Genomic DNA, 144,179 nt, shown 5'->3' with positions numbered 1-144,179 from the left:
CCAGGAGCATAGCTCCAGACGGCATCGCTCTCAGGATCTCAGGACCACACAAGCTTCTCCACCACGACAAGGTGACAATCCATGGAGAAGGATATAGAGCGGTTAGACAGTCAGAAAGCTTCTTCCCATGATGGAAATGTCCAACACTAGGAATAAGGTGAGAAGAGAAAGTTGAATGGAGATGTGGAGGCACGTTTTTTTTACGCAGAGAATGGTGAGGGCCTGGAACACAGTGCCATGGGTGGTGCTGGAAACAGATACAATGGTGGCATTTAAGAGGCTTTTGAATAGGTATACACAGTGCAGAGGATAGAGAGAAATGGATCATGTACAGGCAGATGAGATATAGTGACTTCACTATACTGTACTGCTTTTGCAGCACCTTTTGTACTTTAATGTACTTGCGTTACTTTACTGTACTTAGCAATGTTACAAAATTTTGAGATTTAAAAAATGAAGTCTTTAATTTATCCCATCAGATAAAGCATAAAAATAAGTTTAATTTGACACCTAATTCACTTTCATATCTTCAGTATTAAAAAAAGTTATGGCCATCTTCATACTCGGAAATTGGCATCTTGTTCCCTATTGATTTTTCATTGACTTAACACAAAAGCTGTGATCGAGAACATTTAAAAGCCCATAACTTTCTTAAAATTTAAGAGAACTGAAAGAAATTTTCAGTTATTATAGATTGAAGCATTCTGAAACAAATATGAAACAATCTTACTTGGATGACTTGAAATTAAAGCATATAATTAGTTAGTTACCTAATTGTAGCTAATTACAAATTTCAATTACTAGATCTAAACATTTATCCATTTCTTAAGAATAGATTAACATTTTTAAATAGCCCAAGTGTCCAAATAACATTCACACAAGAATTCAGAATATAACATATTTTTTAAATCTCATTGTCATGGGTTTATAGGCCAAATGGAAGGAATTTAATGTTTAATACCTATAAATTAATGGCCATTTAAATCAACTTGCCTGTGGGAGTTTCTGGAACGTGACCATTTGGAACGTTGAGGTTGCGGTGATTTTATACCTGCATATCGGTTCTTTGGGGAAAAAAATCACCGTTTCGCAACTTAAAATGTGAATTAAATGCATCTTAAGAAACACTTTTATACATAAAAATAAACTACTTTCTTTTACCTGTCCCCTACGTAAAATCCGGCCCCGTTGTCGGCATTGACGGCTTCAGAGGTTGATTTTAAAATCACTTCAGAGATTAACATGTCGGGCGAATTTAAAAAAAAAACACACAGGATGGCTGTCGGAACGATTCTTTAGCAAAATCTTGCACTCCAACAAATATAATCCAGGATCAGGTCGGAAAAAAAAACGCGTTTTAACCCCGCTCCCCCCCCTCCCCCCCCCCAAACGCGCCAAAATCAAGCACACGGCCAGTGGCAGAATTGCCGAAGGTAAGTATTGTAACATACCTACTGTACTGTTCAATTCAATCTTCATAAGTTCATAAGTGTTAGGAGCAGAATTAGACCATTCGGCCCATCGTCAACTCTGCCATTCAATCATGGCTGATCTATCTTTCCCTCTCAACCCCATTGGCCACTAGGGGCGGCGCATTGACGGCAGCCTCTGCCTACAGTTTGTCCGTTTTTTCGAGCTTTTTTAATTTTAGTCTGTCTTAACAGTATGTTCTGGAGGTTTCTTTAGTTTTTCTATGTGGGGAGGAGGGGTAGGGTAAGGGGGAAACCGTCTCGCAGTCACTTCCTGGCGAGGATGCAACTGTTCTCCGAATCGCGTCCTCGCCCCCTTCCTCGCAGCCTACCAACTGGATTGGCGCGGCCTTTCCTGCCGGGGACTGGACCAACGCTTCAGCAGCAGCGGCGCAGCGCTGGATTCATCGCGGAGCGGGCGATGCCTTACCTGGATCGCCGTTTGAAGCTCCGGAGTGTTGGGCCTGCTGCTTCAACATCGCGGGGCTGTGGTTCATGGGGCTTCCAGCGCAGGTAGCACTGACTTCAACATTGTGGAGTCCTGGGATCCCTTTGCCGGGGGCCTCCAGCGTTGAATCTCCACCCAGCGGAGACCCGGACTCCGGTAGGAAGTGGCCGATTCGGATGTCCAAGCCGCTGAGGTTGTTCTCAAGTTCCGACGTCGGAGTTCCATCATCCTGTCGAGAGGGCCTGAACATCGGACCACCCGTGGCGGCGACTGAGGAGGGCTTAGGAGGCCCCGACCATGGGTGAACATCAAAGAACATCAAAAGAAGATGACTGAACTTTGGTGCCTTCCCTCACAGTAGGAAATTTTGATTCTGCTGTGTGGGGATGTTTTATGTTGGACTCTATCGTGCATTGTGTTCTTTTTTTATTCGTATGTCTGTATGGTGATCACACATTTCACTGTACCAATTGGTACATGTGACAAATAAATGTATCTTGTATTCTCCTGCCATCTCCCCACAACCACTAACACAATACAATACAATACAATACAATACCTTTTATTGTCATTTGAACCTCACATGAGGTTCAAACGAAATTTGGTTTCTGCAGCCATACAAAAAAAGAACCAAGACACACACCAACACAATTCAATTCACATAAACATCCATCACAGTGAGTCCTCCTCACTGCGATGGAAGGCAAAACTTAAACATATCTCTCCCCTGCACTCCCCTCTCCCCCCCATGTCAGAGTCAAAGACAGAGTCAAAGCCACCCGTACTAATCAAAGATCTATCTATCTCTGCCTTAAAAATATCCTATTGGATTGGCGTCCACAGCCTTCTGAATTGCACAGATTCACCACCTTCTATGATGTGTTTGCGGCAGACCTCCCCAAATTTGATTCCATCTGCAATAGTGATACCTTGCAGCCCGATATTTCAGTGCAAATTGCCGTTACTTGTAGTAGAGGAGGTGTCAATGTTGCCAGCGCAAACCTAATTGTCATTCCCATTGACTACCAGTCTGTTAAACAACTTTCAACTCCGTTGTATGAATCTCATCATCCACTGTCCACTAATTCCACATACCCTGACCTTATGAGATGTCTTCTGATTCTGATGAGCTTCAAAAATCTTCAGAAAAATTCCAAATGACCAATTATTCTTGTGTTCCTGTCTCAAAGTATTTAAAAATAAAACAAACATATTTGATTACTTTCATTCCACTGACGGTAAGCTAACAGATCAGTGACTCCTGGATTATTTCCATGTCCATGTTTACAATTAATATATTATGCCTCAGTCTATTGATTTTGTATAAATGGATCATAATGTCTCAGCTAGCTTTTCTCAGGCTTCCTTAAATATCTACAGGGTAATCCCCCCAGACCTAGAGATTTATCCTCATTACCAGTTACAGCAGTGATTTATATTTCACTTGCAGCTTAGCCTTTGTACTATGCTTTTACTGCAAAAATTATCAGTTTCTCTTTGCTAGCCATGTGAATAACTAATGCCCCTGTCCCACTTAGGAAACCTGAACGGAAACCTCTGGAGACTTTGCGCCTCACCCAAGGTTTCCGTGTGGTTCCCAGGGTTTTTTGTCAGTCTCCCTACCTGCTTCCACTACCTGCAACCTCCGGCAACCACCTGCAACCTCCGGGAACCGCACGGAAACCTTGGGTGGGGCGCAAAGTCTCCAGAGGTTTCCGTTCAGGTTTCCTAAGTGGGACAGGGGCATAACTATCTATTCAACATCGCTGTCATTTTGGTGTTATCTCTTCAGTTTAGTTTGGTTTAGTTTAGAGATAACGCACTGAAACAGGCCCTTCAGCCCACCAAGTCCACGCCACCAGTGATCACTATGCACACTGGCACTATGCTACACTCTGGGGACAATTTACAATTTTACCGAAGTCAATTAACCTACAAATCTTTGGAATGTGGGTGGAAACCGGAGCACCGGAGAAAACCCACGCAGTCACGTCAGTAAGACAGAGGAGATAGTGATCGACTTCAGGAAGCAAATTGGTACGCATACCCTAGTTTGCATTGATGGTGCCGAAGTCAAGGGTCGAAAACCTCAAAACCCTAGGAGTCAATATTACCGACAACTTCTCCTGGACCATCCATATTGAAGCAATGACCAATAAAGCACACCAACACCACTACTTCCTCTGAAGGCTTAGGATGTTTGGCATGTCCCCTACAACTTTATAGATGCACCATAGAAAGCATTTTATCAGGATGCATCACAGGTTGGTTTGGGAACAGCTCCATCCCAGACCATCACACAAACCATTCTATTGACTCCATTTATACCTCACGCTGCCTCGGCAAGGTCAGCAGCATAATCAAGGACGAGTCGCACCCTGGCCACTCCCTCTTCTCCCCTCTCCCTGTGGGCAAATGTGATGCATTATCGGATGAGTAACTAAAGGGCCTGAATCATTGCTCTGGAGCAAGTCTTCAATTATTACCCCAACTGCTGGGCAATTTATAGTTGGGAAATTAAAAGAATTGGAAAAAGTAACAAGGAGTGGAGGGGAATCTCCCAGTCTCACCTGGGATAGTTTATAACTGGTTACATAGAAACATAGAAACATAGAAAATAGGTGCAGGAGTAGGCCATTCGGCCCTTTGAGCCTGCACCGCCATTCAATATGATCATGGCTGATCATCCAACTCAGTATCCTGTATCTGCCTTCTCTCCATACCTTCTGATCCCTTTAGCCACAAGGGCCACATCTAACTCCCTCTTAAATATAGCCAATGAACTGGCCTCAACTAACTTCTGTGGCAGAGAGTTCCAGAGATTCACCACTCTCTGTGTGAAAAATGTTTTTCTCATCTCGGCCCTAAAGGATTTCCCCTTTATCCTTAAACTGTGACCCCTTGTCCTGGACTTCCCCAACATCGGGAACAATCTTCCTGCATCTAGCCTGTCCAACCACTTAAGAGTTTTGTAAGTTTCTATAAGATCCCCCCTCAATCTTCTAAATTCTAGTGAGTACAAGCCGAGTCTATCCAGTCTTTCTTCATATGAAAGTCCTGACATCCCAGGAATCAGTCTGGTGAACCTTCTCTGTACTCCCTCTATGGCAAGAATGTCTTTCCTCAGATTTGGAACACTAACATGCTTGTTACAGAACACTAACATGCTTGATTCATACCCTATGCTTGAAAGTTACTTCAGGGAGATTTCGAATAGGCATGAGAGGGAAATGGAGTCGTATGGCATAGAAACAGATCCATCAATCCCCTTAGTCAAATATCGGACCTAGCTGAACTAATCCAATTTACCAGCCTTTATAGCCATACATTGTGGAAAACTGAAATAAGGAATTCCAAAGATTCATAATCTTCTGAGGGGGAGGGCGGAGTGGGGGGGGGGAATCTTCTACACCTCAATCTCGAATAGTCATGCGGAATTCTCTGCTATTTATTCATGGCTGATCTATCTTTCTCTCTCAATCCTATTCTCCTGTCTTCTCCTGCCTGCTTCCCATAACCCTTGACACCCTTACCAATCATCGATCCTTTGTCCAAGTTCTAGATTTTCCACCGGAAGAAATCTCCTCAGAGGATCTGTGCGGTCGGATTCCCTCATGCTTCAACCTCTCACTCTTCTGCACTCTAAAGAGTCTAGCCTCATTCTGCTCAATCTTTCCTCTTTTGACAGTGCACCAGTGCATTCAAGAAACATGAATCTATCCTCCCCATCTTTGGGATTCCAATAAGCATGAAATTTATTTGAGCACTTTGTTTCCAAACTGCTCATTTCAAGAGATGGAAAGAGCTATTATTATCGCGACACCAGTTTGGAATGTGTTTAATCCTTCTCTATGGATGTCATTCTCCTTCTAGTTAATGGGATCATTAACATTTAAAGTAACTGCGATTAAAAATGGAATTGCAATATGAACAAAATCACAACCTGACCCTTTTCGAAAGGTTATGCCTCTTCTGCAGAAATAAAAGTAGCCCTACAGTCATTTAAAATGAACGGCAAAAGCACGTGCGGTGAATCACATCGGAGTCCCTCTGGTTGTGTTACTCTCGTTGTTTCGAGATTTGTCATTTGGCCCATTGCTTGGATAGAGTGGATGTGGCGAGGATGTTTCCACCAGTGGGAGCGTCTAGGACTGGAGGTAATAGCCTCAGAATTAAAGACCGTTCTTTCAGGAACGAGATGAGGAGACATTTCTTTAGTGAGAGGGTGGTGAATCTGTGGAATTCTTTGCCACAGAAGGCTGAGGAGGCCGTCAGTGGATATTTTTAAGGCAAAGATAGATAGATTCCTGATTAGTACAGGCGTTACAGGTTATAGGGAGAAAGCAGGAGATTGGGGTGAGGAGGATCATCCATGATAGAATGGCGGAGTAGACTTGATGGGCCGAATGGTCTAATTCCACTCCTATTCCTTATGACCTCATGTTTGTCCCTCTGAAAGCACTTTTAATGAATTATGGAATTGCTGTGGCACAGGAGAGGCCATTTAGTCCATTGAATCAAAACTAGCCCATCATAGACAAATTCCACCAGTCCCTGCGCCTTACCTGTGGCAGTGCAAATAACTTCAAATACCAATCCCATAGTCTTCATACTTTAGGCTTTAGAGATGCAATGCATCAACAGGCCCTTTGGCTCCAACCACTGGGCCGCTATTTCCACCAACCTTACAACCAGTCTGTTGCAGAATTTCACTTTCTTTACCCAAAAATGCTTTCCTCGTAAAACCACCCCCTCCCCTCCCCACTCTATTTACTGCAGTTCACAACACACCCGACCCAATGACATTAATTCAATTGCGTTACAGTTGTACAAGATGTTGGTCAAGCTACACAGTGTCGTGTTCAGTTTTCCAACCCTGCTTTAGGTAAAATGCCAGTACACAGTACACAGAAGATCTCATAGAATGCTGCTAGGACTGAGTTGTAGGGAGAGGTTGGCCAGGCTAATGCCCCTGTCCCACGTAGGAAACCTGAACGGAAACCTCTGGAGACCTTGTGCCCCACCCAAGTTTTCCGTGCGGTTCCTGGACGTTCCTGGAGGTTTTTGTCAGTCTCCCTAATGGTCGAAAGTGGTTTCCGCTTTTTCTATGTTCCGGCGATTATTTCAAAAAATTCAAAACCCGCCGCGACTAAAAATACGTTGCCGTTTTAAAAATCGGTAACTTTTTAGTCGAAGCCGGTTACGACCTCCGGCAACCACCTTCAACTAGCATCGCAACCGGCTTCAACTAAAAAATTAACGGTTTTTAAAACGGCAACCTATTTTTAGTCGAGGCCGGTTTTTCCTTGCAACACGGGATGCTGAGGGTGGCCTTATAGAAGTGATTTTAAATCATGAGATTAATGCATGCTTTTTTTCTTCAGGTAAGGGAATCAAGAGCTAGAGTGTGTAAGTCTAATGTGAGAGGGAAAGATTCAATATGAATGAATGAATGGATGGGAACCTGAGGGGCAATTTATTCATGAGACCATGAGGGAGCCTCGTGCAAATGCCTTCAATGAATGAAAGATACTTTATTGTCATATGCACCAGGGCACCTAGGTAGAGTGAAATGCTTTGTTTTGCATCAACCAAGGCAGTACCCTGGTGTTGCCACATGTTGGCACTGACAAAGTTACTAAAGTACTGAAGAGTCCTATCTACAGCCTGCCGCCGCTCATGGCAATAACCACCCGCCTACCCGCCTGTTCCCCTTTCGTTCTCGGCAGCCCCCTCCCCTTTGTTTTCACACCCCCCCCTTTATGCCGGGCCCTCCAATGATGGGAATGGCTTTGCACATGATGCACTGGGCTAAGTCCACCACTCTCTGCAGTCGGATAGTCGGCGACTAAACCGTCTCCCCCACCTGGTTTGCCAGATGAGGAGAGGGCTGTGGACCCCCAGCAGGACCCAAAACAAGACGTGTCAAAGGGGCGGCTGAGCTTCCAGCGAGCCAACGGCCATCCACACTTCAGTAGAAGTTGTGATCACTGTCGTACATAGCATGGTAAGGAATGATGATAAAGCACACACGCCAAAATCCTATACTTCCAGCGGCGGAAGTCCGCAGGAACTGGAGGACAGAGATGTGTGGTGCGTCCGTTACCATTCCCGTCAGAAACCTGCGGCCTCTTGATTTCCTGTGCTTTGGAATTTCCGTACCAAGCCATGATGTAACCAGTCCTGATACTTTCTACGTTGCATCTGTCGACGTTTGCCTGAGTATTCAGCGACACGAATGAAAGTTGGAGGTGCTGACGTCTTCTCGATGACTACATCTACGTGCTGGGCCCAAGGTAGGTCATCTGAGATGTTAACGCCCAGTACGTTGAAGCTTAGATCATCCTTGATTAGAAAATACTTCATCGCTGGTGCCATTTGGAGTTTTTGTAGTGCCTTTGCTGATCCTTCTATAGTAACTTGCCCCCATCAATCTTTTAGCTTCTTTGACAAGGGATGAGTTGTGTTTGATCAAAGGCCCCATTGCGTGACTTGTTTGGACCCACAGGCTAATGTTAGGAGTTGAACCTGTTTTTCGCGGAAGCTAAAGCACATTTTGGGAACTTTGCACATTTACAGTATATCCACGATGCAGAAGATTGTAGAATGTATGTAGCTAACCTTTCAGAATGATTTTTGGCAGAGTTATAGAGCCCTAAAGCTTGGAAATGGACCCTTCAACCCAACATGTCCCATCTACACTTGTCCCACTTGCCTACGTTTGGCCCATACCCCTCTAAACCTGGTCTATCCATGTACCTGTCTAAATGTTTCTTAAACATTACAATGGTACCTGTCTCAACTACCTCTTCCAGCAGCTCGTTCCACACAACCACCACCCTTTATATGAAATATTGATCACTCAGGTTCCTATTAAATCTTTCCCCCTCAACTTAAAACTTTGTCCCTCTGACCCTTGATTCCCCTACTCTGGGCAGGCATCTATCCGATTTATTCCTCTCATTATTTTGTACCCCTCTATAAGATCACCCCTCATTCTCCTGCACTCCAGGGAATAGAATCCTAACCTGCTCAACCACTCCTTATAGCTCAGGCCCTCGAATCCTGGCAACATCCTCGTAAATCTGACAATATCTTTCCCATAATATGGTGCCCAAAACCGAACACAGTACTCTAAATGCGGCCTCACCAACGTCTTATACAACTTCACCACGACCTTATACATCGGCGAGACCAAACGTAGACTGGGCGATCGTTTCGCTGAACAGTTTCGCTCAGCCAGCCTGAACCTACCTGATCTTCAAGTTGCTAGACAATTTAATTCTCCTTCCCATTCCCACACTGACCTTTCTGTCCTAGGCCTCCTCCATTGTTAGAGTGAGGCTAAATGCAAATTGGAGGAACAGCATCTCATATTTCGCTTGGGCAGCTTACAGCCCAGTGGTATTGATTTCTCCAACTTCAAGTAACCCCTGCATTTCCTCTCTCTCTCTCTACCCCTCCCCCACCCAAGGCGCACCAGCTTCTCATTCTCACCTAACAAACAGCTAACAATGGCCTGTTTCCTTTATCATCATTATTTTTTTGCATATCATTCGTTCATTGTTCTTTATCCCTCTGAACCTTCTGAATTGGTAGTCAGCAGGGCAGTACTCTGCATATCGCCAACATGTCTCTCTACATCATTGTCTATATCTCTCGTTTCCCTTTTCCTTAACTAGTCTGAAGAAGGGTCTCGACCCTAATCGTCACGCATTCCTTCTCTCCAGAGATAGAAACATAGAAACATAGAAAATAGGTGCAGCAGGAGGCCATTCGGCCCTTCGAGCCTGCACCGCCATTCATTGTGATCATGGCTGATCGTCCCCTATCAATAACCCGTGCCTGCCTTCTCCCCATATCCCTTGACTCCACTAGCCCCTAGAGCTCTATCTAACTCTCTCTTAAATCCATCCAGTGACTTGGCAGGGAATTTCATAAATTCACAACTCTCTGGGTGAAAACGTTTTTTCTCACCTCAGTCTTAAATGACCTCCCCTTTATTCTAAGACTGTGGCCCCTGGCTCTGGACTCACCCAACATTGGGAACATTTTTCCTGCATCTAGCTTGTCCAGTCCTTTTATAATTTTATATGTTTCTATAAGATGTCCCCTCATCCTTCTAAACTCCAGTGAATACAAGCCTAGTCTTTTCAATCTTTCCTCATATGACAGTCCCGCCATCCCAGGATGCTGCCTGTCCCGCTGAGTTACTCTAGCTCTTTGTACCTATCTTCAACATGACCAACCAACCAACCTCTATATAGTTTTGAACACTATATCAGAACAATTTTCGCTACTAGTTATTCTTTCATTCATTTTGAAACTCCTTATATAAAACAAGCACTGTTTAAAAAAAAAATACTGACAACATGATATGTCAATGTTGAAATAATTGCCCTAATACCACAATATTATGAAAATAATTGAAATTTTTGCAGCGGTTTGTTAGCTAGATGATGCCTTTTCGTGGATGAAGTGTTAATTATGTAAGGCAGAGTGTTTGGTGTGATTTGGAAGATACAGGCATTTTTAAAAGAATTTCAAATGTGCACTCAAAAAGCAAAAAAACAATTTGATACAAGAGAAAAGCCCTAAAGCGTATCGAGTTGAAATGCTAATGTATATAACTGGGTACAGGTACTGTTTCTGTTCAGCAATTCCATTCATCATCTGACATAATGCACCCCAGTAATAAAATGGGGTGAAACAAATGACGAGGGAAGCAATGAATATTTTAGCCCATAAGGAAGAACTACATGAATGATAACAACTGTGTGGCTGGCTGTGGTAGCTATTATTTTGCTACAGGGCTGCCAGTCAGATTCAGATTCAGATTCAGATTCAATTTTAATTGTCATTGTCAGTGTACAGTACAGAGACAACGAAATGCATTTAGCATCTCCCTGGAAGAGCGACATAGCAAATGATTTGAATAAATAATAATAAGTGTCCAGGGGGGGGGGGGTGATTGGCAGTCACCGAGGTACGTTGTTGAGTAGAGTGACAGCCGCCGGGAAGAAGCTGTTCCTGGACCTGCTGGTTCAGCAACGGAGAGACCTGTAGCGCCTCCCGGATGGTAAACAGTCCATGGTTGGGGTGAGAGCAGTCCTTGGCGATGCTGAGCGCCCTCCGCAGACAACGCTTGCTTTGGACAGACTCAATGGAGGGGAGCGAGGAACCGGTGATGCGTTGGGCAATTTTCACCACCCTCTGCAATGCCTTCCGGTCGGAGACAGAGCAGTTGCCATACCATACAGTGATGCAGTTGGTAAGGATGCTCTCGATGGTGCAGCGGTAGAAGTTCACCAGGATCTGAGGAGACATATGGACCTTCTTCAGTCTCCTCAGGAAGAAGAGACGCTGGTGAGCCTTCTTGATCAGAGTTGAGGTATTGTAGGTCCAAGAGAGGTCATCGGAGATGTTGACTCCCAGGAACCTGAAGCTAGAAACACGTTCCACCTCCGTCCTTAATGTGGATGGGGGTGTGCGTGCCGCCCCTGGACTTCCTGAAGTCTACAATGAGCTCCTTGGTCTTCTTGGAGTTAAGGGCCAGGTTGTTGTCAGCGCACCATGCTGCTAAGTGCTGGACCTCCTCCCTGTAGGCCGACTCATCGTTGTTGCTGATGAGGCCAATCACCGTTGTATCATCTGCATACTTGATGATGGTGTTAGTACCATGTACAGGTGTGCAGTCATAGGTTTGCACTGGGTCAGTGCATTGAGCATGATTACTCTAATAGGTGTTCTCATCAGATGAGTCAAAACAGTGGAATAGCTCAGCCTTCACATGAATTAACACCCCAGTTTGGATTAGTTCAAACCTGTGAGATACAGCGTGGAAACTGACCCCGTGGCCCACCGAGTCCCTGCCGACCGGCGATCCACGCACACTAGCACTATCCTACACACTAAGGGCAATTTACCATTTTACCAAGCCAATTAGCCTACTAACCCATACGTCTTTGGAGCGTCAGACTAAACCGCAGCACCCGGAGAAAACCCACGGAGCTCACTGGGAAAACGTACAAACTCCATACAGACAACGCCCGTGGCCAGGATTGAACCCGGGTCTCTGGCGCTGCAAGGCAGCAACTCTACCGCTGCGCCACCGTGCCGCCTCTACACCCGGGTTGCGGAGTGTAAATTGGGAGACACAATGGTGACTATTTCCTCGGAGTTTGATTGCTTGGTTTTGGTTGGTTTCTTGGTCCTCCAAAATATTCCAAATGGAATTTAAACTTGCTTGCAAAGCATTTCATGAGATGCCCATGAGAAAATAAAAGGAAGGCAAACTTACGGGGTCTGCAAATCTGAACCAGAAAATGCTCATCAAACAGTGCTAATTATTGCAGTGGAGTATTTATATTGATGGTGCTAGAAATGGTGGCCTGGTGCTCGTCAGTGGGGTCATGCACCACCCCCTCCCCGGGCACTTTCCGTTGCAACCGCAAGAAATGCAACACCTGTCCCTTCACCTCCCCCCTCGACTCCATTCAAGGTCCCAAGCAGTCGTTCCAGGTGCGACAAAGGTTCACCTGTATCTCTTCCAACCTCATCTACTGCATCCGCTGCTCTAGATGTCAGCTGATTTACATCGGTGAGACCAAGCGTAGGTTGGGCGATCGTTTCGCCGAACACCTCCGCTCAGTCCGCAATAACCTACCTGACCTCCCGGTGGCTCAGCACTTCAACTCCCCCTCCCATTCCCAATCCGACCTCTCTGTCCTGGGTCTCCTCCATTGCCAGAGTGAGCAACAGCGGAAATTGGAGGAACAGCACCTCATATTCCGTCTGGGGACCTTGCGTCCTTATGGCATTAACATTGAATTCTCCCAATTTGGCTGGCCCTTGCTGTCTCCTCCCCTTCCTTAACCCTCTAGCTGTCTCCTCCCACCCTCCCATCCGCCCGCCGTCGGGCTCCTCCTCCTCCTCCCCTTTTCCTTCTTTCTTTCCCCCCCCCCCACCCCCCATCAGTCTGAAGAAGGGTTTCGGCCCGAAACGTCGCCTATTTCCTTCGCTCCATAAATGCTGCTGCACCCGCTGAGTTTCCCCAGCAATTTTGTGTACCTTTAGTGCTAATTATTTGTGTGTTTTGCCATGGGATGTAGACGTTTGTCATCGGCCGTTAATTGTTGCCTGAACTGAGAAGGCAATAAAGAGTCAGTCACATAGGCAGGTCTGCAGTGAATTACAAGCCAGGGCGGCACGGTGGCGCAGCGGTAGAGTTGCTCCCTCACAATGCCAGAGACCCGGGTTCGATCCTGACTACAGAGTTTGTACGCTCTCCCCGTGACCTGTGTGTGTTTTCTCCGGGTGCTCCAGTTGCCTCCCATACTCCAAAGACGCGCAGGTTTGTAGGTCTGAAGAAGGGTTTCAGCCCGAAACGTCGCCTATTTCCTTCGCTCCTTAGATGCTGCTGCACCCGCTGAGTTTCTGTAGCATTTTTGTGTACCAGGTTTGTAGGTTAATTGGCTTCCATAAATGGTACGTTGTCCCTAGTGTGTGTAGAATAGTGTTAGTGTGCGGGGATCATTGGTCGTCGCGGACTCGGAGGGCCGAAGGGCCTGTATCTTGAGACTAGATCAGATCAAACAAGTGATAGCAGATTTCCTTCCCTGAGGAACATCCATGAACTAGATGGGGTTTTAATAACAATCTGGCACTTTCATGGTTATCGGCAGTCATACTACCTATTTAATTGCTAGAATTTATCATCCTCATTTGTGTGTTGAAATGTCTTCTCCGAGTGGGAACTGAATTTCAAGAATATTCTTCCCCAGAGATTGATGAAGGCAGATCATTTGTATTTTTCTTTTTTAAGGTGGAGAGAGGAAACTATTTAAAATATCAAGGAATTAAAGGTTCTGGGGAACATTGCACAGAAGAACGGTTTTAGTTTTTAGTTCATAGATATAACGCGGAAACAGGCCCCTCAACCCACCCGAGTCCGTGCCGACCAGCGATCCCCGAGCACTGCCACTATCCTACACACACTAGGGATAATTTACAATTTTACCAAAGCCGATTGATCTGTAAACCCGCACGTCTTTGGAGTGTGGGAGGAAACCGGAGCCCTCTGAGAAAACCCACGCAGGTCACGGGGAGAACGTGCAAACTCCACACAGACAGCACCCGTGGTCAGGATCGAACCCGGGTCTCTAGCACTGTAAGGCAGCAACTCTACCGCTGCGCCACCGTGCCGCCCAGTTGAGGCCAGCATAAATCCGCTACGACCATATTGAATGGCAGGCAGCTTCAGAGACCAAGCAGCCTTCTCTTGCTCCTATTTCTTGAGGCCTTTTATTCTGGTGGGATTCATGTCGTTGAATTTATTGCCACAGGTTCCATAAGGTATCCTTTTCATCATGAACCTCTGCCCTGCATGTCATGAGGTCATAAGTGATAGCAGCAGAATTAGGTCATTCGGCCCATCAAGTCTACTCCGTCATTCAATCATGACTGACCCATCTCTCCCTCCTAACCCCATTCTCCTGCCTTCTCCCCATAACCCCTGACTCCCGTGCTAATCAATAATCTATCTGCCTCTGCGATATCTCTGAGATGTCTGAGCAGCCATCTGAGTGGTCCTATAGAAAGACATAAACAGCGGCCATTTTGGCTGTGAATAGCACAACTCCCCCAGTACACCAGCAATCAATGCTGAGAAGAAGAGTTGAGGCCAGTATAGATCAGTCATGATCATATTAAATACTGGGGCAGGGGTGAAGGGCGTGGTGACCTATTTCCTTCTGTTCTCATATTCCAAATTAGCTGCCCATGGGTCAAATCCAATGTTGCCTAATTAAATGTGCCTGCATGGTTATGGCATGTGCAGGCAACATGTCTAGAATTGGCCTCTGGAAGATGGTGAAAGGTACAAAGAAGCACAAAATCCAAGTCGCACCAACAGCAGCAAAACAATGGGCACCATCAAATGTATTAAATCCTGAGAGGAATAGATCGGGTGGACGCACAGAGTCCCTCACCCAGAGGGGGGGAATCGAGAACTTGGCGACATAGGCCTTAGGTGAGGGAGAATGATTTAATGGGAATCTGAGTGGTAACTTTTTCACACAAAGGGTGGTGGGTGTATGGAATGAGCTGCCCAGAGGAGATTGGTGAGACAGGGACGATTGCAATGTTTAAGGAACAATTAGGCCGGTAGATGATAAAGACAGGTTTGGAGGGATGTGGGCCAAATGCAGGCAGGTGGGACCAGTGTAGATGGGACTTGTTGGGCCTGTTTCCACGCTTTTTGACTCTCTGACTCAATTAAACAATATCGCATCTAGAGTGGGTTGGGATGAGTGAAATGTGCAAGCAACATTTTGTTGTTCAAATGTATTGAAGGTTTAATGGTTTGTTTTTAAAATAAAAAGGTATGTAAACTTGGAAAGAGCCCATTCCACTGCTCACAATGAAAGCTTGTGCTTTAGTTTGGAGATACAGCATGAAACAGCCCTTCAGCCCAGGGATGTAATGCTGAGGCTCAATAAGGCGCTGGTCAGGCCGCATTTGCAATATTGTGAGCAGTTTTGGGCACCATATCTGAGGAAGGATGTGTTGGCTCTGGAGAGGGTCCAGAGGAGGTTTACAAGAATGATCCCAGGAATGAGTACTCGCTGGAGTTTAGAAGAATGAGAGAGGGCCTCATTGAAACATACAGAATTGTGAAAGGCTTGGATAGAGTGGATGTGGGGAGGATGTTTTCATTGGTGGGAGAGTCCAGGCCGAGAGGTCATAGTCGCAGAATTAAAGGACGTTCATTTGGGAAGGAGATGAGGGGATATTTCTTTAGTCAGAGGGTGTTGAATCTGTATAATTCTTTGCCACAGGAGGCTGTGGAGGCCGTCAAATGATATTTTTAAGGCAGAGATAGATAGATTCTTGATTGGTACAGGTGTCAGAGTTTATGGGGAGAAGGCAGGAGAATGGGGTTAGGAGGGAGCGATAGATCAGCCATGATTGAATGGTGGAGTAGACTTGATGGGCCGAATGGCCTAATTCTACTCCTATTCCTCATGACCTTATGAATGCACCATCCATCAACTGAACACTAGTTCCATGTTATCACACTTTCTCATGCACTCCATAACCTGTAAATCTGCACATCTTTGGTGTGTGGGAGGAAACTGGAGCACCTGGAGAAAACCCACACGCTCACAGGAAGAGCCTACAAACTCTGCACAGACACCAGCGGTAGTCAGGATCGAACCCAGGTTCTCTTGTTCAGTGAGGCAGCAGCTCTCTCACTGCTCCACTGTGCCTCACTCTGAAATGATGAAGCCCATCCACTAGTTTCCTCTCGTGGGGGAGTTGGAGAGTCGGAGAGTCCCGGACTAGAGGTCGTTGCCTCAGAGTTAAAGGATGGTCCTTTAGGAAAGAGATACGGAGGAATTTATTTAGTCAAAGGGAGGTGAATCAGTGGAATTCATTGCCATAGAAGGCTGTGGAGGCCAATGGATATTTTTAAGGCAGAGATAGATAGATTCTTAATTAGTACGGGTGTTAGGGGTTATGGGGAGAAGGCAGGAGAATAGGGTTAGGAGGAGAGAGATAAAACAGCCATAATTGAATGGCGGCGTAGACTTAATGGGCCGAATGGCCTAATTTTGCTCCTATCACTTTTGACCTTATGACATCGCCTCCCCTGTCTCTCCCTAGTTTAATTTAGAGATACAGCACGGAAATAGAACCTTCAGCCCACCGAGTCCACGCCGACCAGCGATCCTCGCGCACTAATGCCCCTGTCCCACTTAGGAAACCTGAACGGAAACCTCTGGAGACTTTGCGCCCCACCCAAGGTTTCCGGGCGGTTCCCGGAGGTTTTTGTCAGTCTCCCTACCTGCTTCCACTACCTGCAACCTCCGGCAACCAACTGCAACCTCCGGGAACCGCACGGAAACCTTGGGTGGGGCGCAAAGTCTCCAGAGGTTTCCGTTCAGGTTTCCTAAGTGGGACAGGGGCATAACACTATCCAACACACACTAGGGATAATTTACAATTGTACCAAAGCCAATTAACCTACAAACCTGTACGCCTTTCGAGTGTGGGAGGAAACCGGGAGATCCCGGAGAAACCCACGCAGGTCACGGGGAGAATGTACAGACAAGCACCCATAGTCAGGATCAAACCTGGGTCCCTGGCACTGCAAGGCAGCAACTCTATTGCTGCGGCACTGTATTGGACCGGTTCTGGACTCTACTAGTGATTTGACCTACAAGTTTTTCATCTCAAACACTCAACATGGGGGGAAACACGAAGCAGGGGGGCATCAACCATCCACATCTGTTGCCTGTCCTGAAAATGTGCTCCTGTGATATTTAGCAATCCTCTCGACTCTCCCTCCTATGGCACTTTCAGCAACCCGTGTTACCAGCAATCTGTTTTTTTTTTTCAATGGACTGAACTTTGTAAACAATACCTTGCCTCCAGCTCTTGTCATCAGAGAGATGGCATTTCCATGAGATACTGTACGTACTTTCATCCCAGGCCTCTGGAGAACTATTCATCTTGTTCCGGGAGTCTGGCAGGAGGTGCTAATTTGAAGATTAAAGATCGGGAAGATATTTATTGTCCAGCGTTAAATTCTAATGACTATCATTTGGAAACGTGTGCCTGCCAGAGATATCTGTGCTGTGGGGTTTAAAAGCCCTGGGTTCTACACAGCAGCTAATGGTGAAATGATTTTTTCATTCCCTCACAGTGGATGTTGCTATGGTGCCCTGGTTCTTTATTTAGAACTGATACAAGAAGCAGTTGAATGTTGTGCTTTCATCAGGACTGCTGGTGCCCGGCTTGTGTGATGTATTGAACTGATGGTGGAAATGGGGGAGAAAAAAGCTCGATTCACCCTTCAGAAGTCCAAGGGTTGTAAAATGGATGCCTGAAACCTGCGATGGGAACTCCGAAGACTGCTGGAGCAACTCAGCGGGTCAGGCAGCATCATAGGAGAAAAATAAATGGTGATGTCATAGAAACATAGAAACATAGAAAATAGGTGCAGGAGTAGGCCATTCGGCCCTTCGAGCCTGCACCGCCATTCAATATGATCATGGCTGATCATCCAACTCAGTATCCTGTTCCTGCCTTCTCTCCATACCCCCTGATCCCTTTAGCCACAAGGGCCACATCTAACTCCCTCTTAAATGTAGCCAATGAACTGGCCTCAACTACCATCTGTGGCAGAGAATTCCAGAGATTCACCACTCTCTGTGTGAAAAATGTTTTTCTCATCTCGGTCCTAAAAGACTTCCCCCTTATCCTTAAACTGTGACCCCTTGTTCTGGACTTCCCCAACATCGGGAACAATCTTCCTGCATCTAGCCTGTCCAACCACTTAAGAATTTTGTAAGTTTCTATAAGATCCCCCCCTCAATCTTCTAAACTCTAGCGAGTACAAGCCGAGTCTATCCAGTCTAAATCCGAGTCTATCCAGTCAAGATCCTTCTTCAGACTGAGAGTCAGGGGAAAGGGAAACGAGAGACAGTCAAGAGCGTTTTATTGTCATATGTCCCAGATAGAACAATGAAATTCTTACTTGCAGCAGCACAACAGAATATGCAAACATCGTGCTCTGTATGCAATGCAATAAACGACAAAAAGGACGGGTGACATTTTGGGTCGGGACCCTTCTTTGGACTGGAAGGAGAGGGGAGGGAAATGGAAGTACGGAAAGGCCAGAATTTAGAAGGGCCGGCAAGGAAGGGTGGAGCTCATAATGGCCCATTGTTGGCTGGGGAAGATGTAATAACGATGGTATAGAAGGGTCCTTCTTCCGAGTCCCGACCAGAAATGTCACCTATCCATGTTCCCCAGAGATGCTGCCTGACCCGCTGAGTTACTCCAGCACTTTATATCTAAATGCCCATTAATTTCACACCTTCAGAAAATCTCATCTCTTAGGTTTCACTGGCCTTACACTATACTAAGATTGGACTCTACAATATATACTGTCATATTTCAGTTTATAAGGTCATTTGTGAACACAGGATTTGAAAAGTGTCATTTACGTGCTTCAATTACTTGTGTGGAACCGGGTCTCTTGAAAGGCTGCATTTTGAGCTGGAAAGAGAAGACTAATAAGCTTTTTGCAAAATGCAGCATTTCAAATCAAAATTACAAATTGCAGGCCGATTCTGGCACCATTGTTAACGTAATTGTGGAAGAGTTATAATTTGGCTTGTGTTTTTTTTTTTTACCTCGGCTCCACATTGTGTTTGAAAGTTGTAGTTGCAACAAAGAAATGTGCTGAGATTTTTCCGAGTGAAGTTAAGCAAATTCTATATAATTACGGCTCTGTTTTGTCATGTGATGACAAGCTCCTATTTTGTCGTGGATTAAGCGGTCGCATGTGACCAAATTACCCGAGTGTTTCTATGGAACGCAGTGCTCTTACGTCATGTTGCCATACAGCTCGGCAACAGACCAGTCTTGCATATGTTTAAGATCTGTTGGTTGCAGAACGTTCTTCAATAGGGGCAGCACAGTCGTGTAGGGGGTGGCTGCGTGGAGGAGCTGCTGCCTCACAGCGCCAGAGACACGGGTTCCATCCAGACCTCGGGTGTTGTCTGGGTGGAGTTTGTACGTTCTACATGTGACTGTGTGGGTTTCATAAGTTCACAGTTCATAAGTCACAGGAGAAGAATTAGGCCCATCAAGTCTACTCCACCATTCAATCACAGCTGATCTACCTATTCCTCTCTACCCCATGGCCCCTGCTTTCACCCCATAACCCCTGACACCCTGATTTCCTTCGGGGCTCTCGTTTGCTCCCACACTCCAAAGACGTGCGGGTTAAGGGCCTTTCCCACTAGCATGCGACCATGCGGCAAGCGCGACCTAAAGGGCCTGTCCCACGAGCATGCAACTCCATGCGGCAAGCGCGACCTAACGTGGTACCTGATTGAGGTGTGGAAAAAATCATATATATATGAAGCATAGAGTCATAGTCATAGAGTGATGCAGTGTGGAAACAGGCCCTTCAGCCCAACTCGCACACACCAGCCAACAATTTCCCAGCTACCCTAGTCCCACTTGCCTGCGCTTGGTCCATAACCCTCCAAACCTGTCCTATCCATGTACAAGTCCAACTGTTTCTTAAATGATGGGATAGTCCCAGCCTCAACTAGCTCCTCTGGCAGCTTGTTCCATGCACCCACCACCCTCTGTGTGAAAAAATTGCCCCTCAGATTCCTATTAAATGTTTTCCCCTTCACCTTGAACCTATGTCCTCTGGTCCTCGATTCCCCTACTCTGGGTAAAAGACTCTGTGCATCTACCGCTTCTATTCCTCTCATGATTTTGTATAAGATAGAGAAATGCAAACATTTCCCCATAGCATAGGTAGGTGTCTATAGCCAGATTACTTAAGGTTGAGGTAATGATGCAAGAGTGTTTGAAGGGCATACAAACAAGATAATGTTTCACCCAGAGAGTGGTTGAAGGTTGCAACAACACAGAGGATGGTGGAGACTGAGACTATCAGAAAATTGAAGAAGTCAATTCGATCATTTCTGTTTGGGCAGCAAGGTGGCACAGTGGTAGAGTTGCTGCCTTACAGTGACAGGGACCTGGGTTCAATACTGACTAGGGATGCTGTCTGTATGGAGTGTGTACGTTCTCCCCATGACCTGTGTGGGTTTTCTCGAGGTATCACTGGTTTCTTCCCACATTTCTTCATATATATATGATTTTTTTCCACACCTCAATCAGGTACCCCCTCAACCGTCCCTACTGAAAGGGAAAAATACCCAGACCATCCGTCACTCCTCCAGTGTAGGTACAGCAGAAGGGAGAGAACATATAAACTCCATACAGACAGTACCTGTGGTCGGGATCAAGCCCGAGTCGCTGGCAACGGATGTGCTGTAAAGGGGCTGTCCCACTTGGGTGACATTTGCGCGTAATTTACGCGACATCATTTACGCGTCACAACGCACGACGTGCACGTTGTGCCGCGCACGTGATGTGCGCATGGTGCGTGGTGACGTAGGCAGTGATGCGTGGTCGCGCGCGGCGCCCCAGAATTTTGGGATGTACAAAATCTTCATGCGCCATCTGCGTGAAGCGCAAATGTTGCCCAAGTGGGACAGGCCCTTAAGGCAGCAACTCTGCCACTGCACCACCGTGCCACCCACTCTTTGATCAAGATTTAAATAATGTGAGTGATGAATTAGGAGAAATTATTTGCATTATGCAGGCTGTATTGGTTATAACTCGATTTCGACCACTTAAAAGCTACGTTGTAAATTCGCAAGCAAGTAAAAAGCTCTTGGATTTAAACAGTATAGGGGAAAACTGTTTCCATGTACCCTCCCCAGAGTAATGAGACGCCATTGTCTCTTAACTACACAGCTGCTACTTTAATAGTGGGTGATTATGGAAATAGCCAAGCAATCCCTTCAATTGACAATTATTTTCTTACATACAGTCCAGTACAGTCACATTCGGAGACTCAAGTCCATGTGCACACAGGTATCAAAAGGCCTTGGTAAATGTCCCATGGTATATCCTCCACTTCCGCAGATGTGGATGATGAAATGTGGATTTGTAACTGAAGCTCTTCACCACTGAGTTGTAGAGTTTCAGCGGAGATGCCATCAGCAATCCGTGGCTTTGTTTTTTTTTAGTTAGGATCCAAGGTGTTTGGATCTGTAAACGGTAGAAGGCATACACCACCATCCTGCCCCATAGGTAGAAGAATCTATGATTCCTACATTGGCATCATCGGTCACCTCAGAACCTCCGCCCCTGGACCAGAGTAGAAGCAGATCATCCTCAATCCCAAAAGGACTTCCTAAGACGAGGGTTCGTGCACTTCATTCTCTTCATTTCTTCACACTGTTGTGAAGCAGAAAACTGTCTCCCAGTGTCAACTCTTCATCTGATGGGGGTTCTGTGAGACCCTCTCTCACTGCTCCTCTTCTGTCATTACTGCTACCCTCCTGCCGTTCGACCGAGTTCTGCTACCTACCACTTGCCAGACTTTGTCCAGCTTCCCCCTCTTTTTTAACCAGCCTTCTCCCCTCCCTGCTATGATCAGCCTGAAGAGGAATCTCAACCCAAAGAATTGCATGTTCATTCCCTCAAGGCGTTGCCAGGCTAGTTGAGTTCCTCCACTTTGTGTTTTGCTCAAGATTCCAGCATCTGCTGATCCATGTCTTCTTTATCATCTTCCTTGTTTTGGTCTGAAATCACAACATATTTGGCTGCCCATCTTTGCTGAATGTAGCAAGTCAGCAACATTGTAAATTCTTGGAAAAGCAGGACCAGCATATTTTGTTTTTGGGTCATAGGGGCAGAATTAGGCCATTCGCCCCATCAAGTCTACTCTGCCATTCAATCATGGCTGATCTATCTTTCTCTCTCAACTCCACTCTCCTGCCTTCTCCTCATAACCATTGACACCCTTAAACCCCTGTCCCATGGTACGAGTTCATTCCAAGAGCTCTCCCGAGTTTGCCCTGATTCGAACTCGGAGATTTACGGTAATGGCCGCTCGTCGGTACTCGGGGCTCTCGTGGACATTTTTCAACATGTTGAAAAATCTTCACGAGTCTTCCCGTGCTTACCTGCCGTTAGCGCTAAGCGACGTCCCCGAGATCCAACGTACCCGCTACGTTCATTCGCCGTGCTTACCTCGAGTTTGATTTTGTTAAAACTCGGGAGAGCTCTTGGAATTAACTCGTACCGTGGGACAGGCCCTTAACTAATCAAGAACCTGTTAATCTCCACTGTAAATATGCCCAAAGACTGAGATTGCCCAGTCGTCTGTGGCAATGAATTCCACAGATTCACCACGCTCTGGCTAAAGAAATTCCTCCTCTTCTCCTTCCTAAAGGAACGTCCTTTAATTCTGAAGGTACACAAAAAAGCTGGAGAAACTCAACGGGTGCAGCAGCATCTATGGAGCGAAGGAAATAGGTAACGTTTCGGGCCGAAACCCTTCTACAGACTGATAGGGGGTGGCGGGGAGAAGGAAGGAAAAAGGAGGAGGAGGAGCCCGAGGGCTGGGGGATGGGAGGAGACAGCCCGAGGGCTAAGGAAGGGGAGGAGACAGCAAGGGCTAATAAAATTGGGAGAATTCAATGTTCATGCCCGCAGGATGCAGACTCCCCAAGCGGAATATGAGGTGCTGTTCCTCCAATTTCCGGTGTTGCTCGCTCTGGCCATGGAGGAGACCCAGGACAGAGAGGTCGGAATAGGAGTGGGAGGGGGAGTTGAAGTGCTGAGCCACCGGGAGGTCAGGTAGGTTCTTGCGGACCGAGCGGAGGTGTTCGGCGAAACGATCGCCCAACCTCCGCTTGGTCTCACCGATGTAGATCAGCTGACATCTAGAGCAGCGGATGCAGTAGATGAGGTTGGAGGAGATACAGGTGAAACTCTGTCGCACCTGGAACGACTGCTTGGGTCCTTGAATGGAGTCGAGGGGGGAGGTAAAGGGACAGGTGTTGCATTTCTTGCGGTTGCAACGGAAAGTGCCCGGGGAGGGGGTGGTACGGGAGGGAAGGGAAGTATTGACAAGGGAGTTGCGGAGGGAGCGGTCTTTGCGGAAGGCAGACATGGGGGGAGATGGGAAGATGTGGCGAGTGGTGGGGTCACGTTGGAGGTGGCGAAACTGACGGAGGATTACTTGTTGTATGTGATGGCTGGTGGGGTGAAAGGTGAGGACTAGAGGGACTCTGCCCTTGTTGCGAGTGCGGGAATGGTGAGAGAGAGCAGTGTTGCCGGGTATGGAAGAGACCCTGGTGCGAGCCTCATCTATGGTGGAGGAGGGGAACCCCCGTTCCCTGAAGAATGAGGACATTTCAGATGCCCTGGTGTGGAACGTCTCATCCTGGGAGCAGATGCGGCGTAGCTTTAATTCTGAGTCTGTGCCCTCTGGTACTAGACTCTCCCACTGGTGGAAATTAATAAACTAAACTAAACATCCTCTCTATATCAACTCTACACAGGCCTTTCATTATTTAGTTTTTCAGTTTAGTTTAGTTTAGAGATACAGCGTGGAAACGGACCCCTTGGGCCCAGCAAGTCCTCACCGACCAGCACAGTAACACTATCCTACACACAATAGGGACAATTTTACATTTATCCCAAGCCAATTAACTTACAAATCTGTATGGCTTTGGAGTGTGGGAAGATCTCGGGGAAAACCCACATGGTAACGGGGAGAACATACAAACTCTGTGCGAACAGCACCCGCAGTCGAAATCGAATCCGAGTCTCTGGTGCTGTAGGGCAGCAACTATACCACTGCGTCACTGTGCCACCGCAAAATGATAGTATCTCCCCAGCGGGGATTTGAACCCATGTCACTAATAATAGACCAGAGACTATAAATTACAATGAGAACCCCCCCTCCCCCCCCCTCTCACCCCCCAAGATGATGTCAATGTGCTTTTGTTTGATTATGATCCACTGGTATATACTCAATATCTAATTCATCAGTCTCATGCCAGTTGGTTGATTCTGAGTTACTCTTCTTTGGACATTTGGATGGGGTGGACAATTGCAACTTCCACGTGGTCCGCCCTGTTTCGACAAATGCAATCAACCCGGCGTGCACAATCAAATAAGATCAAATAGAACAAGTTGTCCTACAACTTTAACTTGTGCACGCCGTACGCAAGAAGAAGGGACATTTGGATAGGTACATGGGTAGGGAGGATTTAGACAGTAGACGATAGGTGCAGGAGTACGCCATTCAATATGATCATGGCTGATCATCCACAATCAATTGCAGGGGTATGGGTCAAACGCAGATAAATGGGTTTAGCTTTAATGGGGCATCTTGGTCAGCATGGCTGAGTTGGGCCGAAGGGCCTTTTCTCATGCTGTATGACTCTATGGCTGCACATACTTTTAACCAGAAATTCAAAGCCTATTTGAATTGTAAATCGGCTTGTACTCGCTAGAATTTAGGAGATTGAGGGGGGATCTTATAGAAACGTACAAAATTCTTAAGGGGTTGGACAGGCTAGATGCAGGAAGATTGTTCCCTATGTTGGGGAAGTCCAGGACAAGGGGTCACAGCTTAAGGATAAAGGGGAAATCCTTTAGGACCGAGATGAGAAAAACATTTTTCACACAGAGAGTGGTGAATCTCTGGAACTCTCTGCCACAGAGGGTAGTTGAGGCCAGTTCATTAGCTATATTTAAGAGGGAGTTAGATGTGGCCCTTGTGGCTAAAGGGATCAGGGAGTATGGAGCGAAGGCAGGTACAGGATACTGAGTTGGATGATCAGCCATGATCATATTGAATGGCGGTGCAGCTCGAAGGGCCGAATGGCCTACTCCTGCACCTATTTTCTATGTTTCTATGATTCTATTCCTTGATTTGTATTTCCCAGGTGAGTGTTGCCTTGTCAGTTGTTGCTCCATAAATCTGTACATATTCCTCCTTAAAATCTAGCACTTAAATTTCAAACAGAAAGCTTCAAACCCATTGATAGTACCAAGTATTTTGCATGGTTGATTTATAGATCAGTTATTCACAGTGCAGTCTCTGCTGTGCACTGCATGTCCCATACCTGGCCATGTTAATTTAGAGACTTTAGAAGTACAGCACGGAAACAGGCCCTTCGGCCCACCAAGCCCACGCCGACAAGCGATCGCCCCGTACATGCAGCACCGTCCTACACACTAGGGACAATTTACAATTTACTGAATCCAACTAATCCTACAAACCTGTCCTTCTTTGGAGTGTGGGAGGAAACCAGAGCACCCGCGGAAAACCCACACGGTCACAGGGAGAACGTACATTCTCCGTACAGACATGACCCACAGTCAGGATCGAACCTGGGTCTCTGGCGCTATAAGGCAGCCAACTCTATCTCTGTGCCACTGTGCCACGGTGCCGTCCCAAATAATTCTACCAGCTATTTAACATGGAAACTTTGCAGAGTGTGGATTTGCAAAACGAGTCTGGAGAGGTATGAAAGGGTCCCTGGAACGATTTATCCCGAACAGCTCCGTCACAGAGGACTCTGTGATTTACGGACTGTTCCCAGGGGCACATTCAGAGACTGACATCGAGTGCTGCTGGAGGGTCATCAACTCGGTGAAAGACGCTCTTTGGTCTGCCCGAGCGTTGCTCACCACCCAGCGGAGCGAGATGTCCGTCAAGGAATGTTGCCGACTGGCCCACTGCAGACTGCAGGAGTACGTGCTAAGGGACTCGCTGAAGCTTGGTGCAGCCAACGCCAAGGCTCGGTGGGGGAGGGCCACAGTCTAGGGTCCTTCCGCTGCTGGACATGGGGGGCACAGTATGGTGGAGACGCCCCTCAAATTAAATTAAGGGAAGGTATCCCACACCAGAGGGCCACATGAGTGGCACGGGTGGGGGACATTTTTTGTGGAACTTGAAATGTCAGATGGAAATTTTCGCACTTTGTACACATTGTATATATTTATTACTTGAACAGGGGCCACAGAGTGGCACTGGTGGGGGACTGTTTGGTGAAATTTGACAAATGTAAAAAAATTGTACTGGAAAAAGTTTGTATAGTCTCCGAAAATGTCGGATGAATTTTGTTTTGAATGGTTCAGAAATTGTATATATTTACCAATTGAATAAAGTATATTTTGAAATAAAAAAAAATTTAACATGGAAATTAATTGCGTCAGTTGATTTAATTAAGAGGTACACTGTTTGTCAGTCCAAGTGCTTCTCACAAAGTATTTTACGGTTGGGAGAATTATGCTACTTGCTGAACGCAGTAGATGGCATTTGGGCCTCATTGGTCATTATGTGCATGAGTTTCACCATCTGAGGTCACTTCAAGGGTCAGTAATTATCACAGTTTGCTCCTGCCACAAGATCGCGGAGGGTGGGTTTTAGCATTTCCCTGTGTAAAAAATGCGACGAAGAGTTTTAGTACGTGGCGAGCTGAAACATTGATGTAAAATTAATCCTGACAAGTTTATTCCTCAACAGCCAACGGACAAGACGTAAAAATACTTCTGTCAAATAAAGGCTCAGCGCGCTGTGTTGGTATGGCAATCTGTCTTCTGCTTGAACAGGAACTGAATGCAAAAGGCACATCACTCTCATTGTTCTCAATTGCTTTCAATAGATGTTGGCAGGCTTACAACATGAGAATATATCCCTTCAATTCGGCCTTATTGTTTCATTTAATTGAACAGCACAGGCGATGTTCTTCTCTGTGCACCAAAGAAAGACAAGATGAGAACCCTGTTTCAGTACAAAAGAAGCACTTGTTTTTCTTTTAAATCACATTGACTGAACTATCACCGGTCAAATAGCCTATGCTTGCATCGCTTGGGCTAATCTCTTCTTAAATGTTTTCCTCGTTTTGAAATTGATTTTTCAGCACTTCCTTTCTTTCCAAATTTACAAAGAGAAAAGATGTTTCGTAGTTCTTTGAACCCGTGATTTCTGAGGGCAGGATCTTGCACTGACTGCTAAATATTTCCAGCATTGAGCACATTGAAATTGGCCATACAAAATGTGATTAGACTTTGGACTTTCGAGATACAACGTGAAAACAGGCCCTTCGGCCCACTGAGTCCGCACCGACCCCATACACTAAAACTATCCTACACATTCGGACAATTTACAATTTTTTAGCAAAGCCAATTTACTTACAAACCTGCAGGTCTTTGGAGTGTAGGGGGAAACCGGAGTACCCGGAGAAAACCCACGTGGTCACGGGGAGAATGTACAAACTCCGTACAGACAGTACCCATAGCTAGGATCGCACCTGGGTCTCTGGTGCCATAAGGCAGCAACTCTACCACTTTGCCACTGTGCGGGGAGATGCAGCATCTGTACACTTGCTTGTGGATCTTTGGGGGGGGGGGAAGAAAGCTCCCCACAGTTTCGCAGGGGGAGTAAGTATCAGTCGCAGTTTTTCCACCATGAAAGTTGCAGCACGAAGAAGCATAGTTACAAACAGTGAAGATTTCTGGGTGTGTTGTTCAAGGAGATCATCGGAATGAGGCCAAGCTCAAAAATAGGGAAGAGTGGTTTTTAATTCAACCCTGGTTGCTTCTTTTGCAACTTGGTTTCTAACACAGATCCAGACTTATTCTCGGTTCCAGCAATGCTGTCGATTCCATTTTTCCAAACAATGCCACCGGCGTTCCTTTTCACTTTGCGGAAGGGGTTTCCAAGCTAGTGGAGGTGACTTTCTTGCAAAATTCCCCTTTAACAATACTAATTCCCCTTGCCTCCTGTGCCCACTTATTACCTGCCAGGGTCCCAACCCGGAACTCCACCTATCCATGTTCTCCAGAAATGATTCCCTGATCTGTTGTCTGAGGAAGGACATTATTGCCATAGAGGGAGTGCAGAGAAGGTTCACCAGACTGATTCCTGGGATGTCAGGACTGTCTTATGAAGAAAGACTGGATAGACTTGGTTTATACTCTCTAGAATTTAGGAGATTGAGGGGGGATCTTATAGAAACTTATAAAACTCTTAAGGGGTTGGACAGGCTAGATGCAGGAAGATTGCTCCCGATGTTGGGGAAGTCCAGGACAAGGGGTCACAGCTTAAGGATAAGGGGGAAATCCTTTAAAACCGAGATGAGAAGAACTTTTTTCACACAGAGAGTGGTGAATCTCTGGAACTCTCTGCCACAGAGGGTAGTCGAGGCCAGTTCATTGGTTATATTTAAAAGGGAGTTAGATGTGGCCCTTGTGGCTAAGGGGATCAGAGGGTATGGAGAGAAGGCAGGTACAGGATACTGAGTTGGATGATCAGCCATGATCATATTGAATGGCGGTGCAGGCTCGAAAGGCCAAATGGTCTACTCCTGCACCTAATTTCTATGTTTCTATGACTCTCTCCTTTCGTATAACCCTTACTTCTACCACTGCAAATCACTTGGGCAGTTGTTCAGATTTCACCTGATCAACAATTTTGGGATATATGATGAAGCAATTACCACAATTGCTGGCTCTGGAGAGGGTCCAGAGGAGGTTTACGAGAATGATCCCAGGTTCACATATGATGAGCGTTTAATGGCACTGGGCCTGTACTCGCTGGAGTTTAGAAGGATAAGGGGGGACCTCATTGTAACTTACCATATAGTGACAGCCTGTGGAGGGGATGCTTCACTGGTGGGGTAGTCTAGGACCAGAGGTCATAGCCTCAGAATTAAAGGATATTCCTTTAGAAAGGAGATGAGGAGGAATTTCTTTAGTCAAGGGGTGGTGAGTGAATCTGTGGAATTCATTGCCATAGAAGGCTATGGAGGCCAAGTCAATGGATAGTTTTAAGGCAGAGATAGATAGTATGGGTGTCAGGGGTTATGTGGAGAAAGCAGGTAAATGGGGTTAGGAGGGAGAGATAGATCAGCCAAGCGTAGACTTGATGGGCCGAATGGCCTAATTCTGCTCCCAGCACAAATGGACATGAACTTATGAAGAAACTTTTGGGCAGATAAAGCAGTAACGGTGTCGGGGTGCAGCGGCATAACTGGCAGAGCTGAAACCTCAAAGCCAATGATCCACACTCAACCCTGACCTCCAGTGCTTTCTACCAGGAGCAGGCACTTTCTCACTGTGACTGTATGGGTTTCCCCTGGGAACTCTTCATCCTCCCCTTCACTAAGGGGTGCAAGTTGGTAGGTTAATTTCCCAAAGTGTGCAGGTAAGGTGCAGAATTTGGGTTGAGCTTAAGGGAATATGGGGAGAATGTAATGAGGTTAGTGTGGGGTTAACATAGAAACATAGAAAATAGGTGCAGGAGTAGGCCATTCGACCCTTCGAGCCTGCACCGCCATTCAATATGATCTTGGCATTTCATCCAACTCAGTATCCTGTACCTGCCTTCTCTCCTTACCCCCTGATCCCTTTAGCCACAAGGGCCACATCTAACTCCCTCTTAAATATAGCCAATGAACTGGCCTCATCTACTTTCTGTGGCAGAGAATTCCGCAGATTCACCACTCTCTGTGTGAATTTTTCTTTTCTCATCTCAGTCTTCATCCTTATCCTTCAACTGTGACCCCTTGTTCTGGACTTCCTCACCATCGGGAACAATCTTCCTGCATCTAGCCTGTCCAACCCCTTAAGAATTTTGTAAGTTTCTATAAGATCCCCCTCAATCTTTTAAATTCTAGCGAGTACAAGCCGAGTCTATCCAGTCTTTCTTCATATGAAAGTCCTGCCATCCCAGGAATCAGTCTGGTGAACCTTCTCTGTACTCCCTCTATGGCAAGAATGTCTTTCCTCAGATTAGGAGACCAAAACTGTACGTTAGCCTGTGGGAGCTGGATGGGCTGAAGGTCCTTTTTTCCCCACTGTGTGACTCTGGCTCTTAAACATTAATCATATTCAGTCAGATTTTCATACACTTTACAGTGTGAAAATATAAATGAATTATTAAACACCTCTTAGAAGTGTAAATAATATCCCAAATGATACATCAGTGACTGCTCCCATAATATCAATGCATAAATGCATGACTGATTCAAGGAACTTCTGTACACATCGGAGCATGTGGTAACTACATCAAAAGAGTTACCTCAGCATTCGGGGTAAGATGTGTGCTAATCCCCAAGAAGGAGAGGAGGCAGGCTCCACTGATCACAATGATAGTCGAGGATTTGGAGCAGTGTCCTTTCTCAGTCGTTTTAAAGGCACGGTGGTGCAGCGGTAGATTTGCTGCCTTACAGCGCCAGAGTCCCAGGTTCGATCCTGACCACAGGTGCTGGCTGGGCGGAGTTCGTCCGTTCTCCCCGTGACCTGCGTGGGTTTTCTCCGGGATCTCCAAATTTCCTCCCACACTCCAAAGATGCAGTTTTAGCAGTTAATTGGCTTGGCACAATTGTGAATTGTCCCCAGTGTGTGTAATGCCCCTGTCCCACTTAGAAAACCTGAACGGAAACCTCTGGAGACTTTGCGCCCCACCCAAGGTTTCCGTGCGGTTCCCGGAGGTTGCAGGTGGTTGCCGGAGGTTGCAGGTAGTGGACGCAGGTAGGGAGACTGACAAAAACCTCCGGGAACCGCACGGAAACCTTGGGTGGGGCGCAAAGTCTCCAGAGGTTTCCGTTCAGGTTTCTTAAGTGGGACAGGGGCTTTAGTGTGTGGGGATCGCTGGTCGGCGCGGACTCGGTGGGCCGAAGGGCCTGTTTCCGCGCTATATCTCTGAACTAAACTAAACTAAACTGAATACTTGGACAAGGAAGCAGGAACAAATGGAATAACAGTTTTCATGAGTACACCACATCCATCTAACCCTTTAGAAATGATGAACTGAGAGAGTTAGCAGATGAACTGAGGGAGTTTGCTGAATCAAAGCTTCTGATAGAAGATGCAAAAACAACTCCCAGGGCAGCAGAAAGCACCAAAGTAACGGTATCATCCCGGGAGGCTCTACCGATGAGCAGCAAGTTGCTTCCTTGCCTTTCTCTCCTTTGAAGTGGCACAAATGACATGGATGATGAATCAAGATAATACGTGCACTCCACACTGTCACCTACCAGAATCACCAGGGAAACCGTCAGATCACGTGCACACAACAAGTCGGGAGAAACAAAATTGTTACACTTCCTTTTAATGTGTAGGAAGGAACTGCAGATGCTGGTTTACTCTGAAGGGGCACAAAATGCTGGAGTAACTCAGCGGGACAGGCAGCATCTCCGGATAGATGGAATGGGTGACATTTCCGGTCGAGACCCATCTTCAGACCTATCTGTCCGTCTACATTTTCTTTTAATGCTGCCCCGAATTCCTTTTGAGAAGCAGCACAATGATGTAGATGCACTGTAACTTAAGTAAACCTAATTTAACTAGAGGCTAGTTTACAGGATGATGAAGTGATCTTTGATGCAGAGATGGGATTCGGGACTTTGAATGCCCAACGAGTGATTTATGCTCACATTCTTTTGGATGAAAGCGACTTAAAACTATTTCTGCCTCCTCACCTCCGCTAAATGATATCCTTCCCTGGAATTGTTTATGTATTGTATTGTATTGTATTCAAATTTATTGTCATTGTCTCAGTTAGAGACAACAAAATGAATTTCCCTTACAGGCAGTATCATAAAAATAAAAATAAATAAATAATAATAAATAATAAAACATATTAAAAATAAAATAGAATTTAAAAAAAAAAAAAAAAATAAAAAAGCACAAACAGTGAAAGTCCACGACACAACATAACACAGTGGCACCAAGGTGAGGAAGGCACCATAGTCCAGCCAGCCTCCACTCCGTTCTTCCCAGATGTTCACTCGTGGTCGAGGCCTTCCTAGCACCCGCAGTCGCCGCCCTGGGTGGCCCGATGTTCAGGCCCTCACGCCGGGCTGGTGGAACGCCGACGCCGAACCCCGACGGTGAACATCCTCCTCAGCGGCCCGGACCTCCTGATCAGCCGCCTCCCACAGCCGGAGTCCGCAGCTCCCGAGTCCGCAGGCCGAGCCGGGCAGAGTCGCAGGACCCCGCGCTGTCCATCAGCGCCGCCCGCGTTCCAGGGAAGGACAAAAGTGCTGGAGAAACTCAGCGGGTGCTGCAGCATCTATGGAGCGAAGGAGATAGGCAACGTTTCGGTCAGTTATGAAGGAACTGACCGAAACGTTGCCTATCTCCTTCGCTCCATAGATGCTGCAGCACCCGCTGAGTTTCTCCAGCACTTTTGTCCTTCCCTGGAATGCTCTCTCACACAGCATGGGCTCACAGGTTTAATCCATTACTGGATTGAGTTTATATCAATGATTTCGATGAGAATGTACAAGAATAAGGGGTAGGCCATTTAGAACGAAGAAGAGGAAAAACTTTTTCACCCAGAGAGTTGTGAATCTGCGGAATTCTCTGCCTCAGAAGGCAGTGGAGGCAAATTCTCTGGATGCTTTCAAGATAGAGTTAGATAGAGCTCTTAAAGATAGCAGTCAAGGGGCATGGGGAGAAGGCAAGAACAGGGTACTGATTGTGGATGATCAGCCATGATCACAGTGAATGGCAGTGCTGGCTGGAAGGGACGAATGGCCTACTCCTGCACCTATTGTCTATTGTCTATTAGTATGTTTGCAGATGACGGTAAAGTGGGTGGTATCGTAGACGGGGAAGATGGTTATCTAAAATTGCAGCAGGATCTTGATCCTGCTGGGCAGGTGGGCTGAGGAATGGCTTATGGAGTTTAATGCAGATAAGTGTGAAATGTCGTATTTTGGGAAGTCAAACCAGACCAAACCTTCACAGTGAATGGTAGGGCCCTGGAGAGTGTTGTAGAAAAGAGGGATCCAGGAGTACAGAGTCACACAAGAGTCAGTCATACATAGTTCCCTGAAAATAGTGTCACAGGTACATGGGCCTTCATCAGTCAGGGTATTGAGTAGAGAAGTTGGGATGTTGCAGTTCTACAACACGTCAGTGAGGCCATATTAAGTGCATTGTGTTCAGTTTCTTTGGAGGTGCAATGGAAAAGATGTAATTGAGCTGAAAAGAATGCAGAGAAGGTTTACGGAAATGTTGCCAGGACTCGGGGCTTGAGCTATAGGGAGAGATTGGGCAGGCTGGGACTTTATTCCATGCAGCTCAGAAGGCTGAGGGATCATCTTACATCTATCTATCTATCCATCCATCCATCCATCCATCCATCCATCCATCCATCCATCCATCCATCCATCCATCCATCCATCCATCCATCCATCCATCCATCCATCCATCCATCCATCCATCCATCCATCCATCCATCCATCCATCCATCCATCCATCCATCCATCCATCCATCTATCTATCTATCTATCTATCTATCTATCTATCTCTAAAACTCTCATCTTGTAATCTTCCGGCATTGCCTTGTTTATACATTAGCGCAAAAACGGTACATGATAGTGCTACAATTTTTCGCCACCTTACTCGCCATTCTCCTGTGCTGCAAGTGCAACAAGTTTTGTTCCGATCGGTGGTATATTTTTAAAGTTATTAAGGTTTAAAAATCTTTAAAACTGCGCATGCGCAGATTGGTCACCTCTCCTGTCAGTCACCGCCGGGACGCCCATGCACCTTCCTGCTCCATTGCCACACAGATCGGCCACATCCACTGTCTGTCACTGGCGGTGCCCGCCTTTGCCCGGCGCGTCTTCCGGCCTGCGGGTCTTCTGATCGCCGTGGCCTCCGGTCAAGGCGACCTCAAGATCTTGGGGAGGTGAGGAGGGAAAGTAGGGGAATTGAAGGAGAGAAGGGCGTAGGGAAGGAGAAGGTGGGGGAAAGTGGGGGAGGTGAGGAGGTAGACTAGGGGATTGAAGGGAGGAGGCGGTAGGGAGGTAGAGGGAATGTGGGGGAGGTGAGAAGGGAGAGCGAGGGAGAGGCGGGATAGAGGGAGAGGAGTTGGTTAGGGAGGGGAGAGGAGAGGAGTTATGGAGGATGGTAGGGAGGGAGGGAGTGACTGAGGGTAGGATAAAGGAGAGCTGATGGAGGGATTGGGGGAGGGTAGGAGGAGAGGGGAAAGATGAGGGAGGAGGGGAGAAGGGAGAGTGGGGTTGAGGGGGAATAGAGGGAGAGGTGGGGGGAGTGGGGGAGGTGAGGAGGGATAGTGGGGGCATAGGGATAGGCGAGGGGTGGGGGAGGTGTGGGATAGGATGGGGGTAGGGATGGGAGAGGAGATATGGAGGGAGGGAGGGAGTGACTGAGGGTAGGGGAAAGGAGAGGGAGGGAGAGGTGAGAGTGGGATTGGGGGGGGGAGGTGGAAAGGGGAAAGAAGAGGGAGGGTGAAGAGGAGGGGGAGAGAGTGCTGGGGATGAGGGGAATTGAGCCGTGCCTGCGCAGTTGGGGGCTATGGGTGAGTGGTGGAATATTGCATTGGGGGATCGGGTTGCGTTGGGGGACCAGGCCTCCCATGTGACAGGGACCCTACAGGTCCCACTTAGTCCAGGAGGTGTATAAAATGATGAGGGTAAATGCACAGTGACCTTTTACCCAGAGTTGGAGAATTAAGAACCAACGGATATTGAGTTTATGTTAAGAGTGGAAAGATTTAATAAGGAACCTGTGAAGCAATTTTTTCACTCAGGTATAGGGAGCAAGCTGCCAGAGGAGGTGGTTGAGGCAGGTACTATAACAACATTTAAAAGACATTTGGACAAGTACATCGATAGGAGAGGTTTGGGTCAAACAGAGTGATATGGGTTAAACACAGGGAGGTGGGATAGTGTCGATGGGGTATTTTTGTTGGCATGGGCAAGTTGGACCAAAGAGACTGTTTCCACACTATATGATTCCATGACTGAGTTGCTTTTCACTCAAGTTGCATTGAAATGTATACCACCTCTAATATATTAGTGCCTTTTAGGTTTCTTATCACCATGGTGTTGGATTAGTGAGATGGTGGAACAGTATTATGTCCTGGTGAAATCCCTAAGAATTGCTATTTTAACAAAGCCACTAATCCATTTACTTTATACATTTGAGCCACCATTATTAAAATAACAATTGCTTTACTTAATGTGTTATTTGTATGTTTTCAGTCATTTGGTACCTGGTAATTTCTGTGATAATTTCTGTTATCTTTTGATCAGCAAATCTAATTATACTTTGAAATGTTTTCCCTGCATTGTAGGTGTAAAATAAAATGCAAGTTATTATTAGGATGCAGGGAGCCTCAGGAGAACCAATTTCAATACATTTACTCTGTTACTGGCGTTTGAAGTAAAAAATATCCTAAAAAGACAGGAATTCAGGATCTCTCTGATATCCTTGATATATTTATTTCTCGTTATGTCAGAAGTCTAGCCTAATTGAATGCTTTGTGTCCATAAACCAACCCTGCAATGTGCAGGTCACTGGAGAATAAGTAGAATCTTTTAGTTTATTATCAAAATATTTTATGGTAGAGAGTACAGGACCAGAATATATGGAGCAAGAGTCACTAACTGTGTGTGCGTGTGCGTGTGTGCGCGTGTGTGTGTGTGCGTGTGTGTGTTCGTGTGTGCGCGTGTGTGTGTGCGTGTGTGTGTGTGTGTGTGTGTGCGTGTGCACGTGGCTGTGCCTCTGTGTGTCTGTGTCCATGTGTGTGACTGTCTGAGTGTCTGTGTCTGTGCCTGTGTGTGTACCATAGGCGAATAGATCACATTTCTGCAATTAAATACAGAAAAGCACATAATGTCGTCTGCCTCTGAAATTCATTCAAATGTGATGATTTCAAATTGATCTCAGTTTGAGGACAGCACAACGTGACTTTATAGTACAGATCCACCACCGATTTTCTGGCAACTGATGATCCGGCACCTCCTGTAATCCGTCCAAAATTACGAGAGCATTGCGTGTGGCACACGCTCTTTCGGGACATGAGCCTCCATCCTGAAAGAGTTACTTCTTTGTTAATTGGTAATTCCTTTTTCACGTTTCCAGCAGTCCATGGTGCTTTAGCGACATGGGAAAGGTATAGTTCGCGGGTCACAGATGTGTATTGTTGAATTATTACATGACCTCTGTTGGTCCGGCAAAATGGATAATCCGCCAAGGTTCTGGAACCTAAGTTCTAGAAGCAGAATTAGGTCATTAGGTCATTCGGCCCATCAAGACTACTCCGCCATTCAAACATGGGTGATCTACCATTCCCTCTCAACTCCATTCTCCTGCCTTCTCCCCATAACCCCTGACACCCTTTTACTAATCAAGAATCTGGATCAGTTCCAGAAGAATTAAGCCACCCGGCCCATCGTCTATTCCACCATTCAAACACAGCTGATCTATCTAACCCTAAGGGTGCTGGAAACTCGGTGGTGGACCTGCAATAAGATATTGGCACTGGATGAGGTTGAATATCTGGACCGCTCTGGCCTTCAATATTTCCAAGTCTTATTTACTGACAGCTGAAGAGAAACGAGAATGGTTGGATTTGAGAAATTTGATGTGTTGCTTTTCAGGACTGCTACTGTCCCCATGATGAACAGATGTCTTTCACCAAGACCCCAAGCTCACCTATTCCTCTCTTCCCAATTCACCAACCCTAATTGCCACCACCACCCTGCCATGAACTTGCACACACGCAAGAGGGATTAAAGACAGCCTTACATTCATCCCTCAATAGCTACTCAATTTTCCTAAAAAAAACCCAGATCCCATAAACCTTCCTGATCATAACCCATGTCTATCCACCCAGGTTTCTTGTACCTTGGACTACCCTTCCTTTTCCCCTCTCCCATCTCCTCTCTCCCATCTGGTTCCATCTACCCGTCCTCTCTCCCTCATAAGGTTCAATGTACAGTGGTGGGCAGCATCAATGCTCAACAGTAGAGTAGCTGCCTTATAGCACCAGAAAGCGAATGGTATGTTAGCATTCATAGCAAAAGGATTTGAGTATAGGAGCAGGGAGGTTCTACTGCAGTTGTACAGGGTCTTGGTGAGACCACACCTGGAGTATTGCGTACAGTTTTGGTCTCCTAATCTGAGGAAAGACATTCTTGCCATAGAGGGAGTACAGAGAAGGTTCACCAGACTGATTCCTGGGATGACAGGACTTTCATATGAAGAAAGACTGGATAGACTCGGCTTGTACTCGCTAGAATTTAGAAGATCTTATAGAAACTTACAAAATTCTTAAGGGGTTGGACAGGCTAGATGCAGGAAGATTGTTCCAGATGTTGGGGAAGTCCAGAACAAGGGGTCACAGTTTAAGGATAAGGGAGAAGTCTTTTAGGACCGAGATGAGAAAAACATTTTTCACACAGAGAGTGGTGAATCTGTGGAATTCTCTGTCACAGAAGGTAGTTGAGGCCAGTTCATTGTTAGATGTGGCCCTTGTGGCTAAACGGTCAGGGGGTATGGCGAGAAGGCAGGTACAGGATACTGAGTTGGATGATCAGCCATGATCATATTGAATGGCGGTGCAGGCTCGAAGGGCCGAATGGCCTACTCCTGCACCTATTTTCTATGTTTTTATGTCTATGTTTCTATATAGCTTGGAAACAGCCCCTTCGACCCAACTTGTCCCCAGTGTTTAGGATAGAACGAGTGTACGGCCGATCGCTGGTGAACATGAACATGGTGGGCCGAAGGACCTGTTGCCACACTGTATCCCAAAACTAGACAAAGCCAAACTATCACCTTCCAACCTTGGTCTCTATCTTCCTACCACCTTCCTTCCTTCCTTCCAAATGTGGCTTCATTCTGCCCAATTTTAATTTCCTTATCTGTCTTCACCTATCACCCACAAGTCTTTGTATCTAACCCCCCCCACCCCCCCCCCCCTCTCTCTTTCTCCACCTCTCCATCATCTCCCACCTTACCTGACTCCACCTATGTATCCCTTTATCAGCCCTACCTTACTCTTCTCTCTTTATGTTGGTAATCCGGAGCTCCGTTCGGCGCGGTCTGTTGGCTTGGAAGCCGCGGTCTCCGGTGGGAAGGCGGCCGTTCCTGGCACCCCAAGCCGCTGGGGGTTCTCCCGACGCCGAAGCACCATCACCCGGCGAGAACATCAGGCGCCGTGGCGGCGACTATGGAGGCCTCAATAGGCCCGACTTTGGGTGGACAAGAGGATGGGGACTGGACTTTGTGCGTTCCCCCACAGTGGGAATCACTGTGGGGGATGTTTTTGTGTTGAACTTCTTTTTGAATCTATGTTGTATTTTTATTAGTGTGCTGCAAGGACATTAGAATTTCCTCTGAATAAGGGGATTAATAAAGTTTAATCTAATCTAATCTAATCTAATCTAATCTTCTCTCCATGCTTGGTCCTGATGCAGGGCCTCGGCCCAAAACATAGAGGTGCTTCACTTCTTTCAGGCAAGTTTTTTTTTTGCCAAAAGAAAATTTAAGGCGTCAAAGATAGCAGAAAAGGTAGGGTGGGGATGGGGAGAGGGAATGGGCGAGAGTAAGGACATTTCTCTACATGAAATAAAGTGGCACATGTAGGGTGCGATGTAACGTTTTTGTATAAAGTGCTGTTGTAATATAAATATGTCATTCTCCATCTTAAAAACAGCCAAGACACACTTGACCTCCTGTATTTCTGTGAACGTCACGTGAGTGCAGTGAGGGTCAGTCACCTATTTTCATTCCTCCCACCAACCTCCCACTCTTTTTCCATTGAAAGAACATCATTCAACAGCTATCATTATCACCTTCAAAGGGAACTCAATCTTCAAAGTACAGAATTAAGCCACAGAATTCAGACACGTAAGTATCTGCAGTACTTTATTTTCAACCTGCATACACAAAAGTCAAACTTCATTACCAATGTTCTTTTTTTTTTAATTGCAGCATTCTCAAAGTAATCGTTGTGCCCTGTTTCATTTGCCATTTAAATATAGAAACTGTCAAAGGAAATCTGGCATCATCTGCTTACGACATGCAAGACGTATGAAAAAAGGTCTGAAATATTTTGGATAATCATACAGTATAAAATTGTCAGGCGCTTAAAATCTTCCCTGCTTACACCAGTGTCTAGGGATATGGTCAACAGATTGAGTAAAGGGCCTGTCCCACGAGCATGCGACCTGCATGCGACAAGCGCGACCTAAAGGGTCGGTCCCACCAGCATGCGCCTGCACGCGCCAAGCGCGACCTAACGTGGTCGCTTGAGCCGTACGGCATGCGGCAAGTGCGACCAAAACAGAAGTGGGAGCCGCGCGGAGATCGAGTGAGTGACACGGCGTCGAGGCGGCCGTGGGCCGGCAGGCCGTTGCCGCGCGGAATTTTTAAACAGGTCAGTTTTTCGGAGCCCCGCGCGATGTCGGGACCAGCTCCGCACAACTCCATACGGCTCCGGCGATCGAAGTGGGATCGGCCCCGCGAGGCCGTACGGATCAAGCGACCACGTTAGGTGGCGCTTGCCGCATGCAGGCGCATGCTGGTGGGACCGGCCCTTTAGATCGCGCTTGCCGCATGCAGGTCGCATGCTCGTGGGACAGGCCCTTTACTTCCCCTAGGTGGTTAGTTTGGAGTAATGGCTTCTTTTATAACTGGATCCCTGTTCAGGTACGTTGCCCAGTAAACCAAATTGAAAATGCCAAAGAAGACAGGAAACACAACTCTGGCCATTTTGTCAATTTTGCTGACGCTGTTATAAGATTTTTTACTTTCAGCCACCCTTTCTTCTGCCTTCATGTGCACAGTGGTGCTCTTCGAAATACTCGAGATGACGGGTTCCTTCGTAATGTTTGGCGGATAGGTCATCCCTCCGATGGCGTATGCATTGTTCATGTTTCTTGTCAAGGTGTCCTTTTTCTGCAAAACACCACACAACGCCTTTACAATTACAAGTGTTTTAAGAGGGCCCGCTGCACACTCTGTAGTGGTGAGTTATGCATCATTCTTACAACCAGACCTGAACTATAAATATAAAAAATCTCTTCAACTGGCTCTTAACCAGTTTTAACAAATCTGCTCAACCCAAATTGAGCCACCAAGCAGCAAATGAGAACAGAAATTCCTCACACAAAGCCTCCATGACACAGAGATGCAAAATGCAAAGATGAAAAACTGTATCGTAACGGTCGACAACAAGCAGGTAATGTTTGCAAAATTAATCGAAGTTCTTGTGATATCACGATAAAACTTCCCATTTTTTTCTTGGCCATTTCTCAAGATGAGGTAGTCTCCACTTCTACCTAAAACAGTTGCAAAGTTTATTTTAGTTTAGAGATGCACTGTAGAAACAGGCCCTTCGGTCCACCGAGCTGGCGCCGACCAGCATTCACTCGCACAGTACTATCCTGTACACTAGGGGCGATTTACAAAGGCCAAATAAACTACAAGCCCGCACATCTTTGGGATGTGGGAGGAAACTGGAGCTCCAAGGGGAAACCCACGCAGATCACGGGGAGAACGTACAAACTCCATACAGACAACCACCCATGGTCAGGATCGAACCCTGGCCTCTGGCGCTGTAAAGCAGTAACTCTACCGCTGCGCCACTCTGCCGCACTTTCTTGGCTATTCCTCAAGATGAGGTACTGGAAAGTAACTCTACGCTTCTACCTGAAACAGTTGTGACGTTTATTTTAGTTTAGAGATACAGTGTGGAAACAGACCCTTCAGCAGAGATGAATCTCACGCCGACCAGCGATCACCGGTATACTACATTTATCCAACACACTAGGGACAATTTATAGAAAGCTAATTAAACCAGCAACTCATACGTCTTTGGGATGTGGTAGTAAACGGTAGCACCCGGAGAAAACCCAGGCGGTCACAGGGAGAATGTGCAAACTCCACGTAGACAGCACCCGACGACAGGATGTAGTGGATGTGGAGAGGATGTTTCCACTAGTGGGAGAGTCGAGGACAAAAGGTCATAGCTTCAGGACGTTCCTTTAGGAAGGAGATGAGGAGGGATTTCTTTAGTCAGAGGGTGGTGAATCTGTGGAATTCATTGCTACAGGAGGCTGTAGAGGCCACGTCAATGGCTAATTTTAAGGCAGAGATAGCTAGATTCTTGATTAGAATGGGTGTCAGGGGAAATGCGATTCCTCCTAATGGATAAATCAGACCAATTTATAACGAGTTGGTCTCCATTTGTCGTCTTTTTAGAAACATATGGTGCAACACAATTGTAAAAGCTAATTGTTTCAGGACTGGACGAGGGATGGTCAAGATGGTCTTATTCTCTTTTTCCTATTTTCTTTTCTTCAACTTTCTTCATTCGATTTTTTCTTCTTCTTCTTCACACACTATATATCTCACGTCTTTCTATCCTTTACTATCTAATTTCTTTTTCTTATTCTTATTTTTCTTTATTATAACAAAAAAAAAAAAAGAAGCTGTACATAAAATGTATTATGAAAATATATATTAGGCACTTTGGTGCCATATGATTGTACTTACTTCTAATAAAATAAAATATTTAAAGAAAAAAAAAAAAAAGAATGGTGTCGGGGATTATGGGGAGAAGGCAGGAGAATGGGGTTAAGAGGGAAAATAGTTCAGCCATGATTAAATGGCAGAGTAGTCTTGATGGGCCGAATGGCCTAATTCTGCTTCTATCACTTATGGTCCTTCCCTTTCACCACCACCAGTTGCACTATTTTTCAATGAAATGACTACATTTACCTGTCCAGCAATTTGGAGCGTTGCAGTTACAATATACACCGTTAGTAAAAATATAATTACCATGCTAACTATTTATAAACCTTCAGTTTGAAACGCGTCTTAATAGAGCTGTCATAAATTTGTAATTAATTTCAAATGTGTTGTCAATGAAATGACATTTCACAACAATTATAATACTGACTCAGTTCAGAATGATGAGTAAAATATAGGTTAGAATTGACTGTCGGCAAGTTGCTATAGGAATGCTAAATGCTTGCTCCCTCATTTATTTCCACTGGAGCATTAAACCAGCTAGTCATTATAAATAGATTAATGGCTCTGTCAAAATAGCAAAAAAAAGAGCTTGATATCTGTGCAAATGGTTGCTGACATAAATTTCCTGATTCTCGTCTCCAGCAGATCAGTTTTTTTTTAATTGAAAGATGCAGCTTGGAAACAGGTCCTTAGACCCACCAGTTCCACGTCGAACATTGATCACCCGTGCATATTGGTTCTATCCGGTCATACTGGTCTGAAGAAGGGTTTCGGCCCGAAACGTTGCCTATTTCCTTCGCTCCATAGATGCTGCTGCACCCGTTGAGTTTCTCCAGCATTTTTGTGTACCATACTGGTTCTATGTTTAGTTTATTTTAGTTTAGAGATACAGCATAGAAACAGGCCCTTCGACCCACCGGGTCCACGCCACCCAACAATCCCCGCACATTAACACTATCCTTCACAAACTAGGGACAATTTACACATACACCTAGCCAATTAACCTACAAACCTGTACGTTTCTTAAGTGTGGGAGGAAACCGGAGGACCCAGAGAAAACCCACGCAGGTCACTGGGAGAACGTAAAAATCTCCGTACAACTAAAGTCCGTGGTTCGGATCGAACTCGAGTTTCTGCCGCTGTAAGGCCGCAACTCAACCGCTGCACCATCGAGCCGACCTCTGTTTTCCCAGTTTCCCAACCGCTTCCTACGCACTAGGTGCAATTTACAGAGGCCAATTACACTAAAAACCATATTTGGCACAGTTTTTTTTAAGGAGCAGAGATTCCCACTAAAATATGAAAAGTAACTTAAAACCTGGTCAAAACCAGCAACAGAAGAAAGGAAAATACAAAACAGGAGATAACATTCAAGCAAACTAGCTGCTGGTTTTTAAGGTGGTATTTAAGGGCAGCACGGTGGTGCAGAGGTAGAGTTGCTGTCTTTCAGCGCCAGAGACCCGGGTTCGATCCCGACAGCTGCTGTACATTCTCCCCGTGACCTGCATGGGTTTTCTCCGAGATCTTCGGTTTCCTCCCACACTCCACAGACGCACAGGTTTGTGGGTCAATTGGCTTGGCATGAATGTAAAAATGTGTGAAAGGATGGTGTTAGTGTGCGGGGATCGCTGGTCACTGCGGTCTCGGTGGGCCGAATGGTCTGATTCCTCACTGTATCTCTAAAACTAAGAAACTAAAACCAAAGAGGTTGGAAACAAGAAGGAAAATTAATTTGAATTTCTTTGGGTTAATAAAATTAGCAGTTACTGTGTGAAATAGTTATGATGAAAACTGACTGAAACAAACAACATGAATGGAATCGAGTGTGGGTCAGGAAAAGGGTTTATTCCGTAAGCAACAGGTGGCTAATTGGTAGACAAAATAATTGGTTGGGTTTAATAGCCTTCTCTTCAAAATTCAAAGACTGTCTCCAGTATTCATAGCATGCAAGGAACATATAAATAAGAAAGGTGCTAGAACTAATATTGCAATAGATCTGTTGGAGTTAAATGAAGTCACAACAGGGGATTATTATGATTCATTAAAATTAGCAGTTGCATTAGCTACATATTGACTTAATTTGTTTCAGTAATACAAATTTACAAGAGCAATTTCAATAAATAGTGAAAATGTCACAAACTATTATTTTGTCAAAAGAATATTTCTAATTTCAGTTCAATGCCAATGGTTGGAAATCATCCAATTAAAAATGTTACATGCATTGTTACCTCCTTAGCATCTGCATATAGACACGTACATCTAATACAGGCACTTTTTCTGCTATCTTTAATCCAGGATTGTAAAACACAAGTGTAACTATTTGGCCTCTTGTCTACTTTGTCATTCAGTGATAGCATGTCTAATCCATGATCTAACTTCTAGACTTATTCAACTCCACGTCGAACATTTATCACTACTGTTTCTATGTTTAGTTTATTTTCATTCAGAGAAACAGCGTGGAAACAGGCCCTTCGACCCACCGAGTCTGTGCCAACCAACGATTGATCCCCGCACACTCACATTATCCTACACACTTGGGACAAGTTACAATTTTACCAAAGCCAATTAACCTACAAACCTGTACGTCCTTGGAGTGAGGGAGGAAACTAGAGCACCGGAGAGGAAGCCCATGTGGTCACGGGGAGAATGTACAAACTCCGTACAGATAGCACCTGTAGTCAGGATCGAACCGGGGTCTCTGGCACTGTAAGGCAGCAGCTCTACCGCGACATCCTAACTGGGCTGAATTCTGGTTCATGGTCCCTCTCTCCATCTCTGATCCCGTCATCCCAGGAATAACTCGGCCATAACTTCATGTTTGTACTGCCACCCTTGCATTCTCTGAGATATCTAGAGAATTTCCCCCTATTCTCATACGGTCATAGGAGCAGAATTAGACCATTCGGCCCATCAAGTCTACTCTGCCATTCAATCAACAATAGACATAGACAATAGATGCAGGAGTAGGCCATTCAGCCCTTCGAGCCAGCACTGCCATTTAATGTGATCATGGCTGATCATCCCCAATCAGTACCCCGTTCCTGCCTTCTCCCCATATCCCCTGACTCTGCTATTTTTAAGAGCCCTATCTAGCTCTCTCTTGAAAGCATCCAGAGAACCTGCCTCCATCGCCCTCATAGGCAGAGAATTCCACAGACTTGGCTGATCGAAATCTCCCTCCTAACCCCCATTCTCCTGCCTTCTCTCCATAACCCCTGACACCCGTACAAATGCAACGAGACCTGGGTGTCATGGTACACCAGTCATTGAAAGTAGGAATGTAGGTGCAGCAGGCAGTAAAGAAAGCAAATGGTATGTTAGCATTCATAGCAAAAGGATTTGAGTATAAGAACAGGGAGGTTCTACTACAGTTGTACAGGGTCTTGGTGAGACCACACCTGGAGTATTGCGTACAGTTTTGGTCTCCTAATCTGAGGAAAGACATTCTTGCCATAGAGGGAGTACAGAGAAGGTTCACCAGACTGATTCCTGGGATGTCAGGACTTTCATATGAAGAAAGACTGGATAGACTCGGCTTGTACACGCTAGAATTTAGAAGATTGAGGGGGGAACTTATAGAAACTTACAAAATTCTTAAGGGGTTGGACAGGCTAGATGCAGGAAGATTATTCCCGATGTTGGGGAAGTCCAGAACTAGGGGTCACAGTTTAAGGATAAGAGGGAAGTCTTTTAGGACTGAGATGAGAAAATCATTCTTTACACAGAGAGTGGTGAATCTGTGGAATTCTCTGCCACAGAAGGTAGTTGAGGCCAGTTCATTGGCTATATTTAAGAGGGAGTTAGATGTGGCCCTTGTGACTAAAGGGATCTGGGGGTATGGAGAGAAAGCAGGTACAGGATACAGAGTTGGATGATCAGCCATGATCATATCGAATGGCGGTGCAGGCTCGAAGGGCCGAATGGCCTACTCCTGCACCTATTTTCTATGTTTCTAAATCAGGAATTCTGCCTTTTAATTAAAGCCTCATGCAGCCAAGCCTCTGGTCTTGAGCGTATGACTGATTTTGTTTTTGATAAATGTACCAAGAATTTTACCTTGGACTGATAGGCTTCCATGGCTTTTTTCCCATCCCACGCCCAGCTTCGTTTAGTGAAGTAATTGACTGTCGCAAACTCTATGAGAGCGGAGAAGACAAATGCGTAGCAGACAGCTATGAACCAGTCCATTGCGGTGGCATATGCTACTTTTGGCAACGAGTTTCTTGCGCTGATGCTCAGTGTTGTCATTGTCAGCACAGTGGTCACACCTGCGGAAAACAAAGTCGTATTAGGGTTTTAGCTTTAGTTTCATTTTAGTTTTGGAAATACAACGGGTAAACAAGCCCTTCGACCCACCAAGACCGCACCGAATAGTGATCCCCACGTATTAACACTAACCAACACTAGAGGCAATTTTTATATTCGTACCAAGCCAATTAACCTACAAACTTGTACGTCTTAGGAGTGTTGGAGGAAACCGAATATCACTGAGAAAACTCCGTACAACATCCACACAGAAACCCATGTAGCCAATGGGAGGAGAACGTGCAAACTCCACACAGACAGCACCCGCGGTCAGGATTGAACCCGGGTCTTTGGCGCTGTGAGGCAGCAGTTCTACCAGAATGGATCGATTGTACTCATGTATTGTCTTTCTGCTGACTGGTTAGCACGCAACAAAAAACCTTTCACTGTACACGTGACAATAAACTAAACTGAACTGAAACTGAACTGAGCTGCTAGACTGTGTTAGTAATACTACCAATAATTTAAGTCACTAAATAAAGAAACCTACTTTGTTCTCTTTCTAAGGTATCAGCTTTTTCTTAATCCTTTAGCATTGTTTACAAACTCCATTTTTTACAAGGAAGTAAAATGTTTTTAATTTAAAGGTCATTTCATCTAAGGGATATGTCTGGGTGAACTTGCCCAATGGAACATAGAAATCATTGCTCCTGACTCAGTAATATCTAATTGGAGGAACAGCACCTCATATTCCGTCTGGGGACCTTGCGTCCGGATGGCATTAACATTGAATTCTCCCAATTTTGCTAGCCCTTGCTGTCTCCTCCCCTTCCTTAACCCTCTAGCTGTCTCCTCCCACCCTCCCATCCGCCCGCCCTCGGGCTCCTCCTCCTCCTCCCCTTTTCCTTCCTTCTCCCCCCCCCACCCCCCATCAGTCTGAAGAAGGGTTTCGGCCCGAAACGTCGCCTATTTCCTTCGCTCCATAGATGCTGCTGCACCCGCTGAGTTTCCCCAGCAATTTTGTGTACCTTCTATTAAAACCTATTGGTTTTGGATGGTGCCTGTAACAAGAATTGCATAGGTTCTTGCGCTGAATGAAATGATCTCCATTGTCAAAGTTTACATTCAAACAATGAAATTATTATTTTTTCCATCAAGAACATGCATTAATAAAGCACCTTTAACATAGATAAAAAATCCCGAAGCATATCAATATCCGAACATGTATCAAGGTGTCGCAAGAAATCTAAATATCCACTGGAGAGAGATGGGGGCATCTTTGACATTAAAAGCAACATAGAAACATAGAAAATAGGTGCAGGAGTAGGCCATTCGGCCCTTCGAGCCTGCACCGCCATTCAATATGATCATGGCTGATCATCCAACTCAGTATCCTGTACCTGCCTGTTCAAAAGGGAACTGCAGATGCTGGAATATCGAAGGTACACAAAATTGCTGGGGAAACTCAGCGGGTGCAGCAGCATCTATGGAGCGAAGGAAATAGGCGACGTTTCGGGCCGAAACCCTTCTTCAGACTGATGGGGGGTGGGGGGGGGGAAAGAAAGAAGGAAAAGGGGAGGAGGAGGAGGAGCCCGAGGGCGGGCGGATGGGAGGGTGGGAGGAGACAGCTAGAGGGTTAAGGAAGGGGAGGAGACAGCAAGGGCTAGCCAGACGGAATATGAGGTGCTGTTCCTCCAATTTCCGCTGTTGCTCACTCTGGCAATGGAGGAGACCCAGGACAGAGAGGTCGGATTGGGAATGGGAGGGGGAGTTGAAGTGCTGAGCCACCGGGAGGTCAGGTAGGTTATTGCGGACTGAGCGGAGGTGTTCGGCGAAACGATCGCCCAACCTACGCTTGGTCTCACCGATGTAAATCAGCTGACATCTAGAGCAGCGGATGCAGTAGATGAGGTTGGAGGAGATACAGGTGAACCTTTGTCGCACCTGGAACGACTGCTTGGGACCTTGAATGGAGTCGAGGGGGGAGGTGAAGGGACAGGTGTTGCATTTCTTGCGGTTGCAACGGAAAGTGCCCGGGGAGGGGGTGGTGTGGGCGGGAAGGGAAGAATTGACGAGGGAGTTGCGGAGGGAGCGGTCTTTGCGGAAGGCAGACATGGGGGGAGATGGGAAGATGTGGCGAGTGGTGGGGTCACGTTGGAGGTGGCGGAAATGGCGGAGGATTATGTGTTGTATTTGCCGGCTGGTGGGGTGAAAGGTGAGGACCAGAGGGACTCTGCCCTTGTTGCGTGTGCGGGGATGGGGAGAGAGAGCAGTGTTACGGGGTATGGATGAGACCCTGGTGTGAGCCTCATCTATGGTGGCGGAGGGGAATCCCCGTTCCCTGAAGAACGAGGACATTTCCGATGCCCTGGTATGAAATGTCTCATCCTGGGAACAGATGCGGCGTAGGCGGAGGAATTGGGAGTAGGGGATGGAGTCTTTACAGGGGGCAGGGTGGGAAGACGTGTAGTCCAGATAGCCATGTGAGTCAGTGGGTTTGTAATGTATGTCGGTCAGGAGTCTGTCCCCTGCGATGGAGATGGTGAGGTCAAGGAATGGTAGGGAAGTGTCGGAAATCGTCCAGGTGTATTGGAGTGCCGGATGGAAGTTGGTGGTGAAGTGGATGAAGTCAGTCAGTTGTGTGTGGGTGCAGGAGGTGGCACCAAAGCAGTCGTCAATGTAACGGAGGTAGAGGTCGGGGATGGGGCCCTGGTACGTCTCGAACAAGGATTGTTCAACGTACCCGACAAAGAGGCAGGCGTAGCTGGGGCCCATGCGTGTGCAGTTGTTGAGGGTGAGGACCAACTCCGCTAAGCGGAGGAGAGTGTCAGTGGCTGGTATAGGTTGCTCCTCTGGTCGAGGATGAACCGGAGGGCTCCGAGGCCATCCTGGTGGGATGGAGGTGTAGAGTACCTGCCTTCTTTCCATACCCCCTGATCCCTTTAGCCACAAGGGCCACATCAAACTCCCTCTTAAATATAGCCAATGAACTGGCTATATTTCATAATGGCTATAATGAACATGTAATAAGGGATTCGGCCCAACTTGCCCACACCAACCAACCATGTCCCATCTGCCTGCGTTTGGTCCATATCCCTCTAAACCTGTCCTATCCATTTACCTGTCTAAGTGTTTCTTAAACGTTGTGATAGACCCTGCCTCAACTACCTCCTCTGGCAGCTTGTTCCATACTTTGTTCCACCCTTTGTGTGAAAAAGTTCCCCCTCAGATCCCTATTTAATTTTTTCCCCTTCACCTTAAACGTATGCTTCTCGATTCCCCTTCAAAACTGATTTTCTAATCAAGAACAATAGCTCATTCCAGATTTTGACGTACAAAAGTGGCTCCATCTCATTCCCTGAAGTGTTGATGGAAGTATGGAACAGGAGGTTATGCATCCAGGCAATATTACAGCAGATGACGGGAGCTGGATTTCTGGAAAGCCCTCCTTGAATGCCATAAAAGTCATGAGTTCATATGTAAAAGTATTTTCATTGAACAGGTAAGAGTTGATCACGTTAGTTGGGCTGGGACCACGTGTAGATCAGATTGGACAAACCGACCAGTTGTTCTTCTCTGAACTAAATTAGAGTATTTACAATGGTCCTGTCATTTTGTTGAAGCCATTGGACTATACCATGTTTTCAGATTTTTTACAGATTTATTTAATTACTTAACTTTAAACGTCCTAGTTGCTACCTTGGCTTCAAATAGATGTCTATGCATCGGGAATCTAATCTATAGACTTTAGAGATACAGTGTGGAAACAGGCCCTTTGCCCCAACGAGTCCACACCGACTAGTGATCACCCCATACACTAACACTGCTCCTATCACTTATAACCTTATGACTTATCACCTCCCCAGTCCCACCCTAGTTTAGTTTAGAAATACAGCACGGAAACTGGCCCTTCAGCCCACTGAGTCCATGCCGACCAGTGATCACCGTACACTAGCACTATCTACACCCGCACGAGGGACAATTTAGAATTTTACCAAAGCCAAAGCCAATTAAGCTACAAACCTGTGTGGGTGAAAACCGGAGCCCACGTTGTCACAGGGAGAACATGCAAACTCCGCACAGACAGCACCCATAGTCATGATCAAACCCGGCCTCTGGCGCTGGAAGGCAGCAACTCTACCACTATGCACTGTCGGCCGTTAGAAATTTAGGATAATAATCCAATAATTTAGCTGCTAGAGATAGGCTTTTAAACGGGTGCATTGAAGTGCAAGGAATAGAGGGATATGAATCATGTACAGGCAGATGAGATCAGTTGAACTTGGCATCCTGATCGGCACCAACATTATGGGCCGAAGGGCCCATTCCTGTGCTGTACTCTTCTAAGTTCTAAACAACCATATCTTTGACAACAAATTTTACATGCTAAACCTTGTAACCCTAAAATGACAAAGAAAAGGTAGATCACAGTGGACAAATTCACGTGATTTTCCTTTATAAAGGACGAATCGCACCCTGGCCACTTCCTCTTCTCCCCTCACCCATCGGGCAAAAGGCACAGAAGTGTGAAAACGCACACCTCCAGATTCAGGGGCAGTTTCTTCCCAGCTGTTATCGGGCAACTGAATCATCCTACCACAACCAGAGAGCAGAGCTGAACTACTATCTACCTCATTGGTGACCCTCAGACTATCTTTGATCGGGCTTTACTGGATTTTCCTTGCGCTAAACGTTATTCCCTTATCGTGTATCGGTACACTGTAAATAGCTCGATTGTGATCATTTATTGTCTTTCCGCTGACTGGTTAGCACGCAACAAAAGGTTTTCACTGCACTTTTGGTACACGTGACAATAAACTAAACTGCAACTAAAAGGAACTGAACTGAAACTGAAACTTAAAGGCGGAAGGATGATGCTTGTCCCACATATATACATGATCAATCTGACCAACCCAGTTTCCCATTATTCACTACTCTGTAGTGCAGAACCATATGGCTCCGTGTGATGTGAAGCAAAGTGCAGGACAGATCTAGTGGCAGAGATGGCATGATTGGGACCAATTTAGATTACATTTCCTTTTCCAGTTTTGATACATCTTTAAGGATGTGGGTTTTGTTTGACTCTGGCATTAACTCAAATGACTATGCAGCTCTCCAAAGGACAGTCTGAATATTAATAAAGATCATAGTTCTGAATGTTGAGTCTCCAGGCTTGCAGAGATGATTATTTAGCACTCAATAGACCGTAATTGGCAGCAGCAGTAAAGTATGTGGCCATAAGTTGTTAATGACGATTTGGAGACATCAACGTGTAGTATTTAATGGGTCATTTATACCTCAATGAAATGGATTTAAATCCAATTAAATTCCATTTCAGTAATTATTAATAATAGTTCTGTATGAAACTGCAATACTTAGGCAATATCACCTAGAACACCCTTCTGGGATTGGAGTCCAAAGCATATTGAAGGAAAACTTGTTTTTAGTTTAGTTTAGTTTAGGGATACAGGGCAGAAACAGGCCCATCGGCCCACTGAGTCCATCCCGACCAGCGATCCCTGTGCACTAAGACTAACCTACACACTATGGACAATTTGTACAATTTTATCAAGCCAATTAACCTACAAACTTGTACATCTTTGGAGTGTGGGAGGAAACTGGATCTCCCGGAGAAGACCCCGCAGGTCACGGGGAGAACGTGCAAACTCCGTACAGACAGCACCTGTAGGCAGGATCGGACCTGGGTCTCTGGCGCTGTACGGCAGCAACTCTACCGCTGCACTACCGTGTGTAATATATCAGAATTATAAGTAATAGGTTTACTACTGCATTTAACATAATGAATAAATAAAATAGAATGGACTTTACTTTGCACCAAATCTCAGGTAATGGTAGCACTTCAAGGGTATAAAGGGCCTATCCCACTGTACGAGGTAATTCAAGAGCTCTCCCGAGTTAAAAAAAAAATCAAACTCGTGGTAAGTACGTAGAATGTACGTTTAGGCTACGTCGGAGCCTGTGAATGTCCCGTAGCGGCTCGTAACGCTAACAGTAGGTACTCGGGAAACGCGGTAACTCGTGAAGTTTTTTCAACACTGTGAAAAATGTCCACGAGAGCCCCGAGTACCTATGAACGGCTATTACCGTAATTCTCCGAGTTCAAATCAGGGGAAACTCGGGAGAACTCTTGAATTACCTCGTTCAGTGGGACAGGCCCTTTATTCTTCCTGCTAACAACTTTATGATTTCCCTCCACCTTTTGTTGAATTCTTCCCAATTGCATCAAACCTTTGCCAGTCAAACCAAAATCAAGTATCAGAAATGACCAGATTTAAATATGTGCTTAAAATATTCCGTTCTTGTCGTTGACCTAAGACGGATCTAATGGTTTAAAAAAAAAATCTCCTGGATATTTAGAAGGAACTGCAGATGCTGGCAAATCGAAGGTAGACAAAAATGCTGGAGAAACTCAGCAGGTGAGGCAGCATCTATGGAGCGAGGGAAATAGGCGACGTTTTGAGTCGAGACCCTTCTTCAGATTGATGTGGGGGGGGGCGGGACGAAGAAAGGAAGAGGCGGAGACAGTGGGCTGGGAAGAGATGGGAAGGGGAGGGGAAAGACGGAGAAAGCAGGGACTACCTATAATTGGAGAAGTCAACGTTCATACCGCTGGGTGTAAACTACCCAAGCAAAATATGAGGTGCTGCTCCTCCAATTTACGGTGGGCCTCACTCTGGCCATGGAGGAGGCCCAGGACAGAAAGGACGGATTTGGAATGGGAGGGGTAGTTGAAGTGTTGAGCCACCAGGAGATCAGGTTGGTTATTGCGAACCGAGTGGAGGTGTTCGGCGAGGCGATCGCCAAGCCTACGCTTGGTCTCACCGATGTAGAGCAGCTGACAGCTAGAGCAGCGGATGCAATAGTTGAGGTTGGAGGAGGTGCAGGTGAACCTCTGCCGCACCTGGAAAGACTGCTGGGTCCTTGGATGGAGTCAAGGGAGGAGGTAAATCGACAAGTGTAGCATTTCCTGCGGTTGCAAGGGAAAGTGCCAGGAAAGGGGGTGGTTTGGGTGGGAAGGGACAAATTGACCAGGGAGTTACGGAGGGAGCGGTCTCTGCGGAAAGCAGACAGGGGAGGAGATGGGAAGATGTGGCCAGTAGTGGGATCCTGTTGGAGGTGGCGAAAATATCAGAGGATTATTTGTTGTATGTGACGGCTGGTAGGGTGGAAGGTCAGGACAAGGGAGACTCTGCCCTTGTTACAAGTAGGGGGATGGGGAGTTAGAGGAGAGTTATGGGGTATAGAAGAGACCCAGGTGAGAGCCTCATCTATAGTAGAAGAGGGGAACCCCCGTTCCCTAAAGAATGAGGACATCTCCAATGCCCTGGTTTGGAACACCTCATCCTGGGTGCAGATGCGGCGTAGACGGAGGAATTGGGAGTAGGGGATGGAGTTCTTACAGGAAGCCGGGTGGGAAGAAGTGTAGTCCAGATATGCATGGGAGTCAGTGGGTTTATAGTAGATGTCGGTCAGTAGTCTGTCACCTGTGATGGAGATAGTGAGGTCTAGAAATGGTAGGGAGATGTCAGAAATGGTCCAGGTGAATGCCGGATGGAAGCTAGTGGCAAAGTTGATGAAGTCAGTGTTGTGTGTGGGTGCAGGAGCTAGCATCAATGCAGTCGTCAATGTAGCGGTGGTAGAGTTCGGGGATGGGGCCCTGGTACGCCTCGAACTAGGATTGTTCGACGTGCCCTACAAAGAGGCAGGCATAGCTTGGGCCCATGAGCGTCCCAATAGCTACGCCTTGTATTTGGAGGAAATGGGAGTTGTCACGGGTAAGGACCAGCTCCGCTAGGCGGAGGAGAGTATCTATTGGTGGATATTTCATTTTTTTTTTATCATTCTGCTAATGTGGTTTTCAGTTCAGTTGGCAAAAATGAAATACTTCAACAAATGAAATACTTCAACAAAATGATACGTATTCAGGGTTTCCCAGAAGACAAGGCTCTTCTTGAATGAGCTGGTGATTATTTTCTGGAGGGCAATGAAGCAAAGAAATACTGTTTCATAGAGTCAAAGAATGATACAGTGTGGAAACCGGCCCCTCGGCCCAACTTGCCCACACCGGCCAACATGTCCCAGCCACACTAGTCCCACCTGCTGGCGTTTGGCCCATATCCCTCCAATCCTGTCCTATCCATGCACCTGTCTAACTGTTTCTTAAAGGTTGGGATAGTCCCTGCCTCAACTACCTCCTCCAGCAGCTTGTTCCATACACCCACAACGCGTTGTGCGAATGAGTTAACCCTCAGATTCCTATTAAATCTTTTTCCCTTCACCTTAAACCTCCTGTCCTCAATTCACCTACTCTGGCTAAGAGACTCTGTGCATCGATCCAATCCAATCCTCTCATGATTTTATGCACCTCAATAAGATCACCGCACATCCCCCTGCGCTCCAAGGAATAGTGTCCCAGCCTACTCGACCTCTCCCTATAGGTCAGACCCTCTAGTCCTGGCAACAATCTCGTAAATCTTCTCTGTATCCTTTCCAGTTTGACAACGTCTTTCCTATAACATGGTGTGGATAATGTGCCCCTGGTGCACATGTCTATCTGATGTGACTGGGAATTTGGAAGAAGGGTCACTCCAATGCCTGTTCTCTGCCTTGGCCCTCTTATAGCTAAAAATCAATGTATTTAACATCAGGGGCTAATAGACAATAGGTGCAGGAGTAGGCCATACGGCCCTTCGAGCCAGCACCACCATTCAATGTGATCATGGCTGATCATCCACAATCAGTACCCCGTTCCTGCCTACTCCCCATATCTCCTGACTCCGCTATCTTTAAGAGCCCTCTCTAGCTCTCTCTTGAAAGTTTCCAGAGAACCGGCCTCCACCGCCCTCTGAGGCAGAGAATTCCACAGACTCACAACTCTCTGTGTGAAAAAGTGTTTCCTCATCTCCGTTCTAAATGGCTTACCCCTTATTCTTAAACTGTGGACCCTGGTTCTGGACTCCCCCAACACCGGGAACATGTTTGATGATCTGATGATCTTTATCTCCCATCCTTTCAGTCACAATGCACAGGGAGGCAAATAGCAAATGGCAACAGGCCATAAGACATAGAATCAGAATTAGGGCATTCGGCCCATCAAGACTGCTCCACCATTCAATCATGGCTGATCTATTTTCTCTCTCAATCCCATTCTCCTGCCCTCTCACCATACCCTTTAACACCCTTACTAATCAAGAACCTGTCTATCCGTGCTTTATAAAATACCCGATCACTTGGCCTCCACAGCTGTCTGTGGCAATGAATTCCATAGATTCACCACCCTCTGACTAGAGAAATTCCTCCTCATCTCCATTCCAAAGGTACGTCCTTTTATTCCGAGCCTGTGGCCTACAGTAGTCCTTTCATTATTCTACAGATTTCAATAAGATCCTCCTTCATACAATGAAGCTGCTGGCTGCCTTCCATCTAATTAAATGAGCCATGGACTATTGCTCTGTACTACATTATTTAAAAATCTGCCATTTCAAGAATAATGAATGAAAAAGTTCTGAACAAGCTTTGGAATTTAATTAAAATTAGACTATTTCTATTTATTAATTTCATGTAAACATCTTTGGAATTAACACAAACCTTTTTAAAAGCCTCATTCTACAACGCAAGTTATAATTAATGATAAAACAGCATCTTAATAGCTGTTTAAGCAAAGAATTGGTAATGTAACACTTAAATCTTCTAATTACCACATACACTGCTGCACCTTGAAATAGTTTGGTGCTAAGCATTAAATAAAAAGTTCAATTGTTTTTCTGTTTAGATTTTTTCCTTTATTACGTGGGATTTTAGGCTGTTGCATTTCCTGTTCATTTTAGTTCTGTTTGCTGTTATGCAAGATTCGGCCGGTTAAATATGTCCATCACCAAGGTGCAGTAGAGTTGCTGCCCTACAGGACCAGAGACCCGGGTTCGAACCTGACCTAAGGGTGCTGTCTGTACGGAGTTTGTACGTTCTGCCCGTGACCTGCATGGGTTTTCTCTGGGAGCTCTGATTCCCTCCCACACTCTAAAGAAGTACTGGTTTGTAGGCTAATTGACTTGGTATAATTGTAAATTGTCCCTGGTGTGTGTAGATTAGTGTTAATGTGCGGGAATCGTGTTCGGCGCAGACTCGCTGGGCCGAAGGGCCCGTTTTCGCGCTGTAACTCTAAACTAAACTGAATGTGAAATTTGAAGCAGTAAAACAACACTTTCTCCTGAAACTCTTTAGAAAGCCACCATTAACCTTTGACGGATGATCTGCCAGAGAAGTAATAAGGAAAAAATGGAAAAGAAAGCCAAATCTAACGGAACTGAAACAGTCCAGCAGTTAATTTTGTTTGATGACTGCTAAAGCCTGTGTGGTGCTGCTTTATATACTGTAACCAGAATGGTGCATTATACACTGCAAGGGGAACAGTGTTCTGTGCCTTTCCATACAAGCATCTACAAAAATAACATTGTTCAAGAAGGAATTCTGCAGATGCTGGAGAATCGAAGGTAGACAAAATTGCTGGAGAAACTCAGTGGGTGCGGTAACATCTATGGAGCGAAGGAAAGAGGCAATGTTTTGGACCGAAACCCTTTGTCTGTCTACAAAGAAGTGGCGTTGAGTCAGGCTACTCCTAATCCACTGTGTCACACCTATGCTAAGTGATATCTTCAAGTGACACCGCTCTGTATTTTCAGTTGAGAGGAGAAGTCTCAACCCAAAGAAGGGTCTCGACCCGAAAAGGGTCACTCATTCCTTCTCTCCAGAGAATGACCTGACCCGCCTGAGAAAGTGAGCGAAAGTGCGAGTCATGCCTGACCCGCTGAGTTACTCCAGCATTTTGCGTTTATCTCCTGAAACAGGACAATTATCCCAGCTCATCTATTCCGACAAGGATGCCCATGTTCCATTTGTCCATGGTCGACACATTTCCCTCAAAACATATCCTATCCAAATATCCTTAAAACGTTGTTACTGTACTTGGCTCGACCATATCCGTTGCAATTATTGTCCCTTAGAGACCAATATAGCCCTGACGTTAACCTGTAATGTGATTTTATACATTCTGTCTACAGAACTAGTGCAGGTACACCATCGATTTTCCGACACCTCCTTTAATCCGGACAAAATTATGAGAGCATTTTGTATGTTGCAAGCTCTTTCTGGATGTGTGCCTCCGTGTGGACAGAGTTAATTGTTCACTCTTTTGTTAATTGTTAATTCTTTATTTAAGTTTCTGGCAGTCCACGGTGCTTTAGAAATAGAGAGGCATAATTAGTGGGTCAGAGGTGAAGGTTCAATTATTATTACGTGACCTCTGTTGGTCGGGCAAAATGGATAATCCGGCAAGGTTCTGGAACCAAGAGCACCGGAAAATCGATGGTGTACCTGTAATTGCTTTGCCTGAACAGGCAATGCCACTTTATTACATTGAAACCTAGAAACATAGAAAATAGGTGCAGGAGGAGGCCATTTGGCCCTTCGAGCCAGCACTGCCATTCATTGTGATCATGGCTGATCGTCCCCAATCAGTAACCCGTTCCTGCCTTCTCCCCATATCCCTTGATCCCACTAGCCCCTAGAGCTCTATCTAACTCTCTCTTAAATCCATCCAGTGATTTGGCCTCCACTGCCCTCTGTGGCAGGGAATTCCATAAATTCACAACTCTCTGGGAGAAAAAGTTTTTTCTCACCTCAGTCTTAATTGACCTCCCCTTTATTCTAAGACTGTGGCCCCTGGTTCTGGACTCACCCAACAATGGGAACATTTTTCCTGCATCTAGCTTGTCCAGTCCATTTATAATTTTATATGTTTCTATAAGATCGCCCCCTCATCCTTCTAAACTCCAGTGAATTGTGGGGTTAGGAGGAAGTGGTGGATCAGCCATGATTGAATGGCGGAGTAGACTTGACGGGCCGAATGGCCTAATTCTGCTCCTATCACTTATGAACTTATTGGTTCAATGCCTGCTCCACTCCATCGCTAACTGCGTATAGAACGAGCAGTCAAAGGGAAAAGATGGATAGAGCAAAGTTAACCTCCCTGAAAACCTGGAAAAAAATAGAAACCTTGTACTCCACAAAAATAAAGTGTAGACAGTTGCAAAATACCGCGTAAAAAAAACATTCACGTTCACGCGTTTAACCCAGGCGTGTCCAAAATGTATTTATACTTACCAAACACTGTTCTGGCAGGGACAGATTCTCTGTTCAACCAAAATGACATCTGGGATAAGATAACAGTCATGATGCAGGGGAGATAGGTTTGGATGACAAAATAACCTATTTTTCTCTTCAAATGGAAATGTGCTGTCATCACTACATAATCACCTGTAAAAGACAAAAAAGAGCAAGGAAGAAATCAGCAGTGAAGTGGGAACATTACAAAGGGTTTTATAATTTGTTAAAACACGTTGAGCAGAAAGTGACAACTTTCATCATCTGCATCATGTACAAAATAATGGTTTAGTTCCTGACTCCAATGTGACTATCAAAGTTGGTTTAATCAGCAGCTGTAGTATAGATTAGATTAGATTAGTGAATAAACTCACTTGAACTTGAACTTGATTCCTTTATCGAAATTATGTTGCCTGCAGTCATACACAGAACCAATAATAACAAAACATACAATAAACACAAATTAAACATCCACCACAGTGAGTTCACCAAGCACATCCTCACTGTGATGGAGGCAAAGTCTTAGTCTCCGTCTCTTCCCTCTTTGTTCTCCCTCTGCGCTGAGGCGATCGATCCAGGCCGGAGATGCCGCCCTCCAGTCCAGCGGAACTCCGTGGTGATGTCGCCGCCGCCGCCGAAAGCCGGAACGCCGTCTCCGCTCCGAGACGGCCCACCACAGCATCAGTATAAGTACCCATCTTACCAGACTAGCTTACAAAGTACCTCTTATGTCACGGTGTCATAGGTTATGGGGAGGAGACAGGAGAATGGAGTTAGGAGGGAGAGATAGATCAGCCATGATTGAATGGCAGCGTGGACATGATGGGCCAAATGGCCTAATTCTGCTCCTATCACTTAAGTGCACCTCATATTTTGTTTGGGCAGCTAATGGTACAATTACAACCTAATGGTATGAATATTGGTTTCTCTAATTTCAAGAAACCCTTGCATTCCCTCTCTCTAGTCATCCGTCCCGAATTATCCTGCTAGTTTCATTGTTCCTATCCCTTCGTTATCACCTTTTCCACAACCAACAATGGACCATTGTGGGCTCCACCATTCCAGGGTCATCAGTGCCGGCTCTGATTTGTTCCATACCTTTTCATACCTCTGGTTTCCCTTTCCCCTGACTCTCGGTGTGCAGAAGGCTCCCGATCGAAAACGTCACCTATTCCTTTTCTCCAGAGATGCTGCCAGACCAGCTGAGTTACTCCAGCAATTTGTGTCTGTCTTATTACAAAGTAAAGCAACTGAGTGTTTCCCCTCTCTCCTGTCCCCTTCCGCCTCTATCCCCCCCTTCTGGCTCGACATTTCACTCCTCTTCTTTCTTTTTCTGACACACTTGTGTTTCCTTTTCATCTTTAGCCTTTGCCACTTACTCCACTCATCTACCAAAATAATCCCACCTCACCTGTAGTTCACAGGTCCTAGGAGCAGAAGTAGGCCATTCAGCCCATTGAATCTACTCCACCTTCAACCATGGCTTATCTATCTTTCCCTCTCAACCCCATTCTCCTGCCTTTCCCCCTTAACCCTAGGCACCCTTAACAATCAAATATCTGCCAATCTTTGCCTTTAAAATACTCAATGACTTGGCCTCCACAGCCGTCCGTGGCATTGAATTCCACAGATTCGTCACCCTCTGACAAAATAAATTCCTCCTCATCTCCTTCTAAAGGTATGTCCTTTTATTCTGAGGGTATCAGCATTCACCTATTTGTATCCACCTATCACTTGCCAAGCTTTGTCCCACTCTCACCTATCTCTTCCAGATTTCTCCCTCCACACTGATCAATCTGCAGAAGGGTCCCGACCCGAAATGTCACCTGCCCATTCCCTGTACAGATGTTGCCTGGCCCGCTGAGTTCCTCCAGCAGTTTTTGTCAAGCTTCCAGTTTCTTGAGTCTTCGGGAGAAGTGGTGCTCACCTCGTAGATGACCTGCTTTGAAATGGCATCACTGGGCCAGATGTTTCACCTCAGTGTCATTTTATTTCTGCTCTTTCCGCATGTACGATTAGTATGGATGTCAGGGGTTATGGGGAGAAGGCAGGAAAACAGGGTTAAGAGGGAAAGATATACCAGCTATGATTGAATGGCGGAGTAGACTGCATTGGCCGAATGGCCTAATTCTGCTCCTATCACTTATGAACTTCTGAACGAATACGATGACATCATTTTTGTTTAGCCACTTGCCACCTGTTCCTCAACGCCATCTTTAAAAGGTCCCCATGAAAAGTTGCAACAAATTTCCTGCCCAGCTTCTCATTCCATTCTTAAAGGGCCTGTCCCACGAGCATGCGACTCCATGCGGCAAGCGCGACCTAAAGGGCCTGTCCCACGAGCATGCGACTCCATGCGACAAGCGCGACCTAACGTGGTCGCTTGAGCTGTACGGCCTCGCGGGGCTGGTCCCACTTCGATCGGCGGAGCCGTATGGAGTCGTGCGGAGCTGGTCCTGACATCGCGCGAGGCTCCGAATAGCTGACCGTTCAAAAATTCTGCGCGGCAACGGCCTGCCGGCCCGCAGCCGCCTCGACGCCGTACGCACCGCCTCGACGCCATACGTCACGCGCGAACTTCCCGCGGACTTCGCTCGAACTTCATGTCACTCACTCGACCTCCGCGCGGCCCCCGCTTCTGGTTTTGTCGCGCTTGCCGCATGCAGCCGCATGCTCGTGGGACCGGCCCTTAAGGGTTTACAGATAAAGTACGGCAGATAATTAGAAGGTTGGAAAGGCTCCATAGGATTGTGGAGAGAAAATAATGAATTTTTGAAAACCGAGAACCATTAAAAGTATAACAAGCTTTAAGAATCTCTAAGTATTTAAGCTTTAAGTATAACAAGCTTTAAAAGGGGATAAGGAAGGAGAGAATAAGATCTGTTAAATGATTGGGCAGGAATTAAATGATCAAAGGGACATTGAACTTGGTGACAGAGGGTGATAAAGACGTTAGTGAAATAAAAACAGTTGGGTCTGCTGGAAGTGATAATAGAACAAGAGTGTTAAAATATCAGCATGAGAGCGGTAGAGAAAGATAAAAGCACTACAAGCCATGGAAATGTGAAATACAAAGGCTGGAATGACTCAGTTGCTGCAGTGTTGCAAATAAGCTCCTTATGCAAAAATACTGTTGAATTATTAATGAAAACCCCCCCAAAAATGCTCCGTTGGAAACCGGGTGAAAAAAAACATAAAACGCTGAAAATAATTAGCAGGCCAGGCGACACCTGCAGAGGCAAAAACTATGTTAATGGTTCAGTTAAGTGATGAACTCCAAAGACATTTCGACAGGTACATGAACAGGATAGGTTTGGAGGGATATGGGCCAAACGTGGCAAGTGGGACTAGTTTCGATGAGGCGTCTTGGTCAGCATGAGCAAGTTGGGCCGAGGGGCCTGTTTCCGTGCTGTGTGACTCTAACACAGCGCGTACAGCGCCAGAGACCTGGGTTCGATTCTGACTACGGGTGCTTGCTGCACAGAGTTAGTACATTCTCCCTGTGACCTGCATCGGTTTTCTCCGAGACCTTCAGTTTCTTCCCACACTCCAAAGACATAGAGGGTTTTAGGTTATAGAAACATAGAAATTAGGTGCAGGAGTAGGCCATTCGGCCCTTCGAGCCTGAACCGCCATTCAATATGATCATGGCTGATCATCCAACTCAGTATCCCGTACCTGCCTTCTCTCCATACCCTCTGATCCCCTTAGCCACAAGGGCCACATCTAACTCCCTCTTAAATATAGCCAATGAACTGGCCTCGACTACCCTCTGTGGCAGAGAGTTCCAGAGATTCACCACTCTCTGTGTGAAAAAAGTTCTTCTCATCTCGGTTTTAAAGGATTTCCCCCTTATCCTTAAGCTGTGACCCCTTGTCCTGGACTTCCCCAACATCGGGAGCAATCTTCCTGCATCTAGCCTGTCCAACCCCTTAAGAATTTTATAAGTTTCTATAAGATCCCCTCTCAATCTCCTAAATTCTAGAGAGTATAAACCAAGTCTATCCAGTCTTTCTTCATAAGACAGTCCTGACATCCCAGGAATCAGTCTGGTGAACCTTCTCTGCACTCCCTCTATGGCAATAATGTCCTTCCTCAGATTTGGAGACCAAAACTGTACGCAATACTCCAGGTGTGGTCTCACCAAGACCCTGTACAACTGCAGTAGAACCTCCCTGCTCCTATACTCAAATCCTTTTGCTATGAAAGCTAACATACCATTCGCTTTCTTCACTGCCTGCTGCACCTGCGTGCCTACTTTCAATGACTGGTGTACCATGACACCCAGGTCTCGCTGCATCTCCCCTTTTCCTAGTCGGCCACCATTTAGATAATAGGTTAATTGACTTGGTTAATTGATTAGGTGAATACATATAAACTGTCCCTTGTGTTTGTACGATAGTGTTAATGAGCGGGGATCATTGGTCAGAGCGGACTCTGTGGGGCCTATTTCCTTGCTGTATCTCTAAATTAGTTTCAGTTTCAGTTTAGTTTATTGTTATGTGTACCGAGGTACAGTGAAAAGCCTTTGTTGCGTGCTAACCAGTCGGCAGAAATACAATACATGATTGCAATCGATCCATTTCCAGTGAAAAGATACAAGATAAGGTAAGAATGGTCTCGATCCAGTCTGAAGAAGGGTCTCGACCCGAAACGTTGCCTATTTCCTTCGCTCCATAGGTGCTGCCTCACCAGCTGAGTTTCTCCAGCATTTTTGTCTACCCAAGATAAGGGAATAACGTTTAGTGCAAGGTAAAGCCAGCAACGTCCGATCTAGGATAGCCCAAGGGTCATCAAAGAAGTAGATAGTAGTTCAGCTCTGCTCTCTGGTTGTTGTAGGATGATTCGGTTGCCAATTAACAGCTGTGAAGAAAATGTCCCCGAATCTAGAGGTGTGCGTTTTCACACTTCTATACCTTTTGTCTGATGGGAGAGAGGAGAAGAGGGAATGGCCAGTGTGCGACTTGTCCTTGATTATGCTGCTAACAGCATAGCCAAACTCTAACAACAAACCACTAAGTGTCTCACTTTTTTTTAGCGATGACTGATTTCTTTCTTGCAAATATAAATGTAATATGTTTAGCTTTGGTTCCTGAGTGTCCGCCGAGCTCACATTCAGTAAAGAGCCGATGAACCACGCAAATCGGCATTGAGGGCTGACGCTCTCGTCTGTTGGAAATCCGAGTACTCGTCCCCATTAATCCCCTCCTGCAATCTGTGACCGAGCACTGTCTGATAAATCTCTGTACAGATCCGCCTCTCCACATCAGAAAGGGCAGATCATTTTGCCATTATCAACGTGCATATTTTTGTTTAGTGTATATATATATATTTATATTGAATCAGCAGATCGAAAAGGAACGTAGATACAGATATTAAAAAACCCACTTTAAAACCGGGAGTTTCAATTCAACATAGAATTGGACATTGGGACAATTCTGAAGAGGCCACAAGTCAGGATGTGCCAAACACGACAGATGACTTGGCCACGCAGTTTTGGGACGGCTTACCCACGTTCTTTTTGAAGTCGTTGACTCGATGAAAAGAAAACCGAATCGCGAAGAATGAATTTAGAACAACTCGGTGTCACTGTTTGCTTCTTGTTGTTAAAAGTCAACGGAGAGTTCCCGTTAGTGGCGGACAACAACGCGGCCATGGTTGTCAGTTGGTAAGTTCCTTGGCTGATTCTGACTTTACAGCGGGTCCCCTCCTAATGGCTCATGTTGGCATTTTGCCACACCATGCTGGAACTGTGTGAGCGTTCGTGCCCTGAATACTGCTGAGAGTATAGATGCACTGTGGCACAGTGGTAGAGTTGCTGCCTTTCAGCGCCAGACACCCGGATTCGATACTGACCCACAGGTGCTTGTCTGTACGTTCTCCCCATGGCCTGCGTTGGTTTCCTGCAGGTGCTCCGGTTTCCTCCCACACTCCAAAGGCGTACAGGTCTGTAGATAAATTGGCTTCGGTACAATTGTAAATTGTCCCTAGTGTGTGTAGGATGGTGTCAGTGTGCGGGGATCGCTGGTCGGCGCGGACTCGGTGGGCCACAGGGCATGTTTCCGCACTGTATCTCTAAACTGAACTAAGCAAGGTCCTTTACGCTTGCGGGCTCTTCAGAGAGCAAGGGACAGAATTGTAGAATGTGCAAATGAAAGTCAGAAGGCTCAATGTAAAAGGTCTCAAAATATAACCTCTGTACAAACCTTGTATCAATGAAAATCAAATGCTGAAAACCTTCATAAAACACCCGCAAAAATGTTTCAAAGAAACAATGTCAATGCTATCCGTGGAAATGAACCTCGGGAAGATATATAGAAACATAGAAAAATAGGTGCAGGAGTAGGCCATTCGACCCTTCGAGCCAGCACCGCCATTCAATATGATCACGGCTGATCATCTAAAATCAGTACCCTGTTTCTGCTCTTTCCCCATATCCCTTGATTCATTTAGCCCTAAGAGCTAAGCTAAATCTAACTCTCTCTTGAAAACATCTAGTGAACATTCAAGCAATTTTCAATGACAGGGCTGTACTGTCCGTCCCACTTTCAATGTAAAAATAATATATATTTTTTTCCTTTTACTATTGCCAAGAATTGCGAATAATTTAAATCAATCAAACGTCAGCACGGTTTTTCCACGTTCTTAGCTGGCATTATTTTTCTGAAGGTAAAAGATTAACAGGATTTACAGAATGTAAATACATTGTTGTCTAATCTGCTTTGCGTATGAGGGAAGAGAATGATTCTCGTTTCACCCATACATTCAGAAGATCATGGCAGAATTTTGAGACAGGTTAAATGAATCGTCCACGTTTGCTCATAGATACAAGTCATCGCTCAGAATTCTTAAGCCACCTATTGCCCTTTTAAAAAAAAAAACGTGGCTCTGTGTAGAAATGTCCTTATAATTCAGGAATTCCATTGACCGTTCCAGTGTAGCAAGGAACTGCAGATGCTGATTCACACTCCAAGATAGACACAACATGCTGGGGTCACTCAGTGGGTCAGGCAGCATCTCTGGAGAGAAGGAACGGGTGTCGTTTCAGGTCAACACCCTTCTTCAGACTGGGAGACAGGGGAGAGGGAGACACAGAGATACGGAAGGGTAAGATGTGAAAACGAGAGATCAAAGAGGACGAAAGGCTCGAGGAAAATGTATCATTGTTAGCGGAGGGGAAGGTGATCAGGAGGACAGGCAGACTGGCCAGAGAACTGGGATGGGGGATGGGGAGACTGAAGAAGGGCCTCGACCCCGACCCGAAACATCACCCATTCCTTCTATCCAGAGGTGCTGCCTGTCTCGCTGAGTTACTCCAGCATTTAGTGTCTCTCTTCGAGAGAGAGGTAAAGCAGGGGTTGTTACAGTGTGCGTACATCAACGTTGAGCCGTGGGATTCCTTCTAATGCTCACTGCATTGATCTTGAACATGTTAAATCCGCTGGGATTTGCTGTGTTAATCCTCTGCTCTGATCCCTTGCTTGAATGTTGCAAGAAAGCGGGAGTTTTTTTTCTCACCCATTAATAACGTGCCACGACTTAAAAAACAATGTTTCAGGGATGCAAATGGAAACGTACACGCGGTAAACATTGGTAAACGCAGCGGGAACTGCAACAAACTGGGCTCAGAGACCATTGAGCGCTGCAAGCTCACAAATAGCGCTTTAAAACCAGGATCTGAAATGGGTCAGCTGTCTACGTGCTTTATCCCAACACTAATACCGAATCCTGCAACGGCTAAAACCAATCTATATAAAAATACGAGCAAAATGTATATATTTTCCTGACCAACACGTGAAATTAAATTCAGAACATTGTGGTTAGATAGTGCACCATAATTATCATAAAATCAGAAGACATAGGAACAGAATGAGGCCATTCGGCCCATCGAGACTGCTCTGCCAGTCGATCGTGACTGATCTATTTTCCCCTCTCAACCCTATTTCCCTGCCTAATTGTTGTTAATAACTTCAAGTGTTCAAGTGAGTTTATTGTCATGCGTTTTATGCACGCTTTGATAGGGACAACACTGATGTGCCTTCCCGAGCCCCCATTCGCTGTGATGGTATTTCAGTCTCAGTCACAGAGGCCGACGTCAGGAAATCCTTCAGAGGGGTAAACCCCCGAAAAGCGCCTGGACCTGATGGTGTACCCGGTCGTGTTCTAAAAACCTGTGCGGACCAAATGGCTGGAGTTTTTACGGACATTTTCAACTTTTCACTACTGAGGTCTGAGGATCCCACCTGCTTCAAAAGGGCATCAATTATACCAGTGCCCAAGAAGAGTAAGGTGACGTGCCTCAATGACTACCGACCTGTGGCACTAACGCGGGTGATGATGACATGTAACATGTAAGTCTATATGCAGACCATCTATTATGATACTCAACCTTATTGCAGTTTTGAAGCCTTTTTTCCCCACTTTCTGCTTTGAGAGAGGAGTTTATTTTGCTCCCCCTCCACCCTCCCTCCTCCCTCCTCGCAGATTAGCAGTTTTTTTCTGACTGCAGTCACATTGCAAATTCAACCCAGTGGAGTGTTTAAAATGAAGGCACCTCTTTATCTGCAGCGACTGTGGCTGGAATGTGTAGGAAGGAACTGCAGATGCTGGTTTTACACCGAAGATAGACACAAAATGCTGGAGTAACTCGGCGGGACAGGTACCATCTCTGGAGAGAAGGAATGGATGACGTTTCGGGTCGAGACCCTTCTTCGGACCCTTAGTGAGGGGTGTCAAGAGTTATGGGGAGAAGGCAGGCGAATAGAAACATAGAAAATAGGTGCAAGAGTAGGCTATTCGGCCCTTCGAGCCTGCACCGCCATTCAATATAATCATGGCTGATCATCCAACTTAGTATCCTGTACCTGCCTTCTCTCCATACCCCCTGATACCTTTAGCCACAAGGGCCACATCTAACTCCCTCTTAAATATAGCCAATGAACTGGCCTCAACTACCTTCTGTGGCAGAGAATTCCAGAGATTCACCACTCTCTGTGTGAAAAATGTTTTTCTCATCTCGGTCCTAAAGGATTTCCCCCCTTATCCTGAAACTGTGACCCCTTGTTCTGGACTTCCCCAACATCGGGAACAATCTTCCTGCATCTAGCCTGTCCAACCCCTTAAGAATTTTGTAAGTTTCTATAAGATCCCCCCTCAGTCTTCTAAATTCTTTTTCTAAATGGGGTTGAGAGGGAAAGATAGATTGAACGGCGGGGTAGACTTGATGGGCCGAATGCTCGACCCGAAACGCCACCCATTCCTTCTCTCCAGAGATGCTGCCTGTCCCACGGAGTAGCTACTCCAGCATTTTGTGTCCATCTGCAGCGACTGGATGTGATGGGTGTCCTGCAAAATTGCTTTAGGTAACACCGCCAGGGAATGACATCAAACATAATCCCTGCTCCACGTGGGGGTTGGGTTGTGGACATGTGATACTGGTCTAGGGGAGGGGAGTTCCCGAGATTGGCATCCTTTCATAGAACTGAGCTCTCAATAATCCATCAGATACAACCAGCTGATCAAGCTTTGCTTTCTGACCCGCTGAGTTACTCCAGCTATCTTCGGTTTAAACCAACATCTCCAATTATTTCCTACAAAAGCAAGATTTATTCCCTGCAGCAATCCTTATTCCTTTTATTATTATTTTTTTTTAAAATAAGCAATAAGCATAAGGAATATTTTTTTTCGTAAAAGAAAGACTCAAATGCTGCAGTAACTCAGCAGGTTAAGCAGCATCTCTGGAGAACATGGTCTGAAGAAGGGTTTCGGCCCGAAACGTCGCCTATTTCCTTCGCTCCATAGATGCTGCTGCACCCGCTGAGTTTCCCCAGCAATTTTGTGTATCTCTGGAGAACATGACAGGGTGATATATCAGGTCAGGACCCTTTAGAAAGGAGATGAGGAGGAATTTATTTAGACAGAGGGTGGTGAATCTGTGGAAATCATTGCCACAGAAGGCTGCGGTGGCCACGTTAGTGGATCTTTTTAAGGCGGAGATTGACAGATTCTTGATTAGTGCGGGTGCCAGGGGATTATGGGGAGAAGGCAGGCACGGGTTATTGATTGGGGATGATCAGCCATGATCACAATGAATGGCGGTGCTGGCTCGAAGGGCCGAATTGCCTTCTCCTGCACCTATTTTCTACATTTCTATGTTTCTAATGGGGTTGAGCGGGAAAGATAGATCAGCCATGATTGAATGGCGGAGTAGACTTGACGGGCCGAATGGCCTAATTCTGTTCCTAGAATTTATGAATTCATGAACTTCTTCAGACTCAAGCTACTGTTATTATTTTGGTAACCTGCCTTAATCCTATGTGGTTGTAGCATTTTATACAAGATTCTGTGTTAAATGCATTAAATGTCCTGATGCTCAGCACTTTTATGCACTTAACACAAAATAATGCAACAAATGTCGTAAAACCTAATCTGTTTATATAATATGAAGGAAGGAACCGCAGATGCTAGTTTACACCAAATCATTTTAGATAATAGATGGTTTGATCCTCAGAGCAGTCAGTCTCTACAGTCATAAAGTCATGTAGTGATACAACATGCAACAGGCCCTTCAGCCCAACACTAGTCTCGGTGCCCGCTCTTGGCCCGTATCCCTCCAAACCTGTCCTATCCATGTACCTGTCTAACTGTTTCTTAAATGCAGGGACAGTCCCAGCCTCAACTACCTCCTCTGGCAGCTTGTTCCAAAACCCCACCACCCTTTGTGTGTAAAAGGTCCCCATCAGATTCCTAATAAGTCTTTTCACCTTAAACCTATGTCCTCTGGTCCTCGATCTGCCTACTCTGGGCAAGAGACTCTGTGCATCTACCCAATCTATTCCTCCCATGATTGTATACACCTCTATAAGTTCACCCCTCCTAGTCTACAAGGAATAAAGTCCCAGCCTACTCAACCTCTCACTACAGCTCAGACCCTCTAGTCCTAGCAACATCCTTGTAAATCTTCGCTGTACTCTTTCCAGCTTGACAACATCTGTCCTATGACACGGCGCCCAGAACTGAACACAGTACTCTAACTGCGGCCTCACCAACTTCTTACACAACTATGCGTTGACCTCCCAACTTCTCCATATATTCTATACTCTACTTGCATAGTTCCAGCAACCTGCATTCTCTGCATAAACTGGGGGTAGGATAAGAGAATTATGTTAGGAATGATGGTAGCACGCTGAAATATCGATGCTCTCTCGAATCAATGAGCAAATACACGTGGAAAGCATAACAGACCTGTGCTTGATCTGATCAGTTCATCTCCCACTGTGTGTCCCAACAAGTCGTATTGATTCAGGCGAGAGCCGTCTTCAGCCACAACCACAGATTTGTACGTCTCGTTAGTCCATTCATAAACGACCTCAGAGTTCGGATACGCATCTATTGGGAAAACGACATTGAAGTTAGACAATGAACCACTAGTTGATTGAATTGGAGATTCTTGCAACTGCAGATGCTCGCATCTTGAGTAAAACACAAAGTGCTGGAGGAACTCCGCAGGTCAGGCAGCTGCTGATCAGTGGAGGAAGGAACTGCAGATGCTGGTTTACACCGAAGATAGTCACAAAATGCTGGAGTAACTCAGCGGGTCAGGCAGCATCTCTGGATAGAAGGAATGTTTGACGTTTCGGGTTGAGACACTTCTTCAGAATGCATGGTCTCATCCCGAAACGTCACCCATTCTTTCTCTCCAGAGATGCTCCCTGTCCCACTGAGTTACTCCAGCATTGTGTGTCTATCTTTGCTGACCTCCAGCACTTTGTATTGTACCACCAGTTGATTAAATTACTGGCAACAACATTCTTGCTTTCTATTCACATCTACAACGGGGTGGCAACAGTTGCAACATATATTGGGAATAAATTGAGTCATTTGCAACATGTCTTTGACATTTCAACAGAGATGAATGCATGCATGTATGGATATGGTTTTCCCTTTCCTATCTGGTGCTAATTTCAAATTGGCACCATTAGTATGAGAATCTGTGACATTAACAACTCTTGAAACCGCTGAGCAGCGAATCGGACTGCACATGCATCAAACCAGGAAGTAAAAAGCAGAGACAATGATTCATTATTTTATAGAAAAAACAAAGATTGGTTTAGGGTTAAGGTAAAAGCAAGTAGGGCTAAGATAAGAGCAAAAGTGCCATAAATTTAAAATATAATTTATATATAATCTATATATATTTATATATAATCAAAATTATATATACAGACTAACAATGTTGTTTCACAGCAAGGAGAATGATAATTCAGTTTTAAAACATTGTTTTTGTCAGGACCAAACAATATTCTCCAGCAATTATGACTGTAAAGCATAAAGGCGAAGTTCCACTTCATTCAACAAAACTATGCCATCAGCAATTATAGTTCCTGGTGTATGTGTAAACGGCTGAAATGTTGCAAACTGTATGCCGACTGTCTTTGCGAACACTCAAATTATGCACGCTGCGGAGAGGCAGATAATCCCTTACAACGTCCCTGGATTTCCTTGTTTAATTACCAGCGAGCAGACAATAGCAGTCGCTGTCATTTTTTGTGGTGCAACAAAGGCGAACAGTGATAGCTTTGCCGTCACGTCAGGCCTGAAATCGGTGCATTGTCATTTCACTGGTCTTGTCTCCAAGTGTTAAATACGGCATGAGGCGAGCGTCATAAGTGAATCCAGCTACCATTTGGATTGCATTTATGTGATCCATATCCAATGTACTTGCCAAGACCTGGATAAGGTGACTATTGCATTTTCCTGCCTTTTGCAGAATATTTCAGATATTAATTCTACTGCACATACTGAGGATGATGTTTCATGATGAATTCACGCACTTGGGGCTTTATCTTTCAAGCACACAATTAAAGTGGGAAATCCAAGAATTAATATTCTTTGCTGAAGGTGCACACAGCTATAATTGTTGGATGGCATCCCTTGCCCTTTTCTTATCAATTCTTCAGGACGTTAATACACACCGTGTACTTTCCACAACAATTATTTCCCTGAATTCTTGAAGAAACAAGATTATATATTCATATCTGCAGGCTTGTGAATACAGTTGAGGTGCTAAAGTACTAAAGTACTTCTTAATGAAATCTCTTAGTCACACTCCCACTTGATTTCATAGATAAATACAAACGTATATTTGCACAATACCAGGGTTTCAGTATATTTGTGTTCAAAAGGGAACTGCAGATGCTCAAATATCGAAGGTACACAAAATTGCTGGGGAAACTCAGCGGGTGCAGCAGCATCTATGGAGCGAAGGAAATAGGCGACGTTTCGGGCCGAAACCCTTCTTCAGACTGATGGGGGGTGGGGGGGGGGGGGGAAAGAAAGAAGGGAAAGGGGAGGAGGAGGAGGAAACCCTGCGTCCTTATGGCATTAACATTGAATTCTCCCAATTTGGCTAGCCCTTGCTGTCTCCTCCCCTTCCTTAACCCTCTAGCTGTCTCCTCCCACCCTCCCATCCGCCCGCCCTCGGGCTCCTCCTCCTCCTCCCCTTTTCCTTCTTTCTTTCCCCCCCCCCCCCCCCCCCCCCCATCAGTCTGAAGAAGGGTTTCGGCCCGAAACGTCGCCTATTTCCTTCGGACGGCGTCGGGCGGTGACGTCATCACGCAACGGTACGCCGGGCGGTGACGTCATGGCGCAACGCCACACGCTAGGCGTACGCCGTCAAGATGCTGCGTAAGACATCAAGACGCTGCGTACGCTCGTCAAGGCGCTGCGTACGCCCTCAATACGTCTGCGGGCCGACAGGCCATTGGCGCACGGAATTTTTGGACAGTGCAGGATTTTTGGAGCCCTGTGCGATGTCGGGACCAGATCCACACAACTCCATACGCCTCCGCGGTTCGAATTGGGACCGGCCCCGCACGGCCATTCGCCTCAAGCGACCACGTTTGGTCGCGCTAGACGCATGCAATCGCATACTGGTGGGACAGGACCTTTACCCCAGCATTTTTGTGAATGTCCATGGAGATCGAACCTTGGTTTCGTCAGTTTCCAGTCTCAAGGATGACACAGGGGTATATGGTGGGTATATGGAACAAGCTGCCAGAGGAAGTAGGTGAGGGAGTTACTATAAAAATATTTGAAAGACATTTGGACAGGTACATGGATTGGGAAGGTTTAGAGGGATATGGGACTCAAGCTGACTAACAGGACTAGCGTAGATGGGGTATCTTGGTCGGCATGGAAGAGTTGGCCAAAGGCCCTGTTTCCATGTTGGATTACTTTATTACTTCTGAAAATGTTGCACTCTCAACCCATTACATATAAAGTTATTGAATGTAACTGGGACATTATTCTGTGAAACGTGATTTTTATTATGAATGAATGCCGGAAAGGAAAGTTAAATTGTGAGTACAAAAAAAATAAAAACTGATTGGCAATCCGTTTCCTTATTTGTGGTTGTTATGTACGATCAGCCATGGACGATCAGCCATGATCACAATGAATGGCGGTGCTGGCTTGAAGGGCCGAATGGCCTCCTCCTGCACCTATCTTCTATGTTTATATGTTTCTATGTTTCTATGTAGGCGCCTATATACAGAAGGATTCCATCTATCCAATATTCCTGTTTTTAAAAGCGACTCATTCAGATTAGTAACTGTACAAACCATTTCTACTAATTTACTATACTCAATAATATTATCTCAGTGCTGAATAGGAATGTCTCCTGTAAATCCAACCATGATTATCGCTTGAGAAGGAAGATTGAGCTGAACTTTGCAAGTCAATGTTGGTGGTTTTGAATGGAAATCCTGGTAACATCAGTTGAAGGATGATCCTGTGTCCTCCCACATCCAAAAGACGTGCAAGTTTGTAGGTCAATTGGCTTCTGTAAATTACCCATCTAGTGTTGGATGCGAAATTGGGATAACATGGAACTAGTGTGCGGGTGATCGATGGTTGGCATGGATTCGGTGGGCCGAAGGGCCTGTATCTCGAAACTAAACTAAATTGTATAACAGAGAACATGGAATTTGACAATAATCTGCTGGATCTTATATGTAAATCTGTGGTCCAACAGATTTATATTTGAATATTATATTATAGTCTCAACCCGAAACGTCACCTATTCCTTTTCTCCAGAGATGCTGTCTGATCTGCTGAGTTACTCCAGCTTTTTGTGTTTATCTTAGATTTATATTTGACCTGTTTGAACTAAACAGTGTTAGAACACTATGTAGCAAAATAATGGGTTTGGAAGTTGTTAGAGTATAAGTAAGTTTTCAACATTTTTTTTACCATCAGCCACTTTACTGCCTATATTTCCGCCTCTCTGGGGAACCACTCCAGTAATATTTCTTCTGCCTGAATCAGTTATAAAGCAGTTATAAGGCAATTGTTTGTGCATTACTGTGAAAATGTGGTGCATAAAAGTATTTACTTCTAGAAATGAATGAGATGGAACTTGTTTATGTGTAATCCAGCTGAGAATTCATACAAGTATTTAATATAGCCAGCCGCCAGTTGTTCGAAGAGCAACTCAACGAGGATGTTTGAATTAAAAAGGATCCTTTGTTTGGTATTCAAAAGGGAACTGCAGATGCTGGAATATCGAAGGTACACAAAATTGCTGGGGAAACTCAGCGGGTGCAGCAGCATCTATGGAGCGAAGGAAATAGGCGACGTTTCGGGCCGTCTGAAGAAGGGTTTCGGCCCGAAACGTCGCCTATTTCCTTCGCTCCATAGATGCTGCTGCACCCGCTGAGTTTCCCCAGCAATTTTGTGTACCTTCCTTTGTTTGGTAGCTAGGTCGTGCGATATGGGACAGAGTTATTCAGAGCACTTTTAACCCCAACCAGGACAGGGCGCTATTTTAGAAAGGAGGTGAGGAGGAACTTCTTTAGTCAGAGGGTAGATAATCTGTGGAACTCATTGCCACAGAGGGCTGTGGAGGCCAAGTCAGTGGATATTTATAAGGCAGAGATAGACAAATTCTTGATTAGAACGGGTGTCAAGTTCTGGTCAAGGAGAAGTTATGGGGTGAAGGCAGGAAAATGGGATTAGGAGGCAGAGATAAGTCATGATTGAATGGCAGAGAAGACTCGATGGGCCGAATGGCCTATTTCTACTCCTATAACTTGTGGACTTGTGACAGTGGTAGGTGTTTTGCAGGACGGAACTGCAGATGCTGGTTTACACCAAAGACAGACACAACATGCTGGAGTAATTTAGCGAGACAGGCAGCATCTCTGGAGAGAAGGAATGGGTGACGTTTCAGTTCTTCAGACTAAGAGAGTCTTTTACAATAAAGTCACACTGCTGCAGAAGGGAACATTGGGCCTTGGTGTTCATTCCAAGTAACAATATAGTTGGAACTCTGTCTGTGTGAGCATCATTTGCCAATAGGACCTTTGAAATTCCACATGGGGTACAATGTTGGTATCCGCATTGATAAAGGCATATATTTGCAACAGAGAGATTGCAAAACAACAATTTCACTCCAAACATTCGTAAGATTATGACAGAGTTTCGAGACAGATTCATAAATCATCCATATTTGCTCAGAGACACAAAGTAATCGCTCAGAATTGTGTCGCCTATACTTTCAGCCTTTAAACAATCAGTTAAAAATAAAAACATGGCTTGTGTAGAAATGTCCTTATAATTCGGAATCAGATTGGTCGTTCCTGTGTAGGAGGGAACTGTAGATGCTCGTTTACACTGAAGATAGACACAAAATGCTGGAGTAACTCTGCGGGACAGGTAGCATCTCTGGATAGAAGGAATGGGTGACGTTTTGGGTCAAGACCCTTCTTTAGACTGCGAGTCAGTGGAGAGGAAGACAACTTATCAGATCGTATTAGTGGGTTTGTCAAATGAGGGGAAATTGAATGTCCTCTAATCTCTGGGATTTAGGAAGTTGAGAGGTGATTTCATGAAACAGAGAATTCATAATGGGTTGAACAGAGGAGAGGCAGGGAGGGTGTTTCCTTTGTCTGAGAAGCCTGGAACTGAAGATCATGATCTTAAAATAAGAGAAATGTATTTCATTCAAGCGATAATAAACCCTTGAATTCTGTATCCCGGAGAGTTGTAGAGGGGTGTTTGCTTTCAACACTGGGATCAATGGCTTTCTAGATATCGGAGGGATCAAGGGATATGGAAATAGTGCAGGGAAATGGTGGAAGATAATGTTTGATTTTGGTGAATGGCAAAGGGTTCAAATGATACCCTTGCTCCTATTCCTTACGTTTGCAATTGAAACAACTCTTGGTCTCTTGACCGAGACACAAGCAATGGAGTGTTATTAGAGAATGTTTGTGGATCTTGCAGGCATTTCGAAGGATGAGGGGGGGGACCTCATTGAAACTTACCGAATAGTGAAAGGCCTGTACAGAGTGGATGTGGAGAGGATGTTTCCACTTGTGGGAGAGTCTAGGACCAGAGGTTATAGCCTCAGAATTAAAGGACGTTCCTTTAGGAAATAGATGAGGAGGAATTTCTTTAGTCAGAAGGTGGTGAATCTACGGAATTCTTTGCCACAGAAGGCTGTGGAGGCCGTCAATGGATATTTTTAAAGGCAGAGATAGATAGATTCTTGTGTAAGAAGGAACTGCAGATGTTGGTTTAAACCCAAGATTGGCACAAAATGATGGGAGTAACTCAGCGGGACAGGCAGCATCTCTGGAGAGAAGGAATGGGTGATGTTTCGGGTCGAGACCCTTCTTGATTAGTATGGTGTCAGGGGTTATGGGGAGAAGGCAGGAGAATGGGGTTAGGAAGGAGAGGTAGATCAGCCTTGATTGAATGGCGGAGAAGACCTGATGGGCTGAATGGCCTAATTCTGCTCCTATCACATGAATTAATGACCTGTTCCCTACATAAGTGGTGCCTGCGAAGGGAAGAGGGAAACCTAATACACAGAAGCTTCAACTTTCCAATATTACAGAGCAATCCTCTATAGTATACCAAGAGAGTGTCTTACACAGACTTTCTTTCAATCTGGCTGCCAACAAGTATCAAATAAGTTATTAAAACTTTCATTCAACCCAGGAAACAAAAGCTTAATTTGCCAAATCTTAAATAGATTACTGAAGCAATATACCATAACAAATGCTCTGCACCGATTTTCAAGGTTTAACTGCAGATTTCTTTACTGATATACTCGCCGTACAATAAAGTTCCTACCATTAATCTTCCACTGTAGCCAGTACTACGCATCAAGATCGTAGACTGCACAGGAAGGCAATTCTGATAAAGATAGACCTGATATTGAAGGGAAAACTCCATTAAGTTCACCATGGAGTGGGCTGCAGTGCGGCACATCGGGTAGTGCTGCTGCCGCAGAGCATGACTAACCCAGGTTTGATCCTGACGTCAGATGCTGTCCATTTGGAGTTTGTACATTGTCAGTGACCTCTTGAATGCCTCTCGTGATCCCAAAACTGGCAGGTTGGGATGTTAATTGTCTACTGTTAATTCCACCTGTTATGTATAGATGGCAGTAGAATGGGGAGCGGTAGCAGTTAAAGGGCAAAGGCCAGGATAGGTTGCAGGGAGATAAGTGGGGAGAGGGATTAATGGCTGTCCTCTGCTAAACTGGGACAGACTCAATGGGCTGAATGGCATTCTTGCAGGTTTAGGTTTCTTATAGTTATGTGTACCGAGGTATAGTGAAGCATTTGTTGTGCATGCTATCCATTCAAATCACATCTTTCACGCAGAGGCATCGAGTCATAGAGTGATACAGCGTGGAAACAGGCCCTTCGGCCCAACTTACTCACACTAGCCAACATGTCCTAGCTACACTAGTCCCGCCTGCCTGCGTTTGGCCCATATCCCTCCAAACCTGCCCTATCCTTTCTCCTGTCTAACTGATTCTTAAATGTTGGGATAGTCCCAGCCTCAACTACCTCCTCTGGCAGCTTGTTCCATACATCCACCACCTCAGATTTCTATTAAATCTCTTCCCCTTCACCTTAAACCTATGTCCTCTGGTCCTTGATTCACCCACTTTGGGCAAGAGACTTTGTGCTTTGTGATTAGTACAGGTGTCAGGGGTTATGGGGAGAAGGCAGGAGAGTGGGGTTAGAACAGCCATGATTGAATGGCAGAATAGACTTGATGGGCCAAATGGCCTAATTCTACTCCTATTCCATACGACCTTATGATCTACCCAATCTTTTCCTCTCGTGATTTCATACACTTCTATGCTCTAATGGTATTAGTACATAATACTATATCATTCATGTATAGCATTATCATACTACACATCAATACAATCTGGCCAAACAGGTGGAACAAAGGGAAAGAAGCAGTGTAAAATATAGTTCTCAGAATTGTATAAAACATTTCAATTCCAGGAAATTCTGAATATCTCAGAGAGAGTTCAAGTTTAGCCTAACCTCATGGCTTTGATGTCTCAATTTCTTGTTCCTCCTCGATGACATTTCTGCTTTGTAATCATTCGCAGGCATGGGCAATTTCTTTCAGCATCTTGAGTCAAATTCTGCTCCATTGCAACAGGGCATCATAACACATGTTCTTACAATGTAATTACTGCCAATCCTTGAAATGCCTGGCAGGTTTTATGGGCTGCCTCCTGCAGTTTTGATCAAACCATTATCCAGAGCTGTACATCTGCAAAGTGGAAATAACCAGCCTCTCGCCTACAGTATTTAATTGGCTGGCTTTACAGAGAGTAATGGCTCACATTGATAATGTGAGCGGGTATTACACCATATAAATGAATGAAGAAAACTCGCATTTATGATCTTCACCTCACCTCAATGCACTTCAGAGTCAATTAAATAATTTGCATGTGTAGTCACTGATGGAAAATAGACCACAAGGGAGCCAATTTGCACGCTGCAAGGCCCCGCAAATGATGGAAGACCAATTACTACTGGTTCGGTATCGTTGCCGGAAAATGTCTGGAGTTCCTCGTGTAATTGGATTGTGGCTGATGACTTTGAATTTTCTGTAGAAAACGTCCTAAAGTAGCAATCAGCTCTTTGTCATCATTTGTAAATTGGATCAGGAACTGCAACCTGACTCTTTTGCCTTCTATTTACCACTGAAAGTACGAAAATCACTAGATTCCCCTTTCCTCTCAATGGAGGGCATTGGCTAATGAGTCGTAGAGTAATACAGCATTGAATCAGGTCACTTCGGCCCGACAACCAACCTGGTGGCTCAGCACTTCAACTCCCCCTCCCATTCCGTATCCGACCTCTCTGTCCTGGGTCTCCTCCACGGCCAGAGTGAACAACACTGGAAATTGGAGGAACAGCACCTCATATTCCGCTTGGGGAGTCTGCATCCTGGTGGCATGAACATTGAATTTTCACAATTCTGTCTCCTCCCCTTCCTACCTCTCCCTCAGCCCTCGGGCTCCTCCTCCAGCTTTTTCCTTTCCTTCTCCCCGCCTCCCCCCACCCCCTATCAGTCTGAAGAAGGGTTTTGGCCCGAAACGTTGCCTATCTCCTTCGCTCCATAGATGCTGCTGCACCCGCTGAGTTTCTTCAGCATTTTTGTGTACCTTCTCTATGCTAAGCAAGTTGGCACCTGGGCTGCACCATTTGTTGCATTTGGCCCATATGTCTCTAAAGCTCTCCTATCCATATATCCGGCCAAATCTCTTTTGTAAATCATAATTTTATAGCTTCCTCTGGCAGCTTGTTCCAGATACATACTTACTGCACTGAAAAAGCACCTCAGAGCCTCTGAAATCTCTCTCCTCTCACCTAAGGTCTACGCTCTTAATTTTAAAATCTTCTGCTTTGGGTAAAAGACTTGTGAGGTTGACGAGAATGATCCCAGGAATGATTGGAGTACCGTATCATGAGCATCTGACAGCACTGGGCAGAAGGATGAGGGGGCGTCCGCATTGAAACTTAGCGAACAGTGAAAGGCCTGGATAGAATGGACGTGGAGAGGGTGTTTCCACTAGTGGGAGAGTCTGGGAACGGAGGCCATAGTGTCAGAATAAAAGGATTTACCATTACAAAGGAGATGAGGAGGAATTTATTTAGTCAGAGGGTGGTGAATCTGTGGAATTCGTTGCCACCAGAAGGCTGTGGAGGCCAAGTCAATGGATATTTTAAAGACGCAGATAGATAGATTCTTGATTAGTACGGGTGTCAGGGGGTATGGCCAGAAGGCAGGCGAATGAGGTTGAGAGAGAAAGATCGATCAGCCATGATTGAATGGTGGAGTTTATTCAATGGGCCGAATGGCCTAATTCTGCTCCTACAACTAATGAACATTTGAACTGTTGAAGTGCGGGGCAAAGCTTTAATAGAAACCTGAGGGACAACTTTGTTTACACAGAGGGTGGTACGTATGTGGAATGAGCTGCCGGAGCAGATGGTTGAGGCAGGTACTATCACACCTTGAAGAAACATTGGAACAGGGACACGGACAGAACAGGTTTAGAGGGATATGTGCCAAATGCAGGTAGGTGGGACTACTGTAGATGGGGCATGTTGGTCGGCATGGGCAAGTTGGGCCGAAGAGCCTGGTTCCATGCTGTACAAGTCTATGACTATGAATCTTCTCTCTCGGGACCGCTTGTCCTTGCCCCTTGTCTCCCCCGCCTGTGACTAAAGAGGGGCCGAGAGGAAAGCAAACATTGGTATAAATTAGAGTTCTAGAGAGAGAATATTTATGAAGGCAGGCGCGCCTTCGACGATGTTATTTCCTCCCCTATCATTACCAGATCACACCACTGATATTGCATCCCTCTACCATCTCAGTAATTCTGCCCATTTCCTTTCCTCCACATTGCCCCTCTCCCAGAACAGCCACACTACCACTGTCCTTAGTCCATAGCTTACACTTCAATTCTCCACTCACTTCTCTGACTCTCGTACCCAGTTCTATGCTTGTACATCATCACCACCCATCTCACATGTGCCGTAGGTGCCCCTCCTGTAACTTCCTTCCAAAGGTTAAACACTAATCTCTTGAAGGAACGGGTTTGTTCTTTATGTTGCTGACGACACGAATAATAGAGCTGGAAGCTAGAAGGATTTTCTCATTTAAAGTGCTTATGGCAGTAAAAATGTGGCAGGCGAAGGGGACTAAGAAATGGAGGTGATCGGCCAGATAGTTAGTGCAGGATGATGCACACGGCACCCAGTAATTTGTCAGGAGGTGAAAAAATCTCCAGAGCTTCACCCGAGGTGATTAATAATTAAGAAGGAGAGAGGGATAAGAAACTGCAGTTGCTGAGGTCTTGAGCAAAACACAGCGCTGAAGTAACTTTGTGGGTGTCATGGTGGTGATGCTTCCTTATGCCCCTGTCCCACTTAGGAAACCTGTACGGAAACCTCTGGAGACTTTGCGCCCCACCCAAGGTTTCCGTGCAGTTCCCAGAGGTTGCAGGTGGTTGCCGGAGATTGCAGGTAGTGGAAGCAGGTAGGGAGACTGACAAAAACCTCCGGGAACCGCTCGGAAAACTTGGGTGGGGCGCAAAATCTCCAGAGGTTTCCGTTCAGGTTTCCTAAGTGGGACAGGGGCTTTACAGCACCAGAGGTCCTGACCACGGGCGCTGCCTGTGCGGTGTTTGAACGTTCTCCCTGTGACCGCGTGGACTTTCACTGGACGCTCCAGCTTCCCTCCGCAGTCCAAAGATGTACAGGATTGTAGGTTAATTGGCTTCTGTAAATTGTAAATTGTCCCCAGTGTGTAGGGATAGTGCTAGTATACGGGGTTATTGCCGGTCAGCACAGACTCGGTGGGCCGAAGGGCCATTTTGGATGTTGCATCTCTGAAGTTGCATCTCTGACAGGGCTCAATACTTCTGTTAGATAAGGTGTTCCAGGATCTGCATGAGGTGACAAAGAGGGTGCGTGGCTTGAAGGAGGACCTATGCATCTACAACCCTTGCCCTTCTTGCTGGAAGGTTGCATGTTTGGGTTGTGCTATCAATGTAACCTCACTTCATTCGTCCATTTTACATGGCTGTTGCGAATTTACTGGGTGTCTGGAATTACCTTGAAACAGCTGATGAGGACTCCTTTACCAGGGGGTTTACTAATCATCTACTGGTTTCATGCTCACTGTTAACATACTGTACAAGTGTACCGGACAGGAACAGGCACTTTGGGCCACAATGTCCATGCCGAACATGATGCCTCTTCCCTAACTTCAAGTGATTCCCTCCATTCCTTGCTTGTCCATGTGTCTCTCTGAAAAGCCTCTTAAATCCCATTATCGTATGTGCTTCCACCTCTATCCATGGTTCTGCATTCCAGGCACCCATCGCTTTCTGCGCAAAAGGCTCTGGAAATACTCTCTTGCCCTGCACATTTCCATTAAACGTCCCCTATGCACTCTAGTGTTGGACTTTACCGCCCTAGGGAGAAGGTTCTGACTGCCCAATGTATCAATGCCCCAAACATAAATTTATATACTTATCTCAGGTCCACCCTTAACCTCCAGTATTCTATAGAAAACTGTCCAAGTTTGTCCAAGCTTTCCTTGTAGCTGATGTCCTCTAATCCAGGCAGCATTCTGGTCAACCTCTTCTGCACTCTCTCCAAAGAATCCACAGCCTTCCTGTAAGGGAACTGCCCACAATTCCCACATGTGGTGGCCTAACCAAAGTACTATAAAGCTGTAACGTGACTTCCTGTTAGTTATACCTATTCCTTAGTTCCATCATTGATTTCATTTAACTTCTCAAGATGCTGCTGTAGTATATGTGAGCAGCTTGGTCTTCTGGATACAAGTATTGAATCTTAATGCCATGCTCCTCTGTATCACTTTGAAGTTAGTTATGAGCTAAATCCTACCCGATATTTCATCAGATATAAAGCTTTAGATGAGACACCCCAGTCTTTTAGTTTAAATGGTTCCTTTCATAAGTTCTTTGTTTAATTTTAACATATTAAAAAAAAAAACATTTCCACTTGCAAAGCACGGCGCTGTGGCTTTCTCATTCAACAGGCAGTCCAAATATCTTTCCAGACAATCTTATGACTAATCTTGCAAGATTCATAGTTCCTTTTAATAACTTTGAGCCATTTCAATTTTCTGCACTGTGCCATAGAAATTAATTGTACTGTCTAGATTGAGAAATAATCTAATTGAAGAAAATGAATTTACTTGCATACAACATTAATTTGCAAATGAATAGCCCTCCAGACAATTATTCAAATTTTGTGATACATTTTCCCCCCTATTTTATGAAAACACATCACTCTTGGGTCTCGCAGGAAAACAAAATCATCACCCAGAAATGTCGTACAGAAAGAATGATTACTTTTCGTGTTGCTGATCACCCAGTGTTTCTCCTACTTTCATTGACTCGACATTAGTTGTGAAGAAGGCAAAGCTTCCAGAAGATAAATACAATGGAACCATGAAAATCAATTCTGGACTTCTGAAAATCAGTTGCTGGAGATCTGAAATCAACGTGGAAAATGTTGGAAATACTGAACAGATCAGGCAGCATCCGTGGAGAGAGAATTACAAAGCTGGAGATTAATAACCTTTCAGGTGAACCCTGCAGGTGAACAGAGGGATCTGGGAATAACTGCATAGTTCCCTGAAAGTGGAATCTCATGTAGATAGGGTGGTAAAGAAAGCTTTTGGTGTGCTGGCCTTTATAAATCAGAGCATTGAGTATAGAAGTTGGGATGTAATGTTAAAATTGTACAAGGCATTGGTGAGGCCAATTCTGGAGTATGGTGTACAATTTTGGTTGCCTAATTATAGGAAGGACGTCAACAAAATAGAGAGAGTACAGAGGAGATTTACTAGAATGTTGCCTGGGTTTCAGCAACTAAGTTACAGAGAAAGGTTGAACAAGTTAGGGCTTTATTCTTTGGAGCACAGAAGGTTAAGGGGGGACTTGATAGAGGTCTTTAAAATGATGAGAGGGATAGACAGAGTTGACGTGGATAAGCTTTTCCCACTGAGAGTAGGGAAGATTCAAACAAGGGGACATGACTTGAGAATTAAGGGACAGAAGTTTAGGGGTAACATGAGGGGGAACTTCTTTACTCAGAGAGTGGTGGCTGTGTGGAATGAGCTTCCAGTGAAGGTGGTGGAGGCAGGTTCGTTTTTTTAATTTAAAAATAAATTGGATAGTTATATGGACGGGAAAGGAATGGAGGGTTATGGTCTGAGCGCAGGTGTATGGGACTAGGGGAGAATACGTGTTCGGCACGGACTAGAACGGTCGAGATGGCCTGTTTCCGTGCTGTAATTGTTATTATATTAGAACTAAGCAATTTCAGATAATTGACCTTTTTAATTTATAATCCAAACTGATTTAAATTTCTGATTTCTGATGAAACATCTTCAACCTCTACTGTGTGAACTCTGCTTTCCTTACTCTCGGGATGCTGAGTCCTTTCAATTTTCTCTTTCACGTCAGATTTCTAACAACTGCAGTGTTTTTGGATTTCATAGATCTGGCAAGGTCAGTCAGCAGCTCAAACAATTGATAAGGCCTGGATAGAGTGATTGTGGAGAGGATGGTTTCCACTAGTGGGAGAGTCGAGGAACAAAGGCCACAGACTCAGAATAAAAGAACGTACCTTTAGAAAGGAGATGAGGAGGAATTTCTGTAGTCAGAGGGTGGTGAATCTGTGGAATTCATTGCCACAAATGGCTGTGTAGGCCAAGTCTCTGGATATCTTTATCTGCTCTGTTTTTTGCTGTGGCCTGTTGGGGAGATGGCGCCCGCATAGCGGACAAAAACAGACTGGACAAGCTGATCAGGAAGGTCGGCTCAGTGGTCGGGGCTGAGCAACGAACGGTCCAGCAGGTGGCAGAGGCCAGAACTCTGAACAAACTGGGTTCAATAATGACCAACCCCACTCACCCACTCCATGCCCTGGTGATCAAGAGCAGCATCTTCAGTCAGAGACTGATTGCACCAATGTGCAAAACTGAGAGACATAGGAAGTCTTGTATACCAGCTGCTATAAGGTTATATAATGCGCATAAATAACTGCACTTTTTTTCATTCATTGTATTTTAACTTGTATTTTAACTTGTTAAGTATGGAAGCTATTTGAGGAAATGTGTGGTGTTATGTCTGTCTTGAAGCTGTCGTGGCACTGTAATTTCCTGTAAAGGATTATTAAAGGTATAATCAATCAATCAATCAATCAATCTTTAAGGTAGAGATTGATAGATTCTTGATTTGTATGGTGTCAAGGGTTATAGGGAGATAGCAGGGGAATGGGGATGAGAGAGAAAGAGCCATGATTGAATGGTGGAGTAGACTTGATGGGCCGAATGGCCTAATTCTGCTCCTAGAACTTGAGAACTTATGATTTATTTGGGCAGAATTGTGGTTGATCCGCCTGGCCTCCATTACTCAGCATGTCTTTGACTTTGGTCTCTGCCGCTGTTGTATGGATGTATGAAACACTCTGTTTGTCAAACACCCATACACCTGACCTCCCAATCCCCTGCTGAATTTAGCCACAAGTTCCTCAGAGTTCTTCTTTAACCTCTTCCCAAGGATCAAGGATTATCTGCTTCCACTCCAGTCCAATGGGTTCTGCGGTAGATAATGAGGCCTATTGGAGACCTGTTGAAGAGTCTCGGTCGGACCTGACCAAATTTGTGAACTGATGAAGAGTCCCAGATTTAACGGATTACCCGTTCTTTCTCCACAGATGCTAACTGACCTGCTGCGTTTTCCACTGAAACACAAAGTGCTGGATTGGAAGGAATGGATAAGCAATGTTTCACCCCGACGCGAAACATCGCCTATCCATTCCTTCCACATATGCTGCCTCACCCACTGAGTTACTCCAGCACTCAGTATTTCACTCAAGTTTCCAACATCTGTAGTTCCTTGTGCCTCCATTCTACTCTTGAGTTGTTTTCATATTAATTTCAGTTACTGATATCGGCATTGTTAAAAAAATTACCTGTAAGTTAGTTCACCTTCAAAGTTGTGCGTTCAGGTTTAATACTTAATCCAAGACCTGATATCACCTGTTTAGCTTTGTCCTTAGGTGATGCATTACCCTGTTCTCCCCATTCAAATGGATATCAACCATTCCATGAAACACTTCGAAACTTACACTGTGCTTTGTTTAATATTCATTATGTCTCCATGAGACCTCATTTACTGTTGAAGATCATGCTTCACCCCAATGTAAGAAATGGAAGCAGGCTGTTCTTATCATGGGTGATTTTGGATCACAAATCTAGTTTCTCATCTATGTTTAGATTATATTTCTCATCTAGTTTCTCATCTATCTTCTCATCAATCCCTTGAGCTCACCCAAATAATGTGTCCGTTTCAGTCGATGAATAATTTTGGAAATATCGTAAATATTACAATGCGGGCAAACACAACAGCAGGATTTATGTGCAATTTTAACTCACAAAGAGTAATTAAAGATTTTAATGGTGTTAAATGGGGAATTTCTCACCAAGCCTCGAGAAGACCATCTCAATAATTGAACATCTACAGTCTGGGGATGGTTAAAACTGGGACAGTCGTTTATATGTTCCGACTGTAATGATGACTACAAATGTGTGGGGGAAAGTGTGGAGTAAGGAAGGTTTTCCATCCCCTGTTCTTGCTGGATGTGGTGGTCATAATGGAAGCATTTTTCATTGAAGTGAAAGAGGCCAATACTCATCCCTCACGTTTAACCACCAAAACATGATATAATTTATTTCATTATTCTTTTTGCATCATAATTGCACAAAGGCTTGCTGTTATACTTGCCCAAATAGTAATACTAACAATATTGACATAAACATTAAATTGGCTATGGGACACTCTGTAATAAATTGTGAACCTCTGTTCGTGCCCCTTCTGTTGTGTAATGCCTTGTTACTAACTGTTACATTAACCTTCGACGATGCCCCATCGAATGGAAATGTTGTCATACATGGAGCATTTGAATGCCAATGGGGAGGTTATTGTCCTTTACTCATTATCCAGCATTTCGCAGTCTCGATCTCAGGAACTTAGGCCTTGAGTTTGGTTCCTCAATTTAACAAAAAACATCTGACACAGTGAATCTGTACAATTTACATTTATACTAGAACCACATGATGGCCTTGGCTCTCTCTGAATGATAGTGATAAATGAATGGGATGATTTATATCCAGGAGAATGGTCTGGCTGTACATGGAATCAACAGTACCCCTGGCTTCAGAGGTTCAAGAACTATTGCCATTCTGCACCTGAATGTAGATCATTGTATTCAGATATGATTTCACACAGACTTACAGCTTCCAAATTTAAGGGGGCAAGCATGAACGTCCATTGGGAAGTCTTCTAGTTGCATGGGGCACTCAGCAGAAATGGTTAACCTGTAAAACAGAACATACAACCCACATAATGTTCCATTCACTGCACAGACCACTTGAAGATAAGAGTAATGCTTGAAAATCTCCTGTAGCTAACTCAGTGAAATTAGCCACAGTAAATATTGAGATCCGGCTTTTAACGAGCAAATGACCTAATCACCATTTGTGGTTAACACAGCAAGAAACAAAAATGTTCCATAGATTTTGGTCTTGCAGCATATTAAACTATAATTGCTGTGTTAACCACAAATTGTGATTAGGTCATTTGCTCGTTAAAAGCCGGATCTCAATATTAAGGATGTGATGAATGATAAATCAGGTTTAAGAGTGGGTTAAGAAACTAAAATGAATTTGTGAACTAAATGATTCAACTGATTGAATGGTCCCCTTCACAGCACAAAATTGGGGCCAATAGATAATTTCCAGACAAGTTATTGGACATGCGGCCTAGGCTAGATACCTGACCTGCCGCATTGGTATCACCATGACAGCTGATAAATTTAAATGTAAATAATTAAATAATCCTGCACTAAAATGCCGGCATCAGTACTGATGAATGCAAACCATGTTGATTCCCGTCATGGAAATCAGAGCAAATTTACATCCTAGAAAGGGGGCCATTCGGCCCATTGTGGCTCTAATAGGAAAGAAAGCCGCTCAGTGCATTTTCAGTATGAGTAAGGATCATAACTCTGTGGGTCCCACCTCTTCAAGTGATCATCCAAATAGCTAGCAAATGCGCAAAGGATTTCTGCCTCCACTTCCCTTTCAGGCAGTGAGTTCCAGCCTGGCTGAGAAATACTTCCCTCACCTCACCTCTAATACTTTCAATAATTTATTTAAATGTATTTAAATAGGGGTGGCACGGTGGCGTAGCGGTAGAGTTGCTGCCTCACTGCGCCAGAGATCCGGCTTCGATACTGACTATTGTCTGTACAGAGTTTGTACGTTCTCCCCGTGACCGCGTGGGTTTTCTCCGAAATATTCGGTTTCCTCCCACACTCCAAAGACGTACAGGTTTGCAGGCTAATTGGCTTGGTATGAATGTAAAATATTCCCCAGTGTGTGTAGGATAGTGTTAAGGTATGGGAATCGCTGGCCAGTGCGGACTCTGAGCCAAAGGGCCTGTTTCCGTGCTGTATCTCTGAACCAAACTATACCCTATGAGCTTAAATAATTCTGCAATGGGAAATAGGTACATCCAATTTACTCTATTTAGACCTCAAGGTGTCATTCTTGTCTGTGTTGACTTGGTGGTGACTGAAGACTAGTGTAAAGGTTTAGACAATAGGTGCAGGAGTAGGCCAGTCGGCACTTCGAGCCTGCACCGCCATTCAATGTGATCATGGCTGATCATTCACAATCAGTACCCCGTTCCTGCCTTCTCCCCTTATCCCCTGACTCCGCCATCATTAAGAGCTCTATCTAACTCTCTCTTGAAAGCATCCAGAGACCGGCTGCCACTGCCTAAACTAAACTAAAGTTACAATAATTCTAAACTGACCCTCAAGCCACTGATTTAAAGGGCACGAGAGATGAATAATAAATACTATCCTTCCAAGTGCTGTTCGCAAACCATGAAATAGAGAAATTAAGATGCCAATTAATTGATAAACATGACCACATTTATTTCTGTTGACTATTAGGAGTTTAAAAGCTAATTCTTACTTAGGGATAACAGCTTCTGCAAGTGTTGTAGTACTTTAAGATCAGATGAGACTTAGTCTGATTCCATAGAGAAACAGCTCTAACAGATGGGCTACAGACAGCATTGCTGCCCCCAAATATCAGGTCATATTAGGGGCGGCACAGTGGGGCAGTGGTAGAGTGTCAGCATGGAGTTCGTTCATTCTCCTTGTGATTGTGTGGGTTCTCCTCAGGTGCTCCGGTTTCCTCCCATATTTCAAAGAAGTGCAGGTTTGTTAATTGGCTTCTGTAAATTGTCCCTTGTGTGTAGCATAGACCTAGTGTACGTGTGTGTCGGTGCAGACTGGTGGGCCGAAGGGCCTGTTTCCACACTGTATCTCCAAACAACTAAACAATAAACTCTAATATCCCTTTAAGTGCACCATTACAAACTACAGCATGAAATGCAGACACATGGAACAAAACAAAGACACAAAGTGCTGCAGTAATTCAGCTGGTCAGGCAGCATTGCTGGAGAACATGGGTAGGTGGCCTTTCAGGCCGGGATGCAAGGGAGTCGATCCAAGACGTCACCTGGAGTATTGCGTACAGTTTTGGTCTCCTAATATGAGGAAATATATTCTTGCCATAGAGGGAGTACAGAGAAGGTTCACCAGACTGATTACTGGGATGTCAGGACTTTCATATGAAGAAAGACTGGATAGACTCGGCTTGTACTCGCTAGAATTTAGAAGATTGAGGGGGGATCTTATAGAAACTTACAACATTCTTAAGGGGTTGGACAGGCTAGATGCAGGGAGATTGTTCCTGATGTTGGGGAAGTCCAGAACAAGGGGTCACAGTTTAAGGATAAGGAGGAAGTCTTTTAGGACCGAGATGAGAAAAACATTTTTCACACAGAGAGTGGTGAATCTGTGGAATTCCCTGCCACAGAAGGTAGTTGAGGCCAGTTCATTGGCTATATTTAAGAGGGAGTTAGATGTGGCTCTTGTGGCTAAGGGGATCAGGGGGTATGGAGAGAAGGCGGGTACGGGATACTGAGTTGGATAATCAGTCATGATCATATTGAATGGCGGTGCAGGCTCGAAGGGCCGAATGGTCTACTCCTGCACCTATTTTCTATGTTTCTATGTTTCTAAGACATCTCATACCCATGTCCTCAAGGAGTGAGGACCACTGTAAATTGGAGGAGCAGCACCTCATATTTCGCTTGGGCAGTCTGCACCCCAGCAGTATGAACATTGACTTCTCTAATTTCAGATAGTCCCTACTTTCTCCTCCCCTTCTCAGCTCTCCCTCAGCCCACTGGCTCCTCCTCTTCCTTTCTTCTTCCCGCCCCCCCCACTCACATCAGCCTGAAGAAGGGTTTCGACCCGAAACGTTGCCTATTTCCTTCGCTCCATAGATGCTGCCTCGCCCGCTGAGTTTCTCCAGCATTTTTGTCTACCTTCGATTTTCCAGCATCTGCAGTTCTTTCTTAAACATGCTACCTGACCCGCTGAGTTTCTCCAGCATGCTAAGTCTTTGCTATGTCATGAAATATACTGATTGACAAATACAATTTATTTTACAACTAATGAAGTTGTTTTGTGGTCGGGTCATGATTGTAATATATGAAATGTGGTACATAATTCACACACACATGGCACCGACAGTTTGATAATTCACTCGATAATCTTTTTATCATCTTGATTGAGATAAATATTGGTCAGAACTCCTGGTATAATTCCACTACTCTTCTTCAAAATAACTCTCTTAACAGGCAAATAGTGCATGGTTTATCATATCCAACGGACAGCAACTCTAACAGTGCAGCATCAGTTTGACACTTGACAGTCGGAGAAAACAAGGAAGTGGAGATACTCACACATTTGCTACATTTTGGGACATTTGATACAACCTTCTGAGGACTCACTTCTTCTTCAGAGTAGTTATTCCAACACCAAAAAGTGATGGAGTTTCACAACCACAATGAGTACCAGGACCATTGTTTTCATAAAGGATTGGCGTCAAAAATCAGACCTGCATGGGTCTTCTCTGGGTTTCCTCCCACACTCTGAAGACGTCCGGGTTTGTAGGCTAATTAGCTAGATACAAATATCAATGGTTCCTAGTGTGGGTGGGATAATGTTCAGGGCATTTCCCACTTAGGCAAATTTTTCGGCGACTGTCACAGTCTTAGCAGGTCGCCGAAAAAACGGCGACTGGACCTCCCCCTGCGACAATGTCTACAACAATCTACGACAACCTACCACCTAGTCAATGTCAAGCTACTGACAACCAGCGACCCATTAGGACGCCCACCTATGACCACACCTACGACAACCTATGACCACACAGGCGACATCCAAAGCTAACCTACGTCCACCCCTGACAAGCTACGTCAAGCAACGACCATGTCAGTGACTGAAGACAATTCAGTTGAAGACAACTGTAGACAATTCAGTCGCCGGTACCTGTCGCCAGTTGACGTAGGTTGCCGTAGGTAGTCGCCAATGGAATTCACCAAGGTCAGCACCCGCCGACAATCAACGATACCTGGCGACAACCTACGTTATCCTGGCGATGGCCGGCGATTGTACCTACGACAGGAGAAGACAAACTGCGTCAAGCCCACAGTCGCCAAAAAGTTTTGTACATTACAAAATCCAGCGGCAGCCAGAAAAACATTATGACTCTTGAGGAGACTACTCACGACCATACAGGCGTCACCCCGCGACCATGTGGTGACAGCCTAGTCGCCTGCAGTCGCTGAAAAAAATCGCTAAGTGGGACGTGGGCTTCAGTGTGCGGGGATCGCTAGGCGGTGCAGACCACCCAGTGCTGGGACCGCAGCTATTTACAATATATATCAATGATTTGGATGAAAGGATTCAAAGTAACATTAGTAAATTTGCAGATGACACAAAGCTGGGTGGCAGTGTGAACTGTGAGGAGGATGCTATGAGAATGCAGGGTGACTTGGACAGGTTGGGGGAGTGGGCAGATGCACGGCAGATGAAGTTTAATGCGGATAAATGTGAGGTTATCCACTTTGGTAGCAAAAACAGGAAGGCAGATTACTATCTAAATGGCGTCAAGTTGGGAAAATGGGAAGTACAACGGGATCTGGGGGTCCTTTTACATCAGTCTATGAAAGTAAGCATGCAGGTACAGCGGGCAGTGAAGAAAGCGAATGGCATGTTGGCCTTTATAACAAGAGGAGTCGAATATAGGAGCAAATAGGTCCTTCTGCAGTTGTACAGAGCCCTAGTGAGACCACACCTGGAGTATTGTGTGCAGTTTTGGTCCTCTAATTTGAGGAAGGAGGCAGGCAGGTTCTCTGGATGCTTTCAAGAGAGAGCTCGATAGGGCTCTTAAAAATAGCGGAGTCAGGGGATATGGAGAGAAGGCAGGACCGGGGTACTGATTGGGGATAATCAGCCATGATCACATTGAATGGAGGTGCTGGCTCGAAGGGCCGAATGGCCTACTCCTGCACCTATTGTCTATTGTCTATTGCCAAAGGACCTGTTTCCACGCTGTACCTCTAAGCTAATCTAAAACTAAGACATCAAATTGAGCATTGTAGTGAATGCAGAGGAGGACTGCAACGGGAATATTAATACCTTGCAGAGCATAAATATATCTTGTTAAAGCATTGCAAGGGAATGAAGCATTTTAGAGGATGTAACCTTGGAAAATACCCATTTAAATGGGGCACAAGGGAATTGTGGGATTCATAAACAAATCACTTAAAGGAACAAAGGTACACAAAAATGCTGGAGAAACTCAGCGGGTGCAGCAGCATCTATGGAGCGAAGGAAATAGGTGACGTTTCGGGCCAAAACCCTTCTTCAGACTGATGGGGGGTAGGGGGGAGAAGGAAGGAAAAAGGGAGGAGGAGGAGCCCGAGGGCGGGGGGATGGGAGGAGACAGCTCGAGGGTCTGAAGAAGGGTTTCGGCCCGAAACGTCACCTATTTCCTTCGCTCCATAGATGCTGCTGCACCCGCTGAGTTTCTCCAGCATTTTTGTGTACCTTCGATCTTCCAGCATCTGCAGTTCCTTCTTGAACACTTAAAGGAACAAGGTGGGTTAATATTCCAAAATGAAGCATATTTAGCAAATACATTTAGAAAGGAAAAGAATTGAAAAGGTGAGTAGTTATGTTAAATTTATACCACACTTTGTAAGTATTGTGAACAGTTCTGGACACAATATGAATCATGGAATGTGACAGGTATTAGTATAACATCTTTTCTACTCCATAACATTTTGCTTCCTTCTGACTTCAGTGGGGAATGACATCAGGTGAAGCGTAAAACAGAGAGTGAATCCAAACTTGAAAGTTTTATGCCGATCAGATAACATTGTATTTATCCCAAAAATGTTTGTTATCATCGGTTTATTATTGTCATATGTATCAATATACAGTGTTAAACTGTTTTTTTTTTTTAAGAGATTTTTTTTTTTGCATCTTACCTCCTTCCCTTGAATATTGATGGTAAGGCCACGTACAACAGTGTTTATTGCCTATCCCTAACTGTCTTTGTGAAGATGGTGGCAAGCTAAGGCAAGAGAGAGGCAAGGTGAGAGGGAGAGATGGAGAGAGGTGAGGGGGATAGAGAGAAGTTGAGAGGGAGGGAGAGGGACAGAGAGAGGGATGAGAGGGAGAGGTGGGAGGAATGGAGAGAGAGAGAGGGAGAGTAAGTGAGAGGGAGAGAGAGAGAAGGTGAGAGGGAGGGGGAGAGAGGGAGAGGGAGAAGGTGAGAGGAAAGGCGACAGAGTGTAGGTGAGAGGGAGAGAGAGAAGGTGAGAGCGAGGGAGAGGGAGCGAGAGGGAGAGAGAGAGAGAGAGATGGGTGAGAGGGAGAAAGAGGAAAGGGAGGAAGAGAGAGAAGGGGAGAGGGAGAGAGAGAGAAAGTTAGAGAGAGAGGTGAGAGGGAGGGAGAGAGCGAGAGAGAGGTGAAAGGGAGGGAGAGAGCGAGAGAAGGCGAGAAGGAGGGAGAGAGAAAAGGAGAGAGGGAGGAAGAGAGGGAAAGAGGAAGAGGGAGGGAAAGAAAGAAAAGGATACTAAGTGCTGGAGTAACACAGCTCCTCTCCATATTCTCCAGAGATGCTTCCTGACTTGCAGAGTTACTCCAGCACTTTGTGTCCTTTAACCAGCGTCTGCCATTACTTGTATCTGTATATACATATATATATATATATACATATATATATACACACACACACAACTGCAATTATTGGTAACAAAAGTTTGAAAATGTACGAGGCCCCTTTATCTTTGCATTGTATTAGTTTTCACCCACCGTGTACTTTGCTGAAGGAAGGAACTCATAACAAGCTAAATGCTAATCTTTTCCCCAGGTACTGTGAGTTGTTTTCCAGATTTGGCCTTTGGGGTTTATACTTGTGCTGCCCATTATTGAATCAATTTACATTTATATCGAAACAATCAGAAATGTCAGTATTATACCTGGAGGCAAATGAGAACCAGTTCCCATGTGTGGCTGATCACTGCAGTAACTATACAAACATTAATATAATGTGATACTCTATCACCCAACCTCCAATCCTTCGAGGCATGGTCATTATAACTGCCTCTCACTGTTTGTGCAGTCATTTTGTTAATAAAGTTGGTTATAATGTATTCTATCTTGAGACAATGACCACATCTCTGAAGTACTTAATTGGTACACCTTAGCCTTCCATATCTCTGTGTCTCCCTCACCCCTGACTCTCAGTCTGAAGAAGGGTCTCTATCCGAAATGTCACCCATTCCTTCTATCCAGAAATGCTGCCTGTTCCACTGAGTCACTCCAGTATTTTGTTTCTATCTACTTAATTGGTTCAGATGACCTCACGTTCTGAAGTCTTTTTGACACAAGCAGAAGTCTTTCCTGCTAAGTCTTCAGGATCTGGAAAGTTTAGCAGAGAACAATGCTGCCCTAATTTGCCAAAAGGAAGCAACTGCCAATATTGTCAAAATTGAGTTATTGCTTGGTTTAGGGTATCTGAGGTATGTTCTACATCAGTGATTCCCAACCTGGGGCCCTGGCAAATTTCAGGGGGGGGGGGGGCACAGAAAAATTTGGGGATTTAGGGGACCACAGGTTCAATGAAGGGAGACACTTTTTATTTCCGCTAATAATGTCAGGGGGGGGGGGGGGGGCACAGGAAAATTAAAGAGCCTAAGGGGGCCATGAATTAAACAAGGTTGGGAACCACTGCTCTACACAATGGTGAACAAAATAAGTCTTCTTTGAGTACAATTTGAAAATATTTATACCAGAGAAGTCAGAAATTCCATCACAAGAGAGCTGAAAGAAAAAACACTTTCTTGTAAAAATGAGGAAAACGTGTTTTTCTTTCAGCTCTCTGTGATGGAATTTCTTACTCAAAGAAGACTTAAGTTGCTTCCTTTTGTCAAAGTAGGGCAGAATAGGTATGGATCTTGATCAACAATAGGTATAGTCATCTGGCTGGGCTGTTGAGAGTAAACCAGTCTGTTAGACCTTGGTTGTGGCCCTACCATTACATCACCTTGTTCATCACAGAAAAGTATCTCCAAAAGTTTGTTTGCAATTCACCGAAAGTGAAGAATGAAGCCTGCCATTACAGGCAGTTTTAAAAACCCTAAGAAAAAGATTTTAAAGGTTCTCAGGCAGACTAATAAACCACCTGAGATCTATGTAACATTGGGTTTGAACCAAGTTCCTTTGCACTGTTGTTGATGTCACAACGTTAACATAGAAACATAGAAAATAGGTGCAGGAGTAGGCCATTCGGCCCTTCGAGCCTGCACCGCAATTCAATGTGATCATGGCTGATCATCCAACTCAGTATCCTGTACCTGCCTTCTCTCCATACACCCTGATCCCTCTAGCCACAAGGGCCACATCTAACTCCCTCTTAAATATAGCAAATGAACAGGGCTCAACTACATTCTGTGGCAGAGAATTCCAGAGATTCACCACTCTCTGTGTAAAAAATGTTTTTCTCATCTCATTCCTAAAAGATTTCCCCTTTATCCTTAAACTGTGACCCCTTGTTCTGGACTTCCCCAACATCGGGAACAATCTTCCTACATCTAGCCTGTCCAACCCCTAAAGAATTTTGTAACTTTCTATAAGATCCCCCCTCAATCTCCTAACCTCACATTTTCTCCACATTATACTGCATCTGCCATGCATTTGCCCACTCACCCCGCTTATCCAAGTCATCTTGCAGCCTCCTAGTATCCTCATCACAGCTAACACTGCCCCCCAGTGGCATTTGGAACGGGACATGTATTATAGGATAGAATTAGAGGGTTATGGGCAAACGCGACCAGGTGGAACTAGTGCAGATGGGGCGGGTTGGTTGGCGTGGGCAAGTTGGGCCCATTTCTATGCTGTATGACTATGACCCCATTTGACAGTGTCCTTGACTGAGTCTGAATAAAGGTCTCGACCTGAAACATCATCTTCTCCAGAGACACTGCCTGACCTGCTAAATTTGCTTTGAAGCAAGCTCCTTCATGCTGCCCACAGATAGCTTTCTTGGGATCCTGTTGGAGTCAGTGCCAAAGAGGACCCACTCATACTTAGTATTCCTTCAGAAACCTCAAAGGGCCTCTCCCACGAGCATGCGACTGCATGCGGCAAGCGCGACCTAATGTGGTCGCTTGAGCCGTACGGCCTCGCGGGGCCGGTCCCACTTCGATCGCCGGAGCCGTATGGAGTTGTGCGGAGCTGGTCCCGACATCGCGCGGGGCTCCGAAAAACTGACAGTGTTCAAAAATTCTGCGCGGCAACGGCCTGCCGGACCGCAGCTGCATTGAGGATGTACGCACCGCCTCGACAGGCATAAGCAGCGTCTCAACGCCGTACGCAGCGTCTTGACGCCGTACGTCACACGCGAACTTCCCACGGACTTCGCTCGAACTTCACGTCACTCACTCGACCTCTGCGCGACCCCCGCATGGCCCCCGCTTCCGGTTTGGTCGCGCTTGCCGCATGCAGTCGCATGCTCGTGGGACCGGCCCTTTGGTATCTCTGCATACCTCAGTCGTTTTGAATTTACAATTCTTTTTCTTATAGAAACGGTAATGATGGTTACGGCTCTTTAAATCCGCTGCAGGATCCAGAAATAGCATGGTAGCCTCATAAATAATCTTTCAGCCTCATAAATAATCTTTCAAGCCAAGGAATTTCCAGCTACAGCACCGTCAGCAAAATAAAACTAACTCAGGAAATCATGACAGCATCATTGAATTTTGACACCACATTTTCTTTCATCCCTTTTACTATTCCTTTAGACTTTCATTTCAGTTTCTTGCCAAGGCTTAAAATCCTTGGTTCTTCATGGGATTTTTCAAAACCTAATTGGCCTGTCCCACTTAGGCGATTTTTTCAGCGACTGTCATAGACGTAGTAGGTCGCCAATAAAACGGCGACTGGACCCCATTATGACAATGTCTACGACAATGTCTACAACAACCTACCACCCAGTCGACGTCAAGCTACGGCAAGCTACCGACAACTGGCGACCCATTAAGGCGTCCACCAACGACCACACCTACGACAACCTATGTCCACCCCGCGACAAGCCACAGCAAGGTAAGACAATTCAGTGGCCGGTACCGGTCGGCAGTTGACGTAGGTTGATGTAGGTAGTCGCCAATGGAATTCACCGAAGTCAGCACCGGCGACAACCTACGAGATCCTGGCGACATCCTACGACAGCACCTACGTCAGGAGATGTCAAGCTACGCTCATTGGCGTCAAGCCATGTGTCAACACTTCAAAGTCCAGCACAATCAGAAAGATGCTACAATTCTTTGGGCGACTGAGGAGACTACTTACGACCAAACAGGTGACACCCTAGCGACCATGTGGCGACAGCCTAGTCGCTTGTAGTCACCTAAAAAATCGCCTAAATGGGATAGAAATCGCCTGGAATATATTCCAAGTGTGCCTGTACCCCCTGAGGATATGTGGCCAGTTCAATCTCCTGACTTCACGTTTTGATTAATTGCACTTTTTATAGTATATTTTGTTCATCAGTAGTTGCCGGAGCTGTCTGCCTTAATCTGATGATGAGGAAATTGAAAATGTGTTTGTTCCCCAAAAAATATTTCAATGTAAACTTAAAATTGAACTCTCTGAACTCAGATGTCAGGTGGCATTTATATGAAGTTATTAGTAGCCAAATGGTGGAAAACACTGTTAACCAGCCTCAACCTGCACAGCAACAACTCCCCAAGGCCTTCTCGACACAAACTCCAAATCCTACAAATGACACTTGCTAGCTCAAGGGCGGTGCGTACATCACAAGTTGCTCTCCAAGGAGTCAACCTTTTGGGGCATGCCAGCCAAAAGTAAACAGGAGCTTCTACATACACAGATTGCAACAGTTCAGGAAGGCAGCTCACTTTAACTTTGCTAAGGGAGTTGAGGAACATGAATTAAATACTGCCTATCGCAATGGCGACTGATGTTTATGTCCAATATATGGATATACAAAGAAGAATCAAGAGCCAGTAGTATTAGTAAGAAAAGGAACACAAAGTGCTAGTGTAATTCAGCATGTCAGACAGCATCTCCAGAGAACATGGGGAGATGATATTTTGGGATGAGACCCTTCATCATACTGAAAGATCACATTTTGGGTCGGGACCCTTCTTCAGACCTTAGGGTCCCGACCCGAAATGTCACTTATCCATGTTCTCCAGGGATGCTGCCTGACCCACTGAGTTACTCCAGAATTGTGTGTCTTTAAACGAGAGTGCAGTTCATTAGTAAACGATAAGGTCTAAAATCAGACTCAAAGAGCACTGCACACCTCATCTGGATAAATTGGTCTTAGCAGTTGCCACTTGTCAGGTAATGACACTGGCAGAGATGCTCCATGGCCTGGGGTTTAGGAGAGATTTTTTTTGGAATCTGGTATCAGCAGATTAGGGAGAGTCTGAAGGCTTTCGACAAGGTCCCACATTAGTATGCAAACTTGATGTGGATAGTATTGATGTGGATAGAGAACTGGCTGGCAGACAGGAAGCAAAGAGTAGGAGTAAATGTGTCCTTTTCACAATGGCAGGCAGCGACTAGTGGGGTACCACAGGGCTCGGTGCTGGGACCCCAGCTATTTACAATATATATTAATGATTTGGACGAGGGAATTGAATGCAACATCTCCAAGTTTGCGGATGACACGAAGCTGGGGGGCAGTGTTTGCTGTGAGGAGGATGCTAGGAGGCTGCAAGGTGACTTGGATAGGTTGGGTGAGTGGGCAAATGCATGGCAGATGCAGTATAATGTGAATAAATGTGAGGTTATCCACTTTGGTGGCAAAAACAGGAAAGTAGACTATTATCTGAATGGTGGCTGATTAGGAAAAGGGGAGATGCAACGAGACCTGGGTGTCATGGTACACCAGTCATTGAAAGTAGGCATGCAGGTGCAGCAGGCAGTGAAGAAAGCGAATGGTATGTTAGCATTCATAGCAAAAGGATTTGAGTATAGGAGCAGGGAGGTTCTACTGCAGTTGTACAGGGTCTTGGTGAGACCACACCTGGAGTATTGCGTACAGTTTTGGTCTCCTAATCTGAGGAAAGCCATTCTTGCCATGGAGGGAGTAGAGAAGGTTCATCAGACTGATTCCTGGGATGTCAGGACTTTCATATGAAGAAAGACTGGATAGACTCGGCTTGTACTCGCTAGAATTTAGAAGATTGAGGGGGGGATCTTATAGAAACTTACAAAATTCTTAAGGGGTTGGACAGGCTAGATGCAGGAAGATTGTTCCCGATGTTGGGGAAGTCCAGAACAAGGGGTCACAGTTTAAGGATAAGGGGGAAGTCTTTTAGGATCGAGATGAGAAAAACATTTTTCGCACAGAGAATGGTGAATCTCTGGAATTCTCTGCCACAGAAGGTAGTTGAGGCCAGTTCATTGGCTATATTTAAGAGGGAGTTAGATGTGGCCCTTGTGGCTAAAGGGATCAGGGGGTCTGGAGAGAAGGCAGGTACAGGATACTGAGTTGGATGATCAGCCATGATCATATTGAATGGCGGTGCAGCCTCAAAGGGCCGAATGGCCTACTCCTGCACCTATTTTCTATGTTTCTATGTTAAGGTCTTCAAGCTCTCTTGGAGTATAGAAGCAGCAGGAGTATGATAATCCTGGTGTCCAATAAACTGGATATTAGTGTGCAGGAAGTATGCTGGTTTAAACCGAAGATAGACACACAAAGCTGGTGTAACAGCGGGCCAGGCAGCATCTCTGGAGAAAAGGAATAGGAGACGTTTCGGATCGAGACCCTTCTTCAGACTGAGAGTCAGGGGAAAGGGAAACGTGAGATATAGACAGTGATATAGAGCAGGGAAAGGGGAAACGAGAGATCCAAAGTCTGAAGAAGGGTCTTGACCAGAAACTTCACCTATTTCCTTTCTCCAGAGATGCTGTCTGACCCGCTGAGTTACTCCAGCTTTTTGTGTCTAAACTGGGTATTAGGTTGTGGAGAAAGCGGTGTTGTACACCGAAGAGAGACACAAAATGCTTGAGTAACTCAGCGGGTCAAGGAGCATCTGCCTCATGTGTAAACAAGCATCTGCAGTTCCTTCCTACACAAGCAGTGTTGTACAATTTGAGATCTCCAGTATAGTTGAAAGATACACCACGGAAACTGGCCCTTCGGCCCATCAAGTCCACACCAACCATCGATCTCCCATTCACACCAGTTCTATTGATCTCACTTTCTCATCCACTCCCCACACATTTGGGGCAATTTCACACAGACTGATTAACCTACAAACCCACACGTCAATGGGATGTGTGATGAAACCGGAGCACAGAAAGGAAACCCATATATCCACAGGAAGCACATGCAAACTCCACACAGACCGGCTCTCTGGTGCTGTGAGTCAGCAGTTTTACCAGCTGCGTCACTGTGAACCGTGTGTCAAATTGTTACTGAGGATATGGAGTTTTTCCATTTGTTTATGAGACCTGAGCATTAGCAAGCTGTCCACAGACCTAGCAAGGGCAGCTTCCTCTCCCTGACTACCCTTGAGAAGATCATCTTCCATTGTCATTGAAGATTCCCCCTCTGGGATAGTTGGGACAACCAAGATAATATGGTTCATCCATAATCTACTTGCATTAAAACAGCTCGAGTGGCAGAAAGGCCTGTTCCTATTCCCGTACCTCCATCTAAACCCGGTTAAAGATCACGTCAGTGCAGTGGTAAATTCATTTGAACTACCTCTTTGCTTCTGAGGCTTATAATTCATTTATACTATCCATTACTCCATATGTTAACATGAAGCAGCAATTGTGTAACACTGATGTGCCACAGCACTAATGACAACAGTGTTAAGCGCATTGTTTTGTAAAGTGTTGTGACGTGTGTCAAAGCTTGTGAAGGGCAAGGAACTGGAGAGGATCCAATTGAGTTTGTGTATGTTCTCACCCTGGAGCACATACCTCTTTCCTCCTTTCAGGAAGGAATTAATTTGTCCCTACACGAGGACCTAAAATGTCCGTTTACAAAACAAAAGACACAGAGTGTATAAATACACGAGTTAACTTTATCTATGTGTAAATTATTGGGTGGTTGCATGATATAATTTCTGGATAATCTGTGGATTTCATTCCAGTAATCTTAAATTGTTTAAGCAGTAGGTTTAATTTAGGAATGCATCTAATCATTCTCAAGGACGTACTTTTAGAAAGGAGATAAGTAAGTAAGTAAGTTTATTGGCCAAATATTCCCATACAAGGAATTTGCCTTGGTGAGGAGGAATTTCTTTAGTCAGAGGGTGGTTCTTCTGCAGTTGTATAGGGCTCTGGTGAGATCACACCTGGAGTATTGTGTACAGTTTTGGTCTCCTAATTTGAGGAAGGACATCCTTGTGATTGAGGCAGTGCAGCGTAGGTTCACGAGATTGATCCCTGGGATGGCGGGACTGTCATATGAGGAAAGATTGAAAAGACTAGGCTTGTATTCACTGGAGTTTAGAAGGATGAGGGGGGGAGATCTTATAGAAACATTTAAAATTATTAAAGGACTGGCCAAGCTAGATGCAGGAAAAATGTTCCCAATGTTGGGTGAGTCCAGAACCAGGGGCCACAGTCTTAGAAAAAAGGGGAGGTCATTTAAGACTGAGGTGAGAAAAAAAATTTTCACCCAGAGAGTTGTGAATTTATGGAATTCACTGCCACAGAGGGCAATGGAGGCCAAGTCACTGGATGGATTTAAGAGAGAGTTAGATAGAGCTCCAGGGGCTAGTGGAGTCAAGGGATATGGGGAGAAGGCAGGCACGGGTTATTGATAGGGGATGATCAGCCATGATCACAATGAATGGCGGTGCTTGCTCGAAGGCCTCCTCCTGCACCTATTTTCCATGTTTCTGTGGTGAATCTGTGAAATTCATTGCCACAGACGCCTGTGGAGGCCGTCATTTGGGTATTTTAAAGGCGGAAATTCTGGAACTCTCTGCCACAGAAGGTTGTTGAGGCCAGTTCATTGGCTATATTTAAGAGGGAGTTAGATGTGGCCCTTGTGGCTAAAGGCATCAGGGGGTATAGAGAGAAGGCAGGTACAGGATACTGAGTTGGATGATCAGCCATGATCATATTGAATGGTGGTGCAGGGTCGAAGGGCCGAATGGCCTACTCCTGCACCTATTTTCTATGTTTCTATGTTTCTATTTGACATTGTCTGTGTCCATGACATTATATTGTTTGATTGTAATTTTAACACTGACTATTTTCAAAAAGGGTTGACTTAGCTATCAGGTGAGTTTAATTTGCATAATTTTAACTTAATTTTAAGGATAAAGCAGAAATTAAGATGCCATTTTCATAATTCCTACGGCATAGCGATGAAACTCGAACAACAATTTGGAGATTTCTGCGTAATGGCCCATTTGTCTTTTCCTGAAAGTGCTTTTGGGACTTATGGCCTTATTTTGTCAGACAGCGTCTTCAGGTGGGTATATTGCTGTGAAATATTGACGTAAATCACCACCTAATGGTACTTTTTAGGAACTGCAATCATGTCATAAGGCACGGTTAAATAGGACAACTATGTGTTACATGAAAAATATATAATAACGGTTTGTAGTTAACACAAGGTTTATTATAAAGTTTTGCCCAGAGTTAGTGGGGAAAGAGGGTGGGAGCCTTTTATCACCTTCAGCCCACACACACATATATATATATATACATACACGCATACACACAAACACACACACACATTATATGCATATACACATACATACATACACATAAAAACAAACAACCAATAATATTGCACGCATATTTGAGGGGAGGGGAAATAACTGTGAATACAGATTGGGGGGGATGGGGGGGAGGGGGGCTAGTTAAGGGAGAGAGGGGGGATTTTGTAGTTATCCAAAATTGGATAATTTGGAGAATTTGATGCTCGGTATGACATACCCACGCATATATACACACTAAAGTACTAGGTGAATATTATTCTGAGACCTCAGCTTGACACTTTGTACTAAGTTGAAAGTTTATACGTGGAGTATAAAAAACAATAGCTATGTGGCAAGCTGGTCAGAGGCGCCCTGTGAAGAATCAAAGAGCAACAGCAATGTTAATCGACCTTCAAAACTGTTCCTATTATGTGACTTTGCTGCCACCTATTGGATTCTCAATGTTCAATTGTGTTCAGCCATAGGTGTGCGAAGTCATATCAAAAGTCATATCAATGTTCGATGTCCTAAGTAACAATTGTTCAAACCTAAATTGCATCTGCCTAAAAAATCCACCTTGGTGTCAGTTAAACAACAAATTTGAATTAATATCTATCCTTTACTTTCATGAATAGGTTAGTCCCCCGTGTAGAAACAAGGGACTGCAGATGCTGGTTTATACCAAAGATAGACACAAAGTGCATGCGTAACTCAGCGGGTCAGGAAGCATCTCTGGAGAAAAAGGTTTGGGCGACATTTCGGGTCGGGATCCTTTAGTGGGGTCAGTGGGGGGGGAAGGGGGGAAGAGCTCGAGGTGAGAAAAGACATGGCCTAAACAGATGACCTAATGCAGGACTAGGGTTGCCAACTTTCTCACTCCCAAATAAGGGACAAAAGGTCAAAATAAGGGACACATTCCTGACGGCAATTCGTTGACCGACTCGGCCGTGGCTGGGTGAATGATGAGTTGACCCAGGTGCTGGACTGCACACAAAGCCCAGCCGGCGGGCCAGCTGAGGAGTTTTTGCCCGGATGCGATGTCGCGCACCCCATCCAACTCGTGAACCGATGATCGGCCATGAGAAGGAGGGGTGGTGGTGTCGGCGGTAAGCGAAGGTCCAAAAGCCGGACAGCTGGCCGGGCTGCTGACCGACGGGGCCACGGGCGAGGCACTGCTGCTGCTGCACTCCACGGGTTGCACTGCGTTGGGACGGGTGAGGCGGGACCGGACGCGGCGTTCCGACCCGATAGTCCTCTCAACCCGAGTAGTAGCAGTCAAATATGGGAGAAGGGCTGTCCTGTTCAGGACAAACCAATTTAGCCCAATATATGAGATAATACGGGACAGTTGGCAAACCTTTGCAGGACAGTGCACGGTAAGCCAATTGTTGGCTAGGGAAGATGTGATCTCAAGAGAGAAGCAATCTGGAGAACTGTGGAACTGGTAAAACATTCTCCCTGTAACAGTTTGGGATTCCTGCGGGTGCTCCAGTTTCATTTTCCTCCCAGATCCCAAATAGGTATATAATGGTATATGGACACACTGATCTGTTTTGTAGTCAATGCCTACTATGTTCTGTTGTGCTGAAGCAAAGCAAGAATTTCATTTTACTATCAGGGACACATGACAATAAACTCACTTGACTCTTGACATGCAAGTTGGTTAGTGAATTGGCTTCTGTAAATCACCTCTAAAGTGGATGCGAGTTGAGGGAATCTGGAGGGGCTTGTTCAGAATGAGGAGAGATTAAAAATGTTATGCTTGAACAATGAGTGAAAATGTTTACATGAGAGTGTGGTGGGCAGAAGGGCTGGTTTCTCTGCTGTATGACAATCATTTTACATGTATATATATGTTACAGGCTGGCATGAAACAAATATGTGGTGCATGATTATAACATGATTCGTGGAGACCTGTTTCCTGCTTGCCAATCCTTCTTAGTCATGCCCTTGTTTGGAATATTGAGAGTTTGTGAAAAGTGTCACATGTTTATCTTTTCCTTTGGTATCTAAGCCAGCATTAAACAGAAATAATAAGGTGGTAAGCAACAATTGGACGTGAATTAATTCAAATAAGCTTGTTCACAGTTTAGATTACAATCCCTGGAGTTTAGCAGGCTGAAGGATGACCTTATAGAAACATAGAAATTAGGTGCAGGAGTAGGCCATTCGGCCCTTCGAGCCTGCACCGCCATTCAATATGATCATGGCAGATCATCCAACTCAGTATCCCGTACCTGCCTTCTCTCCATACCCTCTGATCCCCTTAGCCACAAGGACCACATCTAACTCCCTCTTAAATATAGCCAATGAACTGGCCTCGACTACCCTCTGTGGCAGGGAGTTCCAGAGATTCACCACTCTCTGTGTGAAAAAAGTTCTTCTCATCTCGGTTTTAAAGGATTTCCCCCTTATCCTTAAGCTGTGACCCCTTGTCCTGGACTTCCCCAACATCGGGAGCAATCTTCCTGCATCTAGCCTGTCCAACCCCTTAAGAATTTTGTAAGTTTCTATAAATCCCCTCTCAATCTCCTAAATTCTAGAGAGTATAAACCAAGTCTATCCAGTCTTTCTTCATAAGACAGTCCTGACATCCCAGGAATCAGTCTGGTGAACCTTCTCTGCACTCCCTCTATGGCAATAATGTCCTTCCTCAGATTTGGAGACCAAAACTGTACGCAATACTCCAGGTGTGGTCTCACCAAGGAATTATTTCAAGAGGATGAGAATACAAAACCAGGGATGTAATACGGAGGGTCTATAAGGCGCTGGTCAGGATGCATTTGGAGTATTGTAAGCAATTTTGGGCACCGTATCTGAGGAAGAATGTGCTGGCTCTGGAGAGGGTCACGAGGAGGTTTACAAGAATGATCCCCGGAATTAGTGGGTTTAACTACATATGATGAGCGTTTGTTGATACTGGGCCTGTACTTGCTGGAGTTTCGAAGAATGGGAGGGGACCTCATTGAAATTTACGGAATAGTGAAAGGCTTGGGTAGAGTGGATGTGGAGAGGATGTTTCCACTAGTGGGAGAGTCTAGGACTAGAGATCATTGCCTCAGAATTAAAGGACGTTCCTTTAGGAAAGAGATGAGGAAGAATTTATTTAGTCAGAGGGTGGTGAATCTTTGGAATTCTTTGCCACAGAAGGCTGTGGGGGCCATCAATGGATATTTTTAAGGCAGAGGTAGATCGATTCTTGATTAGTACAGGTGTCAGAGGTTATGGGGAGAAGGCAGGAGAATGAGGTTGGGAGGGAGAGATAGATCAACCATGTTTGAATGGGTGGAGTAGGCGATGGGCCGAATGGCCTAATTCGTATGCCGTTATGAACTGTAAACATTTGTAAAATCATGACGAGCAAAGATAAGGTAAACAACTATATTTTTGTCCCCGGGGAAGGGCTGTCTGAGCCTAGAGGGCATAGGTTTTAGCTGAGAATGGAAACATTTAAAAGACACATAGAGGATGGATAGGAAAATGTAATGAGCTTCCAGAAGAGGTGATAATGGTGAAAACAAGATATTTAGAACATAGAACATAGAAAAATAATGCAGAGGAACAGGCCCTTCAGCCCACAATATCTGCACTGAACATTTAAAAGACACATTTAACAGGCACATGGATAGGAGAGGTTTGAAGGGATATGGGTCTGGCATAGGACTCAGTGAGGCAACTTGGTTGGCATGGACGACTATGGCCAAAAGGCCTGTTTCTGAGCTGTATAACTGCACCATTGTGTAGCTGGAAGAATCGCTGCCACAGGGCGCCAGAGAACCGAGTGCTGTCCGTGTAGAGTGTGTGCGTTCTCTCCGTGACCATATGGGTTTTCTCTGTGTACACTGGTTTCCTCCCACATCCCAAAGACGTGCGGGTTTGTAGGTTAATGTGCCTCTGTAAATTGCCCCTAAAGTTTAAGGAGTGGATGCAAAAGTGGGATAGCATAGAGCTGTTGTGAACGGGTGATCGATGGTCGATGTGGACTCGGTGGGACGAAGGGCCCATTTCCATTCTGTATCTTCGAACTAAACTGCGCGACACAGGTGGCGCAGCGGTAGAGGTGCTTCCACACAGCGCCGGAGAACCGGGTTTGATCCTGACCTTGGGAGTTATCTGTGTGGAGGTACAGGCTGTAGGTTCTCCCTGTGACCACATGGGTATCATCTGTGTACTCTGGTTTCCTCCTACATCCCAAAGATGCACGGGTTTGCAGATTAATTGCCCTCTGTAAAATGCCTCTAATGTTTAATGAACGTGAAAGTGGGATAGCATAGAACTATTGTGAACGGGTGATCGATGGTTGATATGGACTCGGTGGGGCAAAGAGACAGTTTCCATGCTGTAACTCTAAACTAAACTAATCTAAATTCAGATTCAGATTCAACTTTAATTGTCATTGTGCGGTGTACAGTACAGAGGCAACGAAACGAATAAACTATGATTTTGCAATTTTTAAATCCGTGGATTGCGCCTTGCCTCTAACTCACGGTGGCGCAGCGGTAGAGTTGCTGCCTTACAGCGAATGCAGTGCTGGAGACCTGGGTTTAATCCCGACTACGGGAGCTGTCTGTACGGAGTTTGTACGTCCTCCCCGTGACCTGTGTGGGTTTTCTCCGAGATAGAAACATAGACATAGAAACATAGAAGATAGGTGCAGGAGTAGGCCATTTGGCCTTTCGAGCCTGCACCGCCATTCAATATGATCATGGCTGATCATCCTACTCAGTATCCTGTACCTGCCTTCTCTCCATACCCCCTGATCCTTTTAGCCACAAGGACCACATCTAACCCTATTGAGAATTAAGGGACAGAAGTTTAGGGGTAACATGAGGGGGAACTTCTTTACTCAGAGAGTGGTTGCTGTGTGGAATGAGCTTCCAGTGGAAGTGGTGGAGGCAGGTTCGATTTTATCATTTAAAAATAAATTGGATAGGGATATGGACGGGAAAGGAATGGTAGGTTATGGTCTGAGTGCAGGTAGATGGGACTAGGGGAAAATAAGTGTTCGGCACGGGCTTGAAGGGCCGAGATGGCCTGTTTCCGTGCTGTAATTGTTATATGGTTAACCCCTTCTTAAATATAGCCAATGAACTGGCCTCAACTACATTCTGTGGCAGAGAATTCCAGAGATTCACCACTCTCTGTGTGAAAAATGTGTTTCACATCTCGGTCCTAAAAGATTTCCCCCTTATCCTTAAACTGTTGAAACTTTTAAAGATCTTCGGTTTCCTCCCACACTCCAAAGATGTGCTGGTTTGTAGGTTAATTGGCTTGGTAAATGTAAAAATTGTCCCTAGTGGGTGTAGGATAGTGTTACTGTGCGGGGATCGCTGGTCGGCACGGACCCGGTGGGCCAAAGGGCCTGTTTCCGTGCTATATCTCTAAAACTAAAACTAAAACTGAAAAACCTTTCGAAGGTGTAGTTCAAGCATTTTTGTTTTTGTGTAGCAAAATGGCATGTTTGTTGAAAGAGCCAAGGCTAAATATTGCAGATGCTGTAAGATGAAGATGGCAGAGGCAGCATCAGCAGACTGAGGAATGCAAGGTGAAGGTTGTTGGTCGGTGCTCTATTGTTAGAACCTTTTTTTCAGGATGCCACCTCACCTGCTAAGTGTTGAAAGCTAAAAGTCTTCTTCGGAGCTTAGAGGGGACTGCTTCACGGAATAAAAGCACCACAGGGGAAAGCAGTTCAGGGAAGAGGTCAAGAATAAGTATTGTAAGGAACCTGACATGGAAATGCACGCAATATACTGCGAGATAATACTGTGTGATAGCTACTACCAGCAAATGATTGCACTGGAGAAATAGCTGATTGAAATACACTGGATCAATGGCACACAATAAAAATACAGGGAAATACTGTAAAGGGTGATTGCTTCAGTTGAAAATGATCTGCTAAAGTTGCAACAGGTCAGGAGATCCTTAAAATATCCACTGACCAATCTCCCTTCCGTTAAACCCATTTATACCTCACGCTGCCTCGACAGGGCCAGCAGCATAACAAGGACCAGGCTCACCCCAGCCATTCCCCACTCTCCCCTCTCCCATCGGGCAAGAGATCTAAAAGTGTGAAAACACCTCCAGATTCATTAACACGTGACAATAAACTAAACTAAACTAATTATTATTGAAGCCATTGCTTTCAAACTGAATTTTAAACTCGTGAAGAAAAAACATTTCTTGCCACATTCATTGGTTCGTGTAACAGCAACGAACAGCATGGTTAGCTTTTAAAAGAACCCTCATCATCCCCCTTGCCTCAGGATTTCCAACCTCTCTCCCAACCTCTGACATAAATATTTTGGCTGACACTGAGATGCAGTACTGAGGAATATCTACACAATCTAAAGTTAAAGTTTGCAGGAAGATTATTCCCGATGTTGGGGAAGTCCAGAACAAGGGGTCACACAGTTTAAGGATAAGAGGGAAGTCTTTTAGGACCGAGATGAGAAAATCATTTTTTACACAGGGAGTGGTGAATCTGTGGAATTCTCTGCCACAGAAGGTAGTTGAGGCCAGTTCATTGGCTATATTTAAGAGGGAGTTAGATGTGGCCCTTGTGGCTAAAGGGATCAGGGGGTATGGAGAGAAGGCAGGTACGGGATACTGAGTTGGATGATCAGCCATGATCATATTGAATGGCAGTGCAGGCTCGAAGGGCCGAATGGCCTACACCTGCACCTATTGTCTATGTTTCTATCTTCAGGATGAAGTGTTACACTAGTGGGAGAGTCTGGGACTAGAATAAAAGGACTTTTGTAGCGACACCCAGTGGTTGGGCTGGGAAGTCAGAACCCTCGTCAATAGTCGGCACGGTCACGTGACCGCGGGGGTACGTTCGTAGGCTTTTAGCCAGTTATCAGCGCTCCTCCCAGCGACAGGAGCTGTGTTTTGTAAGCTCAGCTAGGCACGCGGTTTTCACGAGTTTTAGTTTCGTTTTCTGGGAATAAAAACTATTTCACTCAACCTGCCTGGTCTCGCTTCAACGTACCTTTAGGAAGGAAATGAAGAGGAATTTCTTTAGACAAGAGGGTGGTGAACCTGTGTAATTCATTGCCAAAGAAGACTGCGGAGGCTGTCAATGGATATTATTAAGGCAGAGGTTGATAGATTCATGATTAGTACGGGTCTCAGGGGTTATGGGGAGAAGGCAGGTGAATGGGGTGGGGAGGGAAAGATAGATCAGGCATGATTGAATGGTGGAGCAGACTTGATGGGCTGAATGGCCTAATTCTGCTCCCATCACTTGTGAATGTATGAGTTGTATGAAGGTGAAATATCTCACTAGCTTCTCCCTGTTGCTATCACTTTTGGTTAGATAGATTGATCCAATCAGTTGGTGCAGTGATGGGGAATGGGAATGTATTGGAGATGAACCAGAGGTGGACAATACATCCTTCAGCGTCTCAGCTCTCAAGATGCAGGCAATGGATCTCAACCATGGCTAATTAACCAGGCATTCCAGCTTATGATGCATAGGGATCATTCTTGCACACTTCGTTTGCACAGATTACCCAAGTCAATTTCATAGCTCTTCTTGAAATATTCTTAAATTCGAGTGGAATGATCTGTAAGCACCCCACAATTGTTACAAATTGACAAGTTAAAGTCCATTTGGCTCCAGGAGGAAACTATGCAACTCTCAGAGTTCATTTACAATACATTGTCATTCTGGCCACGTGAATGATCTTCATTTATCACGTGCACTGGCACCTTTTTATGTACAGAAAGAAAGCACTGCAATAAACTTTAGATGGAGCTTCTGTGTGTTTAACTCTTTCGATGTCAACAGCTTCTCTTCAATCCTAGTGTTAGCCTTCCCTCTCCAGTAATGGGGTCTTGCATTAAATATACATTGACATTGAAACACAATCCTTAATCTAGTCGTGGCGTGCGAAGCTCTTGTAACTGTACTACTATTAGAACTGGAAGAGGCCCGGAAAGAAAATACTTTGAATGGTAAGAACAGGGTCGTTGGTGACCCTCAGACTGTCTTTGATCAAACTTTGCTGGCTTTACCTTGCACTCAACATTATTCCCCTATCATGTATCAATACAATGCAAATGGCTCGATTGTAATCATGTATTGTCTTTCCACTGATTGGATAGCAAGCAACAAAAGCTTTTCACTGTACCTTGGTACACGTGACAATAAAGTAAACTGTAAGAAGATTGGAAGGTACACAAAATTGCTGGGGAAACTCAGCGGGTGCAGCAGCATCTATGGAGCGAAGGAAATAGGCGACGTTTCGGGCCGAAACCCTTCTTCAGACTCCGATTGGAAGAAGATTGGAATGGCTTTCATAAGATCATAAGATCATGTGATAGAAGCAGAATTAGGCCAATCGGCCCATCAAGTGGCTGATCTATTTCTCCCTCCTAACCCCAATTCTCCTGCCGTCTCCCCATCTCCTCTGACACCCGTACTAATCAAGTATCTACCTCTGCCTTAAGGGCCTGTCCCACCGTACAAGGTAATTCAAGAGCTCTCCCGAGTTTAAAAAAAATCAAACTCGTGGTAAGTACGTAGAATGTACGTAGTGGCTACATCGGAGCCCGTGGATGTCTCGTAGCGGCTCGTAACGCTGACGGCAGGTACTCGGGAAACGCTGTAACTTGTGATGTTTTTTCAGCACTGTGAAAAATGTCCCACGAGAGCCCCGAGTACCTACGAACGGCTATTACCGTAATTCTCCCAGTTCGAATCAGGGAAACTCGGGAGAATTCTTGAATTACCTCGTACAGTGGGACAGGCCCTTTAAATATATCTACTGACGGCCTCCACAGCCTTCTGTGGCAAAGAATTCCACAGATTCATCACCCTCTGGCTAAAGAAATTCCTCCTCATCTCCTTCCTAAAAGAACGTCCTTTAATTCTGAGGCCATGACCTCTCATCCTAGATTATCCCACTAGTGGAAACATCCTCTCCACATTCACTCTATCCAAGCCTTTCACTATTCTGTACGTTTCAATGAGGTTCCTCCCCTCACCTTTTTCCTAACTCCAACGAGTACATGCCCAGTGCTGTGAAATCATTTGATTCCTAAGCCACGTACATACATTCTCCTTCCCGTCTTGCTCTGGAATTTCCAGCTGTCCAAACACAAACTCATTCAACTAAATACACATCGAGGCTAAAACTGTGGTACTTTCAATAAAGATAGGCTGGACTGTTTGAGGTGCTGAATTTTCAATGAATTATTAAACCAAGGCCCTTTCCGCTCTGTTTGGTGAAGATAGTGTATTTGACGGCATTATTTCAATGGAGAGCAAGGGAGATATCTGGAGTGCCCTGGCCAATACTTATTGATTACTCAAAATCAATAAAAACAGATTATGCTGTCATGATGAAGATGTTTGCAGGATTTTATTAAGCACAAATTAGCTACTTCTTTTCAACATTATAAAATCAATACTCTTCGATCAGGATATTGTTGGATGTAAACAGCTTTAGGATATTATGAATGGAACATGCAACCCTCTGGACAAATCTAAGTCTCTCTTCCTTTGGCAGCTGGCAGGGGTTTATGGGGAGGAGAATGGGGTTAGGAGGGAGAGATAGATCAGCCATAGTGGAATACTTGATGGGCCGAATGGCCTAATTCTGCTCCTATCACTTATGACCTGGCAAGTATTGTTTCATCTCCCCCCGCAATGGCCTCCCAGCGCTCAAAAAGCCACTTCCTCACTGGTCAGACAGTAATCCTGGCTATATTTGGATGGAGAATATCAATGAAGTGCAGGAATGCAGAAGGGGCACAAACAGTGAGCTGTTTGCCTCACCTCTCAACGTTCCTAATCATGGATACTTCCTGAAAACAGTTCTACCTTGTGCCAAATGCAAGGTGCTTTGTTCATGCATTCACACAGAGCGTGCAGCCAGATGTCAGTACAAAATTGCCATGAATCCAACTTAATGAAACAGGGTGAGACACTGTCCAGGAGGTGGTACCGCACAGCTGCTGCCTAACTGATCCTAGATGGCGCCAAAGCCAGCCGACTTTATGCGTGCTGGTCACAGACGTGCGGGATTGGTGGCGCAGCGGTAGAGTTGCTGCCTTACAGCGCTTCCAGCACCAGAGACCCGGGTTCAATCCCGACTACGGGTGCTGTCTGCACGGAGTTTGTACCTTCTCCCCGTCACCGCTTGCGTTTTCTCCGAGATCTTCGGTTTCCTCCCACACTCCAAAGACGTACAGGTTTATAAGTTAATTGGCTTGGTATAAGTGTAAATTGTCCCTTGTATGTGTAGGATAGTGTTGGTGTGCGGGGATCGCTGGTCGTTTTGGACTTGGTGGGCTGAAGGGCCTGTTCAGCGCTGTATCTCTAAACCAAACTAAAAAGTGGATCTGGAATCATTTACTCCAATTGCTCCCCACTTTCAAATTTTTTATTTCTCCTTATCCTGTACCTGCACAGCGTGGACAGTTTGATTCTAACAATATATAGTCATTTCGCTGACTGGATAGCATGTAACAAATAAAGCTTTCCACTGTAGGTACACAAATATGCTGGAGAAACTCAGCGGGTGCAGCAGCATCTATGGAGCGAAGGGAATAGGCTTCGCTCCATAGATGCTGCTGCACCTGCTGAATTTCTCCAGCATTTTTGTGTACCTTCGATTTTCCAGCATCTGCAGTTCTTTCTTAAAAGCTTTCCACTGTACCTTGGTACACCTAACAATAATAAACCAGACTTAAAGCCCTGTCCCACGGTACAAGTTCATTCCAAGAGCTCTCCCGAGTTTTAAAAAAATCAAACTCGTGGTAAACACGGGGAATGAACGTAGCGTGTACGTCGGAGCTCGGGGACGTCTCTTAGCGGCTCGTAACGCTAACGGCAGGTACTCGGGAAGACTCGCTAACGGAAGGTAAGCACGGGAAGAAGCGTGAAGATTTTTCAACATGTTGTAAAATGTCCACGAGAGCCCCGAGTACCGACGAATGGCCATTACCGTAAATCTCCGAGTTCAAATCCGGGCAAACTCGGGAGAGCTCTTGGAATGAACTCGTACCGTGGGACAGGGGTTTAACTACTGACAAAGGCAAATAAAGCTTTGGGAGCTGCATTCCAACTTCTACACCTCTTGCTCCTAATCTCCAGGTTAAACATTTTAATCTTAAATGCCAGCAGGTAGCTCACCAGTCAGCCAGTTCCCCTGCTAACATCAATAGTGACACAGCATTGGAGAGTCAATAATGTGTTCCAGTATACAGGCACATTGTTCCTTTACCTGCCTGGGTAGGGGTTTCCCGCTAGTTAGGTAGATATAAGACCTTATTAAGGCAAGTCCAGTTCCCAGTGAGAGAGAGAGAGATATATTTGAAAAAGTAAACGTGGGATTTAAAAAAAAAGGAACCCAGACCATAGATAGTTTTGGGTGATAGACACAAAATGCTGGAGTAACTCAGCGGGACAGGCAGCATCTCTGGAGAGAAGGAATGGGTGACGTTTTGGGTCTATGGCCTTCGTCAGACTAGAGGGAGATCAATAGACAATAGACAATAGGTGCAGGAGTAGGCCATTTGGCTCTTCGTGCCAGCACCACCATTCAATGTGATCATGGCTGATCATCCCCAATCAGTACCCCGTTCCTGCCTTCTCCACATATCCTCCTGACTCCGCTATTTTTAAGAGCCCTATCTAGCTCTCTCTTGAAAGCATCCAGAGAACCTGCCTCCACTGCCCTCTGAGGCAGGGAATTCCACAGACTCACAACTCTCTGTGAGAAAAAGTGTCTCCTCGTCTCCGTTCTAAATGGCTTACTCCTTATTCTTAAACTGTGGCCCCTGATTCTGGAGTCCCCCAACATCGGGAACATTTTCCTGCCTCTAGCGTGTCCAAGCCCTTAATAATCTGCTAACAAATGTTATAGATAAGGAAATGTAAGGTGTGAACATTGGACAAAGGGGACGAGGGTCAAGAAAAATGTAGAATAGATCAAGGTTTGCTGGGAGAAGCTAACAACAAAGCAGACAGAGATAAAATGTAGTCGGAGATAGTAAGACTGGTCGGAGAACTGGGTAGGGGGAGGGATGGAGGGAGAGGGAAAGCAAGGGTTACTTGAAGTTAGAGAAGTCAATGTTCATACCGCTGGGGCGTCAGCTGCCCAAGCGAAATATGTGGTTTCAACTTAGTTCACTTTAGTTTATTGTCATGTGTACCGAGGTACAGTGAAAAGCTTTTTTTGTGTGCTAACCAGTCAGCGGAAAGACAGTACATTATTACAATCGAGCCGTTTACAGTGTATAGATGATTGAGAAGGGAATAGAAACATAGAAACATAGAAACATAGAAAATAGGTGCAGGAGTAGGCCATTCTGTCCTTCGAGCCTGCACCGCCATTCAATATGATCATGGCTGATCATCCAACTCAGTATCCCGTACCTGCCTTCTCTCCATACCCCCTGATCCCTTTAGCCACAAGGGCCACATCTAACTCCCTCTTAAATATAGCCAATGAACTGGCCTCAACTACGTTCTGTTGCAGAGAGTTCCAGAGATTCACCACTCTCTGTGTGAAAAATGCTTTTCTCATCTCGGTCCCAAAGGATTTCCCCTTTATCCTTAAACTGTGACCCCTTGTCCTGGACTTCCCCAACATCGGGAACAATCTTCCTACATCTAGCCTGTCCATCCCCTTAAGAATTTTGTACGTTTCTATAAGATCCCCCCTCAATCTCCTAAATTCCAGCCAAGTCTATCCAGTCTTTCTTCATATGAAAGTCCTGACATCCCAGGACTTATGGTGGGAGAGGGGCAAAGATAGAAGGTTACTTGAAATTCGAGAAATCAATATTCATACCGATAGGCTGTAAGTTGCCCAATTGAAATATGAGGGCTTGGATTGGCTGTGAATGGGTTGGAATATAATTTTATTAAGGAGTCATAATAGCCTTCAGAAAGGAGTTTGAAATGTCAGTCCTTTGTCTCTGTGAGTTTAATATCCAATATGAATTGGTCATTTTTGTATGGTGATTTTAAGAGCTTATTGAGCACAAAATGATTGGGTTAACATATGATGTGCGCTGGAGGGCACTGGGCCTGTATAACCATATAACAATTACAGCACGGAAACAGGCCATCTCGGCCCTACAAGTCCGTGCCGAACAACTTTTTTCCCTTAGTCCCACCTGCCTGCACTCATACCATAACCCTCCATTCCCTTCTCATCCATATGCCTATCCAATTTATTTTTAAAAGATACCAACGAACCTGCCTCCACCACTTCCACTGTAAGCTCATTCCACACCGCTACCACTCTCTGAGTAAAGAAGTTCCCCCTCATGTTACCCCTAAACTTCTGTCCCTTAATTCTGAAGTCATGTCCTCTTGTTTGAATCTTCCCTATTCTCAAAGGGAAAAGCTGATCCACATCAACTCTGTCTATCCCTCTCATCATTTTAAAGACCTCTATCAAGTCCCCCCTTAACCTTCTGCGCTCCAGAGAATAAAGACATAACTTATTCAACCTTTCTCTGTAACTTAGTTGTTGAAACCCAGGCAACATTCTAGTAAATCTCCTCTGTACTCTCTCTATTTTGTTGACATCCTTCCTATAATTGGGCGACCAAAATTGTACACCATACTCCAGATTTGGTCTCACCAATGCCTTGTACAATTTTAACATTACATCCCAGCTTCTATACTCAATGCTCTGATTTATAAAGGCTAGCATACCAAAAGCTTTCTTTACCACCCTATCTATATGAGATTCCACCTTCAAGGAACTATGCACGGTTATTTCCAGATTCCTCTGTTCAACTGTATTCTTCAATTCCCTACCATTTACCATGTACGTCCTATTTTGATTTGTCCTGCCAAGGTGTAGCACCTCACATTTATCAGCATTAAACTCCATCTGCCATCTTTCAGCCCATTCTTCCAAATGGCCTAAATCACTCTGTAGACTTTGGAAATCCTCTTAATTATCCACAACACCCCCTATCTTGGTATCATCTGCATACTTACTAATCCAATTTACCACACCTTCATCCAGATCATTGATGTACATGACAAACAACAAAGGACCCAACACCGATCCCTGAGGCACCCCACAAGTCACCTGCCTCCAACCCGACAAACAACCATCCACCATTAACCTCTGGCTTCTCCCATTAACCACTGTTGAATCCATCTTGCTACTCCTGCATTTATACCCAACAGTTGAACCTTCTTAACCAACCTTCCATGAGGAACCTTGTCAAAGGCCTTACTAAAGTCCATATAGACAACATCCACTGCTTTACCCTCGTCAATTTCCCTAGTAACCTCTTCAAAAAATTCAAGAAGATTAGTCAAACATGACCTTCCAGGCACAAATCCATGCTGACTGTTCCTAATCAGACCCTGTTTATCCAGATGCTTATATATATTATCTCTAAGTATCTTTTCCATTAATTTGCCCACCACTGAAGTCAAACTAATAGGCCTATAATTGCTAGGTTAACTCTTAGAACCCTTTTTAAACAATGGAACAACATGCGCAGTACGCCAATCCTCGGGGACTATTCCCGTTTCTAGTGACATTTGAAATATTTCTGTCATAGCCCCGGCTATTTCTACACTAACTTCCCTCAATGTCCTAGGGAATATCCTGTCAGGACCTGGAGACTTATCCACTTTTATATTTTTCAAAAGTGTCAGTACTTCTTTTACTTTGAAACTCATAGTATCCATAGCTACTCTACTAGTTTCCCTTACCTCACATAATTCAATATCCTTCTCCTTGGTGAATACCGAAGAAAAGAAATTGTTCAATATCTCCCCCATCTCTTTTGGCTCTGCAGATAGCTGTCCACTCTGTCTCTCCAGTGGACCAATTTTATTCCTCGTTATCCTTTTGCTATTAATATAGCTGTAGAAACCCTTTGGATTTACTTTCACCTTACTTGCCAAAGCAACCTCATGTCTTCTTTTAGCTTTTCTAATTTCTTTCTTAAGATTCTTTTTACATTCCTTATACTCCTCAAGCACCTCATTTACTTCATGCTGCCTATAATTATATGTAGCTCTCCCTCTTTTTCCGAACAAGATGACCAATTTCCCTTGAAAACCAGGGCTCTTTCCAACTCGCTGGAGTTTAGAAGGATGAGGAGGAACCTCATTGAAACTTACTGAATAGTGAAAGGCCTGGATAGAGTGGATGTGGAGAGGATGTTTCCACTAGCGGGTGAGTCCAGGATCAGAGACAATAGCCTCAGAATGAAAGGGACGTACATTTAGGAAGGAGTTGAGGAGGAATTTCTTTAGTCACAGGGTCAATGGATATTTTTAAGGCAGAGGTTGATAGATTCTTAATTAGTACAGGTGTCAGGGGTTATGGGGTAAAAGCAGGAGAATGGGATTGAGAGGGAAAGATAGACCAGCTATGGTCGAAAGGTAGAGTAGACATGATGGGCCGAATGGACTCGCTAGAATTTAGAAGATTGTGGGGGGATCTTATAGAAACTTACAAAATTCTTAAGGGGTTGGACAGGCTAGATGCAGGAAGATTGTTCCTGATGTTGGGGAAGTCCAGGACAAGCGGTCACAGTTTAAGGATAAGGGGGAAGTCCTTTAGGACCGAGATGAGAAATACATTTTTCACACAGAGAGTGGTAAATCTCTGGAACTCTCTGCAACAGAAGGTAGTTGAGGCCAGTTCATTGGCTATATTTAAGAGGGGGTTAGATGTGGCCCTTGTGGCTAAAGGGATCAGGGGGTATGGAGAGAAGGCAGGTACAGGATACTGAGTTGGATGATCAGCCATGATCATATTGAATGGCGGTGCAGGCTCGAAGGGCCGAATGTTTTCTGTTTCTATGTTTCTATGAATGGCCTAATGCTGCTCCTATGAATAACTTATGAACTTATGAGCAAATTGTCAGCCACATTCACTGAGTTACAGGAGTGGCTACACTTCAGATGTATTTTTAGTTGCGAGACACAGAATGGAAATAGACCAGTCAGCCCACCAAGTTCACGCCAACTATCATTGGCCGGTCACATTGGTTCTCCGTAATGTGACATAGGTTCATTGGTTGTATATTCTGGAATTTTGAAGGATGAGAGGGCATCTTATGGAAAAATATAAGATTATTAAGGGTTTGGTCACGCTGGAGCCAGGAAACATGTTCCCGATGTTGGGGGAGACCAGAACCAGGGGCCACAGTTTACGAATAAGGGGTAAGTCATTTAGAAAGGATATGAGGAAAAACTTTTTTCACATAGTGGGTTGTGAATCTGTGGAATTATCTGCCTCAGAAGGCAGTGGAGGCCAATTCTTTGGATGCTTTGAAGAGAGATAGGTAGAGCTCGGAGTCAGGGGATATGGTGAGAAGGCAAGAATGAGGTACTGATTGTGGATGATAAGCCATGATTAGGGTGAATGGCGGTGCTGGCTCGGAGGGCCGAATGGCCTACTCCTGTACCTATTGTCTATTGTCTATGCTATCCCACTTTCTCAACCGCTCCATCCACACTTGAGTCAATTAGCAGAGGACAATTGGCCTACAAACCCACACATCTTTCGGGATGTAGGAGGTTAGCGGAACACCCGGAGGAACCCCGTGTGGTTGCAGGGAGAATGTTGCACGTAGTTTCCCTCCACACGGACAGCACCCAAGGTCAAGACAGGACTTGTGTCTCTGGCGCTGTGAGGTAGCCTATCCACCTGCTGTGCCGCCCTTAAATGTTGTTGACTTTGAATTGCTTGGAAAGCTTGATGTTGTGAAAGGGAGTGTGCAGGTGGAAGTTGAAACTGAGATTTGGATCCTCAGCAGAATTTTTTTTGTTTTTAAATGTGCTGACATTTTAAATGTGCTCAATCTCTTTGAGAGTGTGTGACAAGCTGATACAGTCTGAAGCAGAGCAAACCCAAAGTGCTACGGCTCTATTCAACTACATGTTATCCAAACGCCAACATTTTCTCCCTGTAACTGAGGTGCTAGGATTCTCTTGCGTATTACTTTATTCTTTTTCCCCCCAGTATTTTGTTGACCCTTTATTTCCCACGCTGATCTTGAAGATCACCCTCTCTTTTCTTACTGGCTTGTGGCTCTGCTTTTCTGTAGTGGGTGAAACTGTGCTCAGTGATCCAAACATGCAAACACTTAATGCATTTGTAATGAAATTCACTGCCCTCTATTTTAATGGGATCTTAACTTGTTTATTTTAGAGCCATTAAGGTAGAAGGCAAAAAAGGTTTCCGACAAGCACATTAAGTATTTATGCTCAAGAAGCAAAGAGCATGATTTCATAGAGACATAGTCATAGCCTCAGAGAGTCACACAGCATGGAAACAGGCCCTTCGGACCAACTTGCCCACACAACCAACATGTCCAATCTACACTAGTGCCACTTGCCTGCATTTGCCCGTACCCCTCCAAACCTATCCTATACATTTACCTGTCTAAATGTTACTTAAACGTTGCGATAGTACCTGCTTCAACTACCTCCTCTAGCAGCTCGTTCCATGCACCCACCACCCTTTGTGCAAAAAGGTTACCCCTTGAATTCCTATTAAATCTTTTCCCCTTCACTTTAAACCTATGTCCTCTGGTTCTCGATTCCCCTACTCAACATTCTCCTACTTTCACAACGTCCATTGCTTTGGATATCTTTGTTCGTCGGTGTGTCTTCCTTTTAAGAGGAACTTTTAAGTTAGATATTTCAAAATTGACTTGTATGTTATGGCTGGCAAGGCCAACACTTGTTGTCCATTATAGCTCCCAAACTCAATAGGTTCCCACACCATCTCAGAAGGTAACTGGGAGTCAACTACACGAGTGTGCCTGGTCAAACATATGCCAAGAAAAGCACAGTCAAGTTTCCATCTTTGCAAGAATGATCCCAGGGATGAGTAGGTTAACCTAAGATGAGCGTTTGTCCGCACTGGGCCTGTTCTCGCTGGAGTTTAGAAGAATGAGGGGGGATCTCATTGAAATATACAGACTAGTGAAAGGCTTGGACAAAGTGGGTGTGGAGAGGATGTTTTCACTAGTGGGAGAGTCTTGGACTGGAGGTCATAGCCTCAGAATTAAAGGACGTTATTTTAGGAAAGAAATGAGGAGAAACTTCTTTACTCAGAGGGTGGTGAATCTGTGGAACTCTTTGCCAGGGAAAGCTGTGGAGGCCAAGTTAGTGGATATTTTTAAGGCAGAGGTAGATAGATTCTCGATTAGTACAGGTGTCAGAGATTATGGGGAGAAGGCAGGAGAATAGGGTTAGGAGGAAGAGATAGATCAGCAATTGGTGGAGTAGACGATGGGTCGAATGGCCTAATTCTACTCCTATTCCTTGTGATCTTATGAACGAAATCAGTAAACATGATGTGTCTTCACAACAGTCTAACAGAGTAGTTATTAGCATTAATGTTATTGACATCAGTATTACACATTTTTAATTTCTCCAGATGTTATGGTTAGATTTAAACTCATTCCGCTGCATCAATTGTTAAGGTTACTGAATACTAGTCAACTAATTGAACTAGTACATACACATAGAACATAGACTGTTAAACATTGCAGAGACTTGTGGACGCAGCCCAGACCATCACACAAACTAACCTCCCTTCCATTGACTCCATTTACACCTTGCGCTACCTTGGCAAGGACAGCAACATAATCAGGGATGAGTCGCACCCCGGCCATTCCCTCTTCTCCCCTCTTCCTTCGGGCAAAAGGCACAGAAGTGTGAAAACACACACGTTCAGATTCAGGGACAGTTTCTTCCCAGCTGTTATCAGGCAACTGAACCATTTTACCAAAAACTGGAGTGCAGCCCTCGGCTACTATCTACCTCAATGGAGACCCTTGGACTATCTTTGATCGGACTTTACTGGACTTTATCTTGCACTAAAAGTTATTCACTATTTCCCTTTGTCACGTATCCATACACTCTGGATGGCTCGATTATAATCATGCATTGTCTTTCCGCTGACTGGTTAGCATGCAACAAAAGTTTATCACTGCACCTCAGAACACGTGACAATAAACTAAACTCAAACTCATTTGTAAAATGTCTTGAGGCTCTCAATGGCAGATTTTTCCTTTTGCTCTTTCCTCCTCTTCCCTCATTGCCATCTCTAAACTTGTAACATCTCCAATTTCTCCCAGGTCTGATGGAAAATCATTGACCTGAATCATTAACTCATTTTCTTTCCCCACAGATGCAGGCTGACAGGCTGAGCGTTTCACGCCTTCATTTCGCATCCACTGCATTTTGCTTTTGGATTCCTGGTTAGTTTGTTGCCTCTTCTCTGCACCTCTCCATTAAGTTTTCATCCGAGTCCAATTCGACACCCCACCACTGCTCCCTTCCCTCTTGTGTTCACCCTCATACCTGCCTCCTGACTCTCCTGGGGTTCCCGAAGTTTCCAGTTCCACCTAAGTCCAAGCTTTCACTGTTTACTACGAACATATTTAATGTAGTGGTAGAATTGCTGCGTTACAGCGCCAGAGAGTCGCGTTCGATCCTGACTACGAGTGCTGTCTGCACGGAGTTTGTACGTTCTCCCTGTGACCTGCATGGGTTTTCTCCGGGATCACCAATTTCCTCCCTAGGGGAATGTTGAGTAGGGGAATCGAGAACCAGAGGACATAGGTTTAAAGTGAAGGGGAAAAGATTTAATAGGAATTCAAGGGGCAGAATTACTTCCTAGGTAAGTGTGTGGGATTGCTGGTCGGCATGGTCTCAGTGGGCCGAAGGGCCTATTTCCACACTGTATCTCTAAACTAAGCTAAAATATGGAAATTTATCTGTCACAATTTCTTTTCCCCAGTAGAATTCTTTCTCTGAGTAGGTGACTTCAAATGACTTTGCCTGACAGTTACCACAAATAGAAAGAGGTCACATTCAAAGGCACCTATATCATACAATTCACACCTGTACCAATGATAATAGGCCTCCCTGCGGCCGACATCTTCATCAAGATATAAATAGATAGTTTTTATTTATAAACCAGACATGACACTGACCATAGCTCACTCCTGACTTTGCAGCTTGTGTTTGTCATTAAATCAGGTAGCATCTTTTTGGATAAGGCAGTATGGTGATTAACTTACTGCACCTGTAGCCTAGATGGCTGGATTCTTTCACTTGGGCAGTTTGCAGTATGAATACTGATTTCTCCAATTTCTAGTAATCCTTTCTTTCCCTATCTCTCCATAGATAGATCCCCCACCCGAGTCATCTTATAAGTTCATGTTCATATGTTCTAAGAGCAGATTTAGGCCATTCGACTCATCAAGTCTACTCCGCCATTCAATCATGGCTGATCTATCTTTCCCTCTCAACTCCTTACTCCTGCCTTCTCCCCATAAACCCTGGCACCCGTACTTCTCAAGAATCTATCAATCTCCGCCTTAAAAATGTTTTCACTGTTTAGAAACATAGAAACATAGAAAATAGGTGCAGGAGTAGGCCATTCAGCCCTTCGAGCCTGCACCGCCATTCAATATGATCATGGCTGATCATCCAAACTCAGTATCCTGTACCTGCTTTCTCTCCATACCCGCTGATCCATTTAGCCACAAGGGCCACATCTAACTCCCTCTTAAATATAGCCAATGAACTGGCCTCAACTACCTGTTCAAAAGGGAACTGCAGATGCTGGAATATCGAAGGTACACAAAATTGCTGGAGGAACTCAGCGGGTGCAGCAGCATCTATGGAGCGAAGGAAATAGGCGACGTTTCGGGCCGAAACCCTTCTTCAGACTGAAGAAGGGTTTCGGCCCGAAACGTCGCCTATTTCCTTCGCTCCATAGATGCTGCTGCACCCGCTGAGTTCCTCCAGCAATTTTGTGGCCTCAACTACCTTCTGTGGCAGAGAATTCCAGAGATTCACCACTCTCTGTGTAAAAAATGTTTTTCTCATCTCAGTCCTAAAAGACTTCCCCCTTATCCTTAAACTGTGACCCCTTGTTCTGGACTTCCCCTTTGTATCCTTTCGTTATCACCTCTTCCACAGCTACCCATGCACCATCGCGGGCTCCATCTTTCCTGAGTCATCGGTGCTGGCTTCGATTTGTACCAAACCTTTTCATACCTCTAGTTTCCCTCTCCCCTGTCTCTCAGCCTTGATCCAAAAAAGCCACCTATTCCTTCTCTCCAGAGATGCTGCCTGAGCGGTTGAGTTACTCAACGTTGAGTTACTCCAGCATTTTGTGTCTGTCTTTTGCTGGGTTATTATCCAGAGATACAGGTTTGATTCCCACCATGGTAACTGATGAATTTAAATTTGATTAATTAAATAGAGATGGATTGAAATGCTAGACTCAGCAATGAGGAGCTTGAAATTTTCTTGAGTCCATCCAGTTCGCAAGTGCCCTTTGGGGAGGTGAATCTGCCATCTTTACACTGCATGGACTGAATGTGGCTTCAGTTGCTCTATCATAGTTGACTCTTAAAGGTGGCACAGTGGCGCAGCAGTAGAGCTATGGCCTTACAGCGCCAGAGACCCGGGTTTGATCCTGACTACGGGTGCTGTTTGTATGGAGTTTGTATATTCTCCCCGTGACCTGCAAGGTTTTCCCCGAGATCTTCTGTTTCCTTCCACACTCCAAAGACATACAGGTTTGAATGTTAATTGGCTAGGTATCAATGTAAATTGTCCCTAGTGTGTAGGATAGTGCCAGTGTGCGGGGATCGCTTGTCAGTGCGGATTCGGTGGGCCAATGGGCCTGTTTCTATGCTGTATCTTTATACTAAACTAAACTTAATTGGCCTCTTAATCCAACAATACATGAAGTTCAGGGAAATATCGCTGCTGAAAGAACTCAGTGGGTCAAGCAGCATCTGTAGAGGCAGAGGAATGGTTGATGTTTCAGACCAAGACTTTGCATCAGGATCGAACAAGTCAAGCAGCAACTTCACGACTAATTTCCATCCTGCACTCAAATTCACTTGGACCATCTCCGACATCTCCCTACCATTTCTGGATCTCACCGTCTCCATCACAGGAGACAGACTATTGACTGACATCTACTACAAACCTACTGGCTCCCATAGCTATCTAGACTACACTTCTTCCCACCCTGCTTCCTGTAAAGACTCTATCCCCTACTCACAATTCCTCCGTCTACGCCCAGGATGAGGTTATCCATACAAGATTATCGGCGATGTCCTCATTCTTTAGGAAACGGGGGTTCCCCTCTTCCATTATGGATGAGGCTCTCATTAGGGTCTCCTTGATATCCCACCACTCCGCTCCTGCTCCCCTCTCCCCCCCATTCACAACAAGGACTGAGTCCCCCTTGTCCTCACCTTCCACCCCATCAGCTGTCGCATACAGTATATAATTCTCCAACACTTTCGACACCTCCAACGGGATCCTACTACTGGCCACATCTTCCCATATAACCATATAATATAACCATATAACAATTACAGGCCATCTCGGCCCTACAAGTCCGTGCCGAACAATTATTTTCCCTTAGTCCCACCTGCCTGCACTCATACCATAACCCTCCATTCCCTTCTCATCCATCTCCACCCCTTTCTGCTTTACGCAGATACCATTCCCTCCACAACTCCCTGGTCAACTCGTCCCTTCCCACCCAAACCACCCCCTCCCCAGGTACTTTCCTCAGCAACCACAGGAGATGCAACACCTGTCCCTTTACCTCCCCCCCCCCCCCGCCTTGACTCCATCCAAGGACCCTGACAGTTTTTTCAGGGGAGGCAGAGGTTCACTTGCATCACCTCCAACCTCATCTACTCTATCTGCTGTTCCAGGTGTCAACTTCTGTACATCGGCGAGACCAAGCGCAGGCTCGCCTTAACCTACCTGATCTCACGGTTGCTCAGCACGTTAACTCCCCCTCCCATTCCCAATCTGACCTTTCTGTCCTGGGCCTCTTCCATTGTCAGAGTGAGACCCAGCACAAATTGGAAGAACAGCACCTCATATTTCGCTTGGGCAGCTTACAACCCCAGCGGTATGAACATTGACTTCTCTAACTTCACATAGCCTTTGCGTTCCATCTCTCTCCATCACCTCCACAGTTCTCCCACCAGTCTTACTGTCCCTAACTACCTTCCATCTCTGTTTCGCCCACTCCCCTGACATCAGTCAACCCGAAACGTCACCAATTCCTTCTCTCCAGAGATGCTGCCTGTCCCGCTGAGTTACTCCAGCATTTTGTGTCTGCTTTGCCTATATAGATGTCACTTGACTTGCTGACCTGATCCAGCATTCTATATTTTGCTCCTGATTCCAGCATCGATTGTCTCCTGTATCTCTGGTGTTTCCGATGAATTTGTTCATTATGATAGAACACAATTAAGTCTATATTTATTGATGAATTAAAAGTAATAAGCTGGTGTAAATTGTGTATTATATTATATTAGCTTGCACCTAAGTCTAACTTTAAAGCAGGAAATGCAAGTATTACTTTCATTTAAAACGTATCACAAAGGGTCAATCATCCACAACATCTTGTGCTGATCATTGTGTGAGCCCCCTATGGTAATATTCCAGTGGTCTGAAATATTGTTTGGGCGGCACAGTGGCCCAGAGTTGCTGCCTTACAGAGCTAGGGACCAGCGTCCGATCCTGACCACGGGTGCTGTCTGTACGGAGTTTGTACATTCTCCTAGTGACCTGCATGGGTTTTCTCCAGGTGCTCCTGTTTCCTCCCACACTCCTAAGATGTACAGATTTGTGGGTTAATTGACTTCGGTAAAATTGTACATTGTCCCTAGTGTGTAGGATGGCGCTAGTGTATGGGGTGATTGTTGGTTAGCACTGACTCGGTGGGCCGAATGGCGTATTTCCACGCTGTATCTCTCAAAGTCTAAAGGTTAATGTTTAAGTAACTTTAAAAATCCATCATTCTTCTCTTTGAGTTCCTTGTGCACGTCAAGCCTCTCACTCCATTCATCAAGTCTCTCATTCCCTTCAACTATACTGCTCTTCTGGTCCCATTCCTGATCCCAGTTGAACACAAGGGCATGAATAGTTGTAACACTGTTTCTTGAGGTCAACCATCTCAAGCACCCGGTGCCTCCCTTTCCATAGCCAGATCCGTTTTGCTTCTTCAAGAACATGCTACAATGCATCTACAATCCCATTCCTCCATGCTCAACTAAGAATTTTCCAATCTCTGGACCTTAGTTTAAATCCTATGCACTATATATCATTACCACGGCAATACCAATGATTTTCCCCTCCATAGTGTCTATCTTTTAGTGTCTCATTCTAAGCTGCACCAAGTTCCTCATCACTCTGCGATATTAACTTGGCTGATGCCTAGCACAATAAACATTGCATCTTTCATTGAACAGTGCAGTAGGGGCAGCACAGTGTCACAGCAGTAGTGTTGCTGCCTAATGCCCCTATCCCACTTAGGAAACCTGAACGGAAACCTCTGGAGACTTGGCGCCCCACCCAAGGTTTCCGTGCGGTTCCCAGAGGTTCCCGGAGGTTTTTGTCAGTCTCCCTAACTGCTTCCACTACTTGCAACCTCTGGCAACCACCTGCAACCTCCGGGAACCGCACGGAAACCTTGGGTGGGGCGCAAAGTCTCCAGAGGTTTCCGTTCAGGTTTCCTAAGTGGGACAGGGGCATTACAGCGCCAGACATCCAAGTTCAATCCTGTTTATGGGTGCTCTCTGTAGTGAGTTTGTACACTCTCCCCATGACCTGCTTGGGTTTTTTTTTCAGGAGCTCCGGTTTCCTCCCACACTCCAAAGACGTACAGGTTTGGAGCCGAATTGGCTAGATATAATTGTAAATTGCAGGATAGCGTTAGTGTGCGGGGATCGCTGGTCGGCACGTACTTGGTGGGCAGAAGGCCCTGTTTTCATGCTGTGTCTCTAAATAAAGTTGCTTTGGTGGTTTGTAGAAACAAGGAAATGCAGATGCTGCTTTACGCAAATGGACACAAAGTGCTGAGTAACTCACCAGTTCAAGCAGCATCTTAGGAGAATATGCCTAGGTGACGTTTCGAGTCTGAAGAAGGGTCCTGATCTAAAATGACACCTATCCATGTTATCCAGAGATGTTGGTTGGTCTATTGATTTACTCCAGCACTTCTTGTCTTATTTGCTTTGCTGGTTTAGTAGGTTGGCAATTTCTTCCTTCCTCCTCTGTGGCTGGATATACAGAGCACACACTATCTGTGAGCCCATGAATTCCAAAGGGAATTCAGTTCATTTTGATACTCCATACCATTTGCACTCTCCATTTAAAATCCACTTTAACCACTTTCCACTTGAGTCAGAAGGTTGCAGGTTTCCAGGACCACACCAGAAACTTGGGCAAAAAGCTGAAGGTTAACAATCCTATGTGATAATCACAGTGTTGGTGCCATATTCTGAATGAGATTGCATAACACCATTTCCAAGAAGTTCGGAGAAATCCTCTCCAGTATCCCGGCTATTGGTCATCCCTAATCTATACAACTATGACAGAATACCCATATACCTGTAAATCATATAGTGGACAAAAAGGCTGTTATGATTCATAGAAACATAGAAAATAGGTGCAGGAGTAGGTCATTCGGCCCTTCGAGCCTGCACCGCCATTCAATATGATCATGGCTGATCATCCAACTCAGTATCCCATACCTGCCTTCTCTCCATACCCCCTGATCCCTTTAGCCAAAGGGGCCACATCTAACTCCCTCGTAAATATAGCCAATGAACTGGCCTCAACTACCTTCTGTGGCAGAGAATTCCACAGATTCACCACTCTCTGTGTAAAAAATGATTTTCTCATCTCAGTCCTAAAAGACTTCCCTCTTATCCTTAAACTGTGACCCCTTGTTCTGGACTTCCCCAACATCGGGAATAATCTTCCTGCATCTAGCCTGTCCAATCTCTTAAGAATTTTGTAAGTTTCTATAAGTTCCAGATAGTAAACTGTGGTACTTTTTCTACGTTTAATAAAGAGGCATTGTTACTTATCCTGCTTAAGTACAATGTCCAGCATCCTCACCAAACTGCCTTACAACTAATCCCTCTATCCTTGAACAGATCAATTCATCTATCCCAAACAATAAGAAGATTTAGAACACAATATTGTTGAGGAGCTGTGGAGCCAGACATGTCAAAGAATTAATAGAAAGTCTATACCACCTGGGAGTCTTGCAAAGGAGAACATGGAAGATGGAAACGATCGTTGCTTAAGGATACATTAGATCTTACTTCCACGGGAAGGATAGAGAGACCATCCCTAGAATAGTCCATCGTGACAGCTATCAGACTGAACTGAAATTCTAGATGAACAAGAATATTCCTCAATTCTACATACAATGAAACCATCTAACTTTCCTTCTGAAAAAGTTCACCATTACTTTCAATTTTAATTTTGCTCTCCCTTCTCCTGCCCAATTCCAAATAGTACAAATCACCAAGGTTACCCATTCCCCTGGTTACTGTGGTGCATCCATTTCACCAGCCCTATGTTCTCTTAACTTACTCTGATCATTATGCTATTCCTTTGTCTTCAAAACCCTTCTCTCAGTATGAATCCCATCCAAACTGTCCACAATTCTTCCTAGAACTATCTTTAACCACCTTGCCCACCTTCACTCACAAATATTAGTTCAGTATGTCCCACTAAAATTATTATCCCAACATACACATCCTTCACTCTCTGATATCTCTTTGAGTTCATTATCACAACTTTGACATTTGAAGTTGAATTGCACAAATTGGTGCCAAAAACTTGGCAACTCTTGTGTACTGTCTCAGTGTGGTCTACTATTCTTGCGTTCTTGTACTAAACGACTGCCGGCACCCGTCATAGATCGTTGCAGGTCGCCGAAAATGTTCAACAAGTTGAAAATCCAGCGGCAACCAGAACAAGGTACGACTCTTTAGGCAACTACTCACGACCGTACAGGCATCACCCCGCGACATGTCGCCAGGGTGTCGCCTGTATGGTTGTGAGTAGTCCCCTCAGTCGGTCAAAGAGTCGTAGCGCCTTTCTGGTCGCCGCTGGATTTTCAACATGTTGAACATTTTCGCTGACCTGCAATGACCTATGACGGGTGCCGGCAGTAGCAGAAAAAGTCGCGTAAGTGGGACAGGCCCATAAGTATAGTTATTTTTTTTACTAAACTGCATACAAAAAAGGAATTTCACTCTACAGAGGTACATGCGACAATAAAGTAACATTGAACCATTGATCCGATGTCTCCAGGTTCCAGTGCATCATTTACCCTCTAACAGTACAGACTTTAGTCACACTTTAGTCGGGAATTTCTTCACAAAACCTTAACCCTCGCTCACAACTTGGTCATAGTCACAGAGCCAACCAGTGTGGAAACAGGCCCTTCAGCTCAACTTGCCCACACCAGCAATATGTCCCAGCTACACTAGTCCCACTTGCCCACATTTGGGTCAGGCAGCATCTCTGGATAAAAGGAATAGGTGTCATTTCGGGTCGAGGCCCTTAGGAATGGTGACATTTCAGGTCAAGAACCTTCTTCAGTAAAAGGGTCTCGACCCGAAACGTCACCTATTCCTTTTCTCCAGAGATGCTGCCTGACCCGCAGAGTTAATCCAGCTTTTGGTGTCTATCTTTGGTAACTAATACTCTGAGCATTGAACAGAACTGGATAATATACTCTTACAAGAAAATAGCGCAAGTATTTCAAAGTTGATAAATCTCCTTAAATTGCACTAATTTATTTTCACAAAAACATATCACTGGAATTTGTGTGAGTGGAACTTCAAAATCCCAACAGTACCCATATGAAGCTTTTCATTTCCAAAGCCAGGGAGCCATCCTGTGGTGACTAATGAGAATGGCACCAAATTTTCAGACAAAGAAAATATCAGCCTACACATCGTTCTTTGACTGGCAAACACTTCAGTCCTGTATTGACAAAACAAATATCAGCATTCTTTCTGTAATAGCAATGATGCAGTAGCATTTAGGATTTAATTTGTAGTATTTGATTTCAACTTAAAATCATAAGGAACCAGCAAGTTGTTGGCTATAACTGAGCCACTAATTAACAAAGACAAGGGCTAATTTGGATTTTATCTCACACTATTAATCTTAGTTACTGTTCTTTCTATTGCAGTAATTGCGTTTAAGTCTCAACACGAGAAGAGCATTGGAATAATTCTTCACTAAGCATATTTTAAATTACTCTCCCTGTATATAGACCAGCTATCTGACAATGAAAAGTACAATCTACTAAAATAAATCTCGTCAGGTTTAAACCTTGGTTTAAGACGTTGATATTCATTATGTTTATCTTATTGTTTCCTATAAACAAAGATGAATGTTTAACAGTGCTTGTCTACTGTAATGTTTTTCTTTACAATTCAGTATTATTGTGTCATATGGTGGAAACACAGGAAATTGCTTTGAAGGCTTGATGAGTATGGTTTAAACATTCAATTTTGTTCGGCATTGAGAGCGCATGGAATCGGGTGAGATCTCTTGGAAATCCTCGGGTAATTACCTCATAGTGTAGAGCAGCGTACCGTCCTCGACCAACCTGAGCAACTTGTTTGGGGTGGTCATGTTGTGAGCAATGGACTTCTTGCCATTGTGGAAGAAGGTGTCCGGAGTCCATATCTTACTGGCCAGCATGTTATTCAGGGACAGACGCTGCATTGGTCCCTTAAACTTCAGCCGCTCGTCCTTCCAACTCTGACGGAAGAATACATCGATGGTGTACTCCTGTAGGGGGGTGCAGAAAGCGGTGACTATTTGGAACCGTCAAACGCAAGGTTGGAACAGCAAGATTAGTATTTCCGATGGTAGATGCAAAGTGCATCTCAAAGGGTCAGACAACATCTCCCGAGAAAAATGATTGGGTTGGAACCCTTCAGACTGCAAGTAGAGGTGGGGGTGGATTGGAGGTAGAACAAATCAGGGATGACAGCGGATGACCAAGGAAGGGTGGAGTTCATCATGGCCCCATTGTTGGCTAGGGAAGAGGTGATAACAGGGATACAAGGATGCGAACAGTGGAACTAGTAGCAGGGGTTACTTGAAATTAGAGAAATCAACATTCATACTGATGGGTCGTGAGCTGCCCAAGTGAATTATGAGGTGCTGTTCCTCCAATTTGCGTGTGGCCTCTCTCTGACAGTGGAGTAGGCCCAGGGAATGGGAAGGGAGGGGGAGCTAAAATGTTTAGCAAACAGGTGATCGAGTGGGCCATAGAATTTCTGGTTACTTACCATTTCAGTATCCGACACAGGGCCAAAGCTTGTAACGTAGATATCAGTTTTAACTTCCGTTATTCTTTCTACAAAGTGCCAAAAAGATTTAAAAAAAAGTAAGCCGCTGCCATTGTATCCATCACTATTAATGTTCTTTCACACAGAGAGTTGTGAGTGTGTGGAATTCTCTGCCTCAGAGGGCAGTGGAGGCTGGTTCTCTGGATACTTTCAAGAGAGAGCCAGATAGAGCTCTGAGGGATAGCAGAGTTAAGGGTTATGGAGGGAGGCAGGAATGGGGTACTGATTGTGGATGTTCAGCCATGATCACATTGAATGGCGGTGCTGGCTCGAAGGGCCTAATGGCCTACTCCTGCACCTATTGTCTATTGTCTATTGCCATTTGTGGCCACCAAGTTCAACTTCCTAATTGACCTATTTCGCTTGCCCCTTTTAGATGGAACTTGTTCCACTCGACTTGTTAGCAATTAGCCAGCTAGTAATGGGCTCGTTTAAAACAATACGCTTAGCATTCCACCACCCAAGGTTCCTTTGGGATTCGGGTCGGCACTTATCGTGTCGATGTGCCTAAAATGAGCGGCCGATCTCACAGGCCGCACACCAAGAGACACACTCGAATGGGGTGCAATCGGATTTGAGGGGAGCAGCTAGAGGTTGCGCGGCAGTAAAGAAGAGAACTCACCTCCCAGGCCAGGTCTGAGCCTGTTATCATATCCGTCCAGAAGACTGTCCAGTATTCGAGTGAAGATTGTGATGTTGTCATTATTCCGTTGTTTCATCTCTGGAGCGGCACTCTGCGAAAAACTTTGAAACGGGGTTTACGTGCAAAGGTTTGGAAGGAACTGCAGATGCTGGTTTACATTAAAAATCGAACAAAATGCTAGACGCAAAATAATTTGTCCCGCCGGGCCGAGGTACTCCGGCACTTTGTGTCTACCTTCAATGTCAAGGGTAACCGGGTTCTCTCCACACGTTAAATTTCTAGCTAATTTAATCAACTCATAAGCTTTCGTAGAATCCTTAGCTTGATGGGCGAGGTTATGTCTCGACTGGTGAATAATGTTCCGTTTTGAAGCGATCTCCAATCACACCAAGGATAGGCACATACATAATGTTGGAGTAACTCAGCGGGTCAGGCAGCATCTCTGGAAACAATGGACAGGTGACGGTTCGGGTCGGGACCTTTCTTCGGACTGAAGAAATCTGAAGAAAGGGTCTCGACTTCTCCAGTCTGAAGATCCTTCTGCGGACTGAAGAAATGCGTAATAATACGTCGCCTTTCCATTTTCTCCTGAGATTCTGCCTGACCTGCTCAGTTACTCCGATATTTTCCCTCTCTCTCTGGTATGAACCAGCATCTGCAGTTCCTTCTTATTACTCCTATTATTCCAAAATTTTGACGCGACATTTGGTAATTTGCTTTGGACGGAAGATGATTCTGGTTATAGTACATTGATTTAACGTTCATGCCAGAGCAGAGAGCGGAACATATAGTGGCCTCAACCCTTCCCCCATTGTATCAATAGACAATTGACTCAAAGGCCAATATTAATGCGGTCGCCTCTAGAAAAATATCTGTTTGAGCAAGGCACTATTGTTAGGTGGTTGGTCTTTGGGGGGAGGTTAACGGGGCGTTACATTTAGAGCGAGCGACGTTCGTACAGTCCTTCATCTCCGGTCTAACGTGAATGCTAATGGATACCGGGTTGGAAGTGTGTGGATCTGGCAAGATAATCTAGAGTCAATTATTCTGAAGTCACCCAAGTCGTACCAGCTTCAAAGTCGGCTTGTTGAGTCTCATTGTCTGAACTCGTTCTCACCTAACACACAGCTAACAATGGCCAGTTTCCTTAATCATCGTCACTTTTGTGTACATCTTTCATTCATTTGTTCTATTTCTCTCTCCATCACCGTCTATACCTCTATTTCCATTTTCTCTCTCTCTCTCAGTCTGAAGCAGGGTCTCGCCTATTCCTTTTTTCTCCGGAGAAGCTGTCTGACCCGCTGAGTTGCTCCAGCAATTCTGTGTCTATCGCCAATTGTGTGTGGGCACGGGCTGCCCTTCGACTCGAGTAGTTTCCACCCCTTTGCCGTTGTGAAGGATCACAATAAATGTAAAATTGTGCGGGTCATTATATATACAACCATGCGCTACTAACGTCGCTTCGTATCCTAAAGGTGCGACACGGGTTCGATCATTGCGAACTATTAGGCGGCCGGGAAACTTGGTTGGGGAACTGGTTGCTACTTACCTCTGTCGCCAGGTTAGGCTAGACACGAGGAGCAACGCGCCCAGTCGGTACAACCAGCCAACGCCCATGTCCAATAACACGCTGACTTCAGATCATTCCAATCCCGACCAAGTCTCGCCAGGTCGCCCTGAATCCGATAGAGGGGCAGCGTTGAGTAGACCAACAAACTCGTTATTACCCCTGCACAGGCATCGACCGAACAGAAAATATCACCGCGTTTCAGATCTAGGGGGGGGGGGGGGGGGGATGTGATGTGATGTGATGTGATTTAAGATCGCCACGGAGACAGACATACACCTTGTGTAACCGCAAGCCAGAAATAACGCCCGTAACACGACGTTAAATCATTCTCATTTTAACTACCTGCTCAGTCATTGGTGGATGTAACGAGGATTTGGACGAACACAACCCTTGATCACGCAAACGGCCAATAAAACCCGGTGCAGGTAGCGCTTTTTCTTCTTGGTCTTGGTTTCTAGGTCCTCCAAAAATATTCCAAATGGAATTTAAACTGGAGGTGGTGGAGGGAGGCTTTTCACCCAGTCACACACACACACACACACACACACACACACACACACACACACACACACACATACAATAATTTAGGCATCCGAGCTTTTATCCCAATTCTTCAACTAGAATAGATTTCAGCAATATCACCGGAGCTGTTTTGTTCCGCAACTCATGTCTTTGCAGATGGTTTTTTTTTTGTACAATGCGTTAGAGAACAAGGCGCCGAATCAATATCCAAACCCCATTCCTTCCAATCATTCAGACGCACCATGCATTCTGCTTGTGTACCAACTTTCAATACCTGGAGGCGTGAAAGACTGTCACTTTGCGCTGTCCTTTCAGCACCAGTTAAAAAAAAAAATCCGTCCGGTACGGGCAGCAGTAGAGAGAGATCTCTGACCCCCCCCCCCCCCCCCCCCCCACCTCCCATCCACCCCTCCCTCCACCTTCCCCCCCCCCCCCCCCCCCCAAAGTCTGCACCTTGTCCTTCCTCGTTCAGCGGCCAGTCGGCAGGATCGCTGCTCTCCTTGCCCGTTTCATCGCGGCGCAAGGGTGAATGCTGTCTGGAAGCGGGCAGTGCGGATCGGAGGGGAGCCCGAGTAGTCTCATGCACGCCAATGTAGCGGCCGCTGCTGATGCTGATGCTGATGCTGGTGGTGATGATGCTGCCTTCCTCCTTCGCCTCCCTCTCTCCGGCTCTTGTGCTGGGGGGGCCGGGGCGCGCGTTTGCGCGTTCCCGAGCGCTCCGGGCTCCCGCGGGCCAGTGCACGCTTGCTGGGACCGTTCACGGTGGGCGAAGGGAAAGGCGGCGCTGCTGCAAAGTGCGGAGGATGCGATGAGAAGGAGGAGGGTTGGAGATGGGATGGGAGTCAGCCTTGGTAGGGTGATTAGGCTTCACCGTGCAACGAAGCTAAGAGGCGAGTTAACGCCACACCCTTCTCTAAATGTGCCCCTCTCCAATTGTGAAGTGGGAGACAGGAATTTACCGGTCAGAGTGACTACACAATCTCGCCCCCACTCCTCTCTCTTGCGAAGAACCCAACAAGAAGCGAGTTAAAATTGGCAGAGACCTTCACTCAGGAGGACAATAGGCAAATTCATTGGCTCTGGAGTGAGAAAGAACCACAGACTTGAACCAAACAGGCAGGATGCGGAGGTTCTCTGCTCAAGCTTCAGATTTCCAGCATCTGTGCGGTTTTAACTGAGAAGTTTAAGATGTTGCTGGTCCAACTAAGGGGTGGAAGGGTGGGCTGAGAGAAGGTTTCCTCCATCAGACTGTTGAGGGAAGGTTCAAGGCGAGGCTAGTACAAGAGGCCATGACCTCAGAATAAAACGATGTACCTTTAGAAAGGAGATAAGGAAGAATTTCTTAGATCAGAGGGTGGTGAATCTGTGGAATTCATTTGCCAAAGAAGGTTGTGGAGGCTAAATGAATGGATTATTTTAAGGCAGAGATTGACAGATTATTGATTAGTTTCTTGATTAGGTATGGTGTCGGGCGTTATGAGGAGAAGGCATGAGAAGGGAAAGATTGATCAGCCATGAGTAAATGCTGTAGACGATGGCCTGAATGGCCTAATTCTTCTCCTAGAACATATGAACTTAACAACTTGCACAGAAGTGGTGGAGGGGTTGGTATTCACAAGAGAACAGTAGATTACTCTCTAAATGGGGAGATAATCCAGAAATCGGGAGTGCAAAGGGAATTGGGAGCGCTGGTGCAGCATTCCCAAAAAGGTTGATCTACAAGTAGAATCAGTAGTAAAGATAGCAAGCGCTTGTATACAAAAGCAGTGAAGAAAGCTAATGGAATGTTGGCCTTCATAACAAGAGGATTTCAGTATAGGAGTAAAGAGGTTCTTCTGCAGTTGTATAGGGCTCTGGTGAGACCACATCTGGAGTATTGTGTACAGTTTTGGTCTACTAATTTGAGGAAGGGCATCCTTGTGATTGAGGCAGTGCAGCGTAAGTTCACGAGATTGATCCATGGGATGGTGGGAATGTCATATGAGGGAAGATTGAAAAGACTAGGCTTGTATTCACTGGAGTTTAGATGGATGAGGGGGATCTTATAGAAACATATAAAATTATAAAAGGACTGGACAAGCTAGATGCAGGAAAAATGTTCCCAATGTTGGGCGAGTCCAGAACCAGGAGCCGCAGTCTTAGAATAAAGGGGAGGTCATTTAAGACTGAGGTGAGAAAAAACTTTGTCACCCAGAGAGTTGTGAATTTATGGAATTCCCTGCCACAGAGGGCAATGGAGTCCAAATCACTGGATGGATTTAAGAGAGAGTTAGATAAAGCTCCATGGGCTAGTGGAGTCAAGGGATATGGGGAGAAGGCAGGCACGGGTTATTGATAGGGGACGATCAGCTATGATCACAATGAATGGCGGTGCTGGCTCGAAGGGCCGAATGGCCTCCTCCTGCACCTATTTTCTATGTTTCTATGTAAAACAGGGATGTAATGCTGAGGATCTATAAGACACTGGTCATCCCACATTCGGAACATTGTGAGCAATATTGGGCACCATATCTGAGGAAGGATGTGCTGGCTCTGGAGAGGGTCCAGAGGAGGTTTACAAGAATGATCCTAGGAATGAGTAGGTTACCATATGATGAGCGATTGATGGCACTGGGCCTGTACTCGCTGGAGGTTAGAAGAATGAGGGGGGACCTCATTTAAACATACAGAATAGTGAAAGGTTTGGATAGAGTGGATGTGGAGAGGATGTTTCCACTAGTGGGAGAGTCTAGGACTAGAGGCCATAGCCTCAGAATTAAAGGACGTTCTTTTAGGAAGGAGATGGGGAGGAATTTCTTTAGTCCGATGGTGAATCTGTGGAATTCTTTGCCACAGAAGACTGTGGAGGCCAAGTCAGTGGATATATTTAAGGCAGAGATAGATAGATGCTTTATTAGTTTGGGGAATCAGAGGTTATGGGGAGAAGACAGGAGAATGGGGTTAGGAGGGCGAGATAGATCAGCTTATGACCTTATTAACAGAATCCTGCAGATTGTGAACATTGATTTCTCTAATTTCAAATAACCCCTGCATCCCCCCTCACCTCCTCCAAGTCATCCTGTTAATTCCACCATTTGTATCTTTGTATCCTTATCATCGTTATCATCTCTTCCCCTTCCAACGATGGGCCATTGTGGGCTCCACCCTTCCTTGGTCATCTGTTGCCAGCCCTGAATGGTTCTGGCCTTCTCCTATCTCCAGTTCTATCCCTTCTACTTTCAGTATGCAGAAGGGTTCTGAAACATAGATACATAGGAAATAGGTGCAGGAGTAGGTCATTCGGCCCATGAAGCCTGCACCGCCATTCAATATGATCATGGCTGATCATCCAACTCAGTATCCCATCCCTGCCTTCTCTCCATACCCCCTGATCCCTTTAGCCACAAGGGCCACATCTAACTACCTCTTAAATATAGCCAATGAACTGGCCTCAACTACCTTCTGTGGCAGAGAATTCCACAGATTCACCACTCTGTGTAAAACATGATTTTCTCATCTCAGTCCTAAAAGACTTCCCTCTTATCCTTAAACTGTGACCCCTTGTTCTGGTCTTCCCCAATATCGGGAATAATCTTCCTGCATCTAGCCTGTCCAACCCCTTAAGAATTTTGTACGTTTCTATAAGATCCCCCCTCAATCTTCTAAATTCTAGCGTGTACAAGCTGAGTCTATCCAGTCTTTCTTCATATGAAAGTCCTGCCATCCCAGGAATCAGTCTGGTGAACCTTCTCTGTACTCCCTCTATGGCAAGAATGTCTTTCCTCAGATTTGGAGACTAATCTCTGAGGAGACTGAACCGAAATGCCACCCAACCTTTTTCTCCAGAAGTGCTGCCTGACCCCCTGAGTTACTCTAGCATGTTGTGTCGACCTCCAGGTTGAGCTCTGTTGAAAATCTCCTGGGGTTAAAGAGGACTCATGTGTCCTCATATTAAAACAAATAAAGGACAGTTTAGAGAGGTAATCTCCTGTACAGGCAACAAGAAGCTCCGTTGTATAACCAACACAATAAGTTGCATTAGAGTCCAGAGTTGAAGGAAATTATATGTAAATTGAAGTTACAGATGCAGTCAAGGGTTAAAGCTGTGCTGGATCATTATTGGATGTTTTTTGTAGTATTTTCTTTCTTTTTTTTTGTTATGTGATATTAGACTACTTTACTTTAGACTTTAGAGATACAGTGCGGAAACATGCCCTTCGTCCCACCGAGTCAGCACCGACCAATGATCACCCCGTACACTAATTCTATTCTACACACTGGGGGCAATTTACAATTTTACTGAAGCCAATTAACCTACAAACCTGTACGTCCTTTAGAATGTGGGACGAAACTGGAGCGCCTGGAGAAAACCCACACGGTCATAGGGAGAACGTACAAATTCCGTACAGACAGCACACATAGTCACAATCGAACCTGGGTCTCAGGCGTTGTGAGGTAGCAGCGTTACCACTGCACCACTGTGCCATTCCGGAATATTGCATTTGTAATGCTTGTAATTGTATTATATTATATGTTGTATTTACTCAGCCTTCAGCAGCTTTAAAAGAAAAGACCAAGTGCAGACCCGTTGGCAACAGGCCCTGCATGTTGCAATAGCAATTCGCCCTCCCCCTCCTGTGAGGTGAAATGTTCAGAGTGTTCCTGTGTTGCAACATGGGATCGAAGTGTGTTGGAAGCTGGCAGGAATGATTTTAACACTAAAAATCTTGTGAAAGTTGGCATTTGTAAAGCTTTAATCGCGAATAACGTGAAATATAGGATGAAATCTTCAGTGAAGCTGATCACTGCTAACCGAGTCATTGTGACGTCATCAGTTGAAGCTGGTTGTTTTAAATTCAAAGTATTTTGAATTTTGTAAACTTTAATCAGTAATATGTCGAGAAATAAAGCATAAAATGTTCAGTGAAGGTGGTCTCTGCCTAGAGGGGGGAAATGTGAATCAGAATATGTAAAAATCTTGTGATAATTGGCATTTAAAAAGTTTTAATCATGAATAACGGAAAATATAGGATGAAATCTTTAAAGCTGATCACTGGTAGCTGAGCCATTATGACGTCATCAGTTGAAGCTGGTCGTTTTAAATTCAGTCTTTTGATGGTGTTAAACTTCTTACTTACTTTTAACCAGTAATAAGTCGAGAAATAAAGCAGAAAATGTTCAGTGAAGGTGTCCTGGCCTCGAGGGGAAAAATTGTAATCAGAATATGTAAAAATGTAATCGTTACTGCGTAGTTTTTTTGCAAAAATGTAATGCCAACCACATATACACACACATATACACACACACATATACAAGATCAGTCTTTTTACAAGTATATGGTGTTGGTTTTGCTGCCCTGTGAGCTTTTACCACAGAGGCTCAGGGTCGGGCTGTAAACAAAGAATAGGTCATAGAGTCACATAGCAAGGAAACAGGCCCTGTGTCACAACTTACCCACCAAGAATAATGAATGATGAAAGACCTAGATAGAGAGGTTGTGTTTCCAGTAGAGGGAGTGTCTAGGAACAGAGGACACAGCCTCAGATTTAAAGATCGCACCTTTAGAATGGAGATGAGGAGGAATTTATGAATCTGTAAATTCATTGTCACAGACGGTGGCCAAGGCCAAATCATTGGTTATTGTTAAAGTGGAGATTGATAGTTCTTGATTAGTAAGGGTGTCAAAGGTTATGGGGAGAAGGTATGAGAATGGGGTTGAGAAGGAATATGGATCAACCATTATCGAATGGCGGAGCAGACTTAATGGGCCGAATGGCCTAATTCTGCTCCTATGTCTTATGAACATAAGATGCCCATGTAAGATGATCCAATTTGCCCGTGTGTGATCCATATCCCTTTAAATCTTTCCTATCCATGTACTGTATCTCTCAAAATGTGATTAAAACCTCTTCCGCAGTTGGGAGATACTACTACCTACAGTGCTGAGAGATTGACTAGTGCATGGAACTGCATTAGACTTGATCCCAGGTTGCCTCATTTAATGTACGTACCCACAATCAGCTGATTTTCTAGAAATTATTCCAAAGATTACGAAGAAACCAGTTTAGAATTTGGAGCTGCACGTGTAGACAATACTGTAGGGTGTTGGGAGAGGAATGAACTAGATAAGATTAGAAGCAGGCTGCTGGGAACCTCATCCATTCAGATACTATACTTGAGTATTAAGGGACGGACTTGTAAGCATTAGGGCTGGAGTCTACAGTGTGCAATGGCCTAATTGACAATTAGCAACAGAACTGGCATCTTTAGTCTATAACATTGTACACTGGGGAAGTAGTCTGTGGGCCAATAATGGAATCTTTAGTATTCTTCCATCCAAGACTAGATTCAGAATAGTGAAATGTAACTATTTGGGATTGGCCTCAATGAAAGTACGTGGCCTGACTATTCTGGTTTGTATACTTCTGAGAAATGTCAGACTGGATGCTGCATGACTGCATTTTCCGTCATCATGTTCATTAGGTCATAGGTTCTAGGAGCAGAATTAGGCCATTTGGCCCATCAAGTCTACTCCACCATTCAATCATGCCTGATCTATCTTTCCCTCTCAACCTAATTCTCCTGCCTTCTCCCCATATCCCCTGACACCCTTACTAATCAAGAATCTGTCAATCTCCGCCTTAACAATATCCATTGACTTGGCCTCCATAGCCTTCTGTGGCAATTAATTCCACAGATTCACCACCCTCTGACTAAAGAAATTCCTCCGCATCTCTTTTCTAAAGGTCTGTCCTTTTAATTCTGAGGTTGCAGCCTCTGGTCCTAGACTTTCCCACTAGTGGAAATATCCTCTCCACATTCACTCTAACCAAGCCTTTCACTATTCGGTAAGTGTCAACGAGGTTCCCCCTCATCCTTCTAAACTCCAGCGAGTAAAGACCCTGTGCCGATAAACGCTCATCATATGTTACCCCAATCACTCCAGGCATCATTCTCGTAAACCTTCTCTGGACCCTCTCCAATGCCAGCACATCCTTCCTCAGATATGGGGCCCACAAATGCTCTCAATACTCCAAATGCGATCTGACAGTGCCTTATAATGCCTCATCAATGCATCCGTGTTTTAATATTTATATTGCTATTCTTTTATTATCATCATTGGCGATCACTTGGAATCGAGTATGTGTGTCCTCTTAGTGGATTCTATTGGTGGTCGTCTTTGAAATGGTGGAAGAGGCTGTTCCTGGAGACACAGTGTGGGGTATGTCCCTCCAGGTGTATGGCTGTGCGTAGCATCTTTTAACATGGGGAGACTGGTGCAGGGACAACCATCACAGAGACTGACCCGGGTTCAATGGCATGGACTCCATGATGGTGGGGGATCTCTCCCTGCTCCCTGCTGCAAACTTCATCCATCTTCTCAGTCATTGTGGTGCTCCACCTAACTGGCCAGCCAACAACCTCCATCTGGTTCACCATTGAAATCTTCTTCTTGGTCCATACTTTATGAGGAACCCCCCACCCCCCCCTTGACCTGCTCACCATAGGTGATCTTCCCAAGAGCTTTGCTCCAGGATCTTAGGGACATGCAAACTTGAAAAGATTTATGAGGATGTTGCCAGGACTAGAGGGTGTGAGCTATTGGGAGAGGTTGAGTAGGCTGGGTCTCTATTCCATGGAGCGTAGGAGGATGAGGGGAGACCTTATAGAGGTATACAAAATCATGAGAGGAATAGATCGGGTACATGCACAGAGTAGGGGAATTGAGGACCAGAGAACATAGGTTCAAGGTGAAGGGAGAAAGATTTAATAGGAATCCGAGGGGTAACTTTTTCACACAGAGGGTGGTGGGTGTATGGAACAAGCTGCCAGAGGAGGTAGTTGAGGTTGGGACTATCCCATTGTTTAAGAAACAGTTGGACAGGTACATGGATAGGACAGGTTTGGAGGGTTATGGACCAAGTGCAGGCAAGTGGGACTAAGGTAGATGGAACATTGTTGGCCGGTGTGGGCGAGTTGGGCCGAAGGGCCTGTTTCCACACTGTATTACTGTATGGCTCTAAGCTTGTCTGCCACCACAAGGTGGCGTATTTTGGAGATTCATATTTTCTGTAAGGCGGCACAGTGGCACAGCGGTAAAGCTGCTTCATCACAGCGCCAGAGACCCGGGTTCAATCCGGACTATGGGTGCTGTCCATGTGGAGTTTGCTCATTGGGACCACTTGGGTTTTTCTCCAAGTACTCCATTTTCCTCCCACATTCCAAAGATGTGCAGGTTTGTAGGTTAGAATTAAGGGACTGAAGTTTAGGGGTAACATGAGGGGGAACTTCTTTACTCAGAGAGTGGTAGCTGTGTGGAATGAGTGGCTGTGTGGAATGAGCTTCCAGTGAAGGTGGTGGAGGCAGGTTCGTTTTTATCATTTAAAAATAAATTGGATAGTTATATGGATGGGAAAGGAATGGAGGGTTATGGTCTGAGCGCAGGTATATGGGACTAGGGGAGATTATGTGTTCGGCACGGACTAGAGGGGTCGAGATGGCCTGTTTCCGTGCTGTAATTGTTATATGGTTATTATATATGGTTTTGGGTCGGGATGGTTCCTCAGACCGAATGTCAGGAGTCTGAAGACCCAGTGAGTTTGTGTCTTTGTTATTCTAACTTAAAATTATTAAGTGTGGGAAAGAACTGAAGATGCTGGTTTAATTCGAAGAAAGACACAAAACGCTGGAGTAACTCAGCGGGCCAGGCAGCATCTCTGGAGAGAAGAAATGGATGATGTTTCGGGTCGAGACCATCTGAAGAAGGGTCTCGACCTAAAATAATAATTCTGTTACCTTCTCCACAGATGCTGCCTGACCTGCAGAGTATTTCAAGCATTTTCTGTTTTATTACAGTTCAAAATAGATCTTGTAACAGGTTGAAAACCTGAAGAAATTTTAAAAAATGGAATTGATTATTTTAGATTGGGCATATGAAAATGATCACAGAATTATAAAATTGATCGTGATTGTGCAATTTGCTCTGTGTTCTTCTTTTGCATAACCAAGATGTCAGTTCATCCATCATTTGCAGCTAAGCCCATTGTATATTACAGACCAAAGTTATTTCTTAACCAATTCATTGTGCTCATATCTTATATTTAACATGGCTACAGGTTGGTTACATGGTTGGTTTTATGATTATTTTGTCGACAGATCAAAAGCCTTCAGTTTCAGTTTAGGTCTACCAAGGGACAGTGCAAAGCTTTTGTTGTGTGCTAACCAGTCAGCAGAAAGACAAAACATGATTACAATCGAGCCAATTACAGTGTATAGATGCACGATAAGGGGGTGATGTTTAGTGCAAGCTTAAGACAGCAAAGTCCGATCAAGGATAGTCCGAATGTCACCAATGAGGTCGATAGCAGATCAGCACTGCTCGCTGGTAGTGGTAGGATGATTCAGTTGCCTGATAACAGCAGGGAAGAAACTGTCCCTGAATCTGGATGTGTAAATTTTCATACTTGTATACCTTTTGCCCGATGGGAGAGGGGAGAAGAGGGAGTGGCCGGGGTGTGACTCATCCTTGATTATCCTGCTGGCCTTCCAAGACAGCGTGAGTTTTAAATGAAGTAAATTAGTTACTGCAGCGTATTCCTTTTCTCCAGGGATGCTGCCTGACCCGCTGAGTTACTCCAGTATTTTGTGCCTATTTTCAGCGTAAGCCAGCATTTGCAGTTGCTTCTGACACAGCCTTGTAGCTGTGTTCGCTTCACTCCTCGACTAATAATAGCACAGAAGGAGGTCATTCAGCCCATCACGTTCATGCCAACTCCCTGTAGAGCAGATCAGTCTTCCCCATTCTCGACATGCAAGTTTATTTTATTTCATGTATCTGCTTAATTCCCTTTTGAAATCATCGACTGTTTTCATTTTTACAGGCAAATGATTACCACTCGCTGTGTGAAAAAGGCTCGTTCTCGCATCCCCCTTTATATCTTATGCCAAAAGCATACATCTTTGCCCACAGTTCGTTGTTCGACAAGATAAAGGGAACAGACTTTTTTTTTGTCCTTCTTTTCTACACCTGTCATAAAGTTGCAAATTATTTCCTCAAATTCCTTTGCTCCAAGGACGACTATCTCGTTTTTTCCAAGCTAACCATACATTAT

At 45.1% G+C, this 144,179-nt stretch overlaps 1 protein-coding gene across 1 annotated transcript; it reads right to left on the bottom strand.

Annotated features, from left to right (window-relative positions):
- Positions 1–39,718: 39,718 nt before the first annotated feature.
- On the bottom strand, positions 39,719–134,856 carry gabra5 (gamma-aminobutyric acid type A receptor subunit alpha5). The gene is made up of 10 exons (XM_033023258.1): positions 134,542–134,856; positions 133,546–133,672; positions 131,976–132,097; positions 131,294–131,361; positions 130,567–130,787; positions 86,243–86,325; positions 69,310–69,453; positions 58,066–58,218; positions 45,697–45,908; positions 39,719–40,062 (listed from the first exon to the last, which is right to left on the bottom strand). The coding sequence occupies exons 2-10, from the start codon at positions 133,611–133,613 to the stop codon at positions 39,769–39,771; spliced, it is 1,365 nt and encodes a 454-aa protein (XP_032879149.1). The 5' UTR covers positions 133,614–133,672; positions 134,542–134,856; the 3' UTR covers positions 39,719–39,768.
- Positions 134,857–144,179: the final 9,323 nt, after the last annotated feature.

Source organism: Amblyraja radiata, chromosome 6, assembly GCF_010909765.2.
Source record: "Amblyraja radiata isolate CabotCenter1 chromosome 6, sAmbRad1.1.pri, whole genome shotgun sequence".
In the NCBI taxonomy this organism is placed as follows: Eukaryota; Metazoa; Chordata; class Chondrichthyes; order Rajiformes; family Rajidae; genus Amblyraja; species Amblyraja radiata.
The sequence above is the reverse complement of the archived record's forward strand: the minus strand, read 5'-3'. Positions and strand labels throughout refer to the sequence as shown.

Excerpts from the sequence above, each read along its gene's own strand:
- gabra5 (XM_033023258.1), bottom strand. The coding sequence starts at position 133,613 with ATGGGCGTTGGCTGGTTGTACCGACTGGGCGCGTTGCTCCTCGTGTCT. Across the intron at positions 58,219-69,309 it reads ACTGATCAGATCAAGCACAG|GTGATTATGTAGTGATGACA; the intron begins GTCTGTTATGCT and ends TGTCTTTTACAG. Across the intron at positions 45,909-58,065 it reads CCCTGCCAGAACAGTGTTTG|GTGTGACCACTGTGCTGACA; the intron begins GTAAGTATAAAT and ends TGTTTTCCGCAG.